Genomic DNA, 144179 nt, shown 5'->3' with positions numbered 1-144179 from the left:
GAAGAAGATTATCACCTAACAACTGTCTTCAGTTGTCTAAATGCTCCCCCTCAGTACAACATCTAAACCAAACCAATCAACGAGCTTGTCAGATTGAGAGGATGTCTTGCAATTGGCTGAAAAGTACACCTGTTTTATCTTAAAATGATGTCTAGCCATGCAACGACAAGCAGACTACGGAATTGGTTCTTTTCCTGTGCATTCTCAGCTTCTACAATGGGCCTTTTAAATACGCGTGGTGATCTTCTAAACACGCCTGGTCTTCCATTACAGATGAAGAAAAAAAGGAATAATGATTATATATATGAGCTGCCTGCTTGCTGACGCACTTCTGATTAACACACAAGTGCTAGAACGTGCGGATTGTAGTTGATCTTCACCAGCAAGATCCCCACACAGAACGGTCCGACCGGTCCTACCAACCGGTTGAATACAGGGATGTCATGAGACCTAAAACCTCAAGTTCGGGAGAGATCCCGTCGGAGCTTGAGGAGTTGGCAGGCCACCCAAAATACTCTTGAATGCCATAGAGACGAGCAAAGAACAAAAAAAGAGTTGGAAAAGATAGGGTTTAAGGAAAAAGTAAATAGTAGATTGAATAATTCGATTGTGGTTAGAAAACCCTTACTCGGTTGTAGCATTTATATTTATAGGCTGGGAAGGTCGCAACCCTTCCAAATCGGGTTACAAAAAAACTCTTAATTATAGATCTTGTCCAACTCGGATTACACAGGCCTAGATCGATCTTACTAGTCGGCCCAATCAATCAGACCGGTCGGCCTCAGTATATATCAATTTTGGCTGTCAACATATGCCCCCTGCCTTTTTAGTGAGCTTGGCAAGCCAAAAAGCAAGTACCAAAAACTAGCCTAAAACCATGAATTATATAGAATGCACAAGGCTTAAAAATAATGTTAAGGGCGATACACATATGGGTCGTCTCCATCTTCAAGCGTCTTGCCACTCATGGGGTAGTACTTCTTCAAATATCTCCCATTAAGGGCCTTGGGTAGACGTTCTTCTTATAGCGTCTCCACCGTATATGAATTTCCGGAGATGACTTTGATGATCTCGTACGGACCCTCCTAACTAGGCGACCACTTGCCAAACTTGTTATTCTTTGTCCCAAGATGTAGAATTGTCTTCCAAACCAGCTCACCAACATGAAGAGATTTACTTCTTACCTTGTTGTAAGATCTAGCTTCCCGAAGTTTGTCCTTCTCAATCTCCTTTAAAACCTTCACACGCTTGTCGGTCACCTCATCAATGTTATCCATCATCAAATTATAGTAATCAACAACAGATATGTCACTTTGTTTAGCCAATCTATAAGCGTCCAGATTCACCTCAATGGGCAAAACAGCCACTTGACCATATACTAGCTCAAAAGGAGTGACTTTGGTAGCACCATGTCTTGATATGCGATGAGCCCATAATGCTTCGGATAAAACCTCATGCCACCTCCTAGGATTCTCCTCTATCTTCTTCTTGACAAGTGTCACACCCGGTTTTAAGGACAAAACTGAATGCATAGCTATATGTATGCCAAGATCAAGTTTCATACATATAGAGACATCAGAAGTGAATAATCAGTAACAGTATCATGTAAAAGAGAATTACAACAAATAGAAGATTATCAGAGTTATACAGCTTATCCTAGAAACGAAGGCTCCAAACTTCACAGGCAATCGACTGGGGGTTGCGCATGCCTAGAACTCAGTATCATCTTCAAAATAGTTCTCACACCTTCTCCTTTTGAGCAGCAGTAAGCAAGGGTGAGTACACTTATGGTTGGTACTCAGCAAGGTCACAAGAAATAACCAGAATGTGATTTATATCCATCTTTAAGTTTATTAATCATGTGAGGGTCCAAGCCGCTCTTGACCGTGAGCACGGCTGATATATCAGTTTTACACTCTGCAGAGGTTGTACACTTTCACCACAATTCGCGTAAAAGTTCCAAAGAACTTTGAACCCAACCACGCAATGTGCTAGCTAGGCACAATACCACACTTCCGAGATGTGATTGCATAGGGACGCTATGAGGCCTTTACAAAGATTCCCTAACCTATGACAATCCGCTAAGGATTCAAGTCAAAGCGGTCATAACACTGTCCTAATGAGGTGGTACCTTGCCAAAGGACCATTAAATAATACCAATTGCCCCAAGAGGACCGAGCTATACCCCGTCGATGCATCCCGTCTTGCCCTTTCGGTAAAATTGTCACAAGCTAGAGTCTCTAATTAATCAGTCAAGACCAGAGCCATATAGTATTGTGGTTGTACTGTTTTCTTGGGTGGTTCTCCATGTTCCAATTAAATCATCATAATACTCTTGTAAATAAGCATAGATAGAAAGATGGTTAGGGTCACTTGCCTTTCTCCAACGAAAATCTACTCTTACTGCTCTTCAGCTTTTGCTCACTTGGAACACTTGATCTTCAATCTTCGAACGACGATCCTTCTACTCGGAGCAATCAACGAGCAACCATACAAAGCAACAAACAAAAACACTAAGAACAGTACACCAATCATATAAAAGCATTAAAAGGTTGTACTAAAGGATCGGTCCCACTGCTACGGTGACGAGAGCTCAAGAAACGCGGAAAACGGAACTAAAACGATGATTCTATAGACTAAATGGTGATTCAGGGATCTAGTTGCGATTAACTATAGAGTTGAAGACTAGCGGGAAAGATTTGCAAGACACAGCAAACTGTGCTCACAGAGGATAACAAGGTCATAAAGCTATCGCACACATCGCAAGGATCACGTGAGCGCGAGAATTGATGGAAACGGAGTTGAAACGAAGAAGTTATGGATAAAACAAGGTTCTAAGGACTTGTTTGCGATAGATTTAAACTTCTAGGGGCTAGCTTTAAAGAAACCAGGGACTAAAACGAAATTAAACCTAAACTACAGGGGTTAGCTAGCAAAACTACAGGCTAAGGACGACGGGTTCTATTTTGGAAAAGCTCAGGGTGTTTTCTGTAAAGATTTGGACTAAAACAGAAATAGTTTTGAACTGAGGTGGACTGCGGGTTGATTTCCATAAAATGGAGGGGCTTTTCTGCAAAACTCCCTAGGGTTGACCAGTATGGAGGCTATTGACTCTGGTTGAAACAGATCTAGGCCGTTCGATCTCGATCGGCCGGCTCAGAACGGATCGGGAGGATCGGGCGGCGGCGCTGTGACGCCGGCGGCGGCTTTCGCGGCGGCGGGCGGCGCCGAGCTCGCCGGACTTCGCCCAAACGGCGGTCCGGGACTGGGTTCGGCTTGTTTTATGGCCTGGTAGCGAGAGCGTGCAACGGGGAAAGCATCTAGGGGCTCGGCGCGGGACGAAGACGCGGCGGAGGACAGGCTCGGCGGCGAGAGGCGGAGCGGCATCGACGACGAGCGATTCTGCGCGGAAGGGAGCAGGGTAGAGGAAACAGGTGGGGGCTCAGTGTTTCTCACCCCAAATCGGAGCTCCAGGATTTGCGTAGCCGATGAGGATAGGTGGCGGAACGACGGCACGGCGGCGGCTCCGAGCTCGAGCTCGTCAATGGCGGCGGCGCTAGGGTTTTGCGAGGCGGCGGCTGCGACTAGGGGAGGCTAAGGGGGTCGTGCGGGCGCTATTTATAGGGCCCGTAGAGGATCCTTGGCGTGCGGACCAAGGCACGGCGTGGGGAGGCATGCGGCGGCTGGACTCCCTGAGTCCGCGTCGCCCATGGGGAGGAAGACGACCACGACAGGCGGGGCCCGCCTGTCGGCGGCAGAGAGGAGGGGGCGCCTAATCTGGGCCGAGAGAGGAAAGTGGGCCGGCGGGAGGGGGAGTTTGGGCCGCGGGAGAAGAAAAAGAAAAAGAGAAGAGGGATTGGGCCGGGCTAAAAACTAGTTAGGGAAACGGAAAAGGTTTGTCATTTTCTTGAGAAGAAAAAACACATTCAATTAAAATTCGAATTCAAGGAATTGAAATTTAAATTGAAACCCAAACAGATAGACAATGCACTGCAACATGAATGCAACATAAACAAAAAGACCCTATTTAATTTAGAAAAACAACCAATATTTATTTTCTTGTACTAAATTCCCTGTAAAGAAAATAAATGTTGGAAAATTTTAAAAACTATGAGAAAATTGTTGGTTTTATTTTTAATTTTAATCACATCCTGAAATTCAAAATTTTCAGGGTATGACAACAAGCTTAATCAAGATTTTATTACTAGATTCAGCCTGACCATTGGCCTAATCATAATGTGGAGATGAAGGTTCGACAAATTCACGCACCTCCTTTGATATAAATGATGATCCTCGATCCGTTGTCAAAGTCTGAGGAATACCGAACCAATAAATAATATGCTCTGTAGCGAACTCAATCACCTCTTTATATGTCATATTATAAAGGAACCGCTTTGATCCATTTGGTAAAGTAATTCATAGCAACCAACATGAAGCGATGTCCCTTTGAAGAAGGAGGATCAATCTGCCCAATAAAATTCAGCTCCCAACCTCGGAATGGGCATGGCTTGATAATAGGATGTAACAACACTGCAAGCACCAAGTGTATATCACCAAACCGCTGAGATTCTTCACATTCTTTTTAATATCTAAAACAATCTACCATCATGCTTGGTCAATAAAAATCGGCTCTCCTAAGTGACAACTTTATCTTAGGAGCCGATTAACGAGTTTCAATGATGGCTTCATGAACTTCCCCTATGGCAACATGGGCCTAATCTGAATCTACACACTTGAGAAGAAAATCTTCGACAATCGGACGATAGAGTTCATCGTCGATTAATATATAGTTGAAAGCCAAACGCTGAAAATTTCTTTTCTGCACTACGACTGGAATCCCTCAAATATGCCATGATAGGCACCCCCCAATCTGCAGCTTCAGCCTTAATATCTTGATCAAGGGTTTTGGCCGAATTGTTGTCTTCAGCATTCACAGCGGTCAGACCGGTCTCAGGTCAGACCGGTCACGACAACCGGTCGGACTGGTTGATCCAGAATCAGTAGCTCGGCATTTGCTTGCATTGGCTTTCGAATGTGAAAATATTGCTTCACAACTACATAGCTAGATGCTTGTTGCGCAATAGCCTCTCCATTTTTTTCCCTTGGTATATGTCTTATAACGAATGTTGGTGCCTACCAACGTCACCAGTGATGACGCCCGCAGACGCCAATTTGGGGTGGCAGTATTTCATGAACCATGAATAAATTCGCAAGCGCACGGAATACCGCTGTAGCATTTTACCCGGGAGTATACCAGGGTGTCATTTATATTTCCGCAGGGAAGGCGATGAGTGAGAAGATATATAGATTAGTTGGTGAACTCTATCTAGATTGGATATTCTCATGCATAAATAGGGATAAGATAATAACATGGTAGGAGGTAGTGTGACACACACAAACTACCCTCTTGGATAAATAAAAGATAAAAGATGCTTTAGGCCAGGAGCAAGGTAAAAGTCAGAGCTCGAGTCAGCTGTGCTAGGCTACCTATATCTACACTTTCTCATTGGTTAGCTCGTCAGAGATTAAACTACACAACAGGGAGATCGCTATCGAAGTAACGGGAGGAGCCCGTACACCCCGGCGACTTTATGTACCTCCTACGCCCCATACTGAACGTGGAGGATTACTAAAAGGCTCGAACAGGGCTGTCACCACCTGCCGGCTACCTCTACAAACCATGGGTATAGTTGATATCCAGCAACTCTTAGCTAATCTAGACACCACGTCTACACTAGTAAGGGATACTCTAGTGTCCCGCGCGGAGCCCCCACCCTTCGGATGGACAGACATCACACTAGAGCAATCATACGAATACTGGAGCAGTTGATAGAGTTCTAAGAACAAAAGACTAACCATCTCCAGCACAGGGCAATCATGCAATGCAAGCATTGAATAATAACGCAACCATGACAAGAAGCATATAGTTGATAACTCAGAATATACTTCAAGCAGATATCAGTAACCATAGTCTAATTCAATTACAAACGACCGAATATTACAAGAGAGAGCTAGAGATGAACCCATACCAGACTCTCGAGCAACTCCGGCGACTCGATGACTCCTAGACTTCTCCTAAATTCCACTAAGCCTAAAGACTATGCAAGGAATGCAAGAGAGGAGATGAGAGGTGTGTGGTGTGTGTGTGTCCTATTCTCCAACCCCCCCTCCTTGTATTTATAGCAGTGAGCCATGGGGTGAAGCCTTCACAACCGACGTAGGGGACCAATGGGGAGACGCCACGTGCCCTAGTTGAGGTGGTAGGGCCCACAGGCCAGGTCGGCCGACCAGGTAGGTCGGTCGGCCTGCCCGGGCCACCAACCGCCCCCAACTTCTTCTGGCAGGCTGTCTTGGGTCTCCTTGTCTGATCCACGTTGGGGTTGGCCTGTCTTGACTTGTTTGAATTGGGTTCTTGCATCACTTTGGGTCCATCTGAGCCTGAATCGGTGCTCTGATAATTTCTGTGATTTTATGTCGGGCCAAAGTGTGCTTGTAACCTGCATATTAGCTTAAAACACAACTTGCATATTCTAAATGGTAAAGTGTGGTTTAGGGACTTTATTGGATAAGGATGCGTGTAAGAAATGCAAACTCTCATGATTTTCTGATCAAGTTGACGCCTGGAAATAGTCGTTAGTGAGCGTCAACAACGAATTCATCAAAGAAAGAAATAATCTCAAAGCATTTATCAAGATATGCATTTAAAGACCCACTATAACATTGGCATACCTTGGATACTTGCTACACCACAAGAAGTGAATCTCTATAGGTTTCAACATGCTTCATGCCCATAGATTGCAAAAATCCCAAGCCAAATAGAAGTGCTTCATATTCAACTTGATTATTCATGCATTCCTCTTCCGACTGGTTTGAGAACTCAAAAACAGCACTATTCGGAGCAATAAAAACAATACTGATCCCTCTTCTATCATCACAAACTGATCCATCAAATTACAACTTTCAAGGTGTGCAAGTAATATAGCTGACTTCCAAATCATGCTCATCATTAATCCGATGCTCAATAATAAAATCCGCTATAATTTGGCCCCTCATAGCTTTCAAAGACTCATAGGCCAAATCATATTCAACATGTGCATAAGCCCATTTTCCGATTCTTCCACTAAAAATCAGCTTTTGTAGCATATGCTTAATAACATTGGCTTGACAAGTAACTATGCAAGTACTAGATAATAAATAATACCTCAACTTGGTACAAGCATAGTACAAAGATAAGCACAACTTTTCAATAAAAGTATAATTTGTTTCTGCATCAATAAGTTGTCGGCTTACATACGTAATAATATACTCCTTGCCTTCGATTTCTTGAGTCAAAACAACACCAATAACTTTATCTTCCATAGCCACATAAAGTCTAAAAGGAACCCCTCTCCTAGGTGCCTTGAGAATCGGTGGTGAAGATAAATAATTCTTGATCTTCGCAATTGTTTTTTCTGTTTTGCCCCCCAAGTAAATTTGGCTTCACATTTTGACCAAAGAATAGGAGTAAAAACATCTATCTTTCTGGACAAATTACATATAAATCTTCTCAAGAAACTCATCTTGCCCAACAGCTTTTGCAAATCCTTCTTGCAAGTAGGATCCTCAACCTCCCTTATGGCTTCAACTCACTTTGGATCAATCTTTATGCATTTCTCATGAATAATGAAACCCAAGAATTTTCGAGCCGATACACTAAATGCACACTTGTGGATTCATCTTTAAACCATACTTACGCCTCCTCTCAAGAGCAAGTTTTAAATCAACTAAATGATGACTCAAACCGGCCGATTAAATCACAATATCATCAATATAAACCTCCAAGAAAACACCAAGAAGTTCATGGAAGATTAAATTCATGGCCCTCTGATAAGTACCGCCAGCATTCTTTAAACTAAAAGTCATAAAAACCCACTCAAACAAACCAACAAAACCAGGACATCTAAAGGTCGTTTTGGACATATCCTCTTCGGCCATAAATATCTGATTGTAACCTGCATTACCATCAAGAAAATTGATAACACATGTCCAGAAGCCTCATTGATCAACATATCGGCTATAGCCATAGGATATTCATCTTTAGGTGTAGCTTTGTTAAGATCTATAAAATCAATGAAAACTCTAATTTTGCCCAAATCTTTCTTCTCGATGGGAACAATGTTAGAGATCGACCTTGCATAATGACAAGACCTAATAAATCTAGTATTTAATAAATGGTTAATTTCTTCTTTCATTTGGTCATACTTGATATGTTGACTAGCAGGTTGTTTATAAGGTTTAAAACCGGCCTTAATTGATAGCCGATGCTCATCCAAATCACGATTCAAACCAGGCATTTCAGAATATTCACATGCAAAACAATCGACATATTCTTTCAATAACTTTATTAAATTGGCTTTATAATCAGCCGATAAAATTGCGTTTACAAAGGTCGGCCTAGGAATAAACCGTCTCCAATATCTAACTTTTTCTAAATGATCAACCAATGTAAAACCTTGGCCTAGCTTATTTATATCATCAAAGTCCTCAATGGCCTCGCAAATATCATTCATCCATGCCCGATACTTCCCAATGCGCTATTGCAGCTAGTCTGACCAGTCTGATACACCGATCTAACCAGTAGGCCGATCTGACCGGTCAGCCCCGTGTGGCGACCTGATGCATCCAGTAGAAGATGTAGTCAATTTTCCATCGCCATCGGCTTTAGAATAGCAAGGACAAAACCATCCTTAGTGCAGCTGATCAACTCATAATCGGTTAGATCCAAGCACGATAAGCACTTGATGTTGTCATGCGCACCAACAGAATCTGAATCGGTGGTTGCAATGTAAGAAGAAGTGTCACCATGCACCACCTCAATTACATCACCGATCCACTGAATAAGAAAATGGTGCAATGAGGAAGGCACGCTCTGATTGGCATAAATCCAATCGCACCCAAGTATCAAGTTAAAGTTACCTGGCACCTCGGAGACGAAGAAGGCTATCTCAATCATCTTGCTTCCTATGGTTAACTTCATAGAGGAAACCCCACTAGCACCAATGGGATCGCCTCCGCCAATGCCGCTGACCATCACGTTCATCTTGATTAGCTCTTCATCCGTTCCTCCAAGCTTCTTGTACAAAGAATAGGGCATTAAGTTCACAATTGCCCCACTATCCACAAGCATGTGAGAAACCGGCTTCCCATTGATGTGCCCCTCATATAAAGAGCTTTCAAGTGGTTTTCTGATTCCTTGGGCTTCTGAAATATAGCTTCATGCAGCCCAAAGTACAATTGAGCAGCTTCCTCCTTTGAAATCACCAAGTAATCTTCAGAGAAGTGTACAATATTAATCTCCATGTTGCTATGCTCAGGAGAAGCCTCATAATCCACCAACTCCTCATCATCATGCACCAGAGGAGCTGTTGGTGCTTTTGTTGAGCCAATAGTCGAAGTGGGTGCAGCTTTTTTGGCTTTCTGCTCTGCTGCAGGCTCGACCGGTCTGACTAGTTGTTCTAGGTGGTCAGACCGGTCTGCTATACCGGTCAGAGTAGTTGGCTGGGGCAGTCTAACCAGTCCTGCTGGCTAGTCAATCATCTTGACCCACCACGGGCTTATATCTCTCGAAGTGCTCGTCCCTCAGCTTCCTGCTCCTTTTGCTCTTGGCGGCGCAGGCGCTGCAACCTCCACTTATGAGTATCAGTCAACCCCGGTGGGCACCACCTAGGTTGAGTGTACTTGTCCTTGGAGCCACTGCCACTGGCCTCATGATCATTAGACATTGCAGGCCCCTAGGAAGAAGAATTGACCCCCCGAAGGTCATCGGTCCCTTTTGTGCATCTTTGACATTTATTTTAATTTTGCCAACTTGCACAACATCAGCAGCTGCATCCTTCCCAGAATCTACCTGCATAGGCTGAGGTTCATCATTGTTCTCCTTGATGCGGTACATTTGATGCGGAGGGCGAAAGTGGACCGGTCTTTACCGAGACCTGTCTGATCGATCACTGACCGGTCTGACCGGTGTGGGGTGCTCCTCCTGACTAGATTGGTTAGGGCCCAATATGTCATGCACTGGCTATTGTAACCTGTCAAATATAGTTCCTATGGAGTTCCCTTCACCCTAGAAGTGTGATCGATGCGGCATCGGATAACATTGCATCCAAAATGCACCATGCTCCCAATAAGGACATGAAGAATCCAATGCTGACGGCACCCATGGCATGGTAGAATAGACCTTTTGTGGAAGGAACAAGGTCATGACATCACCCCTGCGCTTGCTAGATTCTTCTCGAGGAGATATGGCCCGCCTTGACGTGGAGGTGACCTTGGTCTCTTTTTTAGGGGTCGATCATTTTGAACGGCCTTTGAGTACTTGTTTAGCTGCTGGCCAAAGGTGGGTTTTTGAATTGTAATTCTTCCCTACACCTTTGTCTCATTGGTCTTCCAAGTGCCCCTTTTCGAATGTTTAGGCTTGAAGGTACCAAGTCATCCCTAGGGCCGCCCGGTCTGACCGGTCAGGGAGGCTGGTCTGACCGGTCAGGGTAGCCGATCTGATTGGTCGGTCGTGGACATCAGGCCTACTCACTCAAGTAGAACCCTCTTGCCCCCTGGGTGTAGAAACTTTGACAAATATTTTCAGTGAGTCCTTACCATTAGGAGTCTTCTCCAAAATTACTTCCTTGGCCAGAACCTTGTCATCGACATTTATCGGCCTTTTTCACCAATTATCATATTTTTCCCTTGGCCCCTTTGGCTTGTTCTAGTTGAATAAGTACTTTGGCATTGCTGAGATCAATGATGTGGACAGGGAGTGGAGCCTTGTGCTTCATCTCAGGAAAGGTCAATCGTCCTTCATTTATAGCCAATTGTACCTATCGATGGAAAAAATTACAAACATTAGTGGCATGAGATGAAGAATTATGAAATTTACAATAAGCATGCCGCTTCAACTCCACAAGCGGCGGTATAACATGGGTAATCTTAATGTGTCCTAGTCTCAATAACACATAAAAAATGGGATCACACTTGGACACATCAAAAGTAAATTTCTTCTGCTCTTGCCGATTCTTTTGAGTCGGCTTCAGAGATGAACAAGAGCAAGGTTTGGCCAGAGTTGGCCAAACAAACTCAGTAGTGTATACCTCCTTATCCTCATCGTCCGATGAAATGGAATCATACTCAACAATATGTTTTTCTCTTTTAAATTTATATTCTTGGCCCAAAGCTCTTACTTGAAGCTGATTAACAGAAAAATAATTTGATCACTCAAGCTTCTCTCTAAAATGCGAGCGCAAACCAGCAAGAGCCAAATTAGCCAAGTCTTTTTCAGAAATCGACAAATTCAAGCATCGGTTTTTAATATCTTTAAATCTTTTAAAATAATCATGGATAGATTCATCTCTACCCTGCCTAACCGATGTTAAATCCGTCAATTTAGCTTCATTATCTTCACTATAAAAGTGATCATGAAACTTTTGTTCTAATTCATTCCAAGAGTGGACCGAATTTGGGGGTAAAAAAGAAAACCAAGAAACAACAGTTCTAGTTATTGACAATGAAAACAAGCGAACCCGCAAAGAGTTACTAGAACCAGCTTCCCCAAGTTGAGCTACGTATTGACTAATGTGCTCCCAAATGGATCTGTTATCATCACTGCTAAATTTGTTAAAATCGGGAACACGCCAGCCACAGGGGTAAGGAATCAAATCAAACCTATCAGAATAAGGCCTTTGGTACAAATGGGTCCTACCCACATCTAAACCAACTTTAGATTTAAGAATGTTGGCCAGATCTTCTTTCATCCTAGCAAGGTCGGTCTCATAATTACTAGTTACCAATGTTTGGCCGCTAGAATTTAAACGATGTGTAATGGGATCAGTAATGGACATCATCTGTGTAGTGTTACCATGATTAGTTTTAATCAAATCATTCCAAACATTCTGTGATAATGGTGAAAGCAAAGGGGGTTCGTCGTATGACGTTGTAGTATCTGTCGGCTTGAAATTCGCCAATTCATCTATTCGGCCAAGGCTAGCCGAAGAGGGAAGCGGGGCGAGCTATAGTTGGGTTATCAGGATAGCCACCATTGCACCTGTCTACCAGTCTGTTGGGCCCGTCTGACCGGCGCAACCACCGGAGAAGTGGTCTGACCGGCCGAAGCAGTCGGTCTGACTGGTTCATCCTGAGAGGATCGAATGGTGTTTGGCAGTGGCGTCAGCCCAATGAAGTAATTCGGCGGTATACCATATAATACTCCAGAAGTAGGCACGGCCGACGAACCATCTCTAAGTGTTTCAACAGATAAGTGTAATCTACTGTTTTCTTACCCTTATTCGATGCATTGAGTCGCTCATCAATACAAAGAAGTAATTAATGAGTAAGCTTTTGTGACTCATCCAACCTTTCCCCGAGAGCATTTACAAACTGACTTGATGACGGAAACATTGGTATGGCAAATTTCTCCTTCTCGAACATAACTTGCTGAGTCTTCCCATAGCATGAGGCCATCTTTTGCCTGATGTTGTCGTTGTGCTGCAGGATATGTCTCAAGAGTGTTGCGCTGATCCTTCGGGACATCGCCGTATTCAGTGCCGATGACGTTCTTGGGGTCGACCTTGGATGCATCTCCTTTTTCACCGGCCATAGCTGCCGATGATGAAGGTTTATTCGTCCCCAGTGGGGTCGTCAAAAAGTATGTTGGCATAGTTCTGGACAACACACAGGCACTAGAATGTGCAGATCGCAGTTGATCGTCACCAGCAAGACCCCCACACAGACCGGTCAGACCAGACCTACCAACCGGTCAAACCGGTTGGATGCAGAGATGTTGCGAGACCTAAAACCCCAAGCTCGGGAGGGACCCGTCGAAACTTGGAGATCTAGGATTGTCCTGGAGTCGGCAGACCATCCAGAATGCTGTAGAGACGAGCAAATAATAGCAAGGGGGTTGGAAAAGCTAGGGTTTTAGGAAAAGGTAAAAAGTAGATTGAATGATTCGATTGTGGTTAGAAAACCCTTAATCGGCCATGGGCTTTATATTTATAGGCCGGAAAGGTCGCACCCCTTCCGGATCGGCTTACAAAAGAACTCTTAGTTACAGATCTTAACCGATCGGATTACACAGGCCCAGACCGGTCTGACTGGTCGACCCAACCGATCCGACCGATCGGTCTCGGTATTTGTCAATTTTGGCTGCCAACAGTAATTCATGACTTTCTATTGCACAAGGAGCAATTAGGTAACCAATACATCCAAAAATAATTTAATTAATTAAAGGGATACTTAGTAGCGAAGAAAGAGCGCTTTCGTATCCTATACTTCAGTCAAAGTACACTTCTAACTTTGACCAATTATTCAACCTAACGTCCTTCCCCTTTTGAGGTTTTCCATTTCATTCTAGTACGACAATGCCAACGATTCCAAGATTGTCGTCATTAGTGTATCGTAGAAGAAACAGCACGAGAAGATAAAAGAAGCATGATGTGGTCGTAAGCTTTTAACATCCATAGATTTGCTGGAGGTGTGCAAAATGGCCCTCCGTGCTTCCTTCCATATATGTGCAACTGAATAGAGGTTGTATGACTCAGAAAATATTAAGCCAATATGTAATCTATATCGATACCTATTTTTAAAGTAAGAAAAGTTTCCACCTAAATTTTTTATTTGGTCCATCTTGTGTCATTGACAGGTGGGACTTAGTTCATCCGGTATGCGAGTCGGACCAGCCCTCTGTCCACGACTCGATCACGTAGATTCCTATAAATTAACGAACGAACAACTATAAGTATGAGATACTTATACTAAGTCTGTCTGGAGCAGCGCACGGCATAATTGCCTAATTAAACTAGTAAATGTGTAAATATATATGTTGGCTCTCTTAAAAAAAAACTCTACCCGGGGGCGTGAAACGACCCCACCATTTTATCATTAAGAGGAAGCCTAACCGGCTTAACCGGGTAGAGAAACCTTCCGAACCCTGTCCTATGCCCGTGAGGGCCAAGCCTTGCGGCGAGCACAGCGAGGGGTTTTTTTTTCTCTTAGCAGCCTGAAATTCGCTTCAGATGAGATTCGAACTCAGGACCTGCTGAGAGCAGGACGCTATCGGACCGGGCTAGCCAACTGGCCGCCCGGCCTCTCGCATATGTTGGCTCTCTTGTATAGTGTCAACACAATTAGTCCTTGTTACAACACACATTAAATTCGTGGTACCCATGTTCTGTGTAGAAGCCCCCACAAAAATTAGATCTGATCTGATACACGTGAAGCCATGCCTACAGTGTACCAAGAATGTCAACGATCGGCTAAAAATCAAATGACGGTGATGAAGTAATCTTGAGTTCTTGACCGGATTAATTACATGATTTGTTGAAACCGTAATAAGCACATTACCCATATCACAGAGGCGACAATGTCGCCCATCTCACAACTGACCTCGAAACCTTCTATGAGCTCAGATTCTTGTTCTAGAAAAGAGTCTGATGCTGAATAGTTACTGAGCATTATTTAGTTCCTTCTAATTGCTTTACTTGCCTTCGACATGCCTTGGCTTGTGTTTGATAAGTTGATGGTTCCTATGACCTCACACCCTGGTGTTTGTCAAAGAGTTTTCCTGCCACAAAAAGTTGGGTGTCCTGGTGTGCTTCTAGGATCTGAGAGTTCTCATGAGACACTTTGTACATGCCTCTGTCCAGCACAAGCACCAGGTAAATTAAAAGCCTCTTCATAATAAGCTTTTGGCTCGTTCTCCTGCTCATCCTCGAGCCTTGGACTTGATGTCACGGTCGTCAATGCAAGTTGGGTGTCCTAGCTCTTTCAGTTCTTGTATGGGGGAGTTCTCATGCGACACTTTGTATACGCCTCTGTCAATGCCATGCCCTGACAATATGGCATCAAGTTCAAGTCCAAGGCTTGAGGATGAGCAGGCGAAGGAGCCAAGAAGGCTTATTATGAAGAGGCTTTTGCGCCGGTGCTGGGAGGAGTCGAGGCTCCTCTGGCGACTCGCTTTCCCGGCGCTCCTCACGGAGGTGTTTCAGTTCTCCATCGGCTTCGTCACCACCGGCTTCGTCGGGCACCTCGGAGAGGTCGAGCTCGCCGCGGTCAGCGTCGTCGAGAACATCTTGGATTCCTCTGCCTATGGAGTCCTGGTGAGCATCGACTTAATTTTCAGCTAGCTGCAGTGGAATTGCATTGTTGCCAACCATCATCAACTTTAATTTCCCCCTGTCTCGCCATGTAGTTCGGCATGGGCAGCGCGCTGGAGACGCTGAGCGGGCAGGCCGTGGGCGCCGGGCAGCTGGAGCGGCTGGGCACCTACACGCAGCAGTCGTGGATCATCTGCGGCGCCACCGCGGTGGCGCTCGCGCCGGCGTACGTCTTCGCCACGCCGGTGCTCAAGTCCTTCCTCCACCAGCCCGCCCACGTGGCGCACTTCGCCGGGCCGTACGCCCGGTGGGCGATCCCGCGGCTGTTCGCGCACGCCATGAACATCCCGCTCCTCATGTTCTTCCAGGCCCAGAGCAGGGTCTGGCCGGTGGTGGCCATCTCCGGCGCGGCCCTCGCCGTGCACGTCGCGCTCACCTACCTCGCCGTGAGGCGGCTCGGGTTCGGCCTGCCCGGCGCGGCCGTCGTCGGGGACGTCTCCCACTGGCTCGTCGTGGCGGCGCAGTTCGCGTACATGACCGGCGGCCGCTTCCCCGACGCGTGGAAGGGGTTCACCGTCCTCGCGTTCAAGAACCTCGGCGCCTTCGTCAAGCTGTCGCTCGGGTCCGCCGTCATGATCTGGTTAGTAGTTTCCGTCGACATTGCCGCCAGCTTCTTCCCAGATTTTTAGTTGTTGTTTTCTTTCTGCCAGCTATTTGATGGTTTTATTACTATTCTTTGGCCTGTTGGGTTAGATAGGCACTTCTTCTCTGCCTGCGTGCTGTCGATAGAAAACTGTTGTTGCCTTCTTTTTGTTTTCTTTGGTAGCTTGGAGTTTTGGTACTACACCACTCTTCTCGTTCTCGTCGGCCTCCTTAAACATGCCAAACTGCAACTCGATGTCATGTCTGTCTGGTAAGTACTACTACTCCACTAACCAATTTCAGATTATACATTATATATGTGTGTTAAAAATTAAACACCACCTGCTTATTTAGGTTACTTATACACTGAATATATATGAATCGACGACTTTCTGAATATCTGCAGTCTCAACTACGAGTTCATGACTATAATGGTTGCACTGGGCTTCAGCACGGCAGTCGGGTACGAACGCAGGAAAAGGACGAAATGTGCAATGTTTGATTCAGATTATGCTCACCTGCAATAATGCATGACATGCTACGTTTGATTGACAAAAATGTTTGTTGTCAGCGTAAGGGTGTCGAACGAGCTGGGTGCAAACAGGCCCAAGGAGACAAGGTTTGCAGTGGTTGTGGCAGTTTCGACATCCATCTTCATCGGCGCAATCTTCATGGGCGCCGTCCTCATTTGGAGGACAAGCTTGCCGAAGTTCTTCAGCGACAGCCGGGACGTGATACATGGGGCTTCCAGATTGGGGTATCTTCTCGCGGTGACCGTATTCATGAGCAGCATCTGGCCCGTATTATCAGGTACGTATCATTTGACAAATTGCAAATAAATGAGATGTGCGAAAACAGATATGAAGTTCCTGTCTAATTTTGCAGGTGTGGCGGTAGGAGCAGGGTGGCAAGTGCCTGTGGCGTTCATAAACGTCGGTTGCTACTACTTAGTTGGCATTCCGCTGGGTATCCTGTTTGGCTTCAAGCTAAAACATGGCGCGATGGTAAAAACCTGTCAAAATTAAGCTTCAATCTTAACGTTGGCCACAATGTATATTTTTATAAGAAGCAATGTTTGTGTTTCCTCAACTCTGCAGGGCATATGGATGGGCATGTTGACAGGCACATTTCTCCAAATGGCTATACTTCTTGCCATTATCTTCAGAACAAAGTGGGAGAAACAGGTACAGTTACTCTCAACTAAACCATTTCCCTTGTAAGCGGACTGCACAAACGTATGATACTGGATGTCAATGCAAATATTGCAGGCTGAGCTTGCAGAAACGAGGATTTTAGTTTGGGGAGGAAGGAATGAGAACCTACCACTGATGAAACCTCCACCTACGGATGAGAAAATATTGGCGGAGGGAAGCAAGAAGAACGTAGAATTACTGCGCACAGATTGATTTGATTACAGAATACATTATTCATTTTAGGTTTAGATAATGTTTTTATTGTTTGCTAGCTAGGGTGATGGCATGAGCAGGTGCTCCTTTATCTTTTTCCCTTTCGATATTTTAGGTACATAGTATTACTTTTCATATATCAGGAAATTTACTGATGAAACAGAAGTTCATGATCAGAAGATGTTGTTACTTTAGCAGTTACCATTTATATTTCCAAGATGACTTTTGAAGAAAAAGATCAGGAGTCGTTATTCATAGTATTATCCATCTTGATCAGGAGCCTCAGTTCTAGAGCACCCGGTTAAGGAGGATGAAACCGATGTTATGTTATGTCAAGATCTTACTACTCAATTAAGCATGGAGAGTGAACAACTCAAACATTAATCATACAAGGATCACATTCAATGGATAAGCACATGAACCAAACATGCTAAGTTGAATGAAATAAACTCTAGTACAAACTTAAGACATTACATAAAGAGAGGATACAGGACCATACCGACTCTTCATGAAGACCCTGAACTACAACTCCACACCTGAATTCTACTAGCCCCTAAACCTTTACAAGTGAGGAGAAGACTACATTTTAGTGTGTTCATTTTGGAGCCCCTCCCCTCATATTTATAGAGGGGAGCCACCAGCTTCTCGGCAGAGTTCTGGAGGGGAATCACTTAGAACTGACATTGTGAACCAATGAGCAGCTGCCATGTCGAAGTTGAAGGTCGGTGGAGCCCATGGGCCGTCGGCCGACCTGGCCATGGCTCCAACCACCTTCCCCTTTGGTTGAGGTACTGAACACGTAGACTCTTGTGCTTCCTATTGATGACTCGTCTTAAGATAGGTCGGTTTGTGCCACTGGTGGACCCTCCAATCCATGTAATGCTTGCATGGCTGTAAGGATCACCGGGGTGTCCGACCCTAGAGGGGGAGGGGTGAATAGGGTCGCTAATCGCTTTTCTATCCTAGGGCTCAATCTAATTGCATAAGATAAACCTAACACGTCCTACACATGCTAGTTATGACTAAGGTTTATCTATGCTACCCTCTACTTACCCCAAAAGACTTGCAACCTATAGCCAATCCTAATCAAACTAACTAGGAAAGTAAAGGTAAGCAAGAAAGAGTAAATGCGGAAACGTAATGCGGTAAGTAAAGCGGTAAGGGAGAGGATATGCAAACTCCCGTGAAGACACCAAGACACACGATTTAACGTGGTTCGGTTAGGACACCAAAGTCCCTCCCTACGTCCACGGCCACTTGCTCACAAAGAACAAGTGGGATGCCGAGTCTCTTCGCTTGATCACCGTCTTGCCACGCCTCCAAGGCTCCCGACAAGCAAAGGCTAAGTGACGCCAAGTCACAAAGACGAGGTCACCGCCACCGTCTATCTCGAAGCGTCACCACGGCACCGTCTTCACTATCTTGGAGCTTTAACACCAAGTAGGGGCCTCCTTCCCCGCACAAAGTGTCGTTGCCACTCCACACCAAGTCGGAGGGTCACACGACGAGTACACAAGTTGCTTGCCGCAGCAAGACTTTCTCTCAAGCTAGTTCTCTCAAGAACTAAGCCTAAACAAGCACTAAGCACTCTCACAAGTGTGCTTAAGCCTATATGATGTACAATGAAGCTCTATGGTGGTTGGAGATGATCTTTAGCTCTTGTATACTTCCTTGAACTCCAGCACTCTCAAATGACCCGGCCTTGGGGGTATATATAGGCAGCACAAGCAAATATAGCCGTTGGAGAAAAGCTGCCAGAAAACTGCGAAACGCCGGTTAATCCGACGTACCCCAAAAGCCATCATCGGTTTAACCGGTGTATGTAAACTGCTACGTGAAAAACTAGCCGTTAGCAATTAACCGGTGTATCGCCGGTTTAACCGATGCAATCAACCGGTGTATGTAAAATTAGCGTCGGTTTAACAGGTGATTGTAACTTCTTCACGTTCCTCCAAAAACCACCTCTCTGGACAACTGAACCGATGCAATTGACCGATGCATCGTCGGTTCAACCGGTGTATGTATTTTCATCGGTCTTCGTTTGGCAATGCACCGACGTATGCATTTTCTTCAACGTCGGTTAATCCGGTGAGTGTATCTTCAGTTTCCAGCTTCTGGACAATTACACCGGCGTGTGTCTTTTCCTTAACGTCGATTCAACCGGTGTATTGAATTTCTTCACAGTCTCTTCGATTCTTGTCCTTTGGACCGAAGAGGTTTCAGGGCGCTGCCCTGAGACCCCCGTAGGGGTGGCCCTTCGGGCCTTGCTACGCCTCTCTTCTCTTTGTCATCACTTGAACCTAAAAGCCTGAGAATAGTCATCTTAACAATCACATTAGTCCAAGTGTTGTGTGTGTCATCAATCGCCAAAATATTATATTGAAATATGGCATGAGAGGCCATTTTCGCTACAATGGCGACGCTTGATTGGATGGTGTTTTGCTCCTTGGATCAAAGGGTATGATTGCCTTTCATTTTTAGCTAAAAACCTGCACTCATAAATTTCTACAAGGATATGTGGAATTCGGTGATTTATTAGCAATATGGGTATAAGAAATGCAAGTTCATCCATTTATTTTGACATTATTGACGCTTAGAAATGGTCGTTATTGAATGGCAACAGCAACGCCGACCTTCTGTAGCGTGTTGATCAGCGTCCTGGTCCAGTTCCGCGGCCGGTCCTTGTGCTGGCCGAGCACCAGGCAGGAAAGGGAGCCTCCACAGGCATGCCATGCCAATACGAGCCAGCATGGGCTCTGGGTTGCAGTACTCATCGTCCCGGTCGGCGCCAATAGGCAGCGCGAGCTCCCAGGGTAGGTCCTTGGTTGGATGTTGTAGCATGCGGTCGTCCATCAAGGCCGCCTCCGCGGGCGTCCACGCCACGCCACTTACGGCGGGGCACAATGAAGGCGGCACGACAGAGGGGGCTGTTAGTTTCTTTGGATCGACTAGGAGATAGATCAAGAGGGAAAACTTACTTTCTGTAGAAGAAAACCTTCTCTATAGCCTCAGTAGTCGAGATCGACCTGGTGCAGGGACGGCGACGCGTAGTACGGGGTGGTGGCGTCCGGCGACGGGGACATCCTTGCTGTGACGAGAACGTTGGCGTAGATGGGCTTCCCGCCGCAGCAGCAGCCCCCTCTCAGATCGGGTTAGGGTTTAGGACGGTGGGAGCACTGTGGCGGCGACGAACCTCGTGTTTTTTGTGCCGCAGTCCCCACCTCCTCTATATATGGCACTGCGCGACGGGGGCCCACCAGCCGTCTATTGGGCTGGGCGTCCCCGATCAGGACGCGAGTCAAGGTTGGCCCAGTCGTTGGACTGGCCCGGTGGAGATCAATACTAACAGGGGCGAGGTTGGGGAATGGCGGGGGACGAGGGAGCGATGCTGCGAGGGTAGGAGTGGCGGTTGTGAGGGGAAAATCAAGCCGGAAGGAGGACCGGAGTGCGGGAGGGATATCGATGGCAAGCCGCGGTGCTCATGAAAGAAAGCTAGCAAAGGCGGTTAGATTGCGAGTTTCATAGCAAATTGAGGAGAGTAGAGAGGTTGTTCGATCAAGATTTCATTCAATTTTTTTTTAATTTTTACAGAGCCAACTCAATTTACAGAGTTTGCTGGAGTTGCTCTAAGTAAATTACTCGCACCTGAATTCAATCCCTTGATGGAGTAATACAAGGACTCATTTCTCACAGAAAATAAAAAATATTAAAATGCCAAAGGTTAGGGCATTGATCGTATGTAGCTGTGGGTTTTTTTAAGACCATGCCTCAACACATTTTTATTAAGAGGAGGAAAATTACACGATACAACTATGAGAGACACCTCGTAGCATAGAAAACAAACCGCCAAGCTGGTGACAAGTGACCTCGCACCACACGTGCGAGCATTGGCAAAGGAGACGGGGTGACCGCACTGGTGCCGCGAGCGAAGGGGCCGAGAGCAGACCACCCGTGACACGCGCGCCCCGCGAGGCCCAGACTCCACATCAGCTAGCCACGCGGCCGACAGCTCCACCATACGCACGAGTAGGGTTGAAAACGGGAAGCTCCGTTTACCATCTAAATCGGTCGTAAACCATCTCCGCAGGAAAACAGAAAAGCGGGGCGGGAACAGGGAACGGTTGGGGTGCTTTCCCGACCATTTTCACGGTTCTCGTTTTCAGCCTGGAAAATTCCTGCGGGAATTCCCGTATTTTTTGGTCGGGAATGGTTAAAGAGTTTCCCCGACCGTTTTTCATCCCTACGCACAAGCGCACCAAGTGAGGGCGGGAGGGTCACACTGGCGCCGCCGAGGGCAGCCCCTTGTTGGCCAGTTGGATTAACGTCGTGCCGCACTAGATCCGGCCATGGGAGGCACGGTTTCGGCAATTGAGGTGGCGGATCCGAACTCCGGTGGCCGCACAAAAAACGGAGGAGGCGGCTGCCCATGTCGCCATGAAGGGTGACTTTCAGTTCTTTCAAGGACTGGCCGTGAAAGAATTGAATGAATATGCAGATTTGGGCTTTGGGTTTTGGACTTTTGGCAATGGGAAGAAAGCCAAAAGGTAGCTTGTATATATAACTTGCTACCCCCTTGAGTGCGCTACTATATTGTACGTATACAATATTCCAAAAACGCATTGGAGTGGTAAATCTTTAATTTCCTTTACAGATGTTGGAGTTTTAAATATAGGTGCTATATTTGCAAATACATGTACAGACAATCGTGGTTGGTCACTAGCTGCTGGGCCGGCAGCGCCTGCGCGAGCCAGCTGGGGCTGGGATTTTTTCCATTTTTATATTTAAAAAAAAAATTAAAATTTTAAAAATATATGGCGGTTTCGAAAAATTTCAAAACTATACCCCTGTCGCCCCCGCAGGGGGCCTGTCGCCCACTGGATGGGCGACAGGACCTAAATGTAAAAAAAATTACATTTAGGTCCTGGCACCCGGGACGCATTAAACAGCGAACTTGTAAAATCGATATAAAATCGTATAAAAATCGGAAAAATACAAACTCAACTGTTCTGGATTCTATGAAACAAGATCTACAACTTTTGTTATATAAAGTTTTTCATTTGATCAATGTATCTTGCTCTATTTTAAATACTAATTTAATGCACTTTTATTTAAATCTCAAGATCCATCCTTTGGATGCATGTCATCTTTGGCCAGAGTATTGCATATGGTGAGCATAGGCTTGTACAAAATTGGTAGGCCTAGAAAACATTTCTAGAATAAGTTTTTAAATTAAATCTTGCAATATGTCTAGTTTAAATGAGTTATTTATCCATGCTGCTATACTGAGTTTTAGAAGCCATAACTTTTACAGTACCATTATTTTATTTCCTAAGAGTTATAAAAAAAGTTTGGTAAATTTTAGATAAGCACAACTAGACCAAATGAATTATGACTAAGGTAAATGCACTAAATCAAGAAAAATAGTTCTTGTACCTAGAAAAATTTGAAATAATTCATTTGGTCTAGTTGTGCTTATCTAAAATTTACCAAACTTTTTTTTAGCTCTTAGGAAATAAAATAATGGTACTGTAAAAGTTATGGCTTCTAAAACTCAGTATAGCAGCATGGATAAATAACACATTTAAACTAGACGTATTGCAAGATTTAATTTAAAAACTTATTCTATATATGTTTTCTGGGCCTACCAATTTTGTACAAGCCTATGCTTACCATATACAATACTCTGGCCAAAGATGACATGCATCCAAAGGATGGATCTTGAGATTTAAATAAAAGTGCATTAAACTAGTATTTAAAATAGAGCAAGATATATTGATCAAATGAAAAACTTTATATAACAAAAGTTGTAGATCTTGTTTCATAGAATCCAGAACAGTTGAGTTTGTATTTTTCCGATTTTTCTACGATTTTATATCTATTTTACAATTTCGCTATTTAATGCGTCCCGGGCACCAGGACCTAAATGTAATTTTTTTTTACATTTAGGTCCTGTCGCCCAGCCAGAGGGCGACAGGCCCCCTGTCGCGGGGCTGTCGCCCAGGCAAGGGGCGACAGGGGTATAGTTTTGGAATTTTTCGAAACCGCCATATATTTTTGAAATTTTAATTTTTTTTTAAATACAAAAATGAAAAAAATCCCTGGGGCTGTGCTGCAGCTGGGCCTTGGGATCGCGTGCGCGTGCGCGTGCACGACGCACAAACACGAAGCGCCCGACAGGGCCAGCGCGGCTCTCGACTGAGCATGGCGGGAGACAGCCTGGTAGGCTCGGTAGTCAGCCCAACTAGAGTGTACCACTTGGGAGATGGATTTCCTTCCGATGGATCAGCTGCGCAGCCTGCGCTGGCATGGACCACCGTACCGGCTGATGATCATTGTTGTGCCTTGTGCCCGTCGGAATTTCTCTACGTATTTGAAACTATTGACGATATACTAATTATTATAGGTTGGGTGTGTGTCTATAGACCATAGCACAAAAAAATATATTTATTAGAGCCCTGGGCCGCGACACCTGGCACAAGTAGTATTGTTTTCTTTCGTAGATAAAGATGCCTTTTTGTGGATTCGTTCCGAGTTTGGAGTTTTCGTACAATAATAGACGAATCACCAACAAAGTTTTCAACAATTATGTCTATCCTCTCACCGGTTGGGGTCGCTAGTTTGCGGGTGACCTAACTTTTGGTCCGAACGGTCGATTTTCCGACCGTTTTTTTTCTATTTTTTGTAATTTTTTTGTCGTTTCGTAATAAAAAATTTTCTGAAAATTATTTTTAGGAAAAAAATTGAATAGGAAAAATTTAGAAAAAAATTTCAAAGAACAAACAAATAAAAATTAAGGAGAAAATTTTTACATTCAAAACGAAAAAAACTTTGAAAGTTTTTTTTGCATCCAAACGAAAAGAAAAAGCTCTAAAAAAAATTTCATCAGAAATCAAAAGAAAAATTCAGAAAAAAAAAATTTGCAAAAAAAAGTTACCTGCGCGCGGCGCTGCCTCCCCGCCGCTACCCCACTCCGCCACCGCAGCCCCGCCCGGGCGCGCTGCTGCCGCCGCGGAGGGAGGCAGAGGTGCGGCGCGCAGAGGGAGTCGCCGGAGGGAGGCGGAGCTACGGCGCGCGGAGGGGGATGGAGGCGGCGACGGGCACAACTGGGACAAGGCGCGCGGGCGCGTCGCTGCCGGCGGAAGACGAAGCGAGCCAAAGTGGAGGAAGGAGAAAATGGAAAAGGAGGAAAGAGAAAGGTGAGAGCGGAGGGTTGAGTCGACCGTGAGTTCCCAATCTCATGGTCGACGGTAAAATCAGAATTGGGTCACCGGCTCAAGGGAGTATATATATACTTTCAAATATGAATAAAGTAATTTTACCTTCATATGTGTGTTCACTTAATTGTTTATTGAAAACTACGAGGTTTAATTTGTCTCTTCATAAACGCCTTCACGTCTCTAACAAATCAAACAAACTGGCCGGTTACTCGCCTTGAACGCTCCGGCCCATCCTCCTGCCTTAATATATAATTATATATAAACTGCCGGCTCCTTCGCTCACCGATGCACTCCTGAGACTGAGAGCGAGCTCACCCACTCTCCACCTCCATCGTCCATGTCGTCGCTGCCCTTCCGGACAACCCCCGCCAAGGAGGACCCGCCGCCGGAGTTCCTGTGCCCGATCACGCTGGACCTCATGCGTGACCCGGTCGCGGCGCCCACGGGCATCACCTACGACCGCGCTGCCATCACTTCCTGGCTACACTCCGGCGGCCAGCGCACATGCCCCGTCACGCACGCCGAGCTCCGCGCGGGGGACCTCGTCCCCAACCACACCGTCCGCCGCCTCATCCAGGACTGGTGTTCCCGCGGTGACGTCGAGCTGGTCCCCGACACGCCCGAGGCAGCCGCCGTCGCGGAGCTCGAGGGAGCCACGCGGGCGGGCGACGCCGAGCGCTGCGCCGCCGCAGCGCGCTGGGTCCGGCGGCAGGCCCAGCTGGCCGAACGGAACCAAGGCCGCCTCGCGTCCTCCGGCGCCGCGCGCGCGCTCGCCGCGGCGTTCGCGTCCTTTGCGGACGCCGCCGCAGGTGCAGCCGCCACTAGCGACGACGCGCTGGACGCCGTGCTGGCAGCGCTGGCGCTCGTCTTGCCGATGGACGAGGAGGCCATCGTGGCCGTCGGCACGTCCAGCGCGTCCGTGGCGCGGCTTTCCGCCGTCGCCGCGAACGGCGGCCTGCACAGTAGGCTGCAGGCCGTGGTCGTCATCAGAGAAATCATCTCGTCGTCATGTCACAGGTATGGCGCTGCCGCCGTCGATCTCAGAGCGAATACCGAGGCCGTCGTCCATGTCTTGGTCAAGACGATCAAGGACGCCATCTGCCCGCAGGCGACCAGGGCGTGCCTGGTCGCCGTGTACCACCTCGCTTGCGCCGGCGAGAGCGCCGCGGCGCGCCTGGCGGCGGCAGGGCTCGTGCCGGCGCTCGTCGAGCTCCTTGTCGACGCGGACAGGAGCACCGCCGAGAAGGCTCTCGCCGCGCTCGACGCGGCACTGGTGTCCAGCGATGGCAGGGCGCGTGCCCGTGCCGACGCGCTCGCCGTGCCCGTGCTCGTCAAGAAAATGTTCTGCGTTTCCGACGCGGCCACCGACCTCGTTCTATCTGCCTTGTTGCGCATCTGCAAGAAATTCCCGGAAGACGACATGGATGGCACGGCAGCGGCAGGTAGGCGGCTCTCCATCATTGAGGCGCTGCAGGTTGGTGCCCTCCAGAAGGTGCTGCTGCTTCTCCAGGCTGGGTGCAGAGAGGAAACGAAGGAGAAGGCCACTGAGCTGCTGAGGGTGATTGTCAGGTATCAGGGCAGAGTGGAGTGTGTTGACACCATGGATTTCAGAGGGCTCAAGAGAGGCACTACAATTTTGACAACATAGTTTTTTTTTGTGTATATAACAATAGAAAAATAATTTCAGTAGATACAGTAGTGATCACAAAAGATAGAAAATGTACATAAATAGCTTGTGTTGATGTAAAGGTTTTCTTGTATTTGAATATTATTCTGTTTCGTTCTAACATTAGCGAATTTATACCAATTCGTCAACTTATGGGGACGACCTGAGAAATCCAACTTCTTATATAGCATGGATAGGAGAAAAGCATGAACTATAACTAAATACCATCATAAATGACATGATTTGTCTAAACCTTCGTATTTTTCCACAGCTCATATGTTTGGCCCTGTTACTAGCCTTCTTTATTTTTTTTTTCATTTGTAGACCGTACCTAGATGTTGACATATTGTCACTTTGTTATCAAACCTTTCAACAAATACATGTAAGTTTCTATTTTTTTTTCGAGCGAAAGATGAGATTCTATTCCCCCCTCATCAAAATAAAAAAGAGTGATGAGATTACCCTATTCATGGTTTCTGAAATATTTCCCTATATATTTTTATAATTGGAATGGTCAGCTTTTCACTGGCTTTGAATATCTTCCCTGAAACAGTGCTTTCCCGAGGCTATTTATGTACCAGGTTCAAAGTCATGGAAAAAGAAAATGACTGTTGTTCTTCGTTCAAACAAATCCGCTTGGAATAGTCCACAATTCCAGTCAATGGTAGCATCATCACATCAACATCCACTTATTATTCCCTATTGTGCTTGCATGGCATGACAAGTGGATTCGGTTTGTCCTATGCTTCTCAATACAAGTTGCTATTCTTCTATTCAAACTTCTAACAATTCCACTACCATCGAGCAGCTCCAGACATATATCCCTGTTTGATTGAAAGGAAAATTACATTTCTTTAAGAGGTAGCATATCAATTTACCGAAATCGAAGCTATAATTTTGGTACCTCTTGAAGTACCATAAATTAAAGATCCTTCAAAATTAGTATATCTATTTTTTCGTGAATATGCAGGAGAACTGCGTATCATCATAAAATTGGTACCTCAGCGGCCTTGCTCTTCAGAGATCAGCAGCCTGCTGTTGTAATCCATGTCGCGTAAGTGCAGCGATTTAGTCCTATCGTTACATCATTGTACATGCTAATAATCCAACTGGAGTGATTTGTCCTATGGTTTCTGAGTTGTTATTCTTTTCTGAACGATTCCACTATCAATGGTCGGGCAGTTTGAAGACAACCATGTATGATCGAAAGATAAAATTATATAACCACCTCACCTGCCTCGCTCTTCATAACTAGCCAACTAAGATCAGCACCCGAAACTCACTGATTTTCGGTTATCCATCTGCCTCAATTATCCGGATACATAACTGAAGCCAAAAAAGCCGCATTGTGAAACATTCTAGTAGTGGTCAAAGCATGGGTGCTTCACATGCAAAATCCACCACTGAGAAAGGACCAAAAGAATAAGAATGATATTTCTGCTTGTCCTACTCATGAAGGTTAGGCTGAAAGCCTGAAACCGACTTTGAGATATAGTATAAGCGTATGACTGCATTATTCTGCCTTCAGGTGTCTGATGCTACTATACTTACTAGTAGTGGTCAAAATAAGGTGCTCATGCTACTAAAAGAACACCTAGAAAGAGCCAACAAATTAGGATGCCTTCTCCTTCCATCCCATGTGGGTCGTCTGAAAGCAGCCAAGAGTAAGCACATGCTTCTCTGAGTTGTAGGCATGCAAGGTTCTTAAAGCAGCAGATAAATGCTATGGAATTAACTAGTTATTACCGGTGACTAATCTATACTTCAAAAGGAAAACTTTCCAAACGCACCAACTACATTCAGTAACTGAAGCTATGTTTCTTGATTATTATGGATTAGATTGGCCACATGCGTGTCCTTTTTTCATTTGAGCAGTTGCATTATTTCTTTGGTATTATTAGGTACATCTCTTGTAGTCCTGAGCACCCTGCAAGTTCCATTGCACTGCCCTGAATATTTACTTGGTTAGTAACCAACCATTAAAAGCTAATCAATGTGAGGTATAGGATCCTGAATTTGATATCATTCCAAATTTAAACAAAATGGTATATAGTAATGAACCATTCAACCATTTTGGAAGAACCGAGAAACCCAAATAACAAGGAAAAATATGAATTATAACTAGCAACACCTTCACAAAAATAAACACGAGGTCGCTACTTGGGCAGGATCCACCTGTATGGCGAGGTCCGGCGGTTGCCACACCTGCTCGCCGGTGAGAATCTCCATCTGCCAGCCATGGCATCTGAAGCATCCCCTCATAAGAGAAGATTTAAAAGTGATACAATATCAGTCCCAGGAGGCTCATAACACTTTTATTACATCAGATGGTACATCACCGTACAACTTTACGCGGAAGTGGGCAGTGAAGCGCCACTATCGCGAGGATAACCACTAACACCCACACAACGATATTAACTACGAAAAGGGGGTCATCAGAGTCTTGCGCCATTCGGAACTTCCTGCGGGTGACCCTATCCACAGGCAAGGTTGGGTGTAGGACGGAACATCTACTCAACGTCTTCGGGAACGAAGTCTGGATCTTCCTCTGTAAAAATTAAGAATGGGGTGAGTACAAACGTACTCAGCAAGTCCAACCACACCCACGGAGGGGTAAAAACAGAATATAATACACATGGTAAATCAAGGATAAGGCTATGGTTTAATTTGCGGAAAGCAAATTTGTATGCAGGGGTTCATTTGAAAGAAAGGATTTTTAAGCAAATTTTCTTGTACCGAGTAACCCGTAGTGTTGATCCACATAGGATCCAAGTTTTAAATTGCTACCGGACTCCTCATCCGCCGTAGCACACAGCACAACTGCCGAACACCTTTCCAAAACAACTCACGCCAACCCATCCATTCCCAGAAGAAACACTAGTTATGTGACCACACCGTAACTCGCCCAGTACCGTGGGCACGGCTATTTGAATAGATTTCAACTCTGCAGAGGTGTGCAACTTTACCCACAAGTGGGGTACTGCAACTCGATCACCTTAGTGTCGGCGCAGATCCCAACAAAGCCATTACCCACCTTAGTTAGACCTGACTAGCCATCACGGGATCCACCAAGGGGTCATTGACCTATTACAGAGGTTTTAACCGGGGCATAAGTCACACAGAGCTAATCACTTCTCCTTGATCACCCGTTGCTCTCAGCTCTCCTGATGGCTATTAGACTAACTACTGGGGTTTATGCTAAGCCGTTGCCCATTCAATGGTCGAGTGGTTTGCACGATTGTGGAGTTAGGTGAGACGGCACACCAACTCGGTACTTAATTGTGACAAGATGGATATCTCCCTTCCTTGCTCAACCACACAGGCATGAGCACACCATTTGGCAAATCACACAGAAGTGCCATCCATCCCGTCTAAATTTATCTTTCGAAAATTTCCACGTTTTCCCTTCCCACACACACTCATGCATTTTCTTTATAAAACAAATTGTACCGTGTATAAGGTCCTAAGCGTTCTAGCAGCGACTAACGTCCAAACAAATCACATTCAGACATTAATCTAGGTGGTCAAAGAATGGTTATAACAAATCAAGGGGTGGTTATCCAACCATGTTTTCAGCAGGCAAAACATATGCAATTTTATAAAATAGGCCAATAGGTTGTGTTTATAAAACTGGGACAAAACATGCATCAAAGGATGGGATTGAACTTGCCGTTCTCAAATCCTTCCGGGAAGTCCTTATCGATGTACTGTCCTTCGGGATCGGGGTCGCGGAACTGGTCCTCGTTCACTTGCTCGCAGTATTGCTCGTCGACGGGTTCTCCCTCGTTCACACCGTGATCTACGACGTATACAAACAATCACACAATCAAGAAAAAGAAATAAAGGTTTTATCGTTGAGCTCGAATCGGAAACAATTAAGATATGGAGATAGGAGTAATATTTTTGGGCAGTTTCCTAATGGCATGGCCAAAACTATGTTGGAAAGGGTGTGGTAAAGTTTCAGGTCGATCGGAGATTGTTTGGCGCATGAAATGATAGGTAACAGAGAGGTTTAGGGGTTAAACTGGGGTTCAGGGGCCTATTTGTAAATAGTTTTGAGGGTGGAAGGATTTGATTGTAATTTTAGAAAGTAACCGGGCTATTCTGAAAAGATTAGGGATTTATTTAGAATTAAGTATAGATGGTGGAAGGGTTTATTTGCAAAAAGGAAAACAGGAAGGGCCTTTTTGGAAAAAGGGTTATAAAGGGTGGGGGTTCTTAATTAAAATGGGAGAAGGGGAGGGGCTTAAGGGCAAAATAGCCCCTTTCTTCCTCCTCCTGACGCAGAGCAGAGGAGGGGGCGCTGGGCGCCGGCGGCCCAGGGCACGGCGGCGGCCGGGGTCAGGGGGGAAAGAGGGAGGGGGCCATGGGGAGTCGATCCCCCCCCTCGATTTCAGGGAAGGAGGCCTGCAGGGAGGGGAGCCATGGCGGCGGGAGGCAGCAGGCGGCGGCGGCCGTGGTGGCGCTGTTGCGGGGCTCGACAGCGGCCCGGAGCTGGGGGAAAAGGGGTAGGGGACCAAGGGGGTTCTATCCCCTACCTTGGCTCGGGCTGGGGCGCAGCGAGGAGGGGCTCCGCGGTGGCCGGCGTCCTGGAGGCGGCGGCAATGGTGGCGGCGGTGCTATGGGCTGGAGAGGGAGCTAGGAGCGGCGTTGGAGGCTGTGGGGGAGATGAGCTGCGCGGGGAGCCTATTTGTAGGCGGAGTAAGGCGGTGGGAGAGCGCTACGGCCGGCCGGTGAGCTCGAGGTCGAGCTTTAATGGCGGCGGGTCCGGTGGTGGCGCTGTGCTGCGCGGGCGTCGAGGGGAGCAGGGGAGGCGGTGGTGCGTAGCGGGGAGGACGGTAGCTGGGAAGGTGCTCGGCGCAGGGGAGGTCGATGCGTGGTGGCCGTGCAAGCTCTGCTCGCAGCGTGCGCGAGCGCCAAGGCGGCGGCGCTGTGCCGTGCGGCGCGGTGAGTGGTGGGACGGGTGAGCAGGGGCGGCGCTGTCGCTTGGCGACGGGCGGCGCAGCGAGTGCACGTGGGAGCAGGGGCCTGGCGCGCGTGGGCAGGGCACGCAGGCGCGTTGGCAGGGCCGGGAGCAGAGGCGAGCGGGACAGGGGGCGGCCGGCGTCGAGCCGCGAGCGGCACGACGGGTGGCTCGGCCGCGTGGTGCACGTGCGGGGGCGCGCGTGGGCAGCAGGTGCGTGGGGTCTGCCGGGAGCGTGGACAGGAGCGGGGAGCGGCCGGGGTGATGCGGTGGCCGGCGGGCGGCGCGCGTCGTGCGTGCGGGAGCGCGACAGAGGAGAGGAAGAAAGGAGAGAGGGAGAGGGAAAAAGGAAAAAGAAAAAAGAAAAGAAAAGAAAAGGGGAGGGAAAAAGAAAAAGAAAAAGGGAGAGAGAGAGATCGCGCCGGCGCCGATCGCGGCGACGACCGCGACTGCACGCGCACGCGCGCTAGTCGGGCGTGACGCGCGGGTCAAGGGCGAACAGGGACACGAGATAGCGATGGATTCGGATGTCGGGACTGGTTTTTCGGGAGATTGGGAGATCGGGCGGAAAAATGATTTGAGCTCAACGATGACAATAATTTTGAAACATTTTAGCGCGTGAGTTATCTTGGTGAATTTTTGGGATGTTACTGCATCGCAGCCATGCGGATTCCTCAACCTAGTGCCGGAACTTGGGGAGGGGGGCTGGCAGGGGTCATGGCCTAAAAAAAATAAAACCAATGCATAATAAATAGTTGGTTGTTAAAATTATATCAATTTTTCGTAGAAAATCAATACAAAATGAAAAGAAATATGATTTTCTTTAGCAGAATAGACTATTTTGTTCTCTTATTTTTAGTTAAAGGTCAACTTCATATAATGATTCACATATGCTAAAAGTTGATACAATAAAACTTTAATTTGTGTCTACATGATCTTTTTTTCACAAAAAGAATATTTTGCACGTGTATAATAAATATATTCCGATCAACTCCGTTTCTTAAATTTTTAATCATTTAGTTTCAGAACTTTTATAATGATAAATTTATAGAAATTCTGATTTTTATGAATCATAGATTGGCAATGAAGTTGAGCTTCAACTGAAAATTTAAGATCCAAAGTAACTATTTCATATATTTGTCTGGCCCCTTTAAATTTTCTCTCACGTTCCGCGACTGCCTAAACCGGTGAGTGTCTGACTGTCAGGCTGAATCCAAGACGAACTGACGGAGAGTTACACGCTGACTTGGGCTGGGCCTGGTGGTCTGTCCCGCTGCTGTGTGGGCCACATAATCGGAATGGTTAAAGTCTACTACTGCTCTGTGCTCTCACCATCGCATCCCATGCGAAAAAGGCTGCATGTGGCGCACAGCCGTTGCTTTGGGAATTTTTCAAAAACACCCTCCTATTTTCTGTAAATCACAACTAATTCTAACTTGCCCTTACCAACATTCAAATATTTTACACATAGACCCTCCAACTAAAGTTTATTTCGACACAAACAAGGAAAAAATTCAAGAATCTTGTTGTTTTATGAAATCCCCCCGCAAAGCACTTTTGCGGTAACCCCCTGCCACCGCCCCGAACCCTAAACCCCCTCTCTCTCTCTCTCTCCTCCCCGGCTCCCTGCTCCTCCCTGCCGCCGCCTCCCTCTCCTTCCATGCTCCCCGCCGGGCGCCGCCGCCTTCCCCTCTCCTCTCCGGCTCCCCTCCCCACCCCTCACCCCTCCGTGCGGCATGGGCCGGCGTTGATACGGCGGGTCGTGGCTTACCTCCCGCAGCTGCTCATCGGTGAGAGCATCCTCGAAGGCCTCCTCCTCCTCCTCCTGCTGCTGCTCCGGCCTTGGAGCCTCCCTGCCGGCCGTGGCCCCCGCTTGCTCCTCGGGCGCCGGCGGCGACGAGGCGTACACCGCCTCCCCGGCGACCACGGCGGTTGCCGGCTCCTCGGGAACGGCGGGGAGGGTCGCGTCGCCTTCTCGAGCTCCAACTTTGACTCTAGCTCGATCAGCACAGGGAGGGGCGTGTCGCCATGTAGGAGGAAGGGGAGGAGGCCACGCCGCCAGCCGCGGTGCTGGGCAAGGCGGAGGCGGAGCTGGTGGCGGTGCTGCCGCCGGATCAGTTCGTGCAGCTGGGCGTGACGCGCAAGATCACCTCCATCGCGTTGTCGTCCCGCCTCGGCTGTGCTCTTCCCATTGTTCATCGAGCAATGGTCGCTTCGCTGGCGGCGAACATCCGACAGATGCACGGTGCGGCCTCCATCTCTTCCCGCTCCTCTTCTCTGTTTGGCTATGGCTTGTTCCGACTCTGCTATTTTCTATATGCCTCATCTGTCGCATGTAGCTACTAGAAACTACAATTTGTGTAATAGAGGTAGTTGCTTTCTTATTTGCAATTGTAGCTAAATAAGTCCATGGCACCTTATCCTTGAGTACCTGCATTGTCTTGATGTACTGATCCAGTTAGAGAAGGACAAGGCTTAGTAGACTGCATTTTGTTTGTTCAACATATCTAAACTGCACAAATAATTTGGATGGTTAGTCCCGCTTTGTCTCTTCAGTTCAATCAGAGTGGTCATTTCTACCAGATAAATTATCAATCATTTCTTCATTTAATGAAATCATCAATGGATCATTGGATGTTCAATTGCCACAATAGGAAGAAGGCAGAGTTTCAGTGGAATTCCAAGAAACATGTAGACTATGCGACTCCTTTAGATCATTTCGAGCTCAAGCTCAATAAAAGCTACAAGGGATGCATAAGCCAACATTGCAGAAATGTCGAGATGAATGTGAACAAGCACTTGGGGTGTTTTTTACTTACTGAAAAGTTCTTACAGAAGTACAATAAATTCTCTAAAGATATAAAACCACCAACTAATTAATTCATGTTTTTTTCCTTATATGTAGGCAAGAGCAAAAGGGGATTGATGATGGATGATGGCCGTGTATAGGTGGCTACAGGAACCAGTGGAGGAGATGGTTTGCAAGCGCCTCCTGGTGCTCCTAAATTCTTGCTTGGAAGGTCATGTATCCAACTCTGATGGAACTGACTTAATGTGATTAGCATCCGGCTGCTTGCAGTATGAAGCATGTGACCGGCCATATCTGAAAGCAGTGGTGTCTGGTCTTGCAAGTCTCCAGAAATATGCTTCTGAAATGTTCTATCCTTGCAACTTCTCATGTTCTAATTCCTATACCTTCTGTATCTGTTGAGAACACAAAGGCTGGTCATGTGTGCCATACATTTTAACTTGGTTTTCCTTTTGATGTCATCTAGCATGTTTCCTTGCTTAATAGTTCTAACTGAATTTCGATGCAGACTCCTTCGCACACTTTGCTGGGCATCCAACATGATAAAAGTAGCTCAGACCAAGTCCTGTTATCTGCTATCGGTAAAGCTTTTGCCAGAGTCTTGAGATATTGCAGGATGATGGCTATAATGAGGATGACATGGCAATGTACTGAGGTAAAAGAACTGTTTGCCATCAAAGCATATTCCTAGGGTGCTTGTTGTTGCAACACTAATGTACTCTAATTCTTCCAGCTAATATCATTCCAAAGTAAGATGAATCTAAGAGCATCCATTTAATATGGGGCAGATGATTGAAACTTTTGCCAAATGTCATTTTCTGAAATTGCTCCTGAAGTGTTTCTTTCATGCTTTTCACTTCTAGCATGATCCGCATGTAAGTGCACCTCCGCCAGCACGAGTTTGTTCCATCTGTGCTTTTCAGCCCCAGCTCACATGTCTGATTTTGCATCTTGTTTATGCAGGTGGTTAGAGTTCTGAAGGTGCTTGTGCACACATGTTCAGCGATCAAGCGATGCCGATCAATGCAAGATCCAGCTGACTGAAACAATAATCTCAGTAATGGATTTACCACCTGGTAGTGTTAGCACTTGTCAGCCCCGCGTTGCAGCTGACACTCTGGACTCTGAGCAGTTCAAACCGTTCAAAGCTTGCTATGTGACGAGTGGAGCACAAGCAAACAACTACTCAGCCCTCTTTACATGTATGAAAAGAATGTAGCTTGCGCAAGTTAAAATGTTGTACCATATTTCATTAAACTCTCAGCTTCCTTATCTGAATTTGCTCTGACGACAAACTTCTGAATGGCCGGATCTGTGGAACGAGCATTTCAGCTATCTACTACTGCAGTTCATATAGACGATGCCAGGACGTTAAAGCTCTTCTACTAAACGTTTAGAACTCACTCATTAGGGTATTCTGTGCCGGCATGTATTGTGGTACAGCTCCGAATGTTTGATTCTCATCATGTACTGCAGTTAACACGATGTATTGATTTCATCGTATACCATGCATGTAGTTTAATTCTCAATTTTTATTGTCTTATGGTTATGTATATTTGATTTTTCAAACGGCAGGGCGCGCATCGCACGTCGAATGTTCAAGTTCGATTAATCCATTGCGGAGTTTGGTCGAAAGTGCGGCGATCGTGGGCGGAGCAGGAAAACACCCGTCGACGCAAGTCCACGATGGCCGATGGATCGGAGATACCCAAGGCAAAACTAGCGATGTGCAGGCTACAGAGGATCGAGTACAATTTCTGAGCTTAGGATGTCAAAGAAACACAATCAACCACTGAAACCATAGCGATGTTTCTGATTTCATCTCTTTCTTCGATCCGCACTACCTTACTGCTAACAGTGTGGCACGTCGCGGAAATAGCACACAGCTACATGCACTACTGCAATATTCTTTTCAGAGGCGGTCGAAAAAAAATTTCAGAGGCGGTCAAAGGCAACCGCCTCTGAGCGATCGTCTCTGAAAATGAGGCATTTTCAAATGCGATTGCACGACTGCCTCTGTTAATGGAACACAAAAAATAAAAAAAGGGACGGGCCCGACGAGCCCATCCCACTGTTGCCGCCGCTCGCCGTTCGGCGCTGCGTCCGTCCGCTGCGCCCTGACCGGCCGCCACTACTGTCGTCGCTGCCGAGCACAGCCCTCCCACGCGCCCCACCAGGGGCCGTCGCCGCCACGCGGCTCGCGCGCGCGCCCTGCCCTCGGCCGCCGCTGTCATCGCCGTCGCCGAGCGCAGTCCGCCCGCACGTCCCCGCCGGCCGCCCGAGTTCTCGCGCCCCTCCTGCTCGCGGATCCAAGCCGCGGCCATCGGGGAAGGACAGATGCGCTCGCACCCCTCCTGCTCGCAGATCCAAGCCACGGCCATCGGGGAAGGCCGGATGCGCTCGCGCCCCTCCTGCTCGCGGATCCATGCCGCGGCCATCGAGGAAGGTCGGATCTGGCCCCTGTTCGCCGGATCCGGACCCTGTTCGGCGGATCTAAGGAGCCGCCGTTGCTTCATGATGAAGGGGAGAAAGCTGAGAGAGGGGTGGCGGAGGAGAGGAAGAAGGGAGAGAGGGGCTGCGACCGCTGCTCGGGGAGAGGGAGAAGCTAGAGAGAGGGGCGGCGGCGAAGGAGAGGGTGAAGAGAGAGTGTTGCGGCCGCCGCTGCTTGGGGAGAGGGAGACGGTAGAGAGACTAGGGTTAGAATTTCCGGAACGGTCTCACATGGGCTTTAAGTGGGGTAGTCTATTAATTGAGGTGGACATCTATAATGTATCCGTCTATGAAAATAGGGGCATTAACTGAGGCGGTCGAATTAAACATAACCGTTTCAGTTAATTGATTTTCAGAGGCAGTTTTCGTAACTGCCTCTGTTAATAAGAAATGACTGCTTCTGTTAATAGATTATTTTTTATGTCCGTCTCAGAGCTCCTAACAAAAGGCCGTTGTTAATCAGTTTTTTAGTAGTGAGGACAGTGTTCCAGGTGACCACATCTTCCTGACTCTGTTGCCTGCCTGCAGCCGATGGTCATGTAGTCTTTTCCACGCAGCTTGGGCTCGGATCGGAGAAGCCTGCGGCTATGATGTGGTCAGGCGGGTCCATGGTGGAAACCAAGGGGCCGTCGGCGAAGAAGCCGAGCAGCGGCGGGATCCCATGGTGGTCGCGGAATTAGCGGCGGAAAACGCGGGGTTGGCTTAGGCGCGGACGAGGGATGACGGCAGCGGTGGCAGGAGGAGGAAGATGCCTCGGAGGACGTCGTGGTTGCCCGGCTGCCCAGGAGAGGCGAAGGCGGGCGTGGCTCGCTCATCGTGATGGGGACCATCATGCATTCCTCGCCATGTTGTAGGAACACGGGCGCACTCATGGAGCCCCGTCGCTGATTGCGGAGGATTGGGGATAGTGGAGATAACACGGGCGTGACTTGCTTTACTCCTCCCTTTTGTAATATCACCTTTAAGATAAGTTGGAATACAAAATGTTTGACTTATTAAGGCACTTCAAATCTTAGTCCGTTTAACACTTCGAGAAAAAAAAATATGCTCTCGACTGATGTTATAAATATTAAAATGCATCGTGGTCAAATATCACTCGATAGAAGCAATTCCACAACACGCGTGCGGGGCGTGTCGAGCGCTAGTGCACTTGGTCGGTAGGTAAACCCCCGCTCTTCCCGCCGTCCTACAATACATCCGGCAGCGTTGAGGTCCGGACAGCTTTCTGAGGTCAGGGGCAGCCGGGCAGGGGACCGATGCCGCCGATGGTGGTACCTAGAAAACATGTGGGGGAGGAAAAACTAGAGACTCCCTCTGCCGATACTGTTTTGTGCAAGAGAAATTATTTCTCCCTCCTTTCATCTATCTTCTAAAACTTCTTGTTATTCTTGTTAACTCTGTAGCCATCTTATTTTTTTTTGGGAAAAGTCCACTTTACACCCTCGAACTATCGTATAAGTTCGATTTTCAACCTTAAACTATAAAACCGAATAACCTTAGATCATCCAACTGTCAAAACCGTGCAAATGTGAACCTTGGGGTGGTTTCCAAGGTGGTTTTGTATTTTGTGAGAATTAACAATATTCAAATTTAAACCAAAAAATTCATAAGTAATTCATTTTAGATCAAACAAATACGAAAGGGGTATCATAAGTTTTCTAAAAATGTAACCTATCACTATTGGCATGATACATTTTAGTAATTCAGATCATTTTTTTTATTTTCATAATATTTGGCTACTTGTGGTTATATCTATTATTTTGAATAATTAAGCTTCAAATAGAGCAATAATATATAGGTCACATTTTTAGAAAAAAAATTGGTGATATTTTCAAATTTTTTTGATTTAAAATAAATTAGATTTGATTTTTTAGATCTAATTAGAATTTTTTAACTTTTTTTAAAATACAAAACCACCTTGGAACCGTCCCAAGGTCCAAATTTGTCCGGTTTCGATAGTTGGATGGTCTATGTTGTCCGGTTTTGTAGTTGAAGATTGAAAATAGAACTTCTGCGATAGTTTGAGGGTGTAATTCAGACTTTTTCCTATTTTTTTTACTTATGTAGCAACATATCTAATGCTATGAAAACCAACAAAAATGAAGGGTTTGGGAATATACTAATAGGAGAGCCTACATATATATCGGATGAAGAACCATTGGATATTACCGAGCTATCTACTACTCCCTCCGTTCCAAATTATAAGTCATTTCAAGAATTTTGGAGAGTCAAACCATCTCAAAGTTTGACCAAAATTATAGAGAGAAATACAAAGATTTATGACATCAAATAGGTATACTATAAAAATATAGCTAACAAAGAATCTAATGATACTTAATTGGTATCATAAATGTTATTATCTTGTTATATAAATTTGGTCAAACTTGAAAAACTTTAACTCTCTAAGATTCTTGGAATGACTTATAATTTGAAATGGAGGGAATAGTAAGATAAAGAGGGGCAAGAAGAGACAAATCCCAAGTATAGATCAGTGTGTCAATGGGTAGCACTGGCAGCATGGAGAGGTGGGTCGGGTAGGGCACGGTGTTTGACTTCATTTGCAAATTAAAGATATTTGTGAGGGGGAGCCGGCCATGAAAAAAATACAATATTTTAAGTTGCACCACCCTTAAATCTCTCTAACTGACATCCGCTAAAATTGCATATTGTTTAGTATTTGTAATTTAGTGTATGTTTGCAATTTCACAGTAAAAGCGCTTGCCATCGGGGCACGGCAAGCCCACGGCCCACGCTGAAACGGTGAGGCCCGTGTTGCACGGAAGGGCCACCACTGCAGGCGCGGTGGCCAACCCGCCGTGGATGCACGGCGAGCCCTGCCAACAAGGCGCTGCATGCAAGCTGACGTGGACGCCGGGATCCCCGCCGCCGTGCCGCCGGGATCAGTAATCTTAGGAAGTTGAGCGGTAAAATCAAATCAGCACAAGCAATTCCAACATATGCTATGTCGTGTTTCGACTTAAGCAAGAGCTTTTGTGATGAATTGAGCTCCATGATTTGGGCTGTATTGGTGGAGCCATCACGACAAAATCAACAAAATACATTGGCTGAGTTAGGAAAAACTGACACAATCAAAGAACAAAAAAGGAGGTTTGGGGTTCAGAGATCACCATCTGTTCAACAAGGCCATGCTATCTCGTCAGGCTTGGAGCCTCCTAACTAAACCTGACTCGTTATGTGCACAGGTTTGAAGGCGAAATGTTATCCTAGTGGTGAGTTACTGAAATGCACATCACGAGCCGGGATATCATACTCCTGGCGTAGTATCTTGCAAGGAGTGAAATTGCTTAAACATGGTCTTATTTGGACAATTGGAGATGGTCTACATACAAAAATTTGGACAGACCCATGGATCCCAAGAGGGAGTACTAGACGACCAGCTACCCCAAGAGGATCATCGCTCTTAACAAGAGTGGCTGAGCTCATTGATCCTTTTACTGGAACTTGGGATGAACAGCTAGTTATGGATACCTTCCGGCTTGAAGATGCTAATGTTATACTCACTGTACCGACAGTTGAAGGCATATCTGATTGGCCAGCATGGCACTATGATTCAAAGGGTAATTTTTCTGTAAAGTCAGCATACAAGCTGGCTGTTCAATTACAGGATCAGAAGCTTGGAAGGGATGCCTCTTCATCGAACTCTAGACAGAATGTTGAGGGGGAATTTCCATGGCACAAGATTTGGCAACAGAAGTTGCCAAATAAGGTCAACATGTTTATTTGGAGGATGGCGCATAACAGTCTCCCTATAAGAAGGAATTTGGCAAGAAGAGGAGTTAAATTGGATACTTTATGCCATGTATGCGAAAGGTTTGATGAAGACTGTTGTCACCTTTTTTTTCAAATGTAAGGGAGCCAAAGCATGTTGGCGAGAGATGAATCTTGAGCTAGTAAGAAATGATTTGATGATGTGTCGATCTGGGCAGGAAACCATAACAAAGATATGGAAGATGGAGCAAAAAGTGCAATATGAAGTGGTTGTGTTCCTCTGGAGATGGTGGTCTATTAGGAATAGGGCTAATGTAGGGGACAAAAAAGTATGCCCGATTGAGATATGCAATTCAGTTGGGTTCTATCTAATGGAGTTTGATAAACTCTTCAACCCCACACAGCCAGTAACTAGATGTGGAGTTCAGAAATGGAAACCACCTCATGCAGATTGTTATAAAATTAATGTGGATGCTTCATTCAATTTAGAAACGGGAAAAGGAGGTTGGGGCTTTATAGCATGTGACTGTAATGGAAGATTCCTGGAGGGAGCAGCAGGTAACATAATTAGAGCAGCTAGTGCTCTGCAGGCTGAAGCTTTGGGCATCTTAAGAAGCATTGAACGAGTGGCTGAACTGGGCATGACTAGAATCATGATTGAGACTGATGCCGAGATCTTAGGGCGTGCTCTTACATCGGAGGAGTATGATGGAAGCTCGGATGGAGGTCTCTTCAGACAAATTCGCGAGTTCGTGTCTCTGCAGTTTGTCTTTTGTTCTGTATCTGTTTGTCCCAGGATGTGTAACAGGGTAGCTGATAGACTTGCCGCCTATGGGGCAAGTGTTGTAAATGCTGGTTCATATGTGTTTATGAGTCAGACTCCACACTTTGTATATGATCTGGTATCCGGTGATATGCCTGGAGCCAGTGAGTAATGAAAATTTATGTTTCCTAGTAAAAAAAATGAAATCAAATGTTACCTTGAATTGAAGATCTCCATACGAATATCTATCTATACATACTATAAAGATAAAAAATAATTAAAAATATTTCTCAACCAAATCGGGTCTATAGTACCCCTCATGCTAGACTCAGCTTTCGGGTTGAGGAAGATGGGAGGGTGTGAAGACATAGAAATTGCATATATTGGGATGTTTTTGTCAAAAAGGAAATTTCTTTTATCATCACGTGATTTGCTTACCCGCTCATGCATACCCGCTCATCAACCATCTGACTTTGTGGCTCAAGTTGGCAATTTTCCCCATGGGGGCGGATCCTCACGGGGACCCGACCTGAACGGGGGCGTAGCGGGGCTTATTTTGCCCCGCGGGGATATCGGATCGGGGCCACTAAATTCTATCGGGTTGGGGCGGGGATGAGTTTTCCTTGTGGGGCACCGACGAAAACCCGAAATTTTTAGGCAACAGCAATTTTCTAGCAGCCCAATAACAGCCCAAAGGCCCAATAATCTCTCCTTTCCCAAAAATCCTATACGTATCATCTTCCCCCACCCTCTACACCTCACTGCTGCAGGCAGGCAGGCGGCGGCGGCGGCGCCACACCACCCACCGCCGCTCTCCCCCCTCTCCACCGCAGCACCGCTGCTCTCCTTGCACGCCTTGCCGGTCGTCTCCCTCGCGCTGCCGGCCTCCTCAAGGTCGCGTCGTCGCGTCTCCTCACTAGCATCGCCACGCTACTCCTCGTATCTGACTAATACCAGGAGGGTTGACGGGGCAATGCCAAAGTGCTCACCCATCCACAAGGTCACCGACGACGCCCGGTGGGCCGCCGAGGACCTCTTCGGCCGACTATGCATCGTCGCCCACGCCGCCTTCCTCTACGCGGGCTTCCATCCCAGCAGCGAAGCCCTGGTCGCTCTCCCGCACCTACTCTGTGCTGCCGCCGGCGGCGGCGCGCCACCAGGACAAGACCGCCGTCGTGCTGCGGCTCTACCGACCGTGGGGACGGAACCGGAGAGGCCGAGCCCACATGGAGCTGCGAGCCTACGCGGTCACGGCTAGCGGCGGCGGCCGCTACATGGAGCGCCGCGAGCGGCTGGGCCCGGCTGCCCTCGAGGCCATCCTCTCCGGCGGCGTCGACGATACGGCTCGCGCGCTCAGGGCGCCGCCGGGCTCCGCCGGCGACGGCGAGGGGCTGTGGAAGCTCCTCGCGGATCGGATCTGCCGGGGTCTGTTCGTCTACGCGTGTGACGCGAATGGCGTGCCGGTGATGCCTGACTTCGCTTCACTCCCCGGCGATGTAAAGAGGGCTATCTTGGAGAAGCTCGAGGACGGCAAGGACCTCGCGGTGGCGGAGGCCGTCAGCAAGGAGCTGAGAAACCTCGTCGCCGGCCGTGACTCCGATCTCTGGAAGGCCATGTATGAGGCCATTGTTAGTTTCTGCCCGTCGTACTACTTCCGCAAGCGTCCTATTAGAGACGAGAACAAGAACATGTCACGGATCAGGTGGAAAGAGAGGTACGTGAAGGCCCGGCGGTCCATGTCTTCGTGTCTTCTGGAGCGGCAGCAGAGTGAGCCGAATCAAATGCCTCATCAGATTATTTCGCCGATAGATCCAAGGACCATACGGGAAACAATGATATTGCTTGGGAGGATTCCAAGGTCAAGAAGGAGCGCCGGACCGAAGAAGAGGTCCTACAGGAAGGTCTGAAGGAGCACCATGGGGCCGACGCAGTCCACTCACCGTCTTCGCGCGTACCGTACCTACCAATACTGGAAGCACCGATGATGCCATGATCAGCTGGTGGTAATCCGGTGGGTATTTCGCTGTCATGATCCCTGGAATCTATTTAGGTTTTAATTCAGTAATAGTTTTGTTGGTGGTAGCAGGAAAGCTCACTAATGTCCAAAGAGCTATAGGTGTTTAAAGATAATATATAAGAGCAATTTTGGAACCAATAGCTAATGTGGTGTTCTGTGTAGAGAATGTGCGCTCTTCTAAGTTTCTTGCTAAAGGTTCGTGGCTGTCTAAGCAGATTATTGGCAGGGTTTCTAACAAGTAACATACCATGGTCCTGCAGAGAGAGGCTTCATATGTTTGTATCTAAAACACATCATACAGCTCTCAGATTATCGGCAACGTTATGAATTGGGCATGTCGACAGGGATGTTATAGGGCTTATTGTTCGCTGCGAGGGTGTTGCGAGGCATGTCGGTATGTAGGCATGTACAATGTGGAAACACACGTAGTATGTAGCAGCGAAATGGTTTTTTCTATGAAACAGGAAGGGTTTCCCCTACTGATTACTTCCTCAATTCTAGAAACAATTCATTCTTGGATTCAAAATTAGTCCTAAAATAAGTCATCTTACACTATTTAAAAACTGCATGTGCATGCAAGAATTAATTAGTACTAAATATAGGTAGTAAATATGTCAAACTCAAACATGGTCATTTTATCTTCTTGTTAATTTGTCCAAGAATTTCTAAGGTGACTTGTTTTTTTTAGGATGGATCAGAGGAGAGGATATATATTAAAAAAATCAAGTAACCAAGGCTCATGGAAGAGTTCAAGTTCAAGAAACAAAGAAAATGAGAAAGATTACAATAGTGCTTCTAGCCATAATATTGCCTCTTTGTGCTTCTTTTTTGCGCTTACAATAACTATAGCAAATTCCCTCTTGAAATGTAACTTCCAGCTTGAAGCGAGAGGCTGCAGACCTCTATAGAAGAAGTCGAGGTCCCACTGGCCCCTTCAGACGTCGACGCCGTCCTCCGGCTGCGCGACACGGAGCTGAAGAGGTTTGCCGATCGTTTATTCTGAATTCTCATTTTCCCGTTAGTTGGTCTTCATTATTCGCAGCTCGAGAGCTCGGTTTGAACCCCATGCCCCCCGACCCCCATCCACCGCTGCCGCCGGCACGCCATCCGCCAGCGACGCCCCCCGGGCCCGGATCCGCATCCTCCGCCGCGGATCCCTGCCGCACGAGCGCCGTCCCCTCCACACCCATCCATCCACCACCGGCAACACTCCTTCCTGGGCGGAATTCTTCCGCTCCCCCGCGGCGGCCCTGCATCGCCATGACCGGCCCCATCTTGCTGCTGCCGATTCCGGACGGGGGCGGCCGGATCTGGGGGCCCCTGGGGCGAATCCGCTCCCGGTGGATGCTGTTCGGCCCTCTGCCGTCCCCCTGCCCAAGGCCTCCTACGCGGAGGTGGCTAGGCGTGGAGTCAATGCCACACACCTGCCCGGGTCGCCTCAACGCATGCGTGTTTACTCCGACGATGTGACAAGGCCGCGGCGCATTCAGCCCGGCGTGGCTCTGCCTCGTCGCTCCTGGATGCGGCGACATGATCTCGCCCCGCTACGGACCTGGAATGGACGCCTGCAAGATGCCGTAAGCGGCATTCAACTCGGCGCGGCCTGACCAACCCGCCCCGACGCGACGGTGGACATGACCGGCGGCGTAGGTCGAATTCAGGCCCCTCCTCTGCGCTCCGTGCTGCGTTCTTGAAGGCTACTGCTAGGCGTTGTTTCAATTGCTTTGCCCGGGATCACCGTGCGGCGGCTTGTCGAGATCCGGTCCGGTGTCTTCGTTGCCGCCGCACTGGCCACAAGGAGCGCACCTGCCCAGCGCCCTCTCGCCATCGCAGGACGCCTGACCCTACACTGCCGCCGCCTCCTCCTCCGCCGCCACCACCTCCACCGCCGCCTCCGCCTCCGCCGCCGCCGCCGCCGCCACCTCACACTTCCACGATCGACGGAGCTTTTACCATGGCGCTTGGGGACCCCGACACTCGCCCCGACGTGGTCACGGTCTTCGTCCCCAACTCCTTCGACCTCGAGCGCGACGCACGGGATTGGGAGTCCTGCGCCCTCGTCCCGTGGGCTATGCACCTGCCTCGCCATGCTGGTGCACGCGACATCACTGCTCTCTTGACCAGGGAGCTCCACCTCCAGAAGGCGCGAGGTCACCGTCATGCTCCACCAGCCGGAACCCTACCTGATCCGGTTCGAGCAGGTGGCGCACGCGGCAGAGGCTCGCCGACGCGGGCGCTTCACTGGCGGAGGCATCGACATCTGCCTACGTACTTGGCGCAGCCTGACGCACGCCCTCGGCTTCCGCATTTTCTACCGTGTGCGCCTCTGCTTGGATGGCATCCCGGCCCACGCCTGGACGCCAGAGATCGTGGAGAGGGTCGTCGGCTACAAGTGTGCGGTGCAATGCATCGTCACTGACCTGGTCCAGCCTGATGACACCCGCCACATCGAGCTGTGGGCTTGGACGGCTGATCCCAGCGAGATCCCCAAGCGTGCCTGGCTGGCCTTCACCCACCGGCTCTCCGACGGCTCTTCAGCGGTCTTCATCATGAACGAGCCACCACCGGAGTCCTGGCAGCAAGGGGCACGCTACGAGGTCTTCATCCACATGCCCGTGATCGAAGACTTCTCGTCGGCGGCACGCAACCTGCAGGCGGCGATCGACGACCCGGCAACGGCAAGCGTCACGCCTATCCGCCGCCGGTTCGAGTGACGCTATGGCCTCGTTGACGGCGCGCCCCCGGAAGCGCGCTCCAGCTTCCCCACAAGGCTCCCGCAGCCTCCGCGCGAGCCTGAGGAACCGCGCGGCCATGCACGGCAGGGATGCCGGAAGGCTGATATCGACGACCGTGGCGCGGACGGTGGGCGTGACGGGGCTGTCCAGGACGGCCGCAGCTGCGACGCGCGCGCCCCTCCGCGCCACTAGGACGTGCGCCACCAGCAGGGCAAGGCTCAGGCGGACCGTGGGCGTGGCAAGCTGCGGGCGACTAGGTCCTCCTGCAGCGACCGTTCTTTCACCTGGCCACCTCGCTGCAACGACGGCGACGACGACGACCAGGACGACTACGAGCACCCCGGTCGTGGACGTGCGCCAAAGGACTTCTGGGGCTTTGACTTTGAGCCCCTCCGTCGGGAGCGTACGCGCTCACCTCCTCGCCGGGACTATGCCCCTCGCCAAGGACGTCGTCATGAGGATGGCGCCTCCCTGGACGATCTCAGGGCGCTTTTCGCAGAGGCCTTGCTGAGCAACCCACCTGAACAGGTACAGAATCATCTCCTTTTTTCACTCCCAGACCGGCCTACAGAGGAGGACGGCTTCGACATGGAAGGGAATGGAGCCTGGTCCTCGACTGCGACCACCGCGCTGGTGCCGGTCCCCCGAGCGTTCGCCAACCTGCGGGCTGCTTTGGACCTGGCCCCCTCTCTGGTGGAGGTGGAGCAGGCTCTGAACAGCATGGAGCTGCACCTCCGTCGCGCTGCGTCTCCACCCGGGCAGGACAACGCCCCCCTCGCCGCTGCGATTGAGCTTGGGTCGGATGCGCCCTCCTCGCCGGTCGCACGGGCCACTCCCTCGACTCCTTTGGCGGCGGAGGCCGCGGCTGTCCCGGGGGTCGAGGCCCTCTTCACCACGCCGGTTGCCCCAGTGCTGCTAGCGCCGGCTTCGCGCCGGCCACGACAGCGGCGCACCTTCGACTTGACGGCCGTTAGGCGGAGCGCGCGTCTCGCCAAGAAGCCGGTCTTCACCGCCGAGGTGCGTGCTCAGAGGAACCTTCTACGTAAGCTAGGCGTCCCTGTTGAGGAGTTGGCTCCCATCGAGGAGGTGCTCCAGGAGTTCATCGCCATGTTCCGCGGCCCCCTGCCGGAACATATCATGGCGGCCATGACAGCGATCTTCGACCTCGACGATGACGACGCGGATATGCTGGACGATGCTCTCATTCAGCACGCTGGCACGGCTTGCGCTGATTTGGTTCTTGTGGATGACGTTTCACTGGCCTGATGATCTCACGGAGCTGCACCCGTGGACACCTTCTTCATTCATGTATCCTTTTACCTTCGAGCCTGTTAGCCCTACTGGCTGCGACCTTCGAGCAAACTCTACTTGTGGCCCTGCTGGCTTCGACCTTCGGGCACCTGCATGTTCTTCGTTACGCTTTCCACCGCCTGAGCTGTGACTCATCTGGCGCCCTGCTGGCTCCGACCTTCGGGCTAAAACTTCTCGGTGGACGACTATTTTTACACATGCTGCCACGCCCAGACCGTCTACTGAACTTCATACGCGCACAAACTTCTGCTGCACTGAGGCAGCACTACGAGCTTTAGCACCTCCCTTATGCATTGGAAAAACATAGAGATTTTATCCTGGAATGTGAGAGGCTTAAACGCTACGGCAAGATGTTTGACTGTTCATGAGACTCTGGCCGCCACCCCTTGCCAGATTGCTTGTCCCCGGGAGACCAAACTCCACTCCATCGATACGTCGCTAGCTTCCTTCCTTGGTGCATACAGACTTGACAAGTTTGAGTACAAGCCAGCATCGGGCACAAAAGGAGGCATCCTCCTTCTATGGGACGACTCTCAGATTAACATAAGCAATGTAAGCATAGGGCGATACTCCCTCTCGGCGGAAGCTACCTTACGTCACTGCATGACCTCCTTCACTTTCACCGTCGTGTACGGTCCCTCGCGTCGTCCGGAGAAAATCCCATTCCTCAACCATATGCGCAACCTCAAGCCGCCTGACGGAACAAGATGGTTAATTCTAGGCGACTTTAACCTTATCTACAAGGCCAGGGATAAAAACAATCGGAACATCAACCTCTCACTTATGAGACGCTTCCGAAGAACAATCGACTACTGTGAGTTGAAGGAAATAAACTTGCAAAACAGAAAGTACACCTGGAGTAATGAGAGGCGCCGCCCTACTCTTGTTCGCCTTGATCGTTTTTTCTGCAACCAAAACTGGGACATAACTTTTGATAACTGCTCGCTACATGCTTTGTCCTCCTCCCACTCGGACCACTGCCCTCTCCTGCTGTCGAACCAATTAGGGCCACGTCGCTCGGCTCCATTCAAATTCGAGAATTTCTGGACGCGTCTCCCGCACTTCCAGGAGATTGTGACGCAAGCATGGAACACTCCGACTGACCACACCCAACCATTCCACAGATTAGGCCATAAGCTGCGCTTGCTATACGTCAGATGCCTCAGAATAAGGCCCCGGGCCCTGATGGCTTCACGGGCCACTTCTTCAATTCCTGCTGGCAAATCATTCGGCATGATGTATCTGCAGCTATCAACTCCCTCTATAATATGAGATGTCAGGACCTCAATTTGTTAAACAAAGCGAACATAATCCTCATCCCAAAGAAAGAGGGAGCAGAGGATATACGAGACTACAGACCAATCAGTTTGATCCACGCGATAGCTAAAATCATCAGCAAACTACTTGCGCTACGCCTTGCGCCACTCATTAATGAACTCATTTCGCATGTCAGAGTGCCTTTATCAAGAAAAGGAGCATCCACGACAACTTTCTCTATGTGAGGAACCTCACTAGGAAATTTCACAGAACCAAGTCCCCCGCCCTTCTTTTGAAGCTGGACATCTCTAAGGCCTTTGATTCCGTACGGTGGGACTACCTTCTCTCGCTCATGCAGCGTAGAGGTTTCCCTATGCGGTGGCGCAACTGGATTTCTTCATTGCTCTCAACCTCCACCTCAAGAATAATGCTAAATGGAACCCCACTCGATCTGATACAACACGGACGAGGGCTACGTCAAGGCGACCCGCTTTCCCCACTTTTATTTATCCTGGCCATAGACCCCCTACATCGGCTTCTACAGGTTGCCACAGAAAGAGGTCTCCTCAGCAAACTCAATGGTCGTGCGGCGAGATTCTGAGCTTCTATGTACGCCGCCGCCGCCGTCATCTTCCTAAAGCCAACCCCAACGGATGCTGCGAACATCAAGGAGCTCCTATTGAATTTTGGGGAGGTAACAGGGCTTCACACTAACCTCCAGAAAACAAGCGTAACACCAATCGGCTGCAGCAATATCGATATCGAACCCATCCTCACAGTCTTGCCGGTGGCACGCGCCTCCTTCCCACTAAAATACCTCGGCCTACCGCTTACACCTAGAAGGTTGCGCAAGATGGACTTCCAACCTCTAATCGACAAAGCTTCGGGGAAGCTTTCCACCTGGAATGGAAGGAACTTAACTCGGGCTGGTCGGGTCTGCCTCACCAAATTAGTGCTATCTTCCCAACCTGTTTACTTAATGATTGCACTCAAACCGCCTAAGGAAGTCCTGCTGGAGGTCGACAAGATCCGCAAGCGCTTCCTCTGGGCTGGCAACAAAGCAATCTCAGGGGGTAAATGCAAGGTTAACTGGACAAAAACAACATTATTGAAGGAGTGTGGCGGACTTGGTATCCTTGATCTCGAGAGATTTGCGCGGGCCCTACGCCTCCGGTGGCTTTGGCATGAGTGGGCTTCTCCGGATAAATCTTGGATAGGAACAGAGGTACCCTGTGATGAGACTGACAGACTGTTGTTCGCGGCTTGCACACACATACAACTGGGGAACGGCAAGAAAACAGACTTCTGGCACGTGGGCTGGATCCAAGGTAGACGCCCTAAGGACATAGCACCCCTGCTTTTTGCCAAAATGAAAAAGAAAAAGCGGTCTATTGCTGGGGCTTTTCAGAATAATAATTGGATTCACGACCTAAATCACCGGGCAGGCTTCACGACAGCACACATAACAGAATTCGTCACACTTTGGAACCTTGTCAGATCGACCGAACTGCAGCCAGACCGTGAAGACCACATCACGTGGAAGCTAACGCATCACGGCGAATACACCACGGCTTCGGCCTACAGAGCTCAATTCCTTGGTTGTTTTGCTGTGCCGACAGTCGCTTCCATCTGGAAAACATGGGCACCGCCTAAATGCAGGTTTTTTGCATGGCTAATCCTACAAAATCGTGTCTGGACCTCGGTCAGGCTGGCCAGGAGAGGGTGGGAGCACAGCCCAACTTGCCCTCTATGCAGAACGACGATGGAAACAGTGCATCACCTACTTGCCACTTGCCGCAATTCGTGACGTGTCTGGAGTAAGGTGGCCACTTGGACGGATCAACCAAACTTCCACCCGAATGAATGGCCCCAGAGCACGTCGCCGCTCGATTGGTGGGAGAACATCTCGACATCCCCAACCACCTCCCGCAAGGGCACCCGCAGCCTTGCGCTTCTCATCTCCTGGGAAATTTGGAAGGAGAGGAACGACAGGATCTTCAATCGCCACGAATCCCCGATCCCGACCATCATGGCGAAAATCAAGAACAAGGCATCAATTTGGATCGCTGCAGGCTCGAAGGGCTTATCAGCCCTCTTAGCACGAGATTAGATCTATGTTTCCTTGTTTTGTCCGGCTAGCCGGCTTGTAAAAACTCTTCTCTTTCAATGAAATAGGCACTGTCTCGTGCCTGTTCGTTCAAAAAAAAAAGATGAAGTCATTTCTTTGCATTCCAGATACACCAGCTTAGAATGATAATAATATCCATAAAGAAGGGCACCAGGGATGCCACGTCAGGCTTCCTTCGTGCTCATGCATCGGGATAGTTTTTTTTTTTGCCACTGACTAAACTTTTTTCACCATATAATCATAGGAAAATAGCTAAGTTCTTTGAGCCGTGCACCACAGCCAATTTGACTGTGGCTTCTCCCTGAAGGGCACATCCAGTTGAGTTGTTAGAGATTCAAAGACTAGCCAGGGGTTATTGTGGGTAACTTGCAAGCCAATAGCTGCGCAGCAATCTCTTGGAAAAGGGCAAGTGATGAAGAGGTGAATGAGATCCTCCTCTGAGCCATGGAGGCAGCTAACACAAATATAAGATGGAAGGTGCATATTACGATGTTTCAGCAGACCTCAAGTGCTCAATCTGTCCTTAAGCAATAACTAAAAGAAGACCTTGTGCTTGTTTCAACAAGCTGATTTCCAAAGCTATGAGCTGGATGCAAGACCATATGGCCTATTAGGTGTTTAAATGTTTTGAGGAGGAAAAGAAGTGAGAGCCCTAGATATATGACCAAAAGTCAAATTCTTCAGTCTTAGGCAAACTGTCTAAGGATTCTGCTACTTCTTCGAGCTGATGAAAGGCAAGCTAAGCTAGGAAAGAGGCAGATGGAAAAGGGCATCTGGACCACTAGCTTCCCTGGCTTCCTTGACTCTGATGTTTTTAGTCCTTACAAAGGAGTAGAGTTCAGGATAGTACCGAAGAGCAACTCTGTTTCCCATAGACCGTCCCAAAGTAAACAGCTATGACCATCCTGATATTAACCATCGCTAAGCCTTTGAAAGAGACGAGTAACTTAAGATTATTAAATAATATTTTAAACAAAGCTTGCGGAGAGCCAAACATAGGAATCTAGACATAGTATTCAATTCTGACGGCATGAAGACATGACCTGCCAACGTGCGGATCCCCAATCAGTCAATCACACACAGGAGCCCACAGGAATCATCGATGTATCGGTCCATACCGAGCCGACGGTGAGTAAATTGGTTCCTTGTTGCATCGTCTCCGGCCGTTTCCGTGCATTGGCGTGCTCCCCCGAACCTGCTTGCTCTTCCTCTGCTGGAAACGCCGGATCAAATGCTGTGTTGGGTCTTGCCGCTTGCAGCGATCGAGCTCACGCCGGCCGACTGAACGGGCATACAAATCGTAGCGGAAGTCTTCAAGCCTCAGAAGAGCAAGATCGTTCAGGAGCCACCGCAGTGGACGAAGTGGGTAGCTCCAACGCGGCCATGGCGGCCAGAACCATCTGGATTTAACGTACTTTTCCTTCCAGCTGCGGCACGCGCCGAGTATTTCCGACTCGTCGGAGGCCGAGCGCGACCGCCTGCCGAAGAACAGGAACCAGTTCTCGGCCACGTACCTGGCCTTCCAGAGCTGGCGCTCCGCGACGAGGTCACGCAGCTCGGTGCAGGTGCACTCCACCATAGCGAGGTCCACGCCAGCGAGCCTTCTCAGGATCGACGCCTGCAGGTCGGCAGGGAGCGACGTGAAGCGCGGCGGCAGCAGCGCGACGTTCCTGGCGCAGATATCAAGGAAGAGGCGCCGGCCCATGCCGTCGGCGAGCGCCTTCCAGAGCCGTCCACCGAGGGCGTCGCCGGCCAGCGCATGTGCCGTGGCGTCCAGGTCGCCGGAGAGGACAGGTGCGACGAAGTGCGCGTCGATGCACGCCCAGCGCGTGCGAGGCCGGTGGCCGTCACCGGTGAGGTACCCGTACAGAATGAGGAATCTGCCATGCGCGCAGAGCCTGAGAACGGCGGCGTCGGCGGCGGCGGTGGCGTCCCTCGGGTGCACGAGCTCCGGGATGGTGTACCGGAGCGAGAGCGTTGAGGCTGTGAGGCCTACTTGTGTGGGGACCCGACGAGACGCCTGGTCGCCGCAGGGGACAAAGCCCGCGTCGAGGAACGCGGCGTGGGCGACGAGGACGATGCGGCCGAGGGGAGCCTCCGCGTCCCACTGGCCGGCGTCGATGGCTCCGACGAGGGGGTGGAGATTCCTGGGCATCGTTGGGGGATGGACACGGCGGGCGTGGCTTTTGTGATGAGTGAGCCACATAACGAACTTTCCTCTCATTCTGCCGTGTTTGACCTTTTGGTGCAAGTGGTTGCTTCTTTGTTGCACAAGGAATTTCCTTGTCGTTTCCAAACTTTTTTTCAAACAATAGCTGACGCAGCTTGGAAGGCTGGTGAAAAGGTTCCGCGTTTGCATTAGAGCAATGTAGTACCACATTAAAATACACATATGGATGAGGATTAGGAAATGAAGCAGCATACTTGACGCATGGACGACCGAGCAAAATTCAATCTCTTAGCCACCAAGTCTTCAAGGAAATTCCATGTAATATTACCCCCCTTGCATTCTTGCATCCATTTCCATACCTTCTCAGCTCCAATAGATCCATTGTGACAAGAACAACTAATCACCAGCCACCGTGGCGACCCTCCTTAGAGCTTGTTCGGTCTAGAGGCGATTGGAGGGGGTTGGGAGGGATTAAATCTCCAACAAGTCAAAATCCAAACCAATCCCCTCCAATCCTTCTCAATCCTCTTGTGGAGAAAATTAAAACCAATCCTTCTCAATCCTCTTGTTTGTGGAGGGGATTAACTGAACAAGCCCTCAAGATGTTCATGGACGCTGATGAGTCGGAGGCCGAGGACATTGTTGGCCAGCTTGGCATTGACTTGCATGCCGGCTTCCAGCCCTACAGCGCCCAGAAACCGTCGAGCTACCTCCTGAAGCAATCTGGCGAGATAGGCAACTCGTTGTGCCGTCCCCTGCAGGTACCAGCTGGAGGTACCTACCGGTACTAACACAGGTCCACCGACAATGGCTAGATTCCATGCAGTAAATTTAGTACCAGCTAGTGGATCCAACCAGTACTAAATTGCATAGACTGAACTTAGTAGTAGTTATAGTTTCCAACCGGTCCTAAATAGCCTCATGTAGTACTGGTTGGAAACTCCAGTCAGTACTAAACACCCTGATGCATAAAACGGGCCACCTTCTGTCTCCCTGAGCCCGAGCACCTCATTTGTCTCACTTGGCCTTTGTCAGACTCGGGGCAGCGGGACTGCTCACAGGCGTAGAATGTTCTATAATAAGGGATAGCGCATGGATGTACCTTATCCTATTGTAACTACTCGATAGGTGTAGAACTAGTTGGAGTACAAGAAAACTACCCGATTGAGTTGGAGTAGGACTCTATCAGTACTCGGCTTGGACTTTCCATGTAACCCTGTCCCCCCAGACTATATAAGGGCGGGCAGACACCCCTCCAAAACATACGATATTACATTAACCTCTAAGGCAATACAAACAACCACACATGACGTAGGGTATTATGCATCTCGCAGCCCGAACCTGTCTAAATCTTTGAGTTCCTTGCATCATTGGGTTCCAAAACTAGTCAGATCCCTTGCCTACAATCCTACTGCTTAGGGTATCCCTGAGTAGGCTTGGCGGTTAAATACCGACAACCTTAGCTAGAGCTTGTTCATCCATGGCGCCATAGGGGAGGTGACGCTGGATTTCTCCATTTTTCTTGGAGATTTCACTCATTCAAGTGTTCTAAAAGTTAGCAACTTCATTCTCCCTTCACTCATGGTTAGTTTGCTATGTGTTGTACTTTGTAGCGTGAGAAATTTGTGATTTATTAGAATGATGGAGAATAGAAATATTTTTATTTATACATGCATTTTCTTAGGGATTTCACGAACCCAAGTGTTCTAAAGATTAGGAACTCCATCCTCCTTTCATTCACGGTTAGTTTTCTAGTTGTTATGCTTTGTAGCTAGAGCAGTTTACGATTTTTGGAAAGGAGGGAGAATAGAGCGATTTTGTATGAATACATGTATTATAGATAAATTTTAAGAGAGGATATTTTTGGATAGATTGCCGCATCCTACATTTCAACCTTTATTTATTGTTAGTTTACTATTTTTTTGAATGTGTGAATGTGAATTTTTAAATTGAATAATTATGTGAAATGTGAAATGTCTAATCAGTGAATGTGAAATGTGAACTGTCTAATTTCAAATTGAATGTTTATGTGAAATATGAAATTGAATAATTATTGAAAGTAAAAAAAATGTATACTTGGTATTTATATTGCATTATGAATGACTTATTTTAACACTCTAATGATCTATTTATTTAGGATCACATTTGAACCATCGAGAAATACATAAAACTTTTGTTTCATAATATGTATATGTCATTAATGTTGACTATGCGGTGATAATAGTGCCATTATAAGGACGTGATGAAGAATGCTACCATTCGTACCAAGGCCGTACTCCTTCATATCACATCCCTATTCTGCACCGTGTCATGGATATCAATGTTGGCCCGAATGGAATTGTCATGACAGGGTAAGGTTAACGACAGATACATGTTCTGAAAAAAAGATTTTTTTACTTCTCGATGGTTTTAGCATATTTTGCTTGAAACAGAGTTGTGAACCTTGATTGCATCCCATATGGCATGGGATGATGAGTGTTCATCTCAAATTGAAGAGTGTCAAAATAATTAGGGTTCAGAAATAGTAAATGTGAAATGTCATGTTGAATGTGAATGCAAAGATGTAATTTGAATATAGCCAGTGAGTATGAGTACATTTTCATAGTAATTCTAAGAATTTATTCAGTTTTTTTACATTCATTTGATAAATGTAGTGAAATTAGTTTTATGTTTGAAAATAATGTGGTTTCGTGCTTCACCCAACATGATGAGTAATTAATGTTTAATCCGTACACTGCTAGAAATATGCTCATTAGTACCAGGCAAATGGCAAGGTTAGAACCGGTCGGACTGATTGATTGGTACCGCTTGGCGGGTATTAACTGGAGGGTTGTTTAATATTGATCACAGCGATGACCGGTACTAAATGCTGCACCCAGAAAAAAAATATTGCGAACCCCCGGAAGGCCGTTGTTTAATATTGGTCACAATGATGATGACTGGTACTAAATGCTGCACCCAGAAAAACAAAAAAAATATTGGTCAACCATGGAGGCGATTTTCTTAATACGACAATTGATGGAGAGATATAGGGAACAGAAGAAGGACTTGCACATGGTCTTCATTGACCTTGAGAAGGCATATGACAAAGTACCGAGAAATGTCATGTGGTGGGACTTGGAGAAGCACAAAGTCCCAACTAAGTACATTACCCTCATTAAGGATATGTACAAGGATGCGACGACGTTTGTCCGGACATGTGATGGCAACACCACTGACTTTCCTATTAACATAGGCCTACACCAGGGGTCAGCATTGAGCCCTTATTTATTTGCTTTAGTGATGAATGAGGTCACAAGGGATATACAAGGTGAGATCCCTTGGTGTATGCTCTTTGCTGATGATGTGGTGCTAGTTGACGAGAGTAGGGCAGGGGTTAATAGGAAGTTAGAGCTGTGGAGACGCACGTTAGAGTCGAAAGGGTTCAGACTTAGTAGGACCAAGACCGAGTACATGATGTGCGATTTCAGCGCGACTAGGCATGAGGGGGGAGACGTTAGTCTAGATGGACAAGTGGTGGTCCAGAAGGATACTTTTCGGTATTTAGGATCGGTGCTACAAAAGGATGGTGACATTGATGAAGATGTTAGGCATAGAATTTCAGCTGGCTGGTTGAAATGGCGGCAAGCTTCTGGCATCCTTTGTGACAAGAGGGTGCCACAAAAGCTAAAAGGCAAATTCTATAGGACAGCAATTCGTCCGGCGATGCTATACGGTGCTAAATGTTGGCCTACAAAAAGGCGACATGTCCAGCAACTGAGTGTAGCAGAGATGCGGATGTTGCTGTGGTTTTGCGGGCACACAAGGAGGGATAGAGTCAGGAACAAAGTTATTCGGGATAGGGTCGGAGTGGCACCAATTGAGGAGAAACTTACCCAGCATCGGCTGAGATGGTTTGGACATGTCCAACGAAGGCCTCCTGAGGCGCCGGTGCGTAATGGGGTTCTTGAGCGGGTCGACAATGTAAAGAGGGGTAGAGGTAGACATAAACTGACGTGGGATGAGTCGGTTAAGAGAGACCTTAAGGATTGGAATATCTCTAAAGAGATAGCTTTGGATAGGAGCGCTTGGAGACTAGCTATCAATGTGCCTGAACCTTGAACTTATTTCTTTCGGGTTTCATCTCTAGCCTACCCCAACTTGCTTGGGAAAAAAGGCTATGTTGTTGTTGTTGTAAATGCCCATGCGTGGTCATAAGGATTCATACCCACAACCTCCGGCCTCACACGTAACTTTCTTACCATCCCACCTATGCATCACATGTGACTAGAGGGGAGATGCATTTCTTTTGAAGTAACCAAGGAGGACCATTTAGTACTGGGACAATGCATCGGCCGATACTAGATGTCACCATTTAGTACCGGATGGTGTCATTGACTGGTACTAAATGGCCGCGCCAATTTAGTACCGGGCCATAACACTAAGCGGTACTAAATGATGACATTTAGTACCGGGTGGAAGTATGACCCGGTACTACATGACATCAGGGGGCATCAAAATTTGGAATCGGTACTAAATAGCCCCCCCCCCCGCCCCAGGCCATTTAGAACTGGTCGTAAATGTCACAGGTACTAAAACTAATGGATGAATGTCTAGTTTTTTGGTAGTGGTACAAATAGCTTTGCAAAATGTTGCATTGGAGTGTTGTGCATCTGCTCGAGCGTCGGTACGCAATCATTTGAAGCGTTCCTGCATTCCCTTGAGTTCTGCCTTGAAGAGCACCTTGGACTTCTTAGCGGTCGTTGGATTAAGAAACCTTAGACTTGTTAAGGAAGCATGGCTTCAATGCAGATATCGAGACTTATCGAAGCCGATGTAGATGGAAGGTTGAATAGGAAGAGAAGATGTGTGCCCTAGAAAAACAAGTAGCTTCGATTGAAGGTGCAATGGCGGTTAACCAACAACAACTACAAGAAGCTCCATCAGTTGCTCATTTGGAGAGTAGCCACGGCTCTCAATGTCGTAGCAGCGTCGCTTCCACAGAGCACCCAGATGGAGAACGAACTGAAATTGTTGCGGACAACCCACAATGTTATCCCGTGGACGACAACACAGTGAGGACCCCCTACGAGCTTTGTTATCATTAGAGGAAAAAGGTCAAATTAGTGGCTGACAATTTTGCTGAATGTACCTATCCAAGGCGGGATAATTCATGGCATGTCAATTCTGGAAGGATATTCTAGAGTCATGGTTGATCGCGTCAAGAAAGGATGGGAAGACCTCAACCCTGAGATTCCTGGAGGCGATGGAAAAGAGGAACTACAACATGCTCTCCACACTTGTATCTGCTGGAACAAGCGCTACATATGATTTTCTCATGGAGCCACGAATTTCGCAGCATCGGCTCACAGCTCAAGGCCAAGATCTCCTACGCCAGCAACCAGCATGGGTCTGCCATCACCACTGGCATAAAGGGACCCAAGCATGGATCCGCCATCACCGGTCCACAAAGGGATCCTAGCGTGGATTCATAATCACCACTGTTGGCTATCCATAGCCTAACTGAATAAATCCGCAAGCATATGGATATCGATATAGCTTTCACCATGGAATATTCTAGGGTATTGAATCCACAAAGAAGGAGAAGTGTACTAGTAATGACTCTTGTTTATCTAGGGGATATGATTGGAGTGAAGAGGTCCAGATAAGATAGGTAGAGGTGGTCTAACATCATCTTGCTAACTATTCCTATCAATAATTATTGACTTATAATATAGTTGCTTCAGCAGCCTCAAGGAAGGACTCAAAAAAGGATGAGAAGGGATTCCAATGGCAGTAGGATACTACTACTATGATAACACCCGAACGTGGTGGACTCCGAAGGATAGACAGGACTGTCACCACCTACCGCCTACCACTGCGGTTTCGTGGGGTGGAGCACAACTCAAGGAAATTAACCAAGTCTAGGCACTACACCTAAACTATCAAGTCACTTACTCCTATCTCACATTAAGATAAAGAGCAAATGAAGGAAAATGCAAAGGAGGAAATGATCGGTATTTAAATGCCACTATTCCATAAGGACACAAGTTTTGACAAAACTCAACACAACTATATAGGAGGCGTATGTATAGGTTGGTCTAGAGAAGCATTTTGGCTGTAGTAGGAATTTTAAACCACTGAGGAATTGTGAGACTAAGGGTTTTAGAAATTTTCCCAAAATAAAACTCTCCAAACAACGGTCAATCAAGATGGAAAGAAATACTTCTATCTTATTATATCACACTTCTCAACAACTTAGGCAAGACCCTCCTAAATTGATGATCCCACCATAGTTGAGTACAAGTTAAGGAATAAAACTTATGCTTGCTAACAGTTGAGATGTTGTTGGCATTTCTTAAGCCTTTAGAATAATTTCGCAAGCGCACGGAACACCATTGTAGCATTTCACTCAGGAGTATTCTAGAGTATTGTATTTCCCATGGGAAGCAGTTGAGCAATGGATATTATATTATCAGTCATCTAAACGTTATCAACTATTCCAAACAAATAGTATGGAAGGAAGGGAAAGATAATGGCATGCATCCTCACCACAAGGATATAGATAGCTGGGAGTGAGACAAGACAAGAGCGTGATTCCTATGATGAGTCATTCTCATGCCAAGGAGCAGGAATGTAGGTTATGTTAGCACTGTACGAGAGGTACAACAGCCGCGAGGGAGATAGCTTGCTATAGAACCTGAAGGCAGTGGGAATGTAATCTAGCATTATCTTTCATTCACTTCGGCGGCCTCAGCGAAGGACTCAGACAGGGGTGAGAAGGGAGCACAACGTCAGTCGACAACTACTACTATGAAAACACCCGAACGTGGTGGACTATAAAGGACGGACAGGATTGTCACCACCTGCCGCCTAACACTACGGTACCATGGGGTGGAACACAACCCAAGGTAACTATCATGTCTAAGCACCATGTCTAAACTATCAAGTCACTGACTTCAGCCTCACGTTAAGGCAAGAAGAATCCCAAATGGATAGAACTTGCTACCCATGTGGACAAGGGATCCCATGAACGAAAGAGAACGCTAGAGAACAACCCAGCTACTTAACTCTACAACTATTCCAGTACTAATCTAGACATTAGAAGGTATTGCAGAATGTGAACAGGGCATGGAAGAAATGCGGAGAAGACCACTATATTAAATAGGCAAAGTCTTACAAAAAAGTAAAGATACAATGGAACTCATACCAAGATCCCTGAAGACAACTCCAGAACCGAAGAGAGCTCCTGACTCTAACTCCTGAACTAACCTTTGAATTACACGGGGAAGCGCCACCTGGAGGGGCGCCTCCCCATGTGGGAGAGAAGTGGTCAATGAAGGTACAAGTGAGAGTGAGGGGAGAGGGTCCTATTTATAGCTTGGAGGTGACTTGAGAGAGTGGAGATTCTCATGGAATCCAAAGGGAATATCTTCCTCCAAGTACTCTCCTTCTGCCACCTTGTGCGAGTTCCACCTTCTCCAACCTCCACACGTCGGTTACTTGCCGCCATAAAAAGATGGGTTAATTCTATAGAAAACTAGGCTGGCCAGCCTCACCTAGGCCAGTCGGCCTGTGATTCTTGGGCCTTCCTTCGGATGTCCTTGATTTAGCTCCTGGAGGCTGTCAACTTGCTGCACAAACTGGAATTGATCGATTTCACCGAAGTAGTAGGATAGCCGGCCTAGGTGAGGCCAGCCATCCTAGGATTTCCATCAAGCCCATCCAATCAACTTTCATTGTGTGGTGGATGGTTAGCACAGATCAGCCACACTTGGTTTCACTGAATTTGATTGAGTTTGCTTCGAGTTGTGGCCATCCGATCTATGGTGGAAGCCTTCCGGTCATATCCTTCGTATTTACTTGTATATCCAGTGCATAAGGGTCCATTGGAGGGTCCCCAATTGTATTGTGGCAAGGTATGATGTTCTTGGTAAAGGTGTGGGGCCGGCCGGCCTAAGTGGGGCCGGCCAGCCTGCTACCTCTGCACAGCACAAGCCCGAAACTTCCTGTTTGCGTAACTTTTGCATCCGGACTCCGAATCGGGTGAACTAAATGTCCAATTCGATCATCTCGACGAGCTCTTTAATATGGAAATGTAAAATTTGTCATTTGACAATGTTTATGGTGGTATAATCTTATGTCCATGTTTCACTATCCTTGCATATGCTCCATCTAGTGTTGTTTATTGCATATTTTGTACATAATCCTGCAAAACACCTCAAACCACCAAAACTTGTGGAATTCATTAGTTTAAAGCAAATAATGCATAGGAATATGTTTATACCCACTTTATTTAATGATAAGTTGGTGGTCGATGTTGTCATTAACGACCACCAACAGATGCAGAGTTGTGGTTAAGTTTCTTGCACATGTTTAATTTGATCATGCAAAATAGGCTTCATCAAAAGATATGAAAATTATGAAATAACCTCAAGTCGGGAGAGTGAGAAGTGCAAACTAGCGTTGATGACTTGCTTGAACTTTGCCATTACTACTGAGAGTCGTGCTCACTTGTGAAGTCTTGGAGGCACCTCAACTTTCTGACTATGTCCCCCCCCCACGCTCAGTTTTTGCGACACTTTTTGCCAAAAATTGAGCGTTGGCGGTTGTAATGTCCTTTCATATTTCTCCATTTAAGCCTGGAAGTGGGGTCATTTATCCGATTGTGCCAACTCTTCATTCATTTAAGTCCCAGCCTGGAAGGTTAGTGACAAAAATACCAGAAGGGTGCGTGTCCTAGAATTATATCTTGAAGCTCTTTTTTATTTTATTTTATTGAAAAGCAATGATTTGTTTAATTTGTTTTTTTGAAATCGAAGTGGATTTTTTTAATTTTAGAAAACTAAAAAAATATGGGTTACCTCCCGGCAGTGCTTGTTTATGGTCAAAATCTCGACATTGGGAGTCTCGTCTTGATGTAGCAGCTAGCTTGGTGTTGTGGCTCCCTCCATCACCAATCTTCGGATTAAGCTCATGATATCTAGCTACAAGATGTGCACAATAAACTACGTCAAGTTTTGCAATATTTATGATAGACAAAATCATACACAACCACCCTTTTGAAATTTTTCTGATAAAGGGGCATGGGATGATTGGACTCAGCGTGTGTGCTAATAGCGAGAGAAGATGGAGTCTCCTCGAAGGAGTATGTATCTTGTGGTCCTTCCAAGATGAATCTTTCATGCTCATCGTTGACTTCCAAATCCGATGTGGATTTCGCTGCCTCAAGAGTATTCATAGAGAAGACATTTTTGACATCATGCTCTAGCTTATAGTATTCATGATGCGTATCATAATCAATGCCTTCGATATAGAAATCCTTGGATTGCTCCGGGTCAAGAAGAATTTTTTTTTCCTGGGAGACACAAAATGGATCAAGGCATTGATATGATTCTTGGGGTTAGGAGGAACTTAGAGAGACTGGAGCTTTGAACTCCTCATTTAAAAATTCAAACTCATCCTCCAAGAATCGGAACTCCATGTTAGGTAATGATGAATCCTCCTTTACTTGATCATTGTCGGACAAGGATTCTTCCTCAGGATCAGGAGTCACTACCTCAGATTCTTCATAAACTTCACTTTCTTCCCTTGGTAATGATGAGACATCATTGTCCACTGTCGATTCATAATCATCAAACATGGACAAGAAGAAAGGTTGATGATCTTTGTTGATGGGTTTAGGATCTAAAGTGGGATATTTTGGTTCGGCAATCTTTTGTGGGCAGGGTGTTGGAGTTTGGACAAAAGTTTCTACTTTTTTTAGCAAGCCCTCGAGATTCTTCAGGTGGGTCTTCATAAATTCCGGTATACGCGGTATTGATAAGGATCCTATCAATGATGGCTCTTCCCTTGCTTACAGTTTTGTGCAAGTAGGACCCCCTAGAGGCCTTGTCTAAAAAGATTGCACTATATGTTCTAATGCCACGGGCAAAGTGCTATAGGTACATCGCCTCGGGTATACTCAAGTCTAGGCCTAAAGAAATCAGCTTGGTATAATAAGCCGATGCTGCTCCCAAAGATTCTTCCTCTTGTTGCTTGAAAGAGAGAGCTTCTATACAAAGGCCCATGATCTTGCATAAGCGGAAGAAGTGGAACAAAACTTCTCTTTTAGAATATTCCAATTGCCCTCTACCCTTGCTACGGTTAGGGAATACCATTTTTTGGCATGACCTGTCAAAGAGAATGAGAAAAGCTTCCATTTCATGATTTCATGGTGCATGCCTGGTATTGAGATGATAGAGCAGTTCTGCTCAAAGCTCAAATTCTCGTAGGTGACTGTAAGGCTTTTCATCCTTGCACCCAGAAAAAGATTGTGATCGAACCATGGTTATGAGACTAGAGTGAATCTCATAGCCTAGTGTAAGGATGGGGTGAATGAAGGTGGAGGATCGAAATAATGAGGCCCTAGAGCCGAGAAGCTACATATAGTTATGGAATCCATGTGGAAGGTAGAATAATACAAGGACGAACTCGAACCGATACTAGTGTAGCTATTGTTTCCTAGCAATGGCGCCAGAAAGCTTGTTGGTGATCCTTAGCCTAATAGAATAAATCCGCAAGCGTCAAGATATCGATGTAGCTTTCACCTTGGAGTATTCCAGGGTATCGAATCCACTAGGAACGAGAAGTGTACCAGTAGTGACTCTTGTTTATCTTGGAGATATGAGGGAGTGAAGAGGTCCAGATAAGATAGGTAGAGGTTGTCTAACATCATCTAGCTAACTACTCCTATCAAGACTACTTGACTTATACTCTAGTTGCTTCGGCGGACTCAGAGAAGGGCTCAGAAAAGGATGAGAAGGGAGTCCAATGGCATTCAGCTACTAATGCTAAGAAAACACCCGAATGTGATGGATTACGAAGGACAGACATGACTGTCACCACCTACCACTGTGGTTCCGTGGGGTGGAACACGACCCAAGATAACTAGCCAATTCTTTGCACCACGCCTAAACTATAGAGTCACTTACTCCTATCTCACGTTAAGATAAAGAGCAACCTCAAATAAGTAGAACTTGCTACTTACGCAACCAAGGGATGCCACAACTAGAGATAAGTATTCAAGTACTAATAAAGTAAAGGAGAGAAAACAATATTACCAATGAAAGAAGAGGAAATTACTCGAACCAGAGCTTCATTCCTCGGAGGTACAAAGTTGGAGAGGGGCTGACACTTCGGCTCCTCTCCGGACTCTCAACTCGCCTCTCCATATTTTCTAAAACTATGTGGGCAGCTCTATGCTTCGTCTTGGACTTGCTTCAATTCTTCATGTCTTCTATGTGAGGTATGGAGCTCCTTTTATATTGAGTGGAGGTCAGTTCTTGCTAGGGTGCGTGCAATTTAAGCAGGTTTGGCGGTTGCTTGATTTCCACGTAAAAGATGAGGCTAAGCCGCTGAAATGTGGGTGGCATTGATTCTTGTGTTTGTTTGCATGTTGGTGCAGGTCCAACCTTGCATGATCAACCCAAGTTCGAGTGGCCACTTCGGGGGCCCATTGGAGGGACAATGAGGTCTTCCGGTCTTAGTTTCACTTTTGGCTTGTCTCCCAAGTGTTTAGGGGTCCATTGGTGAGTCCCCAAGGCCATGATACTGAGTGGAAAGTGTTTTGGGAGAGGTGCCAGGCCGGCCGGCCTTGTCTAGGCCAGCCAGCTCTACTACGTCTGTGCTTTCTCATCCCCTCTTTTGTTTTGTATCATGTAGGATGAAGGTGCAAGAATGCTGAAGAAAGGGGTACTATAACATTAGCTTCAAAGAAATGGATGCTATAAACAAGAATAGTATAATCAAATGGACAAATTGTATAGAGAATAATATATTCAGGGCCTTGGATAAGCAATATACTTGTACATTCATTATGTTGCTGTACAACTTCATTGTGTCCTTCAACTCTATTTTCATCTCTTTAATTTGATAATAAGTATATCCAATATTTCATCTGTATAAGTGTATCAACAGTTTTCACTAGGTCCTCCTCTGTACCAAGATTGATCGAGCCTAAGTTGTGGTGGTCGACTATTTGAGGAAATAAGTAACAAAATATCAAAACCTCATATACATCCTCCAAATGGCATGGGCTCACTTCCTCAAAAAGCACAGAGGAGTCACAGACAAGCTAAGTGATCTTTATATCAAAACTGACTTTCTGATATGAATATAATTCAGGCATCTAGTGTCATTTCTTTAAACACTATGAATAATATTTCATCATCTATATAAATTGTTTGGGATAGAAGCAAGGAAACAAGTTATGCGGTTACTACGTATGTCAGTTCATCTATCACTTTATTGGTGCAAAGAGAACGACGCGGAAAGAATTCGATGTATGTAAAAAATTAATAGCAATTTCTTGAGTTTTATTTTATACATGTATTGATTTAAAATAATTATGTTTGCACATGACAAATTTAGCGAATGAAAGAAGACATCATTGAACCAGAAAGAGTTGGGGAAATTCAAGAAGTACTATGTGGATTTGTGCTTGATGAGGTCATAAATCCTAATGGATAATTTTTTTGCGGAACATAGGGTAAGCGTGGGTCAACTTGATTCAAACAGGGACGGTGATGAAGACTAGTAAAATTTGAAGTACTTGTTAGGAAACAACTTATGTGGCCACTTGTAGTATTCGATCCCAAGTATGCATTATTATTTGAAGTACTTGTAATAGCTGATATGTGTATATATATATATATATATATATGTAGTCTTTGCTATGCTAGATATGAATATAGATAGGAATGCTAGTATACGCAAACAGATATGAATTTGAATTAAAACTAAAAAGGAAAATTAAAGAAACGTATGCAAATTAAAAAAAGAACTTAGTACCGGTTGGTAACACCAACGGTTACTAAATTGCTGCCCCAATAGCTATGCGCGGCGACCAGTTTAATATTGGTTGGAGTTACCAACCGGTATTAAGTATGCACTTTAGTACCGGGCATACCGACCGATACTAAATGCAAGCGCATTTAGTACCGACTAGTCGGTCGGTACTGAGTGCAAAATTTGGTACTAACCGGAGGTTTCTGCCCGGTACTAATGCTCGGTTCTCTAGCTATGTATGCAGTTGCGAGCAACTACCATCATGACAAAGATGGAATTAAGATTTCCGTGAGTCCGTCGTGGCTGAACATATGTGTTCTTCACAGCCAATGATCCGTGCGTTTTAGTTAGTCGCTTGAAAGATTTTATTTTTGTTACAGTGCGACCCAAGGATTCAAATCTCGACAGGAAAAGATCTGCAAATATTTCTAGAAAACAAATCCAAGATTTAAATTAGATTTCAGCATATATTTCATTATTCTCCGTAGAATAGAAGTGACATGCTTCTTCCATGACAAATGGCTATGATAACTGTCAATTTCCTCTGAAGATCATGGTGCTGTTCAGCTCTTGGTTGTACCGTAAGAACCCACAATCCACCTGCCCGGCTCAAGTATTTTTCCGTCTGTTCCAGACAGGCAAAAAGTACTAGAACATTTTGCGTCATTGTCAGTCTATGACTAACTCTATCTTCGAAAAATGATGTAGGATGACGACCGAGAACAAAGCAATTCATTGTTGAGCTTTCTTCTACAATCTAGACAGCACACGGTACATTGCAGGAAATTGTTCAGTAGCATTGAGGAATAGAAATGCTGGAAAACGGGCACATCGCAGACTCGCAGTTCACATAACAACTACTGTATCACGACTATATATGCATACGCTGGCTCATCTTGGCAAATTCAACGATATGGGTACATATGAGGAAAAAAAATATAAACACACATATGAGTACATAAAAAGAGGTCCGTTTACAAATGAATTACCAGGTGGCCCAAATGTAATTTTACCAATCCATGAAAAATGTGCAAGTGCACAAGTGAAGGCGTGGATTTGTAGCAGGAAGATTATGCCGCTGGTCGTACAACGCGAGGGAGGAGTCGTCTGTTCGCCTGGGAGAACTCGCCCGCGCCGTAGACGAACAAAGCGACGACCTGACTCTCTTTCTTCAGTTAATGAGGGCCACGTAGGCACTTTTTGCTGATGTGTACACATAAAGACAGCTGCTGTCTCACCGTTGTACATGCCCTATTGCCCTAACAGTCTCTGAGCCATAGCCCAAGTACAGCAGAAAGATTATTCATGCCACAGCAAAAAGGAGCACACTGAAATATTAAACTAATAGTCTCTGAGCGACGTAACAAACTCTTGGAGCTGTGAACACCGGAGTACTCGCAGGCAGGTCTCGGAGCGGCATGCATCGGCCAAATTCTGCAATCAGGAGGACCATAACCAGTTCTCCATTCAGGGGTTACGGTGACGCTGGATTGCCCAATCTTGGCACCGAGGGATAGCATATTTCCAGGATTTTGGTTCCCTCAGTTTAGCCCCTGGTGATGGAAAATGGTGTAAGAGTTTATCTTTGCAAATTTAAGTGCATCCGTGATAAAAGCAGACAACAGCACAGTCTTACAATATTGGGTTACATGAACCAAAATGGATCGTGCATATAATGGAACAGTGAAAATACTTGCTTGATATTGACTGTCAGTAAACATGTCAAGCGCATTGAAGAATAGAGGTGCTGCAAAACGCGGACACATCGCAATTCAGGTCACAAGATCGAACTCAATCACGGATGTACGTACAGGCGTACAGCACCACGCTCGTACGTAAATAAACTTAGAACGTAACAAAAAGAACATAAACGCGCATAAAAAAGATGACTGTTGACAAATGAATAACCAGGTCCCCCCAAAAGATTTGTATGTAAAAAAAATATGGAAGTGAACAAGTGAATGCGTGTATTGCTGGAGAAGAAGAAAATGAAATTGAATGATACCTTCATGCGGATCGCTTGAATGAGCGTGTGATAAGTGTCTGACTTCTAGCCTGTCAAGCCGCTGTTGGTCGAGTTTGTAAAGTGGCTTCATATCTATGGCTGGGCAGTATTTGACCGTGGCTTTCCGAAGAGCTGAGTAGCTTCCATGACCACCACCAGGTAAGGATGCAAGGCGTTTGCACCTCTCAATACTGAGACATTCCAGTGATGGGAGGTCTCCCAAGGAATCCAGAGACCGCAGCTTACTGCAGCCATGAATGGCTAAACTCTCGAGTGCACCCAGCTGCCCTGACACGGAACAGAGCTCGTGACATTCAAAAATAATTAACGACTTGAGGGACGGCGGGAGGTTTTGAAGTGCTGCAAAGTCACCACAAAAAGATATTTTTAGAAACTCTAGGTTCGGTGGAGGATGATTTGCTTGTGCTGACGATTGCTCTACCACACTGGATGATGATGCGTAGCCGTCGCACGGTGTGCCAAACTGATCCTCCTTCCCCCATATGCGCTCAAGCTTATTGCAATTAATAATATAAATACTTCTGAGGGATGGGGGAAGGCTGAACAGCTCTACCAAGCTGCCACAGTTATGGATCAATATTATGCTTAGATGTGGCAGGACCTGATCCGCCGTTGGCCTTGGTTCACCATTCACCTGTGCGGGCCCTATTAGCTTATTACACGACTTAATCTCCAAGTTCTTCAGGGATACCAAGCTATGGAACACTTCCTCCGGCCAGTACATGAGTCCACTGCAATTTTTTATTTCCAAATTAACAAGTTTTCCAAAAGATTTCCAAAACCCGATCGTTGGCTGGGATGGACTTGAGAGGAACAAAAAATTGCAGCCACCTAAGCTCAGTTCTGTCAAAGGTGATTCATGATTCTCAGGATCTAGCTCAAGTGTTGCTTCTTTATCTCCAACAGACAGTTCTAGCTTGGACAATAAACACGTGTATGTAGCTTTAACTATTGCTAATAAGGATAGCTGTGCCTTGCCTTCATTAACATTTATAACCTTGAGCTTTGGCGCGTCAGGTAGACTCGTCAATTTTGGACAGTTCTCAATACTAATTTCCTCAACTATTGGAAAGGTTACTTCATCATTGCCCTCGCCTGACACCCATCTCTCCATGCTCTCTAAATCATGTAACGTGAGTTCCTTCAATGCAGGAAATATCATCAATGTCACATCGCTACATAGGCTCCGCAACTTGTCCAGCTTTTCCAAATAAAGAACTTGAAGGGCTTTCAGATGACAGAACTGAGGAAATACTTCACACTCTGAACAGTCAATTAGATGGAGCTCCGTCAAGTGCTTCAACAGACTAAGATCTATCATCCATGATGGTAAACTGCTACCTTTGTATGAATCTACCCTTAGCATGTGCAACCCACCATGAGGTTTCAGACCGTCTAGCACCTTCATATGACAATCTTGTACCTCATTGGCATCACTGTTCCACTTGAGAGATAAGTGTGTGAGTTTGTGTTTGTTTCCAAGGCTAGCAGCTTTTGCTTGTGATTCATCTACATTTTGTAGGCCGTCTAACACTAACTGTCCACCAATATTTAAATTCTGCAATTCTGCAACAGTACTGCAATTGAAACTAGTCCCGACCACAAAATATGTTAGGGTCTGCAGTGATGCCACCTGTCCAATATCTGGGGGCATGTGCGTGAGTGATGTGCATCCATGTGTATAGAGGTGTCGGAGACATGTCATGTACTTCATTTGCTTTGGTAGTTGACGAAGCCCCCGGCAAAAAGAAACGTCCAATGTCTGTAAATTATACAGCATGCTAATTTCTCCAGGAAGTTCTGTGATCACATTATTACCCGAGAGATTAAGATACCTCAGGTGTTGAGATTGTAGGTGCCTTGATTTGACTTGATGCCTTGTATTTAGTGGGAGGTGCAGTGCTCGTACGGAATTGTACTCCGATAGATGTGATAAAAAGTCAACATCAGTACAAAACAGTGTCTGGAGTGTTGAAGGCTGTTTCTTCATAAAACCATCCAACTGTGTTCCAACACGGCATGACAAGAAGTGACGAGTTGGATCTGATATAGACTTCTTGTCATTGATTTTATCGGTTACGGTCAGACAATCATTCCCCATAACAGAAAGAGCAATGTCGTGCATGAGATCATGTATCTTGCATGTGGTTGTGTTACAAAGCATGCCATCCTTTTTTTCATAATTTAATGGTGGGCTTTGTTTCACCTCTTGAAAGAAAGATCTCCATGTAACCTGCCTAAAAATTTCTTCTCCTGCTGTTTCAGGATGGTCTTCCTCCTCTAGTGGTACGAAGTCAAGTGCCATCCATAAATGGATCAAATGTTCAACATCAATCTCATAGTCTTTGGGAAATATAGCACAGAAGGCAAAGCACTGCTTCATATGTGACGGCAGATCATCATAGCTGAGTTTGAGAACAGGCAAAATTCCAGTCCTGTCATTACAAATGTTACTTTTGGCTAGTATATCCATCCATTCATGCACAGTAGTTCTGGTACTCAACATAGAACCAAAGGCTTTGGCAGCCAAAGAACCAGCACATCTGTGCACAATCTTGGCAACAATGCCATCCAGCTCGTCACTGCTTGGCGTCTGCAAACTGAATGCTCGACTCTGGATTATTTCCTTCATATACTTCTTGTTGGGGACATCACCTTCGGGCCGGTCGCCGAAGGCACGCGAAGACAAGACGTCAGGAGCAATGAAGCCGATGTCAAGAGCAAGCGCGGAGATGGCCCGTCACGTGGGTCCTCGGGTCGGAAGACGAAGACAGGCGAAGACCAGGCGACACAAGCGTCCTGACGAGGAGTGGTCAGTGGGCCCCCACTGTCTTCGTCGATCAGGTCGAAGAGGGCCGCCTGGAGTTGTGGGCCCTTCTGAGCTGTACCGCACGTAGGCTAGGATTTGGAAATCATGTGTACATCCGGGAATATTCCGGGAATATGACCGTTGTAAAGGTGAAAAAGAGTAATTGTACATTGGAGGCATAACGCCACCTATAAATACCCCCTGTAATGTTCATTGATGGGACACATTGAATAGAGAGAGAGAACATTTACTGCCTGAATTGTGTGCTTGTCCCTTACTGTTGTAGTGTCCGTCCGTTCCGAAGACGCTCTCCACCAACAGTTTGGCGCCCACCCGTCGGTTCGATACACCACATGGCGGCGACGAAGAAGAGAGGAACCACCGGAGCCACTTCGGAGGACACGACGACGACGACAACAACAACACCCTCGCAGGGCGAAGTGGCAGCAACACAGATGAACGGGACTACCAGCGACGGCGTCTCCGTCGACGCCCTTGCAGATGGCCAACTTGAAGTCAACCTTCTGGACCTCGGCGTCTCAGCCGAAGACATTGCGGCGATGCGTCCCATCGACGCTCGCATCGAAGAGGCGCAAAGGGCTCAGCAGCAGGCCTTGGAAAGCAGAACCTTCGGAGCCACAGATGACGACAAGAGCGAAGGGGAAGCAGACCATGCTCACCAAAGCAGAGCGTCAAGAGCAGTACAACAAGTTGAGGGAGGAGGAGCTTCGCTGCAAGGCGATGCAAGAGAAGCTCCGCGCCCAGCAGCTGCAGCTCGAGAAATTGCAAGCACCATTACCACCACCACCGCAGAAGGAGATGATCGGGGTCAACCCGCGACAACAAGAACCACTAAGGTTCCGCCCGAAGTTCGTGCCAGTCGAGGAGATCTCTGACCATTCTGAGTCAGATGGCGAAGAGCCTTACCGAAGAAGGCACCAAAAAATATCACCACTGTCCGAAGAGCTGGAGGAAGTGCAGTGGCCTCATCGCCTCAACCCAGCAATATTGCCACAGTTCGATGGGGAATCAGACCCCGAAGAGTTCCTCCTAAAATACGAAGCCACCATAGAAGCATCGGGAGGAGGCACCGCGTGTAAAGAGAAAAGCTCGTCCTCGCATTGAAGGGCTTGGCGCAGCGTTGGTATGCAAACATCCCTTCAGGAACCATTCTGTCTTGGAAGCAGCTTTGCTTCGAACTATGTGCAAGTTTCCGCGCGGTGAGGCCTGATGAAGTGACATCGTGTGATTTTCACGATCTAAGGAAAGGAAGTATGACCTTGCAAGAATATCTTCAGAGCGTCATGAAGCTTCGCGCATGAGCACCCAATGTCGCCGACCAGAGCATCATCGACTCTGTGGTGAAGGGAATCAACTTAGGACCATGCGGAGAATACATATCTCGGCGCAAGCCGAAGACAGTGACAAAGTTGTTCGAGATAATGGAAGAATATTGCATATCCGACAGGACGAAGATGAGAAGGCTCGAGGAGAAGAACGAGCAGAAGTCGCGAAGCAGTGAGAGGTCCCATTCAAAACCATGGCATGCTGGCGAACCAAAGCAGAAAAGAACAGTGAACAACGTGTCCGAAGAAGAACCCCCCTGAGAGTAGAGACACCATCACAGGGGCAAAGGCGAGAGGGACCGCCACTAAGAAAGATCCAACCGCGATGATCATCACCATCGTGAAGAACGACACAACAAAGGCCGAAGAGACAATGGTGGTCGAAGAGAGAAAATTCTATTCTGTTTCTTCCACGGGAAGGACAAAGGCCATTGGAATAATGAATGCCCCTTTGCCATTGAAAGAAAAGAAGAGTTTGACCGGCAGAATTCCCAGCCAGTGAAGCCAGTCAATCATACCTCGCAGTTGCCACCTCAATCTTCGGCAACGGCAACCACTTGGGCTCCTATGCTAAATTGGCCGGTGTCATACCCGGTTTTCAATTACAACCCGTTACCGTATGCACCACCTCCGCAACAATCAATACCAATGCTACCACCTTCGCAGTACAGTCAGACATGGTCCAGAAGCTCAACACCATTGTCTTGCGACACAACTCTACCTCTACCTCCGAAACTTGAGCCGGAGCAGATTCCAGAGCGAGCAATCGATGCACCTTCGGGCAGCAGGGTGAACATCATCAACACCATCTCCGGAGGATCTAATGAACCAGTGCTTGAGACAAAGAGGCAGTGCAAGGAGTACTTCAGAACAGTTTCTCATGTCAGCGAGGGCAAATGCTTCCGAACAACTTGGTCTCATGTCCCGATATCCTTCACACAAGCAGACCTTCGGCTGCAACACTACCCACACAATGACCCTCTCGTCATCAGGGCCAACATTGTCAAGAATTTAGTGCACTTTGCAGGGAACGATGTAGGGAGAATACTGGTGGACAATGGGAGCTCCACAGACATCCTCGTATGGTAGTGCTTTGTAAAAATGGGTTTCACAGAAATAGCCCTACATAAGTCACTGTATCCGCTCATTGGCTTCGGAGGCAAGAGAATAGAAGCTCTTGGCAAGATAGAGCTCAATGTCACATTCGGCAAAGGAGCAGCACAAAGAACCGATGCAATAACCTTCGATGTAGTTGACATCAACTACCCATATAACGCCATCTTCGGGCGCAACACCTTGGTCAAATTTGCAGCAGTGATTCATCAATCCTATTTATGCATGAAGTTACCTTCGACCGGGGGAATTATCACAGTTTTTGGCAACCAGGAAGAAGCAAGAAGATGCGAAGACAATGCATCAATTGACAACAAGAATGTCCATGTCATTGAAACACCAAATGAGGACAATGAGGCTGCAAACAGCGAAGAGCCGGAGAAGTCAGGAGGGGTATCCCCGGCGGAACACACGAAGAAGGTGCTATTGTGCGAAGATGTGCCCGACTGAATAGTGATCATCAGAAAAGGGCTCGAAGAGGCTGAAGAAGCCAGGGTTATACAGTTTCTCCGCAATAATCAAGATGTGTTTGCTTGGTCCTCTTCGGATCTACGAGGGATCAGTCGAGAGGTCATCGAGCATGAGCTCAGGGTGAACCCGAAGGCAAAACCAGTAAAGCAGGGACAAAGGTCAATGTTCGAAGAAAGGCAGAAGGCGGCTTAGGCCGAGGTACAAAAATTGCTGGACGCCGGCGTCATCTGCGAGGTCCAGTACCCGGAGTGGCTAGCAAATGTTGTCATGGTACCGAAGAAGATCGGGAAGTGGCGAATGTGCATTGACTTCACAATCTTGAACAAGGCGTGCCCAAAGGACGAATACCCACTACCACGAATCGACACCCTGGTCGATGCAGCAGCTTGCTCGGAGATGCTCAGTATGTTGGACTGTTTCTCGGGTTATCACCAGATATTCATGAACAAGGCAAACGAGGAGAAGACCAGTTTCACCACCCCCTTCGGGACATACTGCTACGTGAGAATGCCTGAGGGCCTGCGCAATTCCGGATGCACTTTCAACAGAATGATCAAAAAAGTATTGGAGGATCAATTGGGGAGAAACATCTCCGCATACGTTGATGATGTGGTTGTGAGAAGCAAAAAGAAGGATGATCATATCCAAGATCTTCGCGAAACATTTGCGAATCTTCGTCGCCATGGCCTCAAGCTGAACCCCGGAGAAATGTGTCTTCGGCGTGCGAAGAGGCAAACTATTGGGCTGCATGATCCCCGAAAGGGGAATCGAGGCAAACCCGGAGAGGATCGAAGCCATTAGGCGGATGAAGCCGCCTACCACAAGAAAGGGGGTGCAGAAGCTAACAGGCAGGTTGGCTTCGCTGAACAGATTCATCTCGAAGTCAGCAGAGAAGTGCCTCCCATTCTTCAAGGCGCTGAAAGGCTCTGGCAACTTAGAATGGGGCGAAGAGCAGGCGAAGGCCTTCGAAGACCTCAAGCAGTACCTTGAGAAATTGGCAGTCATGTCTAGCCCTTCGGAGAAGGAGTTGCTGTTATACATCTCCACATCAGGTGCAGCCGTAAGTGCTGCTCTCGTCGAAGAGCGCACGATCGAAGGAGCATTGACACAGGTGCCTATATACTTCGTTTCCGAAGCTCTAAACGGGTCAAAATTGCTATACTCATAAATGGAGAGGATGGCATATGCGGTGGTCATGGCAGCACGCAAGCTTCGATACTACTTCTAGAGCCACAAAATCAAGGTTCCAACCTCTTTCCCACTTTGAGACATGTTTGAAAACAGAGAAGCCTACGATAGGATAGGCAAATGGGCCACACAATTAGCTGAGCACACCATTGACTTCGTCTCCAGATCAGCAATCAAGTCACAGGTCTTGGCAGACTTCATCGCAGACTGGACACCAGTCGCACCTTCGCAAGAGCAGCCGAAGATAGAGGCAATATGGCAACTTGAGTGTGATGGGGCTTACCAGAGAGACGGAGCAGGAGCTTCAGCAGTCCTGACAGCACCTTCGGGTACCCAACTGAAGTACGCAGTCAGACTTGACTTCAATGGGTGCACCAACAATGTCGCAGAATACGAAGGCCTTCTCTTGGGTCTTCGCAAAGCAAGAGCGTTGGGCGCATGAAGATTAACGATCAGGTCTGATTTAGAGTTGATCACAGGCCAAATAAACAAATCAAACAGGTCTCTCAAGCAAGAATTGGCGAAGTACCTTGCAGCAGTGCGTAGCATGGAGAAATACTTCCTCGGGTTTAGTGTCCGAAGTTTCTCCAGAACGAAGAATAAGCAAGCTGATCAATTGGCGAAGGCAGCAGCGCAGTTTGATCCATTACCGCTAGATGTCTTCTTCGAAACATTAAAGCAGGCCTCCGTCAATTGTGCCGAAGAATCAGCTAAATTCGTCAACGCCATAACCAGCGAAGACTGGAGGGCTGCCATAATGGCTTATCTTCACGGACACTTCGTCCCGGAGGATGAGAAGGAAGAGAAGCGAATGGCACTTCGGGCCAGGAATTACAGAATCATAGGAGAAGAGTTATACCGAGGGGGGGGGGGGGTCTGCGCACCACTCCTAAAGTGCATCTCACATGAAGAGGGAAAACATCTGCTTGAAGAGATTCAAGCAGGGATGTGTTCTTCGCACATCGCAACGAGAGCCCTGGTCGGCAAAGCTTTCCGCGAAGGATTTTATTGGCCATTGGCTGTGGCGGACGCTCACGATGTGGTTCGCACATGCCCAAATTGCCAAAGGCATGCCCCATACAGCAAATTCCCACCCGACGAGGTGCAGCTACTGCCTCCGGTATGGCCCCTCGCGCGATGGGGCATTGATATTGTTGGACCATTGCCTACAGCTCCAGGAAACTACAAGTACGCCGCTGTGGCGGTAGAGTACTTCTCCAAATGGGTCGAGGCCAAAGCGCTCAGGGACATCACAGCAGGAGCCCTGCAAAAATTCTTTTGGCAGAACATCGTCTGCCGCTTTGGGGTTCCGAAGGAGGTTACAGTGGACAATGGCAAGCAGTTCGATTGTGTAACTTTCAGGGAGTTCACCACTCAATTTGGCACCAACTTATGCTTTGCCTCGGTTTACCACCTACAGTCCAACGGCGCGGTGGAAAGGGCCAACAGCATCATCTTCGCAGGCATCAAGAAAAACATCACTGAGCTGCCAAAGGGGAATTGGGCGGATGAGCTGCCGAGGGTCATATGGTCTCATAACACAACAGAGTCCAGGACCACGAAGTTCACCCCTTTCAAACTTCTATATGGCAAAGAAGCCGTAACACCCGAGGAAATCAAGCTCAAATCCTGGAGAACAGCCGAAGGGGCAGAAAACATCGAAGAAGACATCAAGCCCTCAATTGACACAATCGAAGCTGGCAAGATACAAGCAGCAATCAACTTGGGATAATATCAAGAGGAAGCACGAAGGTGGAAGAACAAGAAAGTGAAGCCCAGCAGCATCAAAGAGGGCGACTTGGTGCTTCAAAGAATACCGAAGGCCAAGCAAAAGGGCAAGATGCACAACAAGTGGGAAGGCCCATTTATCGTCGCATCTATGGCAAGGCCAGAGGCCTGCAGGCTCCGCACGCTAGAAGGCACCGAAGACCCATATTCATGGAACAAGGACATGCTACAGAAGTACTACGTGTAGGAAATGTGTAAGAGGCACCAGAGGAAAAAACCGAAGGGGCTTGTAAGTCAAATTCTTTTTCTTTTTTGCTTCTTTCCTTTTTTCTCATGTGTAAATCCACACAATGTACCGAAGGGCCCGTACTCTTTTCCTCACGGGGGAAGCCTTCGAGTGTCCACTCGGGCGCCGAAGGTGTGAGGTTTTTAACGAGGCGGAACCCTATGTAACCCCTTGTGAAATATAAACAAGACCCGCACAAAAAAGTCTCGAAGGAACAAGCACGCTGCAAAGGCGCCGAAGCGTCTATCCCTTTTCGTCAAAGCGAAGAGGGGAGTCATCGGCGCGAAGTACAAGCCATAACTCTTGAAAGAAGCAAGCACGAGGCGCAACCCCGATTAAGGGCTTCGCTCCTCTTAGCTTCACTTCCGGATAAATTAACAAAATCCCGTCTCATGAAAGCGAAGGGTGGAAAGTCCTGTCGCGTGAAAGCCGAAGGCTAGGCGCGAACCTCTCCGGCTAAAGAGCCGAAGGTCCCCTAACAAAATCCCGTCGCATGAAAGCGAAGGGTGGAAAGTCCTGTCGTGCAAAAGCCGAAGGCTAGGCGCGACCCTCTCCGGCTAAAGAGCCGAAGGTCCCCTAACAAAATCCCGTCGCATGAAAGCGAAGGGTGGAAAGTCCTGTCACGCGAAAGCCGAAGGCTAGGCGCGAACCTCTCCGGCTAGAGAGCCGAAGGTCCCCTAACAAAATCCCGTCGCATAAAAGCGAAGGGTGGAAAGTCCTGTTGCGTGAAAGGCGTGCATAATTAAAACAATAGGCCGGAGGGGCTAAAGCACGTTTCACAGTCATCATCCACGCCAGTCGAGCGAAAGGGGGGTAACGTTTTGCAAAACAAAAAACACGCACGACGCCGGTAAAGATGAACGAACAAAAAGGCGTTTGTAACCTCGCCCGCGCAAAGGGGGGGTGGCTCTTCGCAGCATATATTTGTGCACAGTCGAAGGATAAATGCCAAAAAATTACATAATTTATTACACACAAAGTACAGGTTTATTACACCGCGAAGATACACTTCGCGTGAAGGCACAAAAAAATAAATTACATAGTTACATCCGAGGCCTCTTCCTCGAAGACTAGGCGGTCCACCTCAGATATGATTTCCCGGACCACCACATCTATTATCTATTCGGCTGTCCGTCGAAGAAATGCTTCGAAGTCATCCCTTGAAACCGAGGGCAACGCAAATTAACTAGAGCTCTCGATGAAGATGCCTTTGCGTCGGTACATAAATTCATGAGGCGGAAGGGGCTCCTTGTCCACCGGCTCCGGCTTCGGCTCACGGAGACCGGCGGGAGCACTATACGGTCTATCAGTATCGAGAATCCATTTTATTTCGCGACGAAGCGCGCGATCAGCAAGGATCATCGCGTGTTTTTCCGGATCACGCTGAAATTCGGCAAAAAAACACTTCGCATCGGCGTTCCGAAGGTCGTAAACACGCATCCTATCCGCCCAGAAATCTTCAAATGAAACCGAAGGGTAACGAATATGGAACTTTGCCCAGGACGCACCAGCGACATAGAAATCCTCTTGATTCAGCTTGCGAGGAAGCACATCCTTGGTCACTTGCGCAGGGGCCAACGCAGGGTCCTGCGCAGGCACCGAAGATGTTAGCTTACAAAAAGTAATAATTACAACCAGAAGACCCCTACACAATAGCCTACAATGACCCTCACACCTCGCCAGCCGAAGGATGAGAAGAGGATGCCCCTGTCCGGCCTTCGGGCGCCGGGGCTCCGTCAGTAGCGTCTCGGCCGTTTTCGCCATTCGCACCCTCGCCACCAGGTCCTTCTTCGGCAGACACAGCTTCATGGAGGATGGGCTCTACGATGGCGTTAGCCTTGGCCTGAAGCTGAAAGATGCCAACTAGAAGTCAGCAGGTTTTCCGTAAAAAAAACGCAGATAATCACCTGGGGCTTCATCCGCTCGACTTCACGTTGTACAAGGGCACGACCTTTGCCCTTGAAGAAGCGCTCCATGAAGCTGACGGCGATGTTTTTCGCCAAAGCCGGCAGCGTCTCCGGACAAACAGTTTCCTCGCCCGGCCAGCGGAAGGAGGAATCACGAAGGGAACGAAGTTGAGCCTTCGACACCATGCTATCCTGCCCAGCTTTGGAGGGAAAAAGATTGTACACTGCGGCACTGAGAGTACGGACGGCGACCATGGCACTGATATCTTCATGGAAATGCGCCCCAGCGTCCAGCATGGCGACACAAGCGCGAAGCCACTGGAAAAAGGAGCCAAGGCCAACTGTGTCGGTGCCTTTCGGAAACATATCCGGAGCCACAAGCCCATACCGGGCGAGGAGGTCAGGATGCTCTTCCTGCAACTTCTCCGAACTGGTATTTATAGCCTCTTTAAAAGTGCGAAGCCGTTTTTGCATCGCATCTCGACGTTTTTCAGCATCTTCAGCAAGCAACTTAGCGGCCTTCACGGCGTCCTCCGCCTTCACCGCCCGATCAGCGGACACAAGCAGCTCCGTGGTAAGAGTCGCCTTCTCCTCAGCAGATCTAGCGAGGCGCGTTTGTAGCTCTATTTTCTCCTTTTCCAGAGAGGCTACCTTCGCCTCCAGATCAGCAACAACAGCCTTTGAGCTGTCCTCAGCCGCCAACTGCCGGGTAGCACAGCGCGCAGCCACGAAGGCCTTCAGCGACAAGTCTTGGGCGCTCTCTAGAATGTTACTTAGCCCGCTCCCCATCAAGTCTTTTTCCATGAGGGGGAAGCAGAAGGAGTCCCCCGCCACTGCTAAAAGCCCACGTTCGCGGTCCCGACTCTCAAAACGAAGAGATTTGATGATGTTCCCGCTGAGGCGCACAGCAGTGGGCTTCGCATTGAGTTCCATAGCAACAGCTTCAGGATCAGCATCACGAACAAAGAAGCTACTGCTTTCCGATGAACTGCTGGAGTCTCCGCCGCCACTCTTTTTTGCCCCGGAGGAGGACGTGGACTTCTCGGGCGAGGATGAGGCTTCGGCATTTTTCTCAGAAGGAACTTCAGCTTCTTTGCTGGAGGTAGGGGCTCCGCGCGGAAGAGACGAGCGGCGGGGGGAGTCGACCACGACGTTGACCTCCTCGACGTCGCCCTCGTCTTCGCTCTCCTGGGCGGTGCTGAACTCAAGGTCCAGGTCGGGATGGACCGCCCTTAGTGGCACCGCCACCTGTGGAATGCCGAGGGGCTTTGCCTCGGTAGGAGGACGGTTGCTGTCTTCGCTCCCGCCATCTTCGGATTCCCCCTTACTTTGCAGGGGAGACTGATGCAAGATGGTGTCGATGAGCCGGCTTTTCTTTTTCGGCTCTGCGAACGAAGATGCTTGCTTCCGCTTCGCCTTTTTCAGAGCCTTCGCCTTCTCTGGGCCGCCCTGGCCTTCAGCAAGCTTCAACTCGGGTGCCCGCTGAGGAGCGGAGAGGCCCAACGCGTGAACACCCGGTTCCGTCGAGCCCCGCTAAGATGACCGACGAGGGCTTTGTACTCATCCCTTGACATTGACCCGACCATCTCGTCGGCCCGGCTCTCGATGACAACAGGGTCCACTCCTGCATCGCCGAAGAGGCAAAAAGTGTAAGCAAAAGAGCGAAGCGTGCACCTCCATAACATGAGCTTAAGTACGAAAACTCACGGTCGGTTCGAAGGCTGAAGACGGTCGCGAAATCAGGTACTGGAATACCTTCGATCCAGCGGTCCTCGGCCAACCAGCTGGAGATATCCCAGCCAACCCTGACGGGAAAGCAGCCGCAAGCGACGAACTCTTCGATGATGTCGCGCGTGCTGAAGGTCTTCGATAGTTTCCGCAGCTGGGCAACAAGAACTTTGTCTTCGACCCGAACATGACAGGCGGCCTTCGGCACATCGCCAAGAGCAGCAATGCGGTCGACGACGAGGGGATGGGTCTTCGTGATGGGGTCCAATGTCACCTTGTGATAGAACCAGTATGAGGACCAATCGTTGGCCCACTTGTTATTGCTCGCGGGGACTGGACTCGGGAGGTTCTTGTGAAAGGTGAAGGTATAACAACCATATTGGGGAATGGCCGATATCTCTGCACCTCCGGTTGATTCCACAAAAATCTTCTTCGGTTGATAATGCACCCTAAAGGCACGAGCGATGCTTTCGGCGGCGGTCGCCGAAGGCGCGTGAAGACAAGACGTCAGGAGCAATGAAGCTGATGTCAAGAGCAAGCGCGGAGATGGCCCGTCATGTGGGTCCTCGGGTCGGAAGGTGAAGACAGGCGAAGACCGGGCGACACAAGCGTCCTGATGAGGAGTGGTCAGTGGGCCCCCACTGTCTTCGTCGATCAGGTCGAAAAGGGCCGCTTGGAGTTGTGGGCCCTTCTGAGCTGTACCGCACGTAGGCTGGGATTTGGAAATCACGTGTACGTCTGGGAATATTCTAGAAATATGTAACACCCTAATTTAAACTTCAGCATTTAATAATAAATTTAATTGGCTTTATTTAGTTTTCTAAGGTTTTATATGCTTAGACTTGCATTTAAATTAATTTTCTTTCACAAGTAATTAAAATTTTTTTTAGGTTAAACTCGTTGTTGCATTCATGCTGGTGCATTGTTTTATTTGTTTGAGTGCTAGGGTTGAATTCAAATTCAAGTTTGAATTCAAAGAGTTTGAGTTAGGTTTGAAATAGAAAAGAGGAAAAAAAAATAGAAAACCAAACCCAGTTTCCAGCCCAACCCCTCTCCTCAGCCCAGTCCGCCTCCACCTCCTCCTCCTCTCTACTGCACCGGCCCAGCCACCTGCGCGGCCCAGCGCCCCTTCCCGCGCGGCCCACACCCGCGGCCCAGCTTCCATCACGCTGACCCAGCGCCGCACTCGGCCAAGCTCTCGCGCACCAGCCCTTTCCCGCACTCCGTTCGCCCGCGCGCTCGTTGCGCGTCGCCCCTCCCTTCACTGACCAAGCGACCCCACCTGGCAGCTTCGTCCCTTCCGCGCCCTCCGCTCGGGCAACTGTCACGCCGAGATCCCCGGCGAGGTTTCCATCCCGGGCGCGCACGCCAAGGACGCTCCGCCGCCCTATAAGTACCACCCGCGCCCCTCTGTACTTCATTCTCCACGCCAGCGCCGCCCCAAAACCTAATTCGCCGCGCCCGCACTGCTCTGCCGTGAAAAGGGCCCTGCGCCGCTGTGGCCATGCCGCTCCGCCGCACCGGAGCCTCAGCCAAGCAGCGCAGCAGCACTCCCTCGCCGCCTGGAGTCTCCCCGCAGCATCATCCCTCGACCCCAGCCCGGATCTAGCCGAATACTTCCAGGAGCGCCGCCGCCGGTGAGCACTTCGGCCCTCGGGTCTCTCTGACCCCCCACCGGCTTCGCAGGAGCACCGCACGTCGATCCGAGGGGTCCAGGCGCCCGGGCTCCCTCTGCATCGCCTCCTCCTCGATCTCCGTCCATGCGCCGCCGCTCGCCATCGACGCCGCCGCCCCTGCACGGCCACCCTACCCGATTTTGGGCCCCGGTGAGCACCTCCCGAGCCACAAATCCTTTTGCGCTAGTTTGTAGGCCCTGACCCGTGCCCAGAACAGCTTACACGACTCACGCCGGTGAACTCCGGCCGCGCCGAGCCGCCCTTGTCGGCGATGACCTTTGTCCCAGCCCCGTACCACCTCCTTGAGTGCCCCGGTGGTTTCCGCATGTCGAGCGCTTCCTTTTGCACCAAACCCTAGGTCAAAAGACCCCCTGTAGCGCCTAGGCCGCCCTCTTCGACAAGCTTCCGGTGAAGCGCCGCCGCGGAGACTCAAGCCCGGCGACTCGCGCCGCTGCCCCCTCGCAACCCCAGCCCTGAGCCGTCCGATCAAGAGTGGATGCGCAAGATTAGATTGAGTATCCATCAGATCTGAGCCACTAGATCAAGATCCAACGGCCCACGCACGTAGATACCGGTTCGGCCTGGCGCATTTGTTAAATAGTCCCTGTCTTTCATCGAAATCAACCCGCGGTCCAGAAGCTTTCAAAAATAATTCCAAACTGCCCCTGTTTTTTATGTTTAGGCCCCTGAGCTTTTTAGATATAGAACCCACCGTCCACCCCTGACCTTTTCACGCGTTAGCCCTGGATCTTTTCGGTTTTTATGTTTTAGTCCCTAGTTTTTGCAGAAAACCCCCAGAAACTCTGTTTTTCTTACAGTTAAGCCCCTAGATCTTGTTTTAAGCGTAGTTTTCACGTTCTAGCTCCGTTTTAGGCGTTCTTTATGTCCACATGATCGTTGTAATGCGTAGAATAGTTCTACCTTAGTTTTGTTTCATGTTTTTATGTATTGTTGTACTATTTCTTAGTGTTTCCCTTTGTTTGCATGTATGTGTATGTGCTGGACTTGTTTTTGCGTTGCGATCGTGAGTAGACGTTGATCCTTCGGAGGAGTACCAGTACCCGGAGCAGCCACCGTCTTCAGAGCAGTTTGAGCAGCAGGAGAACTTTTAGGAAGGCAAGTATAACATGAACACCACCTATCACTTTTAAATACATTTTCATACTGTATTTTAATACTGTATGCCTATAAGGACTTTCCTAGCCACTTTATATCCTTTATATATCCCTTGGGCTGCATTTTGATTAGTTGTGCTAGGTTGCCGCGCTATAACATACTTGGTCCTTTTTAATTAATTTGATTAATGATATATGCAACTTAATTCTGGGAGTGGCCCGTTTGAGTGGCTCACGACTCGTTAAAAATTGGTTTTTATAGAAACTTGGTTTTGGGGGCTCAAAACCAAGTTTCTATAAACACCCTGGGACACGTCATTAGAGCGACAACCTGGGACAACCGCGCAACCTATAACACCCTAATTTAAATTCCAGCATTTATTAATAAATTTAATTGGCTTTATTTAATTTTCTAAGGATTATTGTGTTAGTCTTGCATCTAATCTAATTTTTGTTCCTCAAGTAATTAAAATTTTGTCTAAGGTTAAATTTTGTTGTTGCATCATGCTGGAGCATTTATTTTATTTGCTTGGGTGCATAGAGTTGTTGAATTCAAACTTTGTTTGAATTCAAATAGATTTGTTTTGCTAAGAAATAGATGTAGAAATAGAAAAGGAAAAGAGGAGAGAAAACCAGAGTAATAGGAAAAACCAAAGCCCAGTCCAACCCAAGAAACAGCTTGGCCCAACCCGTTTCCTTTTTTTTCCCCGTGGCCCATCTCTTTCCCTATCCAGGCGGCCCACTCACCCAGCGCGGCCCGCCCGCCCACACTCCGCTCGGCCTGCTCCGTGTCCCCCGGCCCAGCCTCCCGTCTCCTACCGCCTGGCGCGTGGACCCCGACCGTCCTTGCCCCACCTGGCAGCCGCAGTGAGCCGCCCTCCCGCACAGCGCGCTGGCTTGCGCTCCGCTCTCCTCTCGCTGCCAGCCGGGCCCACCCGTCAGCTCCACCTTCCCGGCCGCGCAACGGCCAGGCACGATCCCCGGCCCGGTGATCTCGCCGGCCTTCCTATTCGGGCGCGCACGCCGAGATCCTCGGCCCTGCCCTTCTTAACCCCAACCGCACCCCTAGACCCCCATCCTCCACGCCAGCGCCGCCCCTAAAGCTAGCTGCCGCCGCACCGCCCCACTCCGCCGTGCCGCCGCTCTGCGCCGCCGCAGCTACGCCGCTCCGCCACACCGGAGCCCCGGCCGAGCAGCACACCGACTCCTCCTCGACGCCAGGGTCCTTCCCGAGCCCGCTGCCCTCCGCTCAGAGTCCTGCATCGGCTTCGCCACCAAGCCCCACGAGCGCCGCCCGCGGCCTTCGCCACCGTCGTCCCGCCGCTGCGACCTCGATCGCCCAGCGCCATCGGTAAGCCGCATCTCGCTCCCCTGGTCTTTTGCGTTAGAGAATACTAGGCCGTAGCCCCGGAATCCCACAGAACGCGAGCTCACCGGCGTTCCCCGCCTTCCAGACCCGCCTTCGCCGTCGAGCATCCCGCCCCGAGCCCTAATCCACCGTTATATAGCCTCAGGTGTGTTACTCATGCGGCGTAGAACCCCCTAGACTCGAGCGCTAGCCAATGACCCCCGAAGCGTCGGGCTCGTCGAACTCCGGCGAGCTTAGCGTCGCGCCGCCGCGAACAGAACCGCCGGCGGTCAAGCGCCGCCGTCCACCCGCGCCAGATGGATCCCCACCGTTCGATCCGCAGCCTACGGTCTAGATTAGATCTAGATCCGAGCCGCCATGAGCCATCAGATCGAGATCTGACGGTCAGGATCCAAAGATAACGGTTCGGCTTGGATCTTTTTCTAAAGAGACCCCCATCTTTATCGAAATCAACCCGCACTCCAAGTCTGTTCAAAAGTATTTACTTTTCGGCCCAGAAACTTGCACGAAGCCCCCTGGTTTTTCTAGAAATTGAACCCGCCGTCCAGGTCTGTTGTTTTTGCAAGTTAGGCCCCAGAGTTCTAGTTTAATTACGTTTTAGTCCTCGGGTTTTGCAGAAAACCCCTGGAACTTAGTTTTTCTCGTAGATAAGCCCCTAGAACTTGTTTTTAGCCTAGATTATGCGTTTTAACTCCGTTTTAAGCGTTCTTTATATCCACGCGATCGTTGTAACGCGTAGAATAGTTTTAGACTAGTTTAGTGTGATGTTTTTATGTATTGATGTACTATTTCTTAGCTTTTGTTAGTGTATGCTTGTATGTTTACTGTTGTGTATTGTTTTTGGCCATGTGTTCGTGAGTAGACGCTGAGCTACCCGAGGAGCCCCAGTACCAGTACCCGGAGCAGCCGTCTTCCGACCCGTTTGAGCAGCAGCAGGAGCAGTACGAGGAAGGCAAGTGTAACATGAACAACCTATCACTTTTGAATACACTTTCATACTGCATTTTAATACTATATGCCTATAAGGATTTCCTAGCCACTTATATCCTTTATATATATCCTTTGGATTGCATTTTGGTTAGTTATGCTAGGTGCCGCGCTATAACACATAATGGTCCTTTTTAATTAATTTGATTAATGGTATATGCAACTTAACTCTGAGAGTGGCCCTCTGTGTGGCTTGAGTGGCTCACTTCTCATTAAAATTGGTTTTGTTAGAAACATGGTTTAGGGGGCCGGCACGGTGCTTACTGCCTGGTTGGCCACTCTCCATAAGGACCGGTTCATAGAGCGACAACCTGGGATAACAGCGCTACCACAAGACTGGAATGGGACGGTCTTGGCTTACTAATTAGGCCATTTTGGTTCGGGAGTAACTTACCGACGGGGCAAGAGGGGAGTCGAGCCTCAATGGTGCTCAGGATACGAGGCTTGGTGTGCGTACCCCTCGAGGTGGGTACCATCGTTGCATTGCCTGAATCCTTAGCGGTTACACCTTACCAACGTGTCCTTTGTAACGGCCTCGTAGTGAGTTTGCTAGTCATCTCACCTAAGGAAGTGTGATGAACAATTGGCGTAGCTCACGACTTGTGGGTAAAGATGTGCAACCTCTGCAGAGTGTAAAACTGGTATACTAGCCATGCTCACGGTCATGAGCGGCCCAGATCCTCCTTTTGATTAGTGGGGTTAGCTCCTTCCGACGAGGGGGTGCCTCTCGGGGTTTTGGTATGGTTGTGGTTTGGTTCTTAGTAGTAACATGTTTAATTTTGATTAATTACTATGTAACTGGGTTAATGGTAATTCATCAATTTGTAGTAATTAGCTTTAATAAAATTTTGCCAAGACTTAAAAGCTAATGCAGTCAGTCAGCCAACCTAGAGCCTCATAGTTTGTTTTATACTTGTTGAGTACAAGTTGTGTACTCACCCTTGCCTCTTCTCTACTTTTTCCTCTTGGATACGCTACTGCTGCTCAGTTCCTGCCGACGCGAGGGAATTCGCTCAGCGCTACCAGGACTACGAGGACTTCTAGGCGTTCGTCTCCCAGTCGACGTCCCTGTGGCGCCCTGTTCAGCTTCGGAGAGTTTATCGTATTTTGTACTTCGCTTCCGTTGTATCAGACATTTTGTCATTAATGTAATAAATAACATTCGTATTCGCTTTATTATATCTTTTTATGTGATATGTACTGTGATATATTGTTCATTCTGTTGTATATACGTGTGACTTGATCCTGGCACGTATATGATTGCTCGGTTTATGTCCTTTTATAAACCGGGTGTTGCAGAGTGGTATCAAAGCCGTATCGACTGTAGGACGAAAGCCTAGATAGAGCTGGTCGAGTTTTAAGTCTTCTTCTCTCCAATCCTTGTCTGCTGAAATTATTTTACTATTATATCCCTTGAATTCTATGACTCTTACTCGTCTTGCCTTGATTTCTATCTCTATAGAATAGTTTTCATGGATCTTGGCCTAAATTATTCATCTGACCACCATGAGTATTAGCTAGGTGACTGTTTTATAATAATACGATAGCACGCTCTGCGACGCGTTGTGTTAGTCGAGTCGGATGTTAAACTCGGCTAAGTTGTGAAAATTGTCTGCTTGTTATTATGCTACATGTTTGATTTGGATTTTTATATGATTGCATAGCTTAGTAGTTTAAATTTGTTTAATGAAAATCAGTATTAAGTTAAAGTTAATTAAATAATAAAATGAGTTAGATCGTTGGGGGTAAACTGTCCACTCTATCCTGTCTACTTTATCATGTCCGAGTCTTTTCCGCAAAGAGTTATCGTATCCATCCGAATTTATTCCTGCAATATCCTTACTCGTGAAATCTTTTGTCCAAAATCAGATGGTGAACACCAGGCGTGGTTCTGACCAGCAGGGGCAGAACAATCAGGGGCAGAACACCCAGGGGACCGGTATCCCGATGCCCCCGCCTTTGACTCCGGAGCAGTACTTCCAGCTCCAGATGCAGATGATGGCTACCCTGAACAACACGGTTCAGGCTCTTCAGCAGGCTCACACTCAGCCTCCTCCTCCTCCACCGCCGCAGCCCCGCGACAGGCGTGCTGAGTTCTTGAGGGGTCACCCGCCGACGTTTTCTCACACGTCCGACCCTCTTCAGGCTGACGAATGGCTCCGTGCAGTGGAGCGCCAGTTGGACATCGCCCAGTGCGATGATCGTGAGCGCGTCTTGTACGCAGCAGGACAGCTGCGAGGGGCAGCTTTGGACTGTTGGGAGTCCCACCCAGTTCAGGACCGCGAGGCTCTCACCTGGCTCCAGTTCCGGGAGCGGTTCCGCAGCCACAACGTCCCCGCGGGCATTATGAAGATGAAGCAGAAGGAGTTCCTTGCACTGAAGCAGGTAATCTTGGATATAATCATTCCGCGGTTTCTTTTGAGCTAATGCCCCTTGTTCTATCCTTATGAATCTTGAGTTAATCTTTCGACATCTATCTATCTTTGTCACTTTAGGGGACTATGTCGGTCACGGAGTATCGTGATCGCTTTCTGCAGCTCGCTCGCTACGCCCCTGCCGATGTTGCGGATGACCGCAAGAAGCAGGAGCACTTCGTGGAGGGCCTTGAGGACTACCTCCAGTACGCGCTGCTCAACCTCCGCTTCGACGACTTCAACCATCTGGTTGACAGTGCGCTCAACACGGAGCGCAAGTACCTGGAGATGGAGGACAAGAAGAGGAAGATTGTCCCCGTTGCTTCCGGCAGCAACACTCGTCCTCGCATCCAGCCGCCTCAGCAGTACCAGCAGCAGCAGTACCGGCCTCCCCAGTAGTACCAGCAGAGGTCGCAGCAGTACCCGCCTCGACAGCAGCAGCAGGCAGGGCAGGGCCAGAGGTTACCGGCACCTCCGGCTCGTGCTGCTCCACCAGCACCGCAGGCTCCACGTCCGGCAGCTCCTACCGGACAGCAGGCTCCAGCACCTCCTCGAGTGTGCTATCACTGCGGCCAGCCGGGGCACTACGCCAACACTTGCCCCCGGAAGGCGCAGGCGGGACAGTAGGGGCGCCCAGCTCAGCCAAGGGCGCCAGCACAGGGCAGAGTGAACCACGTGACGGCCAAGTCAGCGGCCGAGGCTCCTAACGTGGTTATTGGTACGTTCATGGTCAACTCCCATCCAGCTATAGTGCTTTTCGATACTAGTGCTACTCATTCTTTCATCACCAAGTCATATGTTGAGGAGCATAGTTTCTTTACCACTGCACTAAGGAAGTGTCTGCTAATCTATTCACCGGGAGGGGAGTTGAGATCCCATATTGTTAGCCCTCGAGTCAGTATAGCCATAAGGGGGGCAACGTTCAGTGCTGATCTGAGGGTGCTAGACACCAAGGGTATTGATGTGATTCTCGGAATGGATACTCTTGCCAAGTGGGGAGTCAGAATTGATTGTGCTCATTGGGCAGTTCACCTGACAGCATCTGATGGCCAAGAGGTGACAGTCAGTGCTTCAGAGCCTTCTGGATTTCTTCATCAGATGGAGGCTAGACCCACGGATGGTATTCGCGTGGTGTCTGAATTCCCGGATGTCTTCCCGGATGATTTGCCAGGTATGCCGCCTGAACGCGCCATTGAGTTTTGTATTGATCTCTTGCTTGGCACAGCTCCTATTGCAAAGCGGCCCTACCGTATGACACCTATAGAGCATGAAGAAGTCAAGAAAACTATTGATGAGTTGCTAGCCAAGGGCTATATCCGTCGCAGCTTCTCTCCTTGGGCTTTTCCATTATTGCTGGTAGATAAGAAGGATGGCTCGAAGAGGATGTGTGTCGATTATCGGGAGCTGAATGCAGTTACCATCAAGAACAAGCATCCACTGCCCCGTATCGAGGATCTCTTCTATCTGCTTCGAGGTGCTCGTATATTCTCGAAGATTGATCTTCGTTCGGGTTATTTTTAGCTGAGGATCCGTCCTGGGGATATTCCGAAGATGGCATTCACTTGCAAGTATGGGCTATATGAGTACACAGTCATGTCCTTCAGCTTGACTAATGCCCCGGCTTTCTTCATGCATCTGATGAACATGGTTTTCATGGACTATCTGGATGTCTTCGTGGTGATCTTCATTGATGATATTCTGATCTTCTCCAAGACAGAAGAAGAGCATGAGGAGCATCTGAGACTCGTGTTGCAGAGATTGAGAGAGCATCAGCTGTATGCTAAGTTCAGCAAGTGCGAGTTCTGGATTGACGAGGTTCCATTCCTCGGTCATGTTATCTCTCAGGGAGGCATTGCTGTTGATCCGAGCAAGGTGAAGGATGTGCTCGAGTGGGAGACACCGCAGATAGTAAAGGAAGTCAGGTCATTCTTGGGCTTAGCAGGATATTATCGGAGGTTCATTGAGAATTTCTCCAAGATCGCGAAGCCTTTGACTTCTTTGCTGGAGAAAAATGTGGCTTTCGTGTGGACTGATGAGCGTCAGAGGGCCTTTGATGAGCTGAAGAAAAGGTTGACTACGGCGCCAGTCCTGACTCTGCTAGACCAGACGAAGAGGTTCATGGTATATTGTGATGCTTCGAAGGATGGTCTTGGGTGTGTTCTGATGCAGGAAGGCAGAGTGATAGCTTATGCTTCACAGCAGCTATGCCGGCATGAGTTGAACTATCCTACTCATGATCTTGAGTTAGCCGCAGTTGTGCATGCTCTGAAGATTTGGAGGCATTACTTGTATGGACAGCGGTGTGATATCTACACTGATCACAAGAGCCTCAAGTATATTTTCACACAGAATGAGCTGAACATGCTGCAGAGAAGATGGTTAGAGTTGGTCAAGGACTATGACCTGGAGATTCACTATCATCCGGGCAAGGCCAATGTTGTAGCAGATGCTCAGAGTAGAAGAAGTTATGTCAACATGGCCGTAGCTTTCCAGATGCATCCAGAGTTATGTGAGGAGTTCGAGCAGCTGAGTCTGGGCTTCTTGCATCATACCTCCAGTGCAGCATTTGAGGCAGTACCGACTCTAGAGTCAAAGATTAGGCAGCATCAGAAGGAAGATGAGAAGCTGCAGGAGATCCGTGAGTTGCTCAAGAAGGGCAAGGCTCCCCATTTCAGAGAGGATGATCAGGGTACCTTGTGGTACAAGAACCGGATCTGTGTGCCAGATGTGAATGATCTCCGGAAGTTGATTCTGAGTGAGGCCCATGATACAGCTTATTCTATTCATCCGGGCAGCACGAAGATGTATTATGATCTGAAGGAACGTTTCTGGTGGTATGGAATGAAGCGTTCAGTGGCAGAGTACGTGGCTATTTGTGACACCTGTCAGCGTGTCAAGGCTGAGCATCAGAGGCCAGCAGGTCTATTACAGCCTTTGAAGATTCCAGAGTGGAAATGGGAGGAAATCACTATGGACTTCATTGTTGGATTGCCTCGTACTCAGAAAGGGTACAACTCCATATGGGTAGTAGTGGATCGATTGACGAAGGTTGCTCACTTCATTCCAGTGAACACTACTTACTCCGGTGCTAGACTTGCAGAGTTGTACATCTCTCGGATTGTCTGCTTACATGGTGTGCCCAAGAAGATCATATCTGACAGAGGGTATCAGTTCACTTCTCGATTCTGGGAGCAGCTCCATGATTCGCTGGATACGAAGCTGCGTTTCAGTACGGCTTATCACCCTCAGACAGATGGGCAGACAGAGAGAACCAACCAAGTGTTGGAAGATATGCTGAGAGGTTGTGCCATTCAGTACGGTACTAGTTGGGATAAGTGCCTGTCATATGCTGAGTTCTCATACAACAACAGCTATCAGGCCAGTCTGAAAAAGTCCCCCTTTGAGGCATTGTATGGCAGAAAGTGCAGGACCCCTCTCTATTGGGATCAGATTGGTGAGAAGCAGCTCTTTGGCCCTGAGATCATAGATGATGCAGAGCAGATGGTTTCGGCTGTGCGAGAAAATCTGAGGATTGCACAGAGTAGACAGAAGAGCTATGCAGATGGCAAACAGAGAGACCTGACTTTCAGTGTTGGTGATCATGTGTACCTGAAGGTGTCTCCGATGAGAGGAATCCGCAGATTCAATGTCAAGGGGAAGTTAGCACCTCGGTATGTTGGTCCATTCAAGGTGCTAGAGAGGAAAGGCGAAGTTGCTTATCGCCTGGAGTTGCCCACCAGCCTCTCAGGAGTTCACGATGTCTTCCATATATCTCAGCTGAAGAGGTGTCTGCGAGTACCCGAGGAGCAGGCACCACTGGATGGAGTAGAAGTTCAGGAAGATCTGACTTATACTGAGCATCCGGTGAAGATTCTGGAGACATCAGAGAGGGTTACTCGGAACAAGCGTATCAAGATGTGCAGAGTTCAGTGGAGTCACCACAGTGAAGCTGAGGCTACATGGGAACGAGAAGATGAGCTGAGGAAGACATATCCAGATCTCTTTGCTAGCCAGCCCAGCTAAATCTCGGGGATGAGATTTCTTTAAGGGGGTAGGGTCTGTAACACCCTAATTTAAATTCCAGCATTTATTAATAAATTTAATTGGCTTTATTTAATTTTCTAAGGATTATTGTGTTAGTCTTGCATCTAATCTAATTTTTGTTCCTCAAGTAATTAAAATTTTGTCTAAGGTTAAAATTTGTTGTTGCATCATGCTAGAGCATTTATTTTATTTGCTTGGGTGCATAGAGTTGTTGAATTCTTTGTTTGAATTCAAATAGATTTGTTTTGCTAAGAAATAGATGTAGAAATAGAAAAGGAAAAGAGGAGAGAAAACCAGAGTAATAGGAAAAACCAAAGCCCAGTCCAACCCAAGAAACGGCTTGGCCCAACCCATTTCCTTTTTTTTCCCGTGGCCCATCTCTTTCCCTATCCCGGCGGCCCAGTCACCCAGCGCGGCCCGCTCGCCCGCACTCCGCTCAGCCTGCTCCGTGTCCCCCGGCCCAGCCTCCCGCCTCCTACCGCCTGGCGCGTGGACCCCGACCGTCCTTGCCCCACCTGGCAGCCGCAGTGAGCCGCCCTCCCGCACAGCGCGCTGGCTTGCGCTCCGCTCTCCTCTCGCTGCCAGCCGGGCCCACCCATCAGCTCCACCTTCCTGGCCGCGCAACGGCCAGGCACGATCCCCGGCCCGGTGATCTCGCCGGCCTTCCTATTCGGGCGCGCACACCGAGATCCCCGGCCCTTCCCTTCTTAACCCCAGCCGCACCCCTGGACCCCCATCCTCCACGCCAGCGCCGCCCCTAAAGCTAGCTGCCGCCGCACCGCCCCACTCCGCCGTGCCGCCGCTCTGCGCCGCCGTGGTTACGCCGCTCCGCCACACCGGAGCCCTGGCCGAGCAGCGCACTGACTCTGCCTCGACGCCAGGGTCCTTCCTGAGCCCGCTGCCCTCCGCTCCGAGTCCTGCATCGGCTTCGCCACCAAGCCCCACGAGCGCCGCCCGCGGCCCTTGCCATCGTCGTCCCGCCGCTGCGACCTCGACCGCCCTGCGCCATCGGTAAGCCGCATCTCGCTCCCCTTGTCTTTTGCGTTAGAGAATACTAGTCCGTAGCCCCGGAATCCCGCAGAACGCGAGCTCACCGGCGTTCCCCGCCGCCCAGACCCGCCTTCGCCGTCGAGCATCCTGCCCCGAGCCCTAATCCACCGTTATATAGCCTCAGGTGTGTTACTCATGCGGCGTAGAACCCCCTAGACTCGAGCGCTGGCCAATGACCCCCGGAGCGTCGGGCTCGACGAACTCCGGCGAGCTTAGCGCCACGCCGCCGCGAACAGAACCGCCGGCGGTCAATCGCCGCCGTCCACCCGCGCCAGATGGATCCCCACCGTTCGATCCGCAGCCTACGGTCTAGATTAGATCTAGATCCGAGCCGCCTTGAGCCATCAGATCGAGATCTGACGGTCAGGATCCAAAGATAACGGTTCGGCTTGGATCTTTTTCTAAAGAGACCCCCATCTTTATCGAAATCAACCCGCACTCCAAGTCTGTTCAAAAGTATTTACTTTTCGGCCCAGAAACTTGCATGAAGCCCCCTGGTTTTTCTAGAAATTGAACCCGCCGTCCAGGTCTATTGTTTTTGCAAGTTAGGCCCCAGAGTTCTAGTTTAATTACGTTTTAGTCCTCGATTTTTGCAGAAAACCCCTTGGAACTTAGTTTTTCTCGTAGATAAGCCCCTAGAACTTGTTTTTAGCCTAGATTATGCGTTTTAACTCCGTTTTAAGCGTTCTTTATATCCACGTGATCGTTGTAACGCGTAGAATAGTTTTAGACTAGTTTAGTGTGCTATTTTTATGTATTGATGTACTATTTCTTAGCTTTTGTTAGTGTATGCTTGTATGTTTACTGTTGTGTATTGTTTTTGGCCATGTGTTCGTGAGTAGACGCTGAGCTACCCGAGGAGCCCCAGTACCAATACCCGGAGCAGCCGCCTTCCGACCCGTTTGAGCAGCAGCAGGAGCAGTACGAGGAAGGCAAGTGTAACATGAACAACCTATCACTTTTAAATACACTTTCATACTGCATTTTAATACTGTATGCCTATAAGGATTTCCTAGCCACTTATATCCTTTATATATATCCTTTGGGTTGCATTTTGGTTAGTTGTGCTAGGTGCCGCGCTATAACACATAATGGTCCTTTTTAATTAATTTGATTAATGGTATATGCAACTTAACTCTGAGAGTGGCCCTCTGTGTGGCTTGAGTGGCTCACTTATCATTAAATTGGTTTTGTTAGAAACATGGTTTAGGGGGCCGGCACGGTGCTTACTGCCTGGTTGGCCACTCTCCATAAGGACCGGTTCATAGAGCGACAACCTGGGACAACAGCGCTACCACAAGACTGGAATAGGACGGTCTTGGCTTACTAATTAAGCCATTTTGGTTCGGGAGTAACTTACCGATGGGGAAGAGGGGAGTCGAGCCTCAATGGTGCCCAGGCTACGAGGCTTGGTGTGCGTACCCCTCGAGGTCGGTACCATCGTTGTATTGCCTGAATCCTTAGTGGTTACACCTTACCAACGTGTCCTTTGTAACAGCCTCATAGTGAGTTTGCTAGTCATCTCACCTAAGGAAGTGTGATGAACAACTGGCGTAGCTCACGACTTGTGGGTAAAGATGTGCAACCTCTGCAGAGTGTAAAACTGGTATACTAGCCATGCTCACGGTCATGAGCGGCCCAGATCCTCCTTTTGATTAGTGGGGTTAGCTCCTTCCGACGAGGGGGTGCCTCTCGGGGTTTTGGTATGGTTGTGGTTTGGTTGTCAGTAGTAACATGTTTAATTTTGATTAATTACTATATAACTGGGTTAATGGTAATTCATCAACTTGTAGTAATTAGCTTTAATAAAATTTTGCCAAGACTTAAAAGCTAATGCAGTCAGTCAGCCAACCTAGAGCCTCATAGTTTGTGTTATACTTGTTGAGTACAAGTTGTGTACTCACCCTTGCCTCTTCTCTACTTTTTCCTCTTGGATACGCTACTGCTGCTCAGTTCCTGTCGACGCGAGGGAGTTCGCTCAGCGCTACCAGGACTACGATGACTTCTAGGCGTTCGTCTCCCAGTCGACGTCCCTGTGGCGCCCTACTCAGCTTCGGAGAGTTTATCGTATTTTGTACTTCGCTTCCGCTGTATCAGACATTTTGTCATTAATGTAATAAATAACATTCGTATTCGCTTTATTATATCTTTTTACGTGATATGTGCTGTGATATATTGTTCATTCTGTTGTATATACGTGTGACTTGATCCTGGCACGTATATGATTGCTCGGTTTATGTCCTTTTATAAACCGGTGTTACACAACCACAAGACTGGAATGGGACGGTCTTGGCGTAATAATTAGGTCTTTTTGGTTTGGAGTAACTTACCTGTGGGGCAGGGGAGGTAAGCTTCTATGGCCCTCGTACTGAGTGGCCTCATCTGTGCTTGGTCTGTGCACCTGTGTCTTGACGCCCACTAGACCTGCTCCATAGTCGCCGATCCACCCTCGTGGTTACTCCTTACCAACGAGATTCTTTGTAAAGGCCTCGTAGTGAGTTTGCTTTCCATCTCACGTAAGGAAGTGTGATGAACAACTAGCGTAGCTCACGACTTGTGGGTAAAGATGTGCAACCTCTGCAGAGTGTAAAACTGGTATACTAGCTGTGCTCACGGTTATGAGCGGCCCAGATCCTCCTTTTGATTAGTGGGGTTACCTTGGTGGTTTCGGTTTGGTTCTCAGTAGTTCATGGTTAATTTTGATTAATTACTATGTAACTGGGTTATGGTAAATCATCAACTTGTAGTAATTAGCTTTAATAAAATTCTGCCAAGATTAAAAGCTAATGCAGTTAAGTCAGCCAACCTTAGAGCCTCATAGTTTGTGTTATACTTGTTGAGTACGAGTTGTGTACTCACCCTTGCTTCCTCTACACTTTTTCCTCTTGTTCTTCTGGGGATACTCTACTGCTGCTCAGTTCCTGCCGACACGAGGGAGTTCACCCGGAGCTACCAGGAGTACGAGGACTTCTAGGCGTTAGTCTCCCAGTCGACGTCCCAGTGGCGCCCTGCTTCCGAGAGTTTCTCGTATATGTTTTGACGCTTCCGCTGTATCAGACATTTTGTCATTAATGTAATAATTAACATTCGTACTCGCTTTATTATATCTTTTTACGTGATATGTGCTATGATATATTGTTCATTCTGTTGTATATACGTGTGACTTGATCCTGGCACGTATATGATTGCTCGGTTTATGTCCTTTTATAAACCGGGTGTTACAGAGTGGTATCAGAGCTATATCGACTGTAGGACGAAAGGCTAGATAGAACTGGTCGAATTTTAGGTCTGCTGAAACTATTTTGCTATCATATTCCTTGAATTCTGAGATTTTTACTCATCTTACCTTGATTTCTCTCTACAGAATAGTTTCCGTAGATTCTGTCCTGAAGTGAGTTGACTGACCATCATAGGTGTAAGCTAAATGACCCCTTTATAATAGGACGATAGAACGTTCTGCGACGCGTTGTGTTAGCCGAGTTGTGTGTTAAACTCGGCCAAGTTGTGAAATTTGTATGCTTGTTATTATGCTACATGTTTGATTTGGATTTTTGAATGATTGCATAGTTTAGTAGTTAAATTTTGTTTAATGAAAATCAGTTTTAAGTTAAAGTTAATTAATTATTAACACGAGTTAGATCGTTGGGGGTAAAACTGTCCACTCTATCCTGCCTACTTTATCATGCCTAAGTCTTCCTTACAGAAAGATACCATATCCGTCTGAAATTACTTCTGCAATATCTTTGCTCACGAAATCTTTTGTTCAAATCAGATGGTGAACACCAGGCGCGGTTCTGACCAGCAGCAGGGGCAGAACAACCAGGGTACCGGGATGCCGATGCCTCCACCCTTGACTCCGGAGCAGTTCTTCCAGCTCCAGATGCAGATGATGGCCACCCTGAACAACACTGTTCAGGCACTGCAGCAGGTCCACGCTCAGCCGCCGCCTCTGCCTCCACCACAGCAGCCCCGCGACAGGCATGCGGAGTTTTTGAGGGGTCACCCGCCGACGTTCTCTCACAGGTCGGACCCACTTCAGGTAGACGAATGGTTCCGTGCAGTGGAGCGATAGCTGGACATTGCCCAGTGCGATGATCGGGAGCGTGTCTTGTACGCAGCAGGACAGCTGCGAGGTGTAGCTTTGGACTGGTGGGAGTCCCACCGAGTTCAGGAGTACGAGGTTTTCACCTGGATCCAGTTCCGGGAGCGGTTCCGTAGCCACAACGTCCCCGCGGGCGTTATGAAGATGAAGAAGAAGGAGTTCCTTGCACTTAAGCAGGTAAACTCAGATATAATCTTTCAACATTTCCTTTTGAGCTAGTATCCCCCTTGTTCTATCTTTCTGAAGCATGAGCTAATCATTCGCCATACATCTGTCCTTTTCACTTCAGGGAACTATGACGGTCACGGAGTATCGTGATCGCTTCCTTCAGCTCGCTCGCTATGCCCCTGCCGAGGTCGCGGATGACCGCGACAAGCAGGAGCACTTCATGGAGGGTCTCGAGGACTACATCCAGTACGCGCTGCTCAACCTCCGCTTCGATGACTTCAACCATCTGGTTGACAGCGCGCTCAACACGGAGTGCAAGCACCAGGAGATGGAGGACAAGAAGAGGAAGATCTCTCCCGTTGCTTCCGGCAGCAACACCCGTCCTCACCTCCAGCCGCCCCAGCAGTACCAGCAACAGCAGCAGTACCGGCCGCCTCAACAGAACCAGCAGCGGCCGCAGCAGTATCCACCTCGACAGGAGCAGCAGGCAAGTCAGGGCCCGAGGTTACCGGCACCTCCGGCTCGTGCTGCTCCACCAGCTCCGCCAGCACCTCAGGCTCCATGGCAAGCAGCTCCCCCTGCCGGACAGTAGGCTCCAGCACTTCCTCGCGCGTGCTATCGCTGCGGCCAGCCGGGGCACTACGCCAACTCTTGCCCTCGGAAGGCGCAGGGGGGACAGCAGGGGCGCCCAGCTCAGCACAGGGTGCCAGCACAGGGTCGGGTGAACCACATGACGGCCGAGTCAGCGGCCGAGGCTCCTAATGTGGTTATTGGTACGTTCATGGTCAACTCACACCCCGCTACAGTGCTTTTCGATACCGGTGCTACTCATTCTTTCATTTCCAAGTCATTTGCCGAGAAGCATGGTATACCAGTTTCTTGTATGAGGACAGCTATTGTAGTTACCTCACCTGGGGCCCAGATACATACATGTTCTATATGCTCCAGAGTTAGTATTGTCATAAGGGGGGTAGAGTTCCGCACTGGTTTGATCGTCATTGATTCCTCGGGGATAGATGTGATTTTGGGCATGGAGACCCTTACCAGATGGGGAGTCCGTATTGATTGTGCTCAGCGGACAGTTCACTTGTCAGCATCTGATGGCCAAGAGGTGACAATCAGTGCTACGGAGAATTCTGGATTTCTTCATCAGATGGAGGCTAGACCCACGGATGGTATTTGCATGGTGTCTGAATTCCCGGATGTCTTTCCGGATGATCTGCCAGGTATGCCGCCTAAATGCGACATCGAGTTTTCTATTGATCTCTTGCCTAGCACTGCTCCTATTACAAAGCGGCCCTACCGCATGGCACCTATAGAGCATGAGGAAGTCAAGAAGACTATTGATGAGTTGTTAGCCAAGGGCTATATCCATCGCAGCTTTTCTCCTTGGGCTTTTCCATTGTTGCTAGTAGATAAGAAGGATGGCTCGAAGAGAATGTGTGTCGATTATCGGGAGCTGAACGCATGAAGTGCATCTAGGCCGATAGATGCTAATGGTAAGTTTTGGTGATTAATGACAATCATATGTGACTAACGTATGTTTTGAAGGAAATATTAATGAATAGTTAAGTCTCATATGGAATGTGAAAACAGACTCCTCAATTCGAAACAACCATGCGTGCCAAGGACTCTTTTTTCAAAAGATTAAGGACCTTTCTAGTTTCAAGTGTCACAAGGAGATGAAGGACACTTGATTTAGATAGGGTTTATAGTTTTTAGTTCTTGACCATACTATTAAGAGGGGTTCATGAGTTAGTAGCTTGATCAAAATTAAGTTGGCCTTAGAAAACATGCACACTCGCTCAAAAACAGCCCAAGATGGTCAATAGAAGTCAACACAACGCTTGGAAGAAGAAACAATCTAAGTTACACTCGAATCCAAGACAATTCAGCTGAAAACAAAGAAAAACAGCAGCACCGGTTGAACCGGTGCCCTAGCGTCGGAGCATCCGATGCTTGGCGGAAGGACCGATGCCCTGTCGGTCTATCTTCTCTGGATGCAGGCAAGAGTCAAGTCAAAAACTCTATAGCACCGGTTGAACCGACGGTCAAAAAATAAGCACCGGTGCATTGAATGTACCATGTTCTAGAGAGCATGTTTTGGTGGACTTCAACTTCTCTTCAGCACCGGTTGAACCGACGCTTCAGAATCAAAGCACCGGTGCATCAGACGTCCGATGTTCCAGGAAGCTTGTTTGTGTTGGTCAGTGAACCTCTTCAGCACCGGTTGAACCGATGACCCTGCGGAGCATGCACCGGTGCAATGACACAAGCCTGGATACTGTGTCAGAACCCCAACAGCTACAATTTGGACACAGAGAGACCGGTTGAACCGACGCCTCAAAACTGACACCCATCAGTTCTTCCGGTGCTCACGGTTTTTCTGCAGTGGACTTCCAATGGCTATGTAACTCTTTCCACTCTATATAAGGGCACCCCATGGCTCATTTCAGTTGCCTTTGACACCCTGAATACATGAGGCCACCCTTGAGAAGAAGAGAAAGTGCTTTGAGCAAACAAGAGAAGATCTAGCATTTTGTTTGTGCTTCAACCTTGAAGAATCCATCCTTTGCAAGTATAGCAAGTGTGCTTGAGCTAGGGCCAACTGAGTGTAGGTCAAGTGAAGGCTTAGGAGCTTGTTACTCTTGGTGTTTGATGGCACCTAGCCGGTCTTGGTGATCGAGAGGTTCTTGGTGAGCTCTTGGTGTTTGTGGGAGCCCCAAGACAAGAAGATTGTACACGGTGTGAAGCTCGCCGTTCCGGAGATGGAGAAAGAGCATTCTTAGTGATCACTTGCTCCTTAGTGAAGCAAGGGAGCTATACCCTTGTGTGGGTGCTCCAACGTGGATTAGGGGGGAGCGTCAACTCCTCGATACCACGGGAAAAAATCCGGTTGTCTTGTGTCACTTACTTTTATTTCAAGCAATTAAATCCTTTTGTTGTTACTCTTGTCTTTGATTGCTTGTAGTTCGACTAGGACAACTTGCATGGTAGTGTGATCTCTTGCTTAGGTTTTGATCTTGCTAGTGTGATATCTTTAAGCAACATGATCATGATAGTGTGTTTACCTACCTAAGGACCTTGTGCTAGCATGCTCTAGTGACTAGGTTTAAAATTTTTAGATTGGGCAATACTAGTCTAGATTAAGGACTAGATAGAAATTTGAAAAAGTCCCAATTCAACCCCCCCCTTCTTGGGCCACGATCCTTACAATTGGTATCAGAGCAAGGGCTCTCTTTTTAGGCTTAAAATCCTAGAGTATGGTCGGGGGAAGTGGTGGTCTACCCAAGCTCGATGGGAGAAACTATGCTTATTGGAAAGCTCGCATGGCGGGTTACCTTGAGGCTATTAATCCCATCGCTTGGGAGAAGTTGATCCACCGCAAGACAAGAGAGATCTTGCACTCAAAGCTAAGAGTGATCATAAGTCCAAGAAAAAGAACAAGTGCAAAGTTCCATCACCAAGCTCAAGCGAAGATGAAGCTAATGAAGATTCAAGTGATGAGGATGGTGATCTTGAGCTAGCACTCCTCATGAGGAAGACCTCCAAGATGATGTCAAGGTTGAACAAGAAAGGGTACAACTATGACCCCAAGAAAAACAAGTTTCGTACCCGGAAGAGCAAGGACAATGTCAAGAAAGTTTGTTACAATTGTGGCAAATATGGTCACCTCTCATATGATTGTCCGGAGCCTTCAAAGCTCAACAAGAAACAAGAAGATGGTGACAATCAATACAAGACTTCAAAGAAAAGTTATGAGAAGAAGGACCACAAGGAGAAAGGGTCTTTCACAAGAAAAGAGAAGGTCAAGACTTTCCTTGGAGAATGGATCACGGATGGTGAATCCTCAAATGATGACTCAAGTGATGAAGAATCCAAGAAAAAGATTGTGGGGATTGCCATGCATGATGAAGAAGATGATGGTGATGAGGCACCTCTACCTCCACCACCCATGTGCTTCATGGCAAGAGGTAACTCCAAGGTGAGTGATGATGAAGACTCATCTAGTGATGAAAGTGAACATTGCTTATCTCCTAATGAAGTGCAAAACATCCTAGAAGAGTACTAACAAGTGATCAAGAAGTACAAATCAAAATGTAAAGTTCTTGAAATTGAATATGCCAAGCTTAAGGCCTCAAATAATGAGTTGATTGTTAGGCATAATGAGGTAGTAGAAACTCATGATACAAGCATTGTTCCTAGCAAGCAACTTAAAGAGGAGCATGACAAGCTACTTGTTAAGCATGATGAATTAAATGTTAAATATGAGGAAGTAGTTGTGCTTAATAAGTCACTTACTTCATGCAACAAGAAGCTCAAGCTTGATTATGCTAACCTAAATATGAAATATCAAGAATTTGACCTTGCCTTTGATGGTTTGGATGAAGAACTTAAAGAATCTCAAAAGAAAGTCATCAAAGTCAATATAGCTACTTCTTGTGATGATCTTGTGGAGTTGCCTCACTCTACTACTTGTCATCATGCTTCTCCTTCTTGTTCAAAGACTAACCATGATAGGGAGAAACAACTTGAGGAGGAGCTTGAAAGCATGACCAAATGCGTGTTCAATATGACAAGAGGAGAATACTTGCATAAGGAAATTCTCTTCCACAATGCAAGGCACTATGGGACAAATGGACTTGGATCATTTCCCAACCCTCCGGAAAATTGTCCCAAGTCGCCGGAGCTCAAGGCATGCTTCACCAAGGAAGTTGGCTCATATTGTCAACATTGTCAAATCACCGGGCATCACACAAGGGAGTGTCCAATTCCTACTCGTCCACCTCCTACCTTGCCTCCAAATTACAAGTCTCAATTCAATGAAAATCATTTCTTGTTAAGCAAGCTTAAAAGTGGCAAGGTTAAGGCAAAGTTTATTGGCACTCAAATTAAGGGAAAGCTACCACGTCAACTATGGGTTCCTAAAGCTTTAGTAACTCATGTCAAAGGACCCAAACTTGCATGGGTTCCCAAACCTCAAAAGTGATTAGTTTGTGTGTAGGTGAACTACAAAGCCGGTGGCAAGCATTGGGTGCTTGATGGCGGATGTACACAACACATGACCGGCTATGTAAAGATGTTCACCTCACTAGATGAAGATGTGGGCGATTATGAACATGTCACCTTTGGTGACAACTCAAAAGGAAAAGTGGTAGGTTTGGGTAAGTTAGCTATTACCAAGGGTCTCTCTATTTCTAATGTGTTGCTTGTTGAGTCGGTTAGTTTCAATTTGTTATCTATTTCTCAACTTTGTGATTTAGGACTAATATGCACCTTTAGTGATAGTGAGGTTATAGTGACAAGCAAGGAGGACAAGAGTTTAATATTCAAAGGATTTCGACATGGTAACATTTACCTTGTTGATTTCTCATCTAATGATGCAAGCTTGGCGACATGTCTCTTCTCCAAGAACTCCATGGGTTGGCTTTGGCATCGCCGCATTGCTCATATTGGCATGAGCCAACTCAAGAAGGCCTTCAAACGAGGTATGGTGGTTGGTGTTAAAGATGTTACATTTGACAAAAACAAATTGTGTAGTGCTTGTCAAGCTGGGAAGCAATTTGCATCATCATATCCCATGAAGGCTTATTTATCAACATCAAGAAGCTTGTAGCTACTACACATGGATCTCTTTGGGCCAACCACCTACAAAAGTCTTGGTGGTAAGCTCTATTGTCTTGTAATTGTTTATGATTATTCTAGATATACTTGGACTTTCATTTTAGAGGACAAGAGCAAGACTATGGGGATCTTCAAGATTTTTGTCAAGCAAGCTCAAAATGAATTTCAGTCAAGTGTTGTGAAGGTCCGGAGTGACAATGGCACGGAGTTTAGGAACACTCAAGTAGAAGAGCTTTGCAACGACTTGGGGATCAAGCATGAGTTTTCATCAACATACACACCCCAACAAAATGGAGTGGTGGAGAGGAAGAACAAGACATTGATCACCCTTGCAAGAGCAATGTTGGATGACTATGGCATCTCACAAAGATTTTGGGCGGAAGCCATCAACACCGCATGCCATGCATCCAACCGAGTTTATCTTCACCGCTTCTTGGGAAAGACACCCTATGAGCTTCTCATTGGGAGGAAGCCCAACATCTCCTACTTCCGGGTGTTTGGTTGAAAATGCTACATCTTCAAGAAAAGAAAGCACCTAGGCAAGTTTGAAAGTAGATGTGATGTTGGTTTTCTTATTGGCTATTCATCAAACTCCAAAGCATATCGAGTATTCAATAGTGCTACAAGCAAGATTGAAGAAACTTGTGATGTGGAGTTTGATGAGACTAATGGCTCCCAAGGGGAAGTTTTCTCTTGTGATGATGTAGGTGATGAACCACTTCGAGAAGTCATGAAGAACATCACTATTGGGCAAGTCAAGCCAAAGGAGGAGGTAGAAGAGCTACAAGCCTCATCCACTCAAGTTGAAGTCACTTCCAAGGATGACTCAAAGGATGAAGACAAGTCTACATCATCACATCACCATGATGAGTCATCCGATGAAGAAGATGATGCCTCACCTCCTTTCCATGATGCCCAAAATGAACAAGTGGTTGAAGAACAACTTCCATTTGATGACACGCACATCACAAGTGAACAAGCCCAAGCTCAAGATCAAGATGGCGAATCACTAGAAGAGTCAATGTCTCAAGCACAAGAGAGGCTTACAAGAACTTCAAGAAATCATCCCATTGACTTAGTCATGGGTAACCCCTCCAGTGGAGTAAGAACTCGAAGACATCAATATGCCTCCTTTTGTGAACATTACTCGTTTGTTTCTTGCTTGGAACCCACAAATATAGATGAAGCTCTTGAGGACCCGGATTGGGTGATAGCCATGCAAGAAGAGCTCAACAACTTCACCCGCAATGAAGTTTGGGTTCTTGAAGAACGTCCTTAAGACAAGAATATCATTGGTACCAAGTGGGTCTTCCGCAACAAACAAGATGAGCATGGTGTAGTGATTCGCAACAAGGCAAGACTTGTGGCAAAGGGCTTCGCACAAGTTGAAGGGTTGGATTTTGGTGAAACATTTGCCCCCGTTGCAAGACTTGAAGCCATCCGTATCCTTTTAGCATACGCTTCACATCATAACATGAAACTCTTTCAAATGGATGTGAAGAGTGCGTTCTTAAATGGCTTGATAAATGAGTTGGTGTTTGTTGAACAACCTCCCGGGTTTGAGGACCCTAGATATCCTAATCATGTTTATAGGTTGCACAAGGCGCTCTACGGGCTTAAGCAAGCACCAAGGGCTTGGTATGAACACCTTCGTGACTTCCTTCTCAACAAGGGCTTCAAAATCGGGAGGGTGGATACAACTCTATTCACGAGAATCATCAATGAAGAGCTATTCGTATGTCAAATTTATGTTGATGATATCATTTTTGGTTCAACTAACCCCACTCTTTGCAAAGAATTTGGAGAAATGATGGCTAGGGAATTCGAGATGTCCATGATCGGTGAGCTCAATTTCTTCCTTGGTTTTCAAATCAAGCAATTGAAGGAAGGGACTTTCATCCATCAAGAAAAGTATACAAAGGATATACTCAAGAAATTCAAGATGGATGATTGCAAGCCGATCAAGACTCCAATGCCAACTAATGGACATCTTGACTTGGATGAGGGAGGTAAATCGGTTGACCAAACTCTCTATCGTTCTATGATTGGGTCGCTTCTTTACCTAACCACATCTAGGCCCGATATCATGTTTAGCGTATGCATGTGTGCTCATTTTCAAGCTAATCCTAAGGAATCACACATTAGTGCGGTTAAGAGGATCCTTAGATATCTCAAGCATACGCCTAGCATAGGCTTGTGGTACCCCAAAGGCGCTAGTTTTACACTCTTGGGATACTCGGATTCGGACTTTGCCGGATGTCGTGTGGATCGCAAGAGTACATCGGGTGGGTGCCACTTGCTAGGGCGTTCCTTAGTCTCTTGGTCATCAAAGAAACAAAATTCCGTGGCCTTGTCAACCGCGGAGGCGGAATACATTGCCGCCGGGGCTTGTTGTGCTCAAATCCTCTACATGAACCAAAACCTCTTGGACTATGGTGTAGTATTAGATAGGATTCCGCTCCTTTGTGATAACGAGAGTGCCGTTAAAATTGTTAATAACCCGGTTCAACACTCTCGTACCAAGCACATAGATATTCGCCATCACTTTCTAAGAGATCATGTGGCAAGGAATGATATACTACTTTGTGGTGTTCGTTCCGAAGATCAATTGGCGGATATCTTCACCAAACCTCTAGATGAGAGCACCTTTTGTAGGTTGCGAAGTGAGCTAAACGTTTTAGATGCTTCTAACGTCATATAATTGCCTTGTCATATAGATGCATTTCATATGTACATGTGCTAGGGGCTTGTCTAACCTTGTCAAGATAGTGATGAACATGGGTCTTGCATGAGCCGGTAGTCTTGGTTTCGCTCATGGCATGAAGAATGGTTCACCATGAAGAAGCTTGCCGAGGGTTCAAACTTGACAAGATAGATTTAAATTTTTTGCAACGCATGTGCTTGTCATATAGAATGCATCCATGTTTATTTTCTCGCTTTGCATTGGCATTGCATCACGTTAGTAGCATCACAAGGGAGCAAATCACACTTCGAGAAAGATATTCATGCTAAATATGATATATCATCTCCACTAGGGTGATAAGATCAATTTTTGCGCTTTCATGCCTATTGAGCCATGTCCTATCGAACTTAAAGTTTCAATCTCTAAGTTCTTAGGCAAAGTGGCTCATACATTTGGTTTTTGTGTTTAAAACCTCGCTTGGATTTTAATTTGCCTATGTTTATGTAAAAGCTTGCGAGCACTTAGTATGAGTGTTTGAGGGGTGAGGTTGTCGCTCGAAAATTGTCCAAATTGAGTGTTTATGGCTTTGGTTTTGTAAATTTGGATCAGAAGTAGAGTTTGTAGTTCAGCAGAAATTTTCCTTAACCACCGGTTAAACCGACGCCCTGTTTTTACCTTCATCGGTTCAACCGGTGCTTAAGTCTTCGTGGCTCGGTTTCTGCATCATCTCTGGAACAACCTCCGACCGTTATACCGATGGCCACCGGTGCATCCGATGGTTGGCGGATGAACCGACGCCTATGCATCGGTTCAACCGGTGCTACTGCGTGGTGTAATGGCCCTTGCAGAGTCTCTGGACTTTAGTCCTGCCAATGCACCGATGATCGTCGGATGTTCCGATGCCTCGGTAGCGGTTCTTCCGGTGCCCCTGTTGACCAAGTTTTCATCTCCATCAGATCTGGTCAAAGTAACACCGGTGGATACACCGATGCCTTTGTCTCTGCACCATCGGACCTTCCGGTGCTTTAGGGTTGGTGGGCCCGCTCGTCCTGTATCCTTAATCTTTTCGCGGGCCCCGCGCGTCAGTCACATGCTCTTTCTTCCTCCTCGCGAAACCGTTGCCCCGCACCCGTACGCTGCCGCCGCCGCACCCATGCATCTACTGCGCCGCCGCCTGCGCACTGCTCCACTTCGCACCGCCGCGCCACGCCTACGCCCGCTCACGCGCCTCGCCAGCGCCTGCGCCCGCGTCTCGACAGCGCCGCCTACGCCGCCCTGCGCCGCCCGCTCCGCGCGCCGCCTTCCACGATCCTTTCCACGACCAGCACCGCCACAGCACCTTCCCCACCTCCGCACGCATACTTCTCTACTCCTTTCCCCTCCTCGTGCCACAGCCAGGGATCAATTCCATCCTCTACACCCTTTGCTTAGGCGCCCTCAAGGTGTTCGAGGAATTGCCATTTAGGTTTTTCTTCGATTTCTTCCCTGTTTTGCAAGGGTATGGCCTACACACTTTTGGCATATAAAATTCTTTTGGTACACCATCCTTTGCACACATGCACATACACACACACACACCCCTTCTTGATCCTACAAATCCCTTTTTAGTGTGGTGTTTCGTCGGATATCCACTAGATTTCGTGTTTTTAGGCTCATATCCTTCCATGCTATGCTTCTATGATAGATGGCAGGAGATAAAAAGGGCAAGGGTAAGATGGTTGTGCAGAAGAAGAAGAAGCGCACCCGTGAGGACCGCGAGCGAGAGCAAGCAGAGGCAGTTGCAGATGCTGCAGACAGGTAGGGATCACTTCGGATCAGGGATTCTCAGGCTCAGGGGGAGCCACAGAAGCAGTTACATGGCTCAGGACGTACTCAGACAGCTCAGACCACACCTGAGTCCCGCTCACGTCCACGGACTCGAGGTGGTGGCACGCAGAGGGGAGCAGGTCATGCACAGCAGCAGCACACCGGCAGTGGCACTGAGATAGGAGGTCAGGACAGTGGCGAGGAGCTGCCCGAGGTTGAGTTATTTGATCTCAGGGGTATTCCAGGACCTAGGGTTAAGAGACTGCGATATGTCACCCCGGAGCAGTGGTTTCCCGAGCAGAGAGACGTTGGAGTTGATCGTCGCTTTCACACTCTGCTTCAGGAGTCTTTTTACCACGCCTACTGCCAGTTGGATATCAAGATCAGTGAGCACAAGATGCTCCATTGGGTAGCTATGCGAGTAGCAGCAGGTGGGACTCCAGTGCTTCCTCTCTTCGAGAGATATGTTGGTTTGCCTGCTCTACTCAGTGAGAGGTCCAGATACATTCGAGAGTGGGTTCGAGTCTTCTACACCACTCTGTTTATTGAGGAGGACCGGCAGTTTATCTACTTCATGTTCCAGGAGAGGCACTATCGTTTGACCCGAGCTTGACTGGCTACCCTCCTTGGAGTTCAGATTGCCGAGGAGCCACACTTCGTGCACTATCAGGCTTATGGCAGCACGGTGCCTCCTCGTCGTCCTCATGAGTCTCACATCCCATCTGACGAGGAGATCAGTGTTCTCTTTCAGCAGCCCTTCCTGCCTGGCACACCGAGGACTCCGGACAGGCTGACTCCCATGGCACACTCTACCCACCTAGCTCTGAGGAAGAGTCTGCTGTTCCGGATAGGGTACAACGAGGGGATTACAGCTCTGCAGCAGTGGCTCTTACTATACATCATGACAGGTCGTGACATTGACCTTGTCGACTTCTTCATCTGCGAGCTAGAGGACGTGATCATGGATGGGATGACTGTTCACCGTCGTCACCCCTTCGCTCATTGGATCTGCTGGATTCTGGCTCAGCTAAGTCAGAATGAACATATGGATGAGCTGGAGCAGTCGAGGACACACTTCAGTTTTTACTCACCTGCTACTCCTCGAGACGGTCGTTGTGGCTCGAGAGGCCAGCGCCGAGCACAGCGGGTTCTGGATGAGCGTACCTTGGCTGAGGGCAGAGTTGCAGACGATCCGACAGCAGCCGAGGACGCTTCACTAGGAGCAGCAGAGGCCCAGCTCCCACACTACCTGATCACAGATTCAGAGGACTCGGAGGATGACGAGGATTTCTTTTCCACTGTTACTGTTCCTCGAGGTGCTCATGACGATGAGGCAGGATCCTCCGGTGCAGCACGAGCCCATGCTCCTCCAGTTACCACTGCACAGGTCACACAGCCAAACTCTCTTGCAGCTATACTTACTCGGCTCTCTGACCAGCATGACCGGTTTGCTGCAGCTCAGCTGAGTATGCAAGCCGAGCAGGCTCGCCAGCAGGAGGCCCAGACTTTAGTGCTTGAGGGGATTCGACAGCAGCAGGAGGCCATGAGGCTACAGCTACAGCAGCAGTCCCAGATTCAGCAGCAGATGTTCACATTCTTCTCGGGATGCTTCGGTCAGCTATACCGTCACACTGGACTGCCTGAGCCTCAGCTCCCCACACCCCAGCATCTCCAGTTCGACCCCACAGCACCTGCTCCACCTGTTGGCGGTTTCGTGCAGACACCTCTGGCATCCTTCCTGGTATCACCTTTTCTTCCGACCGGATTGTTTGCCAGCCCTGCTGCTACTTCCACTTCTGCTCCGGCACCTGCTCCACAGCCTAGTGTTTGGACTGCCGAGCAGTGTGCATAGTTCCTTAGGCAGCAGCGGATCCTACACCAGCTCCAGCACCCATCAGCTCAGTCACTCACATTTGAGTCGCCTTCACAGCCCGAGGTGCTCCGTCCTTCCGTCGTGCGCCCTACTTAGCCAGACCTGACTCCCGTCACGTCTGCCCCTCCGACGGACTCCACGGTCGTCGCCGAGCCAGCTACTACCGCTACACCAGCTACTTCTGCTGCTCCGACGACTCCGGTTGAGCAGAAGTCCTCTTCGGTCGACGACGACTGGACGGACGACGACGCCAACGACTCCGCCACTCAGTTTTCCACCGGACCCAGCCGGAAGACCCCGCCTTCTCCAGCTCAGGATTAGATCGCCTTTCTTTTTGGTGCTTTGTTGCCAAAGGGGGAGATAGATAGGGGGAGTAGAGATAGGGGGAGCTTGGTGGTTTGTGGCGTGTTTGGATCTTCATGGATTTTGTGTATGGACTTGTTAATTTGGATTTTGTGTATGCTCTGTGTTGACATGTCCCTACATGTGCTTTTTTTCGAGTCATGCATGCTTGTTTATCGCTTACTATTTCATATCTTGTGTATCTCTACTTTGTGTTGTCATCAATCACAAAAAAGGGGAGATTGAAGTGCATCTAGGCCGATAGATGCTAATGGTAAGTTTCGGTGATTAATGACAATCGTATGCGACTAACGTATGTTTTGAAGGAAATATTAATGAATAGTTAAGTCTCATATGGAATGTGAAAAGAGACCCCTCAATTCGAAACAACCATGCGTGCCAAGGACTCTTTTTTCAAAAGATTAAGGACCTTTCTAGTCTCAAGTGTCACAAGGAGATGAAGGACACTTGATTTAGATAGGGTTTATAGTTTTTAGTTCTTGACCATACTATTAAGAGGGGTTCATGAGTTAGTAGCTTGATCAAAATTAAGTTGGCCTTAGAAAACATGCACACTCGCTCAAAAATAGCCCAAGATGGTCAATAGAAGTCAACACAACGCTTGGAGAAGAAACAATCTAAGTTACACTCGAATCCAAGACAATTCAGCTGAAAACAAAGAAAAACAGCAGCACCGATTGAACCGGTGCCCTAGCGTCGGAGCATCCGATGCTTGGCGGAAGGACCGATGCCCTGTCGGTCTATCTTCTCTGGATGCAGGCAAGAGTCAAGTCAAAAACTCTATAGCACCGGTTGAACCGACGGTCAAAAAATAAGCACCGGTGCATTGAATGTACCATGTTCCAGAGAGCATGTTTTGGTGGACTTCAACTTCTCTTCAGCACCGGTTGAACCGACGCTTCAGAATCAAAGCACCGGTGCATCAGACGTCCTATGTTCCAGGGAGCTTGTTTGTGTTGGTCAGTGAACCTCTTCAGCACCGGTTGAACCAATGACCCTACGGAGCATGCACCGGTGCAATGACACAAGCCTGGATACTGTGTCAGAACCCCAATGGCTACAATTTGGACACAGAGAGACCGGTTGAACCGACGCCTCAAAACTGACACCCATCGGTTCTTCCGGTGCTCACGGTTTTTCTGCAGTGGACTTTCAACGGCTATGTAACTCTTTCCACTCTATATAAGGGCACCCCATGGCTCATTTCAGTTGCCTTTGACACCCTGAATACATGAGGCCATCCTTGAGAAGAAGAGAAAGTGCTTTGAGCAAACAAGAGAAGATCTAGCATTTTGTTTGTGCTTCAACCTTGAAGAATCCATCCTTTGCAAGTATAGCAAGTGTGCTTGAGCTAGGGCCAACTGAGTGTAGGTCAAGTGAAGGCTTAGGAGCTTGTTACTCTTGGTGTTTGACGGCACCTAGCCGGTCTTGGTGATCGGGAGGTTCTTGGTCAGCTCTTGGTGTTTGTGGGAGCCCCAAGACAAGAAGATTGTACACGGTGTGAAGCTCGTCGTTCTGGAGATGGAGAAAGAGCATTCTTAGTGATCACTTGCTCCTTAGTGAAGTAAGGGAGCTATACCCTTGTGTGGGTGCTCCAACGTGGATTAGGGGGGAGCGTCAACTCCTCCATACCACGGGAAAAAATCCGGTTGTCTCGTGTCACTTACTTTTATTTCAAGCAATTAAATCCTTTTGTTGTTACTCTTGTCTTTGATTGCTTGTAGTTCGACTAGGACAACTTGCATGGTAGTGTGATCTCTTGCTTAGGTTTTGATCTTGCTAGTGTGATATCTTTTAAGCAACATGATCATGATAGTGTATTTACCTACCTAAGGACCTTGTGCTAGCATGCTCTAGTGACTAGGTTTAAAATTTTTAGATTGGGCAATACTAGTCTAGATTAAGGACTAGATAGAAATTTGAAAAAGTCCCAATTCAACCCCCCCCTTCTTGGGCCACGATCCTTACAATCCAGTTACCATTAAGAACAAGCATCCACTGCCCCGTATTGAGGATCTGTTTGATCTGCTTCGAGGTGCTCGTGTATTCTCGAAGATTGATCTGCGTTCGGGCTACTTTCAGCTGAGGATCCATCCTGAGGATATTCCGAAGACGGCATTCACCTGCAAGTACGGGCTGTATGAGTACACAGTCATGTCTTTCGGCTTGACTAATGCCCCGGCTTTCTTCATGCACTTGATGAACATGGTTTTCATGGATTATCTGGATGTCTTCGTAGTGATCTTCATTGATGATATTATGATCTTTTCCATGTCAGAGGCAGAGCATGAAGTTCATCTGAAGCTCGTGTTTGCAGAGATTGAGGGAGCATCAGCTGTATGCTAAGTTCAGCAAGTGCGAGTTCTGGATTGACGAGGTTCCATTCCTCGGTCATATCATCTCCAAGGGAGGCATTGCAGTTGATCCGAGCAAGGTGAAGGATGTGCTCGAGTGGGAGACACCGCAGACGGTGAAGGAAGTCCGGTCATTCTTCGGCTTAGCAGGATATTATCGGAGGTTCATTGAGAATTTCTCCAAGATCGCGAAGCCCCTGACTTCCTTGCTAGAGAAGAATGCAGCATTCATATGGACTGATGAGCATCAGATGGCATTTGATGAGCTGAAGAAGAGGTTGACTACGGCAGCAGTCCTTACTCTGCCAGACCAGAGCAAGAGGTTCACGGTGTACTGTGATGCTTCGAAGGATGGTCTTGGTTGTGTTCTGATGGAGGAGGGCAGAGTGATTGCTTGTGCTTCACGGCAGTTACGTCGGCATGAGCTGAACTATCCCACTCATGATCTTGAGTTAGCCGCAGTTGTGCATGCTCTGAAGATTTGGAGGCATTACTTGTACGGGCAGCAGTGTGATATCTACACTGATCACAAGAGCCTCAAGTATATTTTCATGCAGAATGAGCTGAACATGTGGCAGAGGAGATGGTTAGAGCTGGTCAAGGACTATGACCTGGAGATTCACTATCATCCGGGTAAGGCCAATGTTGTGGCAGATGCTCTGAGCAGAAGAAGCTATGCCAACATGGCCGTTGCTTTCCAGATGCCTCAGGAGTTATGTGTGGAGTTTGAGCAGTTGAGTCTGGGTTTCTTGCATCATACTTCGAGTGCAGCATTCGAGGCAGTGCCCACTCTAGAGGCAGAGATACGGCAGCATCAGAGGGAAGATGAGAAGCTGCAGGAGATTCGTGAGTTAGTCAAGAAAGGCAAGGCTCCTCATTTCAGAGAGGATGATCAGGGTACTTTGTGGTACAAGAACCGGATTTGTGTGCCAGAGGGGAATGATCTCAGGAAGTTGATTCTGAGTGAGGCTCATGATACGGCTTACTCTATTCATCCGGGCAGTACTAAGATGTACTTTGATCTTAAGGAGCATTTCTGGTGGCCCGGGATGAAGCGTTCAATTGCCGAGTATGTGGCCATCTGCGACACATGTCAGCGTGTGAAGGCAGAGCATCAGAGACCAGCCGGTTTGTTGCAGCCGTTGAAGATTCCCGAGAGGAAATGGGAGGAGATCACGATGGATTTCATAGTGGGATTACCTCGTACTCAGCAGGGGTACAACTCTATATGGGTAGTAGTGGATCATTTGACGAAGGTTGCTCACTTCATTCCAGTAAAAACTACTTACTCCGGTGCCAAACTTGCAGAGTTGTATATCTCTCGGATTGTCTGTTTGCATGGTGTGCCCAAGAAGATCATATCTGACAGAGGATCTCAGTTCACTTCACGGTTCTGGGAGCAGCTCCATGATTCGTTGGATACGAAGCTGCGCTTCAGTACCGCCTATCATCCTCAGACAGATGGGCAGACAGAGAGAACCAACCAGGTGTTGGAAGATATGTTGCGAGCCTGCGCTATTCAGTATGGTACCAGTTGGGATAAGTGCCTGTCGTATGCTGAGTTTTCCTACAACAACAGCTACCAGGCCAGTCTGAAGAAGTCCCCCTTTGAGGCATTGTATAGCAGAAAGTACAGGACTCCTCTTTATTGGGATCAGATTGCTGAGAAGCAGCTCTTGGGCCCTGACATTATAGAAGATGCAGAGCAGATGGTACAGACTGTGCGGGAGAATCTGAGGATTGCACAGAGTAGGCAAAAGAGCTATGTAGATGGCAAACGGAGGGACCTGACCTTCAAGGTGAACGATTATGTGTACTTGAAGGTGTCACCAATGCGGGGAATCTGCATGTTTAATATAAAAGGGAAATTAGCACCAAGGTACATTGGTCCATTCAGGGTGCTGGAGAGGAAAGGCGAAGTTGCTTATCGCCTAGAGTTGCCCACTGATCTCTCTGGAGTGCATGATGTCTTCCACATTTCTCAGTTGAAGAAGTGTCTACGAGTACCTGAGGAGCAGGCACCACTGGATGGGTTAGATGTGCAGGAAGATCTGACATATACTGAGCATCTGGTGGAGATTCTGGAGACATCAGAGAGGGTTACATGGAACAAGTGCATCAAGATGTGCAGAGTTCAGTGGAGTCATCACAGTGAAGCTGAGGCTACATGGGAGCGAGAAGATGACCTGAGGAAGACATATCCAGATTTCTTTGCTAGCCAGTCCAGCTGAATCTCGGGGACGAGATTCCTATAAGGGGGTAGGGTTTGTAACACCCTAATTTAAACTTCAGCATTTCATAATAAATTTAATTGGCTTTATTTAATTTTCTAAGGTTTTATATGCTTAGACATGCATTTAAATTAATTTTCTCTCACAAGTAATTAAATTTTTTAGGTTAAACTCGTTGTTGCATTCATGTTGGTGCATTGTTTTATTTGTTTGAGTGCTAGGGTTGAATTCAAATTCAAGTTTGAATTCAAAGAGTTTGAGTTAAGTTTGAAATAGAAAAGAGGAAAGAAAATAGAAAACCCAAACCCAGTTTCCAGCCCAACCCCTCTCCTCAGCCCAGTCCGCCTCCTCCTCCTCTTCCTCTCTACTGCACCGGCCCAGCCACCTGCGCGGCCCAGCGCCCCCTCCCGCGCGGCCCACACCCGCGGCCCAGCTTCCACCGCACTGACCCAACGCTGCACTCGGCCCAGCTCTCGCGCACCGGCCCTTTCCCGCACTCCGTTCGCCCGCGCGCTCGCTGCGCGTCGCCCCTCCCTTCACGGACCAAGCGACCCCACCTTGCAGCTTCGTCCCCTCCGCGCCCTCCGCTTGCGCAACTGTCACGCCGAGATCCCTGGCGAGGTTTCCATCCTGGGCACGCATGCCAAGGACGCTCCGCCGCCCTATAAGTACCGCCCGCACCCCTCTGTACTTCATTCTCCACGCCAGCGCCGCCCCAAAACCTAATTCGCGCGCGCCCGCACTGCTCCGCCGTGAAAAGGCCCCTGCGCCGCCGCGGCCATGCCGCTCCGCCGAACCGGAGCCCCGGCCAAGCAGCGCAGCAGCACTCCCTCACCGCCTGGAGTCTCTTCGCAGCATCGTCCATCGACCCCAGCCCGGATCTCGCCGAATTCCGCCAGGAGCGCCGCCACCGGAGAGCACTTCCGCCACCCCGATTTCTCACCGCCGCCGGCCCTCGGGTCCCTCTGACCCCCCACCGGCTTCGTAGGAGCACCGCACGTCGATCCGAGGGGTCCAAGCGCCTGGGCTCCTTCTGCATCGCCTCCTCCTCGATCTCTGTCCGTGCGCCGCCGCTCGCCATCGACGCTGCCGCCCCTGCACGGCCGCCCTACCCGATTTCGGTCCCCGGTGAGCACCTCCCGAGCCACGGATCCTTTTGCGCTAGTTTGTAGGCCCTGACCCGTGCCCAGAACATCCAACATGACTCACGCCGGTGAACTCCGGCCGCGCCGAGCCGCCCTTGTCGGCGAGGACCTTTGTCCCAGCCCCGTACCACCTCCTTGAGTGCCCCAGTTGTTTACGCATGTCGAGCGCTTCCTTTTGCACCAAACCCTAGGCCAAAAGACCCCCTGTAGCACCTAGGCCGCCCTCTCCGATGAGCTTCCGGTGAAGCGCCGCCGCGGAGACTCAAGCCCGGCGACTCGCGCCGCCGCCCCCTCGCAACCCTAGCACTGAGCCGTCCGATCAAGGGTGGATGCGCAAGATTAGATCGAGTTTCCATCAGATCTGAGCCACTAGATCAAGATCCAACAGCCCACGCGCATAGATACCAGTTCGACCTGGCGCATTTGTTAAAGAGTCCCTGTCTTTCATCGAAATCAACCCGCGGTCCAGAAGCTTTCAAAAATAATTCCAAACCGCCACTGTTATTTATGTTTAGGCCCCTGAGCTTTTTAGATATAGAACCCGCCGTCCACCCCTGACCTTTTCACGTGTTAGCCCCTGGATCTTTTCGGTTTTTATGTTTTAGTCCCTGGTTTTCGCAGAAAACCCCCAAAAACTCTGTTTTTCTTACAATTAAGCCCCTAGATCTTGTTTTAAGCGTAGTTTTCACGTTCTAGCTCCGTTTTAGGCGTTCTTTATGTCCACGCGATCGTTGTAATGCGTAGAATAGTTCTAGCTTAGTTTTGTTTGCTATTTTTATGTATTGTTGTACTATTTCTTAGTATTTACCTTTGTTTGCATGTATGTCTATGTGCTGGACTTGTTTTGGCGTTGCGATCGTGAGTAGACGTTGATCCTTCGGAGGAGTACCAGTACCCGGAGCAGCCACCGTCTTCAGAGCAGTTTGAGCAGCATGAGAACTTTGAGGAAGGCAAGTATAACATGAACACCACCTATCACTTTTAAATACATTTTCATACTGCATTTTAATACTGTATGCCTATAAGGACTTTCCTAGCCACTTTATATCCTTTATATATCCCTTGGGCAGCATTTTGATTAGTTGTGCTAGGTTGCCGCGTTATAACACACTTGGTCCTTTTTAATTAATTTGATTAATGGTATATGCAACTTAATTCTGGGAGTGGCCCGTTTGAGTGGCTCACGACTCGTTAAAAATTGGTTTTTCTAGAAACTTGGTTTAGGGGGCTCGCACTGTATTTTGTGCTAGCTATTCTCCATAAGGACCGTACGCCATTAGAGCGACAACCTGGGACAACCGCGCAACCACAAGACTGGAATGGGACGGTCTTGGTGTAATAATTAGGTCTTTTTGGTTTGGAGTAACTTACCTATGGGGCAGGGGAGGTAAGCTTCTATGGCCCTCGTACTGAGTGGCCTCGTCTGTGCTTGGTCTGTGCACCTGTGTCTTGACGCCCACTAGACCTGCTCCATAGTCGCCGATCCACCCTCGCGGTTACTCCTTACCAACGAGATTCTTTGTAAAGGCCTCGTAGTGAGTTTGCTAGCCATCTCACATAAGGAAGTGTGATGAACAACTAGCGTAGCTCACGACTTGTGGGTAAAGATGTGCAACATCTGCAGAGTGTAAAACTGGTATACTAGCCATGCTCACGGTCATGAGCGGCCCAGATCCTCCTTTTGATTAGTGGGGTTACCTTGGTGGTTTCGGTTTGGTTCTCAGTAGTTCATGGTTACTTTTGATTAATTACTATGTAACTGAGTTATGGTAAATCATCAACTTGTAGTAATTAGTTTTAATAAAATTCTACCAAGATTAAAAGCTAATGCAGTTAAGTCAGCCAACCTTAGAGCCTCATAGTTTGTGTTATACTTGTTGAGTACGAGTTGTGTACTCACCCTTGCTTCCTCTACACTTTTTCCTCTTGTTCTTCTGGGGATACTCTACTACTGCTCAGTTTCTGCCGACGCGAGGGAGTTCACCCGGAGCTACCAGGAGTACGAGGACTTCTAGGCGTTCGTCTCCCAGTCGACGTCCCTGTGGCGCCCTGCTTCCGAGAGTTTCTCGTATATGTTTTTACGCTTCCGCTGTATCAGACATTTTGTCATTAATGTAATAAATAACATTTGTACTTGCTTTATTATATCTTTTTACGTGATATGTGCTATGATATATTGTTCATTCTGTTGTATATACGTGTGACTTGATCCTGGCACGTATATGATTGCTCGGTTTATGTCCTTTTATAAACCGGGTGTAAGGGTGCAAAAGAGTAATTGTACATTGGAGGCATAACGCCACCTATAAATACCCCCTGTAATGTTCATTGATGGGACACATTGAATAGAGAGAGAACATTTACTGCCTGAATTGTGTGCTTGTCCCTTACTGTTGTAGTGTTCGTCCGTTCCGGAGACGCTCTCCACCAACACTTCTCACCCAGCATCTCAAGACTATAGGCTTCGGCTACACCCATGGTCATTATTTGAGCTACTTCAGCCTCAGGAGTTGTTGTCAGTACTACACTGCCTGTGCCACCCTGCTTAAGGCAGGTCTTCAGTTTACCCCACTTATCAGCATCTCTATTCCATACATCCTGCAACACAATGAGATACCTCTTTCCACTTATTTCTTTCTGGAGATCCTGCAATGCTTTTTCACGATCCTTCTCTGTGCTCCTGCAGATTGTGTTTGCAATGTTACCAACATCAAAATCATCTGACACACAACACCACCTCCGAAGCTCAAAATGCTTCTCCATTGCAGGTTCATTGTAAATGAGTTGCACAAAGGTGGTCTTGCCCAATCCCCCCCATCCCAACAATAGGTAGGACCGTGAGATCCATGTTGCTAGCCTCATCAAGCAGTATCCTCACGATCTTCTTCATCTCTTCATCTCTGGATCTGCTAACAATATCCTTCTCAGAGTCAAGGATTATTGAATCTGTCTTCCGCCACTGCACAGATGGTGGTGCTTGCTCCCGGTGACTGAAACCAAAGGCATTCATCTCTGTGACCAGGACCTCAATGGTCTGCACAATCTTCTGCAGCTTCTTGGCCATCCTGTGACGGAACAGAATGGGATTATGAGCAGGTAAGAGGCTTACAGTATCTATGCCGAGCATGTTGTGCTGCCCCTTCTTCTTGGCTTCTCTTCGTAGTGCCTCATACTTGAACTCGTCAAAGACATCGTTTGCATTGTAGGCCACTTTCTTGAGATCTTTGAGCCAAGCTCTTACTCCAGGCCAGTAGGCACCCTTCACCTCTGCATCTTGGATAATATCCAGGATGGCTGGCAGCTTTCGCTCCAGAATCTGACGCTGCTCCTCCATGCCTTAACATCACCTTGTACTGGTCCAGAAGGTAGCTGGACACCTTCTCCTTCACCATGGAGACCAGCGGCCCAATCACGAACTCAGCCATTGTGCACTCACAACTCACAGCAGCACAAGATGGGTGTGGGTGTGTGGCGGTGGGGTGGGGGAGAGGGTTGGGGAAGCAGAGGAGATATTCAGATAACTAGTAGAAAACACGCCAAAGGTCCACCCCAAAAGTACCAGAATGAAGATGAACCGGTACCAATGCTAGTATTGGTACCGGTTCATCTTGGTACCGGTACTTTTGGGGTGGATGGGACCTATGGATGAGCCTTTGGTACCGGTTGGTAACACCAACCGGTACCCAAGGCTCTCCATAGGTACCGGGTGGTAACTTTTATATTAGTACCGGGTGTTACCACCAACCGGTGCTTATGGATGAGCCTTAGGTACCAGTTGGTAACACCAACCGGTACCTTAAGAGCCTTAGGTACCGGTTGTGCATGAGTTACTTCAAAATGAAAATATCTATCTTCTCATCAAAAATGATGTGTAGGCGAGATGGTAAGAAAGATACACGCGAGACAAGAGATTCTGTGTTCGAATCCTACCCAACCACTTTTGCCAAAAAATACTAGCCATAGGCACCGGTTCTTTTACCCGGTGTTCATGACCATGACTATTGGTCTCGGTTTCCGGGTACCGGTTCAAAAACCGGTACCTTAGCCCTTCACCAACCGGTGCCTATGGGCACTTTTCTAAGTAGTGGATGGATGAATGAATGTATGCAGTTGGCTTAAGGTTTCACTGATTGGGGCTACGATGCCACCAATAATGTGTTGCTTAATATAAGGACCTTCACAGACTAAACATGTGATATTATAGAATATGCATCTATTTTAAAATGGAAGGACATCCACCAGACATAAAATAACTTGTTGCCATCTTCTGTACATATTTAAATTCGAATAGGTAATTGAGAGTGAAATCGTCAACACGATTACTTAAACAGCAACTTCGATGTAAATGAGTGTCACCAAGTGTGCATATTGGTTTTTTCTGATCATGTTATGCGGAATAGAACCATCAAGTACGTGAAGGTGCTATGGACTAATCAGTCAGAGCGGGAAGCCACAATGGAATTGGAGGTGCAGATACGCAAGAAATATCCGGAGCTCTTCGAGCCTGGTAAGTAATAGGTTGTTTATATGTGGTTCTTTTTTCCAACCATGCGTTAGTGATGTTAAATTCGGGGATGAATTCCTTTAAGGAGGGGAGAGTGTAACACGCAAAATGAACAAAGGGCAAAATACACTTTCTACATGGGAAAGCATAAAGTTGATAGCCAAAATTATTTTTTATCCATAGTTCGAATGAACAAATAGACACTGTGGTTGCGTAGAGCTCGTCGAGTACATTCTGTTTGACTATTTACATGACGCATTTGGAGTTTTGATGAATAAGTTATATTTTTTTAGCTACCGGGCGGGCGGGCCCGTACTACAGTAGCCACGTGCTACAGTAGCCACGTGCTACAGTACAACCCCCTCCAAACCCTAATCTCCTCACCCCTACCTACGCTGCCAACCCCTTGTGCCGTGATCCAAAGAAGAGAGGGAAGAGGGAGAGGAAGAGAAGAGAAGAGAAGGAAGATTAGGGCACGCCGCCGTCCGTCGTCGCTGTTCCTCTTCAAAAACCAGTTGGATTTCCTCTCCTCTCTCTATTTTTCCCAATCTCCATGGCTTCTCCTCGCTGTTCCTGGTGGTGCCGCCTTGTGTGGTGTAACGCAGCAAGGTTGGATGCATGGAACAAGAGGGAACGGAGTGGATTCGCCATAGTTGCCATCACCATCGCCGTTCCCTTTGTTTTTTTTTCAAGGGCAAACCCTAGGTGAGTCATTCCCTTGCTGTTGAATATGTTTCCCCACAGGTTTTAGAAGTTTTTAGCTTATGGGATTAGTGGTGTCAGTCGTCGTTTGGATTAGGGTTAAGGGTTTACCCTCATCGCTGTTCTTAGCACGCCATCAATCTGCACAGTTTCTTTTCCTAGGATTGGGGAGTGTTATGTCCCCAGCTCTGAATGATACTTGTGAGTAGGTTTATGCCATGGAGGGAAGTTTGAACTCCATTTCATAGCTTTTGGGCCGACAGTATTGTTGGGCTTCTATCGGGCGAGGCCCCATGAGGCATAAATATGCCGGTCCGGAGACGGTGTCTGTAACTGAATTGGTAACTGAATTCTTCTGCTGTCTTCCTCTCTCCGCTTTCTTCTTCCTCGGTTCCTCTTGCTTGCCCTGTTCTTCGGCCCGATTCCCCTCCCCTGCTATCCCTAGGCGCCATAGTACTGTAACACGCCACCGGCCACTGGGAGCGCCCGCCTGGGGCCACGCGCGGGGGAGCGCCCGCCGCCGCACCAGTAGCCTTGGGGGGCCGCGCCAGCATCCTTGGGGGCCGCCCCCTGCGGTTGCACGGCGTGGGCGCAGGGCTCGCCCCATCCTGTTCCTGGACGCATGGGGAGGCTGCGCCATATTGCTAATTCACCGCGGCGGCCATATTGCTGTCTTTTATTTGTGAAATCAAATGTTCTTTCTAAATTAGCATGCCCTATTTCTTTTTAAATTGGTATGTGTTTATTTTTATTATACCTGAAATTAAAAACAAAAAAATGTTACACTGGCAAACGCTTCCCTTCCAGCACCTCCAACTGACTCCGAAGAGCAAACATGTTAACATCAATTTTCATAAAGGCCATAAAGTTAAAAAACTCAAGAGGGAAACACGTCCTTCATATAAGAGCAAAATTGTCTTTTTCTTAACTCGGTGAGCCACCGTTAGTGTTCATTCCGTCCAAAAGAGTACTGGATAAACAAAACTTAACGCGAGGGTATAGAGGTGCAAGTCAATTTTTAGGGGTATGGAGGTCAAAGGCCCTTTACAAAAGGGTACACAGGTAAAGGACTCAAAATCGAATCTTCAACTTCAAAAAAACTTCCTCAAAACATAAGGAATCGAAATGGAGGCATAGATGCTCGGCCCAAAGAATTAACAGGTCCAAAAAGAAGTTTGCAAAAAGATCGAGTATAACTCGCGAGTCGAAAATCACACGAAAATAGCTCCGAAAATAGAGAAAAGATAAATGCTCGGCATGCAAGATTCAACACGAGATTGATGTTTAGATTACTCCTAAGATCCAATTACAAGCCACTTCTTGCAACAAACTAGAATGGCGGAAAAACTCAACTCAAAGAGCCAATCTATCAAACACTAACCCTAGGTGCAAGAAGGGGAAGGGGAAGAAAATGAGAGGGAGGAGGAGAGAGTCCAATCTCCAATTAGCCATTCCTATCAATAAGAGTTCTTGGCGAATGACTAAAATACCCCTACGCTAATAACTACGGTAACCGCCCACACAGGGAAAAACAGTTCATAATTTTATAGAAGCATCGGACGGACACGTCGCCTTCACGACTTCGCTTCGTCTCGACGCAAGTTTCACGATGGCACCACGTGCCCTCCTCCTTGCCAATCCGACCGCACTGAACGCGCCCCCGGTTTTGAGGCCCAAACCGAGAAACCTGCCTGCGTAGTGGTTTTGAGGTCCAAACCACCTAAACCGTCCATGTCCGCTTGGCCGCCACGCGACCTTACTGATGACGATGCGGTACCTAAACCGTTCATGTCCGCTTGGCCGCCACCCGCCTCCGCTATGCCTTAATGCCTTCGAATCTTTCGCACGTGCTCGCCGCACGAGCCGTCTACTCGACTTCACCATTGTCTTGCCGACACGGCCCAACACTGTCGCATCCTTCACTCTTGCTTCCTTGTTGGTCCATACACCATGTGGGCCGCTCGTGACTCCGCCCGGCTTCTTCGGGTCCCTCGGCCAAAGTGTACAGGCGTTCTTCCCCGATCCTTTCACTTGACCTTAGCCACGCCCGTCGACCGTCACGTCGCATCGTGCACATGCACTTCTCAACCAAGGCAAGCATCAACACGCCACGGTTGTCAATCACTCATCACAACTAGCAGTAACCACCATTGATCCTCAAGAACCCATTATAACAGGAGTCCTGCACGCATTTAGCATAAAATTCATAGTTAAAAGACGTGTTAATCCAAAACACAAAACCACAGGTGCATGATGACATACATTTCCTGATTCATATGCAGGGGAAATCCTTTCAGGTTCGGCGGGCGGCCGCGTCCGGCGGCGGGTTTGACATGTCATACATAATTGTATAATACTAAATATTTTTCATAGGGTACATAATAAAACATGGGTTTCAAATATATTTCTAAAATTCCAAACTATGCTCTCGGAAAGTGTTACTATCACAATGTAATCTATCTATCAATACAATGAAGATAAAAAATAATTGAAAATATTTCACCCACGTCGTTGGGCCCACCGTACCACTTACGCTGTACCCATGTGTCGGAGTTGAGGAAGATAAGAGAGAATGTAGAACCATAGAGAAACCCCATATTAGAGGATGTTTCTGCTGAATAGTATTTTTTTTCTCAACTAACGCGGTCGAACCCGCCCGCCTGCCTGTGCTGTGTCAGATCAGATGCCATGGGAGTTCCCGGGAGATACGGTAGATGCTTTGACTTGAGGACAAGCTCTGACCGAGCCTAAGGATCGGACCCGTATTTGATTAGTCCACCGTTGACTGACTTTCAATGCCCATGGATGTGGCAGCGCCGGTCCCGCTGTCCACGTAAACATGAGGTTGTCCGCACCGGGGACGCTAATCCGTCCTCCACAGCTTCTTGCAGCATACGTTTAGCATTTTTTCCCTGTGCATCGAGGGACGCTAAACGGTACTATACTGTAGCGTTTGGGCACAGGGACGCTACATCCAGCGGAATAGAGGAGCTCTGCTATCCAGCAACGTGGTGCGGCCCCGCGCACCTGTGGTCACCGTGCACCATCCCCAACAACCTCGCGCCGCCCGCCAGAGACCCGCCATCGAGGACCGCCGCCGCCGGCGTCCACCATAGCCGCCGTTGTGGCCTCTACCTACACCGGAGCCCCGCCATCTTGGACCATCACCATGCGCATGCCATGGGCCTTGGCCATAGCCGCTGTCGCGGGCCTCCGCCACCGTCCTGGCCCTGCGTGGATGCGGCCACCGCCGCCATGGCTCGAGCTCGAGGCCACCCGATTTGGACGCCCCGCGCTCTCTCCGGTGCAGCGGAAGGTGATGCCGGTCGTGGCGCCTGGCGTGGCCGTGAGCTTGCATGGTCGCCACCACGCCCGTCGCTTGGGGCATTCCAGCCTCGCCAAGCCGGCTGCTTGGGCCGCTCCAGTCTCGCCGAGCCCGCCGGTGCCTGATCTGCTCAAGCCCGGCTGGCTCCGGCGAGCACGCTCTGGAGTAGGCTGCCACACCTGAGGAGAGAAGAGGGAGGGAGCAAAGGGTTGTGGCGGAGGAGGAGTAGAGGGCGACGGGGGAGGAGGGGCTGAGGGACGTGGGGGGAGAGAGAATGGGAGGGAGGGGACGGGGTTAAAAAGAGATAAAAAAAATTTGACGTGTGGGTCCCCTGATTGGTAGTCGATATAGAGGAGAGATATAGAGGATGAATGGGTGCGGGAGAACTGAGTATAGAGTAGAGAATAGCGATGACCTGGATAGAATATTCCTTTTACAGGATGGATGAGTACGACGAGGCGGACAGACTGACCAATATAGATTTCTCCGGCAGTTGTGTGTGATAGTTGTGATTTGGTTAGTTTGTGCTCAGACTGATGGATCTTGTTTGTGCCCTTTGCAGAAAAAACTCCTTTTTTCTATGCTTCGAGTTCTTGCTACTTTGATTCTTCTATGTTTGTTGTTAGACCTTGATTTGTGTTTTCCTAGTTTTTGGTCTTATCATGGCTGTGTTTAGATCCGTAAAATGGTGGTAAAAAGAGTCACATCGGACACTGTAGCACAATTTAGCATTTTTCGTTTGTTTGTGGTAATTGTTGTCATACCATGACCTAACTAGGTTCAAAAGATTCGTCTCGTCTTGTACATCAAAACTATACAATTAGTTTTTTTTATTTACCTACATTTAATGCTTCATGCATGAGGTAAAAGATTTGATGTGATAGGTGAATAGTGAAATTTGGAGTGAGAAATTTTAGAACTAAACACAGTTTGCCGGGCATCAATATGTCCAATCATGACATCACGGTTTTCCATGTACGCCATGAGATTTTATCCATATGTGAAATCAAGCAGCTGATTTCTTGAATCAACCCATGTTGGACTATATTTGAATTGATTGTGATTCGTGTTCTATTCTTATTAGTCTTAATAGTCCAAATAGGGACATGTTGAAAGCTAATTAGGTTTTGAGAAAATTATTTCTTTGGCTCTAAAAAAAAGTTGTGTTTAGTTTCTTGACAATTTTTCTCTTGAACTTGGCTCATTTGGCTTCCAAAACCAGTTTCATTTAGATTCTTGGCCCTTCCGTCTTATTCAGTTAGGTCTATAATTTTATTATATTCAAATGCATTAGTTTATATTTTTAACTAGGAAAACGATAACATAAAGATATTTTTCGTGAATTTGGTATTTTTTCCAATAAAAAATATTTTCTAGTCATTTATAAATCTATTTTCTGTTTTTTTATCATATAAAATTACAGGAACATGGTAAAATAGTGAACAATTCACTGGAGACATATTTAAGCATGCTGGATGTAGTAAAAATCATTAATATGCTATTTGAGCTACTGAAAAGTAGATATTATTATTAATAAATCACTAACTTATTTTGAGGCCAAACAGCCAAGTTCAAGAGAAAAATTGTCAAGAAACTAAGCACAACTTTTTGAGGGCCAAGAAAATAATTCTCTCTTAGGTTTTTCAAAACGTGCATGGCACGTGCATCGTCTATACTAGTGTTGAAAGAGCAAAAGAAATACCGTACAGAAGAGATTCAATTAAAACTTAATGAATGTTCCATTACATAAGTAATTGTTAGAGTCCTAACACTATTCTGAATGTAAAAGAATACTTCTTTTGTCAACAAGGGATGAATGTAGGTTATGGTTAGGGGTGTGGCGATGATGCACCTATGAAAATTTGCAAAACCATTTATTAGATCTATTTTTTCATAATATATGCCTCCGCTTAACTTTATGCACTCACAAGGCAAGCAAGTGCACATCCTTCGATTTGATCTACCTTCGCCATTGTTTGTTCCAATAGGCTGCAGTGTAGTAATAGTTAAAATAAGAATATCAAAAGATGTAGTAACATGTTTATTGAGCTATAGTACAAGTTGTGTTATAATAACTATATTTATGTTGAGTGAACCCGTTTGATCCATCATGGACACCATATATACATACATAAATTATACATATTTTTGTCAACTCTCTCATAGTTTTAAACAAATAGACCTTCTTTTTCTAGTTGTAATATTTCAATTGGTACTTCTCCGGGCGTTACCAAGTCAACCTGAAAAGTGCAATTACTAACCATGCACTAACAGGATCATGTGAAGCGCATCTAGACCGATAGATGCTAATGGTAAGTTTCGGTGATTAATGACAACTGTATGTGACTAACATGTATTCTGAAAAAAAAAATCAATGATTAGATTAGTCTCATATGAAATATGAAATGAGACCCCTCAATTCGAAACAATCATGCGTGCCAAGGACTCAATTTCAAAGATTAAGGACCTTTCTAGTCTCATGTGTCACAAGAAGATGAAGGACACTTAATTTAGCTAGGTTTTATAGTTTCTAGTTCTTGACCGTACTATTAAGAGGGGTTCGTGTGTTAGTAGCTTGACCAAAATTGAGTTGACCTTAGAAAACTTGCACACTCACTCAAAAAACAGCCCAAGATAGTTAAAAGAAGTCGACACAACACTTGGAAGAAGAAACAATCGAAGATACAGTCAACTCCAAGTCAATTTAGCTGAAAATCAAGAAAAACTGCAGCACCGGTTTAACCGATGACTTATCATCGGTGCATCCGACGCTTGGCGGAAGTTCCGACGCCTGTGTCGGTCTATCTTCTCTGGATACAAGGGGAAATCAAGTCAACAATCTCTATAGCACCGGTTGAACCGATGGTCCCAAGCAAAGCACCGGTGCATTAGATGTACTTTGTTCCAGAGAGCATGTTTGGGGGACCTCAACTCGTCTTCAGCACCGGATGAAACGACGCTTAAGAATCAACCATCGGTGCATTGGATGTAATATGTTCCATAAAGCTTGTTTGAGTTGATCAGTGAACCTCTTCAGTGCCGGTTGAACCAATGCCCCTACAGAACATGCACCGGTGCAATGACCCAAGCCTGGATACTGCGTCAGAACCCCCAACGGCTACTATTCGGACATAGAGAGACCGGTTGAACCGACGCCTTCTGTTCTCACCTGTCAGTTCTTCCGATGGTCACGATTTTTCTGCAGTGGACTTTCAACGACTATGTGACCCTCTCCACTCTATATAAGGGCACCCCCTGGCTCATTTGAACTGCCTTTGATGCATTGAATACCTGAGGCTACCCTTGAGAAGAAGAGAGAGTGCTTTGAGCAAAAGAGTGAAGATCTAGTGCATTGATTGTGCTTCAACCTTGAAGAATTCAACCTTTACAAGTGTAGCAAGTGTGCTTGAGCTAGGACCAACTGAGTGTAGGTCAAGTGAAGGATTAGGAGCTTGTTACTCTTGGTGTTTGACGGCACCTAGCCGGTCTCGGTGATCGGGAGATTCTTGGTGAGCTCTTGGAGTTTGTGGGAGCCCCTAGACAAGAAGCTTGTACACGGTGTGAAGCTCGCCGTTCCGGAGATGGAGAAGGAGCATTCTTAGTGATCACTTGCTCCTTGGTGAAGCAAGGGGAGCGATACCCTTGGGTGGGTGCTCCAACTTGGATTAGGAGGGAGCGTCAACTCCTCGATAACACGGGAAAAAATTCGATTGTCTCGTGTCCTTCGCATTTACATTCAAGCATTAAATTTCCTTTATTGTGATCTTGCTTTTCTTTGCTTGTTTGTTTGACTAGGACAATGGCATGATAGTTTGATCTCTTGACTAGAACTTGTTCTTGCTAGTGTGGTTCTTCCTAGTAAAGATGATCATATTAGTATGTTCTCCTATCTAAGGACCCTTTGCTAGTGTGCTCTAGTCAGTAGGTTTCAAATTTGTAGATTGGGCAATACTAGTCTAGGTTAATGACTCTCTAGAAATTTAAAAAAGTCCTAATTCAACCCCCTCTTCTTGGGCCTCGATCCTTTCAATTGGTATCAGAGTTTAGGCTCTCTTTTCATAGGCTTAAAATCCTAAAGTTGGCCCCGGGGAGTAGTGGATCGCCCAAACTTGATGGGAGAAACTATAGCTATTGGAAAGCCCGCATGACGGGTTACCTAGAGGCTCTCCATGTCATATGTTGGGAGGTCACCGAAAAACCTATTGTTGGTAATTGGAGTGAAGACCAAATTAAGTACCATGCTAGAGCCAAGAATGCTTTATTTGATGCTCTTAGTGAGGACATCTTTGCGCGTGTCCATAGCAAGAAAACGGCTCGCGAAGTTTGGAAAGAGCTTCAGACCATTCATGTTGGGTCTACAAAGCATCGTGAGGAGAAGTACCAAGTGCTTATGGAAAAACTCAATGATTTCAAAATGTTCCCCAATGAGTTAGTTGAACAAATGTATGCTAGATTGAATGTACTTGTTGAGTACATTAATGCTCTTGAAATTTCTCCTTTGACTACTAGTGACATCATCCGGAAGGTCCTACATTCTCTACACAAGCCCAAGTACAACATTGTCGCCGCATTGCTTTATGAAAAGGATCTTGCAACACTTAAAGTTGGTGAGGTCATTGGAAAAATTCGGTCTCATGAGATGTTTCTCATGGGTGAAGTTGATCCTCCAAATAACAAGAAGGATCTTGCACTCAAAGCTAAGAGTGATCACAAGTCCAAAAAGAAAAACAAGTGCAAGGCTCCCTCACCAAGCTCAAGTAATGATGAAGCTAGTGAAGATTCAAGTGATGAGGATGGTAATGTTGAGCTTGCACTCCTCATGAGAAAGACCTCCAAGTTGATGTCAAGATTAAACAAGAAAGGGTACAACTATGATCCAAAGAAGAACAAATTTCGTACCCGGAAAAACAATGACAATGCCAAGAAGATGTGCTACAATTGTGGCAAATATAGGCATCTCTCCTATGATTGTCCCGAACCCTCAAAGCTCAACAAGAAGCAAGATGATGATGACAATCATAACAAGCACTCAAAGAAAAGCCATGAGAAGGACTTTAGGAAGAAAAGGTCTTTCAAGAGAAAAGAAGATATTAAGGCTTTTCTTGGAGAATGGATCACCGATGAGGAATCCTCAAATGAAGATTCAAGTGATGATGAATCCAAGAAGAAGATAGTGGGGATTGCCATGCATGATGACGGTGATGATGAGCCACCTCTACCTCCATCACCCATGTATCTCATAGCAAGAGGTAACTCTAAGGTGAGCGATGATAACAACTCCTCTAGTGATGAAAGTGAATATGGTTTATCTCCTAATGAAGTGCAAACCATCCTCGATTGAGTACCAACAAGTGATCAAGAAGTACAAATCTAAATGCAAAGTTCTTGAAAATGAATATGCTAAGCTTAAGGCCTCGAATAATGAGTTGCCTATTAGACACAATGAGGTAGTAAAAACTCATGATACATGTATTGTTTCTAGCAAGCAACTTAGAGAGGAGCATAACAAGTTACTTGCTAAGCACAATGAATTGAATGTTAGACATGAGGAAGTAGTTGTGCTTAATAAGTCACTTACTTCATGCAACAAGAAACTTAAGCTTGATTATGCCAACTTAAGTATGAAGTATCAAGAACTTGACCTTGCCTTTGATGCCTTGGATGAAGAACTAAAAGAAACTCAAAAGGAAGTCATCAAAGTCAATATATCTATTTCTTGTGATGATCTTGTGGAGTTGCCTCACCCTACTACTTGTCATCATACTTCTCCTTTTTGTTTAAAGACTAACCATAATAGGGAGAAACAACTTGAGGGGGAACTTGAAAGCATGACCAAATGCATGTTCAATGTGACAAGGAGAGAATACTTGCATAAGGAGTTTCTCTTCCACAATGCAAGACACTTTGGGACAAATGGACTTGGATCATTTCCCAAGCCTCCGGAAAATTATCCCAAGTCGCCGGAGCTCAAGGCATGCTTCAACAAGGAAGTTGGCTCATATTGCCAACATTGTCAAATCACCGGGCAACATACAAGGCAGTGTTCAATTCCTACTCGCCCACCTCCTACCTTGCCTCCTAATTACAAGTCTCAATCCAATGAACATCATTTTTGTTAAGCAAGCTTAAAAGTGGCAAGGTTGAGGCAAAGTTCATTGGCACTCACATGAAGGGAAATCTACCACACCAATTATGGGTTCCTAAAGCTTTAGTAACTCATGTCAAAGGACCCAAACTTGCTTGGGTTCCCAAACCTCAAAAGTGATTCATTTGTGTGTAGGTGAACTACAAAGCCGGTGGCAAGCATTGGATGCTTAATAGCGGATGTACACAACATATGACCAGCTATGTAAAGATGTTCACCTCACTAGATGAAGATGTGGGCGATCATGAACATGTCACCTTTGGTGATAACTCAAAAGGAAAAGTGGTAGGTTTGGGTAAGGTAGCCATTACCAAGGATCTTTCTATCTCTAATGTTTTGCTTGTTGAGTCGGTTAGTTTCAATTTGTTATCTATTGCTCAACTTTGTGATTTAGGACTAATATGCACCTTTAGTGATAGTGAGGTTGTAGTGACAAGCAAGGAGGACAAGAGCTTAATATTCAAAGGATTTCGACATGATAACATTTACCTTGTTGATTTCTCATCTAATGATGCAAGCTTGGTGACATATCTCTTCTCCAAGAACTCCATGGGTTGGCTTTGGCATCGTTGCATTGCTCATATTGGCATGAGCCAACTCAAGAAGGCTTTCAAATGAGGTATGATGGTTGGTGTAAAAGATGTTACATTTGACAAAAACAAATTGTGTAGTGCTTGTCAAGTCGGGAAGCAATTTGCATCATCACATCCCATGAAGGCTTATTTGTCAACATCAAGAAGTTTGGAGCTACTACACATGGATCTCTTTGGGCCAACCACCTACAAAAGTCTTGGCGGTAATATCTATTGTCTTGTAATTGTTGATGATTACTCTAGATATATACTTGGACTTTTTTTTAGAGGACAAGAGCAAGACTATGGGGATCTTCAAGACTTTTGTCAAGCATGCTCAAAATAAATTTGAGTCAAGTGTTGTGAAGGTCCGGAGTGACAATGGCACGGAGTTTAGGAATACTCAAGTTGAACAGTTTTGCAATGACATTGGCATCAAGTATGAATTCTCATCATCCTATACACCCCAACAAAATAGAGTGGTGGAGAGGAAGAATAGGACCTTGATCACTCTTGCAAGAGCAATGCTGGATGATTATGGTATCTCACAAAGATTTTGGGCGGAAGCCATCAACACCGCATGTCATGCATCCAACCGGGTCTTTCTTCACCTCTTCTTGAAGAAGACGCCCTATGAACTTCTCATTGTGAGGAAGCCCAACATCTCATACTTCCGGGTCTTCGGTTGCAAATGCTACATCTACAAGAAAAGGAAGCACCTAGGCAAGTTTGAAAGTAGATGTGATGTTGGTTTTCTTGTTGGTTACTCATCAATCTCCAAAGCATATCGAGTATTCAATAATGCCACACGCATGATTGAAGAAACTTGTGATGTGGAGTTTGATGAGACTAATGGCTCCCAAGGGGAAGAATTTTCTTGTGATGATGTAGGTGATGAACCACTAAGGGAAGTCATGAAGAACATAGCCATTGGGTAAGTCAAGCCAAAAGAGGAAGTTGAGGAGCTACCAAGTTCATCCACTCAAGTTGAAGCCACTTCCAAGGATGACTCCAAGGTTGAAGAAAAGAGTATACCATCACATCACCATTATGAGTCATCCGATGAAGAAGATGGCGCCTCACATCCTCCTCATGACACCCAAGATGAACAAATGATTGAAGAACAACTTCCATTTGATGACACACACATCACAAGTGAACAAGCCCAAGCTCAAGCCCAAGATGTCGAACCACTAGAAGATTCATCGTCTCAATCACAAGAGAGGCTCACAAGAACTTCAAGGAATCATCCCATTGACTTGGTCATGGGTGACCCCTCCGGTGGAGTAAGAACTCGTAGACATCAATATGCCTCTTTTTGTGAACATTACTCGTTTGTTTCCTATTTGGAACCCACAAATGTAGATGAGGCTCTTGAGGACCCGGATTGGGTGATGGCCACGCAAGAAGAGCTCAACAACTTCACCACAATAAAGTTTGGGTTCTTGAAGAACATCCTCAAGACAAGAATGTCATTGGTACTAAGTGGGTCTTCTGCAACAAACAAGATGAGCATGGTGTAGTGGTTCGCAACAAGGCAAGACTTGTGGCAAAGGGCTTTGCACAAGTTGAAGGGTTGGATTTTGATGAAACATTTACCCCCATTGCAAGACTTGAAGCCATCCGTATCCTTTTAGCATACGCTTCCCATCACAACATGAAACTCTTTCAAATGGATGTGAAGAGTGCGTTCTTAAATGGCTTTATTAATGAGTTGGTGTTTGTTGAACAACCTCCTGGGTTTGAGGACCCTAGATATCCTAATCATGTTTATATGTTGAACAAGGCGCTCTACGGGCTCAAGCAAGCGCCAAGGGCTTGGTATGAACGCCTTCGTGACTTCCTTCTCAACAAGGCATTCAAGATCAGGAGGGTGGATACAACTCTATTCACAAGAATCATCAATGAAGAGCTATTCGTATGTCAAATCTATGTTGATGATATCATTTTTGGTTCAACTAACCCCACTCTTTGCAAAGAATTTGGAGAAATGATGGCTAGGGAATTTGAGATGTCCATGATCGGTGAGCTCAATTCCTTCCTTGGGTTTCAAATCAAGCAATTGAAGGAAGGGACTTTCATCCATCAAGAAAAGTATACAAAGGATATTCTCAAGAAATTCAAGATGGATGATTGCAAGCCGATCAAGACTCCAATGCCAACTAATGGACATCTTGACTTGGATGAGGGAGGTAAATCGGTTGACCAAACTCTCTATCATTCCATAATTGGTCACTTCTTTACCTAACCGCATCTAGGCCTGATATCATGTTTAGCATATGCATGTGTGCCCATTTTCAAGCTAATCCTAAGGAATCACACCTTAGTGCCGTTAAGCGGATCCTTAGATATCTCAAGCATACGCCTAGCATAGGCTTGTGGTACCCCAAAGGCTCTAGTTTTACACTCTTGGGATACTCGGATTCGGACTTTGCGGATGTCGTGTGGATCGCAAGAGCACTTCGGGTGGGTGCCACTTGCTAGGGTGTTCCTTAGTCTCCTGGTCGTCAAAGAAACAAAATTCCGTGGCCTTGTCAACCGCAGAGGCGGAATATATTGCCGCCGGGGCTTGTTGTGCTCAAATCCTCTACATGAAGCAAAGCCTCTTTGACTATGGTGTAGTATTAGATAGGATCCCGCTCCTTTGTGATAACGAGAGTGCCATTAAAATTGCTAATAACCCGGTTCAACACTCTCACACCAAGCACATAGATATTCGTCATCACTTTTTAAGAGATCATGTGGCAAGGAATGATATATTACTTTGTGGTGTTCGTTCCGAAGATCAATTGGCGGATATCTTCACAAAACCTCTAGATGAGAGCACATTTTGTAGGTTGCGAAGTGAGCTTATTGTTCTAGATGCTTCTAACGTCATGTAAATGCCTTGTCATATAGATGCATTTCATATGTATATATGCTAGGAGCTTGTCTAACCTTGTCAAGATAGTGATGAACATGGGTCTTGCATGAGCCGGTGGTCTTTAGTTTCGCTCATGGCATGAAGAATGGTTCATCATGAAGAACCTTGCCAAGGGTTCAAACTTGACAAGATAGATTTAAATTCTTGCGATGCATGTGCTTGTCATATAGAATGCATCCATGTTTAATTTCTCGCTTTGCATTGGCATTGCATCACGTTAGTAGCATCACAAGGGAGCAAATCACACTTCGAGAAAGATATTCATGCTAAATATGATATATCAACTCTACAAAGATCAATGTTGCACTTTCATGCCTATTGAGCCACGTCCTATCGAACTTAAAGTTTCAATCTCTAAGTTCATAGGCAAAGTGGCTCATACATTTGGTTTTTGTGTTTAAACCTCGCTTGGATCTTAATTTGCCTATGTTTATGTAAAAGCTTGCGAGCACTATAAGTATGAGTGTTTGAGGGGTGAGGTTGTCTCTCGAAAATGGTCCAAATTGAGCGTTTATAGCCTTGGTTTTAGATATTTGGATCAGAAGTAGAGTTTGTAGTTCAGCAGCAAATTTTCTTAACCACCGGTTAAACCGACGCCCTGCTTTCGTCTGCATCGGTTCAACCGGTGCTTAAGTATTCGTGGCTTGGTTTCTGCATCGTCTCTGGAACAACCTCCGATGGATACACCGACGGTCACCGGTGCATCCAATGGTTGGCGGATGAACCGATGATCAATCAGCGGTTCTTCCGGTGCTACTGCGTGGTACTTTGGCCCTTGCTACGTCTCTGGAACATACTCCGGCAATTGCACCGACGACCATCGGATATTCCGGTGCCCTCCTAGCGGTTCTTCCGGTGCCCTCCTCTTGACCGTTGTTCAAACCCGCACAGATCTGGTCAAACTTACTCCGATGGATACACCGACGCTCTATAATCTGCACCATTAGTTCTTCCAGTGTTATCTAGGGTTTGCGGGCCCACTCGTTCAAATTCTCTTAACCCGCCTGCGGGCCCCTCATGTCATTCCCACTGGCCTCCTCTTCCCAAATCTGAACCGCCGCCGCCGGTCCTCGCGCTCCCGCTCCCGCGCCGCTTCGCCGCCCACTCGCCGCGCCGCCACCTGAGCACCGCCGCCCGCACGACATCGCCGCAGAAGCTCTGCTCCGCCGCGCCCACGCTGTGCTCGTGCTCTGCACTCACGCTGGCCGTTCCCGCACCTTGCTCTGCATCCGCGCGCCGCCACCCACGTCCTGCGCCGCTGCTCGCCGCCGCCGTCACCACCGACGCATCTCCTCGACCTGCGCAGCACACCCCCGCGCGAGTCTTCACCTGCCTGACCTCCACGCGCACGAGCTTGAGCTCTGTCCCATCCTCTCCACCTTTTGCTCAAGCGCTCACCAAGTGTTCGAGGAATCGCCCCTTAGGCATTTTCTTCAATTTCTTTCCGGGTTCCTCGCTGAATTGTCAGGGTATGATCTTAAGTTCCTCGGCATGTGTCATATCTTTGTTTTCATATCTGTTATACACATGACCATACATGTTTCTACTTTTTGCACCACACTTGCTCTTGTCATGACAAATCACGATCAATGTATTCCTCGGCAGTGTTTATCCACTAGATGTCTACTCTTTAGGCTTATATCTTTTCATGCTTTGCTTAAGGACTCACTTACCTCTAGTGAATATCTCGTATATCCATAATTCCCTGTCTTAATTCTATTATCTTCCACCGACTCTCTTTGACAAATGGCAGGTGACAAGAAGGGTAAGGGCAAGCAGGTGGTGCAGCAGAAGAAGAAGCGCACCCGTGAGGACCGAGAGCGAGAGCATGCCCAGGCAGTTGCAGCAGACCGACAGGGTTCGCTTCGGATCAGGGATCCTCATGCTTATGGGGAGCCACAGCAGCGGTTACGTCGCTCAGGGTGTACTCGTCAGCCAGAGACAGCTCAGACCACAATTGAGTCCCGCTCTCATCCACGGACTCGAGGTGGTGATACTCACAGGGCAGCAGGCCATGATAGTGAGAGAGAGGCAGCTGGTTAGGACAGTGATGCAGAGTTAGAGCCACCTCAGATTGAGCTGTTGGATCTCAGGGGGATACCAGGGCCACGAGTGAAGAGATTGAGATACGTCACCCCAGAGATGTGGTTTCCTGAGCAGAGGGATGGTGGAGTTGGCCGTCGTTTTCACACCCTGCTCCAGCAGTTTTTTTACCACGCTTACTGCTAGATGGACATCAAGATCAGTGAGCACAAGATGCTTCACTGGGTGGCTATGCGTGGCAGCCGGTGGAGTTCCAGTACTCCCTTTCTTCAAGCACTACGATGGGCTACCGGCACTACTCAGTGAGAGGTCCAGATATATCCGAGAGTGGGTCCACGTCTTCTATGCTACCCTATTTGTTGAGGAGGATCCCCACTACTTGCACTATCAGGCTTATGGCAACACGGTGCCTCCTCGTCATCCTCACAAGACACACTTCCCGTCTGACGAGGAGGTCGGTGTCCTCTTTCAGCAGCCCTTCCTGTCAGGCACTTCGAGGATCCCGGATAACCTGACTCCAGTGGCTCACACCCTACACCTCGCTTTGAGGAAGAGTCTAGTGTTCAGGATCGGCTACAATGAGGGGATCACAGCTCTGCAGCAGTGGCTACTACTGCATATCATGACAGGTCGAGACTTTGACCTTATCAATTTCTTCATCAGCGAGCTAGAGGACGTGATCATGGATGGGATGACAGTTCACTGTCGCCACCTCTTTGCTCATTGGATCTGCTGGATACTCACTCAGCTCAGTCAGAATGCACACATGGATGAGCTGGCGCAGTCGAGGGCGTACTTCAGCTTCTATTCACCTACTACTCCTCGTGATGGTCGTCGTGGCCCAAGAGGCCAGCGCAGGGCACAGCGGATTCTGGATGAGCGTGCTTTGGCTGAGGGCAGAGTTGTGGATGATCTGACAGCAGCCGAGGATGCCTCACTCGCAGCTGCAGAGGCCCAGCTCCCGCACTACTTTGACACTGGCTCTGAGGACTCTGAGGATGACGAGGACTACATACCCACTGTTACAGTCCCTCGAGGTGCTCATGATGATGAGGCAGGATCCTCTGGTGCAACCGCACCCCTGCTCCTCCAGTTTCAGCTGCTCAAGTCACTCAGCCTGATTCACTCACTGCTATTCTTCAGAGGCTCTCTGACAACCAAGACAGATTTGCTGCAGCATAGCTGAGCATACAAGCCGAGCAGGATCGCTAACAGGAGGCCCAGACACTTGTACTTGAGGGGATCCGGCAGCAGGAGGAGGCCATGTGGTTACAACTTCAGCAGCAGTCCCAGATTCAGTAGCAGATGTTCACACTCTTCTCGGGATGCTTCGGTCAGCTGTACTGTCATACTGGACTGCCTGAGCCTCAGCTCCCTACACCCCAGCAGCTCCAGTTCGACCCCACTGCTCCTGCTCCACCTGCTGACGGTTTTGTGCAGACACCCTTGGCGTCCTTCCCAATGTCACCTCTTCTTCAGACCGGGGTGTTTGCCAGCCCTGCTCCTGCTTCAGCGCCTGCTCCACAGCCTAGTGTCTGGACTGCCAAGCAGCATGCAGAGTTCCTCAGGCAGTAGCAGGTTGTGCATCAGCTACAGCACCCCTCAGCTCAGTCCCTCACATTCGAGTCACCCTCACAGCCTGAGGTGCTCTGTCTGTCCGCTGTTCGCCATACTCAGCCAGACATAACCCCCGTCACGTCTGCTCCTCCAATGGACTCCACGGTCGTCACCGAGCCAGCTGCTACCTCTACTCCGGCTACTTCTGCTGCTCCGATGACTCCGGTCGAGCAGAAGTCCTCTTCGGCCGACGAAGATTGGACGGACGACGACGCCGACAACTCCGCCACTCTGTTCTCCACCGGACCGAGCATGAAGACCCCGCCTTCTCCAGCTCAGGACTAGATCGCCTTCCTTTTTGGTGCTTTGTTTCCAAAGGGGGAGATAGATAGGGGGAGTAGAGATAGGGGGAGCTTGGTGGTTTGTGGTGTGTTTGGATCTTCATGGATTTTGTGTATGGACATGCCTTTTGGATATTGTGTTTGCTCTGTGTTGACATGTTCCAACATGTGTTTTATTTCTAGTAATACATGCTTGTTTATCGCGCTTCAATTTCATATCTTTGTATCTCTACTTTGTGTTGTCATCAATCACCAAAAGGGGGAGATTGAAGCACATCTAGGCCGATAGATGCTAATGGTAAGTTTCGGTGATTAATGACAACCGTATGCGACTAACATGTGTTCTGAAGGAAAAATCAATGATTAGATTAGTCTCATATGAAATATGAAATGAGGCCCCTCAATTCGAAACAATCATGCGTGCCAAGGACTCAATTTCAAAGATTAAGGACCTTTCTAGTCTCATGTGCCACAAGAAGATGAAAGACACTTGATTTAGCTAAGTTTTATAGTTTCTAGTACTTGACTGTACTATTAAGAGGGGTTCGTGAGTTAGTAGCTTAACCAAAATTGAGTTGGCCTTAGAAATCTTGCACACTCGCTCAAAAAACAGCCCAAGATAATCAAAAGAAGTCGACACAACACTTGGAAGAAGAAACAATCGAAGTTACATTCAACTCCAAGTCAATTCAGCTGAAAATCAAGAAAAACTGCAGCACCTGTTTAACCGATGTCTTATCATCGGTGCATCCGACGCTTGGCGGAAGTTCCGATGCCCCTGTCGGACTATCTTCTCTGGATACAAGGGGAAATCAAGTCAACAATCTCTATAGCACCAGTTGAACCGATGGTCCCAAACAGCACCGGTGCATTAGATGTACTCGTCTTCAGCATCGGTTGAATCGACGCTTAAGAATCAACCATCGGTGCATTGGATGTAATATATTCCAGAAAGCTTGTTTGAGTTGATCTGTGAACCTATTCAGCACCGGTTGAACCGATGTCCCTACGAAGCATGCACCGGTGCAATGACACAAGCCTGGATGCTGTGTCAGAACCCCCAACGGCTGCTATTTGGACACAGAGAGACCGGTTGAACCGACGCCTTCAATTCTCACCCGTCGGTTCTTCCGATGGTCACGATTTTTCTGCAGTGTATTTCCAACGGCTATGTGACCCTCTCCACTCTATATAAGGGCACCCCCTGGCTCATTTGAACTGCCTTTGATGCATTGAATACCTGAGGCCACCCTTGAGAAGAAGAGAGAGTCCTTTGAGCAAAAGAGTGAAGATCTAGTGCATTGACTGTGCTTCAACCTTGAAGAATTCAACCTTTACAAGTGTAGCAAGTGTGCTTGAGCTAGGGCCAACTGAGTGTAGGTCAAGTGAAGGCTTAGGAGCTTGTTACTCTTCGTGTTTGACGGCACCTAGCCGGTCTCGGTGATCGGGAGGTTCTTGGTGAGCTCTTGGAGTTTGTGGGAGCACCAAGACAAGAAACTTGTACACGGTGTGAAGCCCGCCGTTCCGGAGATGGAGAAGGAGCATTCTTAGTGATCACTTGCTCCTTGGTGAAGCAAGGGAGCGATACCCATGGGTGGGTGCTCCAACGTGGATTAGGGGGGAGCATCAACTCCTCGATACCATGGGAACAAATCCGGTTGTCTCGTGTCCTTCGCATTTACATTCAAGCATTAAATTTCCTTTATTGTGATCTTGCTCTTCTTTGCTTGTTTGTTTGACTAGGACAATGGCATGATAGTTTGATCTCTGGACTAGGACTTGTTTTTGCTAGTGTGGTTCTTCCTAGTAAAGATGATGATGTTAGTATGTTCTCCTACCTAAGGACCCTTTGCTAGTGTGCTCTAGTCAGTAGGTTTCAAATTTGTAGACTGGGCAATACTAGTCTAGGTTAAGGACTCTCTAGAAATTTGAAAAAGTCTCAATTCAACCCCCCTTCATGGGCCTCGATCCTTTCATCATGCAATGATTAATTTTTAGGTTGATAAACTCATCGACAGATTAACTGTCACTGGACAGAAACTAGTGGTCTTGGAGGATCACATCTTCAGGTATGTGGATGGTAGTGTAGGCACCGTCGCATTTGGGAACATCTATGGTACAGAGCAGTTAGGGGACATGAAGCACTTCGATGATGTGATAGACGAGGCTATGATCGCAAGATCGACTACTTCCCTAACACCCTTGGCCGCCTTGGGGACCGTCTCACCGGCGTAGCCTCCCGTCGTGAGCATGTGTTCAGGGAATTTGATGCTTTCTTTGAGAAGATCATCGAGCAGCACCTCAATCCACCCACACCAGAACCAACAACAATGGTGGCGACCTTGTCGACGTCCTCATCGGCCTCATGAAGGAGCACCAAGGCTCTAGTACCTTCAGTTTCAGTAGAGACCACATCAAAGCTATGCTGACGGTAGGCAAGGAGCTGAACAAAATTATTTTACATCTTAACAAGTAATCAAAATTACCATTGAATTTAATTCCTAATATCATGCTCCACATAAATCTTTCACAGAACACCTTTATTGGGGCCCTTGACACATGCTCGGTTACCATTGTTTGGGCCATGGCGGAGCTCATTCGGAAGCCGTGGGTGCTCAAGAAGGTGCAAGATGAGGTCAGGACAATTGTAGGAAACAAAGAGAGGGTGCACCCAAACGACCTGCCCAACTTCAAGTATCTGAAGACAGTGGTCATGGAGACTCTGCGGTTGCACCCGGCACTGCTGCTTCTAGTGCCAAGGGAAACCCTGCGGCAAATCAAGATATCTGGGTATGATGTACCAGCAAAGACAAGGCTCTTCGTGAACACATGGGCGATTGGCAGGGACCCAGCTATCTGGGATAATCCAGAAGAGTTTGACCCAGATAGGTTCGAAGGGAAGGAAGTCAGCTTCAACGTCACGCATTTCGACTTTGTGCCATTTGGAGCGGGGCGTAGGATGTGCCCTGGGATAGCCATGGGAGTGGCTACAACAGAGTTCACGCTAGCTAACCTGCTCCACTGCTTCAACTAGAGGCTTCCGGATGGGGTGTCCATGTTGGTGATATGCCCAAGAGCCCATCATCACAATACGGTTTAAAGGCCCAAGAGGATATTGATCCAAGAGAGATTAGGGTTACTAATGGGCCTATGAGATAGAAGCCCATTAGTACGCCCTATATATACGAGGGAGGGGCTAGGGGGCCAAAACCCTGAGCTGCGCCACCTCCCTAGCCGCCGCCCCTCCCTCTCTCTCTCGGCCGCCGCCCTTGCCGTGCGTGCGGTGCTAGCACACCGACGCCCGGCGTTTCATCCCCGTACGTGTGGACTCCGTGGAGGCGCTGCTGCGACTGTTGCGCTGATCGGCTATTGGGATCAAGTACGAGGAGCTCGGTTCGTGGGACGTGATCGACTACTTCCTCTACATCGACGCGCGACTTCTTCCGCTGCGCTGCACGTCTAGTGGTAACAATCTATGATCTTCTACTCGCAAGCATCTTGGGTATATGTGGTAGTGATGCTAGCATAGCCTACCCGTTTACTTACAGTGGTATCAGAGCCATCTTGCGTAGTTTTTGGTCTGGATCTTTTGCATATAGGTGATATGTTGTTGTAGTAGATTGGATCTATTACTTTTGCATGGTTTGATTAGATCAATTGGTCCTAAGGGGTTAAAACTGGAGCGAGTTGATTGCGCGGCATGTGACAAAAGATTAGTTTGTGTTCTTTCTCTGTTATGCATACGACATGTCCCTACCGGCTGGAATCACCATCGGGACTAACTGTGTGCATAGTCAGCAGATTGAACCAACAGATCGAGGTCATGTGTAGATGCAATCTTCTCAAGTGCAAAGTTTGCACGGTCAATGTGATTGACCTAGTGAAAATTGAGGCATTATGAATGGCTCGGATTTGAGGTGATGCGGTCACTCTGATGAGATTTTCATAGGGACCGCCGTTGCTTTCTCGCTGTAGCGGCTTCCCAAGCGCTACTTTGGTAGAACACGTCGTACGCCTAACTTGTTTTTGCAGGGTGTGATGTGAATGGTATGGCCTCAATGTCATGTGATGACGTATGTGATGATTTGTGCGGCCTGCGTGTCGCAAGTTAACACAACCGGGTTGAGGTTGCACCATTATTGTATAACGACCTGCGTGTCGACTTGTGATGTTTGAATCCTCATGTAATTATTTCACTAGCTATTAGATGTAGTAGCTTAGTATCTTTTCATGGAGGCTTCAATCATGATGGCGATGATGATCACCACAAGACAGGACGGATGGCAATGGAGGTCACCTTGGAGCCATGGCGATGAAGCCCATTGTGATGTAAGAGGCCATACTATTCACAATATAATATGATTATATGCCTGTGATGTTTATTTACCTGTCATACTATTCTTTCATGCTTTTACATATGGTGGATGCTTTAATCATGATAGAATAACTTCCCTCAGAAAAGGTTGAGTTTTTGATGCCTTTTACCAATAGCTGCACCTATAAATTTTGATCGTTGTGTGGTAGGTTTACCAAAGTAGAGTACCCTCAGCTATCACTTTTGTATAGGGTGGATGTTGGACATTCACAAGCATAGTATTGGTTTACTCAGCAAAGCTATCAAAACAGTTTTGGGCTTTAAGGCATAGGGTTGGGGCCGGGGCATTGGATGCCACCCAACAAACAAGAGTCGCATAGAGATGTGATTAGTAATTTGTTACTTACCTGTATCACTACTTTTCTAGCCGTGATGCTAAAGCTCACTAGAATTTTAGTGATTATGGATCTTGAACCACTATATGTCATTAGAGGGAAGATGACTTTGATATAGTAGGTTGCCTTTTGTTAAATCAGTTAATGAAAGTCTTTACATAAACTTAGTGCTGAAATCTTGCTTTACTTTAATGTTGTAGATCATGTCTGCCAGTAACAATTCCGCTTTTAATTTGCGTTCTGTTCTTGAGAAAGAAAAGTTGAATGGAACAAACTTTATTGATTGGTACCGCAACCTGAGAATTGTTCTCAGGCAAGAGAAAAAGGAGTATGTTCTTGAGCAGCCATATCCTGATGATCTCCCTGACAATGCAACTGCTGCTGATCACAGAGCTTATGAGAAGCACTGCAATGACTCACTTGATGTCAGCTGTCTGATGCTCGCCACCATGTCCCCTGATCTGCAGAAGCAGTATGAGCATGCGGATGCTCATACCATAATCGAGGGGCTGCGTGGGATGTTTCAGAACCAAGCCAGGACTGAGAGGTTCAATATCTCAAAGTCCTTGTTTGCGTGCAAGATGGCAGAAGGTAGCCCGGTCAGTCCTCATGTGATCAAAATGATTGGTTACATTGAGACTTTGGACAGACTTGGTTCTGAACTTCACCAAGACTTGGCTATTGATGTTATTCTCCAGTCGCTCCCGGCGAGCTATGAGCCTTTTATCATGAACTTTCAGATGAATGGCTTGGATAAAACATTGAGTGAGTTGCATGGTATGCTAAAGACAGCAGAGGAAAGCATTAAGAAGAATCCCAATCATGTGATGATGATTCAGAAGGGGAACAAAAAGAGGAAGCGTTGGACGCCTCCTAATCCCAAAGGTAAAGGCAAGGAAAAGAGTTCCGGTGGTGAGTCCTCGGGCTCTAAGCTAAAGCCAGCACCTAAGGCCAAATCTGGCCCTACTTCTGAGGATGAATGCTTCCACTGTCATGAAAAGGGACATTGGTCTAGAAACTGCAAGAAGTACTTGGAAGAAAAGAAGAAGAAGAAGGGAAGTGAGACTTCCACTTCAGGTATAAATGTTATAGAAATAAATATTGCATTATCTTCTAGTGAATCATGGGTATTTGATACTGGATCGATGATTCACACTTGCAAATCGTTGCAGGGTCTAAGTGAGACTAGAAGATTTGCAAGAGGCGAGTTGGACGTTCGTGTCGGCAATGGCGCAAAGGTTGCGGTGTTGGCGGTCGGCACCTACCACTTGTCTCTACCCTCCGGATTAGTTTTGGAATTAAATAATTGTTATTGCATTCCTACTTTGAGCAAGAACATTATTTCTTCTTCATGTTTGGAAGAAGTTGGTGATTTTAAGATTGTAATAGAGAACAAACGTTGTTCTATTTTTTGCAATGGTATTTTTTATGCTCATTGTCCATTGGTGAATGGATTATATGTTCTTGATCTTGAGGATAAATCTGTCTGTAACATTAATACTAAGAGGCTTAGACCAAATGATTTGAATCCCACTTTTATTTGGCATTGTCGCTTAGGTCATATAAATGAGAAGCGCATTGAACAACTCCATAAAGATGGATTGTTAAGCTCATTTGATTTTGAATCATTTGACACATGTGAGTCTTGTTTGCTTGGAAAGATGACCAAAGCGCCTTTCACTGGTCAGAGTGAGAGGGCGTGTGACTTGTTGGAACTTGTACATACCGATGTATGTGGACCAATGAGCTCAATAGTCAGAGGTGGTTTTCAGTACTTTATTACTTTCACTGATGACTTTAGTAGATATGGCTATATCTACTTAATGAGGCACAAGTCTGAATCGTTTGAAAAGTTCAAAGAATTTCAGAATGAAGTACAAAATCAATTAGGCAAGACAATTAAATTTCTGCGATCTGATCGTGGAGGAGAATATTTGAGCCTTGAATTTGGTGATCATTTGAAGCAATGTGGAATTATTCCGCAGCTAACTCCGCCCGGAATGCCTCAATGGAATGGGGTATCCGAACGGAGAAACCGAACCTTGTTGGACATGGTTAGGTCCATGATGAGCCAAGCTGATCTTCCATTGTAATTTTGGGGTTATGCTCTTGAAACTGCTGCGTTCACACTTTATAGGGTTCCAAGTAAGTCTGTTGAGAAGACACCATATGAGATATGAACTGGGAAGCGTCCCGGATTATCTTTTCTCAAAGTTTGGGGATGTGAGGCTTATGTCAAACGTTTGATGTCAGATAAGCTCACTCCAAAGTCAGACAAATGCTTCTTTGTGGGGTATCCTAGGGAAACCAAAGGATATTATTTTTACAATAAGGCGGAAGGCAAAGTGTTTGTCGCTCGTAATGGTGTTTTCTTAGAAAAGGAGTTTCTGTCAAAAGGATTTAGTGGGAGCAAGGTGCAACTTGAAGAAATTCAGGAAACACCCGAAACTGTTTCAGCAACCACTAAACATCCACGGGATGTGCAAGATGTTGCACAACCCGTAGTTGAGGCACCAGC

General features: G+C 47.5%; 4 protein-coding genes, 1 long non-coding RNA gene and 1 pseudogene across 5 annotated transcripts; 3 read left to right on the top strand and 3 right to left on the bottom strand.

Annotated features, from left to right (window-relative positions):
* Positions 1-15223: 15223 nt before the first annotated feature.
* LOC120692499 (protein DETOXIFICATION 32-like) lies at positions 15224-17298 on the top strand. Its single transcript, XM_039975816.1, has 7 exons — positions 15224-15762; positions 15949-16035; positions 16171-16227; positions 16336-16574; positions 16650-16768; positions 16862-16948; positions 17033-17298. The coding sequence occupies exons 1-7, from the start codon at positions 15224-15226 to the stop codon at positions 17168-17170; spliced, it is 1266 nt and encodes a 421-aa protein (XP_039831750.1). The 3' UTR covers positions 17171-17298.
* A 7372-nt stretch (positions 17299-24670) lies between these two features.
* On the top strand, positions 24671-26174 carry LOC120691769 (U-box domain-containing protein 21-like). The gene has a single exon (XM_039974960.1). The coding sequence runs from the start codon at positions 24725-24727 to the stop codon at positions 26033-26035; it is 1311 nt and encodes a 436-aa protein (XP_039830894.1). The 5' UTR covers positions 24671-24724; the 3' UTR covers positions 26036-26174.
* An 8461-nt stretch (positions 26175-34635) lies between these two features.
* Positions 34636-35328, top strand: LOC120692655. Its single transcript, XR_005682696.1, has 2 exons — positions 34636-34700; positions 34789-35328. It is a non-coding gene; the product is annotated as an uncharacterized LOC120692655 (long non-coding RNA).
* A 15900-nt stretch (positions 35329-51228) lies between these two features.
* On the bottom strand, positions 51229-52846 carry LOC120692404. The gene has a single exon (XM_039975681.1). The coding sequence runs from the start codon at positions 52675-52677 to the stop codon at positions 51352-51354; it is 1326 nt and encodes a 441-aa protein (XP_039831615.1). The 5' UTR covers positions 52678-52846; the 3' UTR covers positions 51229-51351.
* Positions 52847-66181: 13335 nt separating this feature from the next.
* On the bottom strand, positions 66182-117606 carry LOC120691001 (putative disease resistance protein RGA4). Its single transcript, XM_039973950.1, has 3 exons — positions 117274-117606; positions 67238-69894; positions 66182-66785 (listed from the first exon to the last, which is right to left on the bottom strand). The coding sequence occupies exons 1-3, from the start codon at positions 117600-117602 to the stop codon at positions 66700-66702; spliced, it is 3072 nt and encodes a 1023-aa protein (XP_039829884.1). The 5' UTR covers positions 117603-117606; the 3' UTR covers positions 66182-66699.
* LOC120691002 lies at positions 117572-118352 on the bottom strand (annotated as a pseudogene).
* Between the last annotated feature and the right edge of the window lie 25827 nt (positions 118353-144179).

This window comes from Panicum virgatum, chromosome 9N (assembly GCF_016808335.1).
Source record: "Panicum virgatum strain AP13 chromosome 9N, P.virgatum_v5, whole genome shotgun sequence".
NCBI lineage: Eukaryota > Viridiplantae > Streptophyta > Magnoliopsida > Poales > Poaceae > Panicum > Panicum virgatum.
The sequence above is the reverse complement of the archived record's forward strand: the minus strand, read 5'-3'. Positions and strand labels throughout refer to the sequence as shown.

Bases quoted from the DNA above. Each gene is read 5' to 3' on its own strand.
- LOC120692499 (XM_039975816.1), top strand. From the start codon at position 15,224: ATGGGCAGCGCGCTGGAGACGCTGAGCGGGCAGGCCGTGGGCGCCGGG. The intron at 15,763-15,948 runs GTTAGTAGTTTC...TTTCTTTGGTAG, and splicing joins GGGTCCGCCGTCATGATCTG to CTTGGAGTTTTGGTACTACA. The intron at 16,949-17,032 runs GTACAGTTACTC...CAAATATTGCAG, and splicing joins GAACAAAGTGGGAGAAACAG to GCTGAGCTTGCAGAAACGAG.
- LOC120691769 (XM_039974960.1), top strand. From the start codon at position 24,725: ATGTCGTCGCTGCCCTTCCGGACAACCCCCGCCAAGGAGGACCCGCCG.
- LOC120692404 (XM_039975681.1), bottom strand. From the start codon at position 52,677: ATGCTGCTTCATTTCCTAATCCTCATCCATATGTGTATTTTAATGTGG.
- LOC120691001 (XM_039973950.1), bottom strand. From the start codon at position 117,602: ATGGAGAAGCATTTTGAGCTTCGGAGGTGGTGTTGTGTGTCAGATGAT. The intron at 69,895-117,273 runs GTGTTGGTGGAG...CCCCAACAAGAA, and splicing joins CTTGAGATGCTGGGTGAGAA to GTATATGAAGGAAATAATCC. The intron at 66,786-67,237 runs GTATCATTCAAT...TTCCATCACCAG, and splicing joins TTCAAGCGATCCGCATGAAG to GGGCTAAACTGAGGGAACCA.